Source organism: Cnephaeus nilssonii, assembly GCF_951640355.1.
Source record: "Cnephaeus nilssonii genome assembly, chromosome: 10".
Taxonomy (NCBI): domain Eukaryota; kingdom Metazoa; phylum Chordata; class Mammalia; order Chiroptera; family Vespertilionidae; genus Cnephaeus; species Cnephaeus nilssonii.
In genome coordinates this window covers 19577458-19699353 of record NC_137081.1, presented here as the reverse complement: position 1 = coordinate 19699353, position 121896 = coordinate 19577458, and the positions used below count along the sequence as shown (strand labels likewise).

Sequence of the window (121896 nt, the reverse complement as noted above, 5' to 3'; positions counted from 1 at the left end):
GAATGTTTCATTTATAAATTTTAAAACTTAAAAAATTAATTTTAAAAGAAAAACGTTAATAGTTGTTAGAGCTGGCAAACACTACACATGACTTAGTAAGGCAGGACATTAACTTCCTGATCAAGTCTGTTAAATAGATGTGGTTCTAGGGCTTTCTAGAAATAGGCAGTCTGAAACAGACTACATAAAAGATGCCCACACAGCCCTGGCCAAGTAGCTCAGTTAGTTAGAGCATTATCCCAATACACCAAGGTTGCAGGTTCGATCCCAGGTCAGGGCACATACAAGAATCCACCAATGAATGCATAAATAAATGAAACAACAAATTGTTTCTCTCTCTCTCTCTCTCTCTCTCTCTCTCTCTCTCTCTCTCTCTCCCCTTTCCTGTTTTTCTTTCTAAAATCAATCATAAGTAAAAATTTAAAAAAGAAAAGAATGCCCACACATTGCAGAGGTACACATGTGAAAAGAAATATTGTCATACGTAGGCCAGGTAGTATTGACAGTGGCATTTGCCTGACAGACCTATATTATTTGAAGTTAATGTGCTGAATTGTGGTGTTTCTACAGTGCTTTATGTTTTCAAATTATCTCATTTGAGCCTAGTAGGTAGGGCCGGATTCATCATCTTCATTTTGTGGAGTAGAACAATGAGGTTCAGAAAAATTAAGTGACTTATCTAAGATCAAGGTTAGTAAAGGGACAGAGCACCTGTTTTCCAGGACCCAAATGCCCTCTATAGTTTCTCTATTTTCAACAAATCCAACTCCAATAGTTAATAGTTGCTGTCAGATCCTAAATTTCATCTTCTTGCTGGCTGAGTACACATCTTGGCAGCTGCCTCTACCCACTTTCTACCTGAACCTTGGTGGACTGACTCAAATCCAAAATCCAATTTCAGAACACAGTACATTCTACCAAGTGGACTTTTCCAGCCAGTAAGATGTTTGCTCTCAAGAACAATATTCAGCCTCCATCCTGGTACAGTTGCAAGTGATAAATGACATGGTGTTGGGCTTGCTATCAAAGCCCTGTGCAGGCTGGTGACAGCTGGAACTGTCATGTCCGGTTAACTTTTCATGATGGGCCCTATCTCCCCAACTCAGTCAGAGTCCTCAGGGACCCTCTCTTGTTCTTCTGAATCCCTCAACAGCCAGCCTCTCAGTGAACATGCACTTGATACGTTCCTTCTGCCTCTTAACGTAGCCAGGGCAGGACAAACTCATGCGCAGTGACACACTTTAAAAATTAATACACCACCCGTGAGAATTAACACTTCTGAAAATAAACTCTTGCTCGTCCTCGTCCCTGCCATATTTTTTCCATGGTATGCACGGCTGTCTAACACGCTTAAGTATGTGCTTGTTTTGTTTAACTCCCCCTACTATAATGTTTGCTTCAAGACAGTAGGAGCAAACATTGTTTCTTTCTTTTTTAAAAAAATGTTTTTATTGATTTTAGAGAGAGAGGAAGGGAGAGGGATAGAGAGATGGAAACATTGATGAGAGAGAGACATAATCCACCTGCTGCCTCCCGCACAGCTGACCAGGCCAAACGTTGTTTCTTTTGCTGGCTGCTATAACCCGGGAGCCTGGAACATGCCTGCCCCTGGAACATGCCTGCCCCTTAACAGATGCTCAGTAATTATTTGTTGAATAACACAGATGGGGAAAAATGAAAATTAGGTGGGCTGTTTAAGGGAGATGCATGGAAATCCTTGTAAGGACCCAGGTGACAAGTGACACTTTGTATTGGTGGGGGTATAGGAAAACAGACGCTGTCATATGTTGCTAGTCAGTGTGTTAGCTCTGGAGGGCAATTTGGCAAGATCTGTCAAAATTTAAAAAGGTACCTTACCCAGCATTTCGACTGCCAACCATACACTCAACAGATATGCATGTCCAAACACATAGATCAGGCGTCCTCAAACTACGGCCCGCGGGCCACATGCGGGCGTTTTTGCCGTTTTGTTTTTTTACTTCAAAATAAGATATGTGCAGTGTGCATAGGAATTTGTTCATAGTTTATTTTTTAAACTATAGTCCGGCCCTCCAACGGTATGAGGGACAGTGAACTGGACCCCTGTTTAAAAAGTTTGAGGACCCCTGACATAGATCAAAGGTGTTCACGGCAACATTATTTTAATAACAAAAAAATCTGGAATTTACTTAAATTCCCACCCAGAGAGGCCTGGCTAAATATCATATCGGCATTCATGTGACTGCATAATAGGCAACTGTTAAAATGGTAGCGGAAGATGATAAATTCGGAACAGTCTCTATGATACACTGAGTGAAACAAGCCAGGGGCAGAAGCCACCGCTTGGGTGAAAAAGGAGAGGGATTTGTGTACAAGTTTGTACAAGCATACATAAATGCATACACACAGAAGCAAATACATAAATACATACATAAATAGCAATGGAAAAGCGCAAGAAACTAACGATAGTGGTTGCCTTCCTTGAGGGGGTTCAGTCAAAAACGGTGAGGCTTGCAAACAATTTTTAAAAAATCACTGTAAATATAGTACTTAAAAAAACACCACCACCTCTATAATGCGCCAATCCATACTCTTTGGCCAGCCTTTCCTCTGCGTGGGGCTGACTTGGTGAAAATGCCCCACACTCTGCTTTAAAGGCTTGGAGGTGGGAAGGAGGACCTTTTATTTCCTCCAGGAGTGAAGCCAATAAAACGTATGAATAGATTCAGCCCAATCGCGCGCTCTGTGACCGAGGGCTTTCCTGCTCCTTCCCCAGCCCCGGTCCGCGTCGGTGCCCTTGGATTTTGCCATCTGCCTGGAGTCCCCGCTTCCTCCTTAGAGGGCAGCAGCGGGGCGCTTCGGGGACGCATGCGCCCCAATTAGCGCCCGGGGAATTAAAAGAGAGAGAGAAAAAAAAAAGTCCCAACAAAACACGCGCCCCAAACAAAACCCAAGTGGAGGAAAGAGCACGGCCCTGCAGATCCTGGACCGCGGAGGCGCCTCCGGCCTCGCCCGCGTCCCCCGCCGCGGCGTGATGCGCACGGACCGGCCCGCGACGCCCGGGCCGAGACTGTCCCCGCACCTGGATGCCGGCCCCGCGGCCGCGCCCCTGCCGCGATCGCTCGCCCGCACGGCTTTCTCGGAGTCGCCCGGCGCCGGCGGGGCAGCTCGCTCTCCATGGGGCTGAGGGACTGGCTGAGGATCATGTGCTGCTGCTGCCCGTGCCAGTGCCTGGAGGAGCCCGCCGTGCCCGAAAAGGAGCCCCTCGTCCGGTGGGTGCGCGCCCTGGCCGGGATCTGGGGTTACCTAGCCGCGGCCGGCAGCGCGGAGTGGGGATACCTGCGTGCTTGTCTGAGTTAGGGAGGTGGGCTTGCTTGAAGGCCACATGGAAGCACCATCTAAGCCCCCTTGATTCCTTCTTACAGGACATTCCTGTTCCTTGGGTAAGATTTTTTTTTTTTTTTTTTTTTTTTTTTTTTGCCCGAAAGTACAAATCCCCAGAGACACCTGAGACCCAGGTGGAAGCCTGTGGAAAGTGCCAAGAATTCGGGTGCAGTTGCTGGGCAGGGAAGCCAGGAGAGGAGTTCACATAGGGGTCCCCTGAAATACAACGGCCACTGACTGTGTATTTGACAGGTTTAGTCCAGTGCAGTAGGCAAAGTGAGTTTCTGTTTCACCCAGGAACAAAGTTGGATATTTTGTCATTCAGTTTTATTATCGAAAGAAGATGATTTCAGTGACCGAGCACAAGGAAATACTTTTCACATTAAAACATGTGTATTTTCTCAGTAGGATGTTGATTCTTTGCAGGTTAAACGATTAAGTGTGAGAAAATGTAATGCGCTAAGTGGCTTTTGAAGGTTTTGTTCAGGGCTACAGTTTTAAGCCATCGTGTTTTAACTGCTGAAATGAAGGTTCCACTAGGTCATGCCTTGGGGGTGGATGTGAGTGAAATGAAGTATTTAAAATGAAATTAGAATATATATATATATATATATATATATATATATATATATATATATATATATAAAGTGAATTCCAGGGTTGAGTAAGCAAATATCGAAGCCAGTGTTTCTTATGATCCGAGAAAGCTTTCACAACTTTAAAAGCATGATTTACTTCTCTTACTCCATCAGGTCCAAACACTCCCCTTGACTTTTAATATCTTACATAACCCCTTCCTGCCTGTCCACTCTTACTTTCCAGTACATTAAGCAGTGCACACTCCTTGATTTAATCAGGCAGGCATCCTTGCGGCTCCAGGAGCAATCCAACGTTTTCTCTCCCAATTTGCCTCAAGTAGTGCCCTTTATCCCTTCTTCCCCTTCCTAAATGCTAGTTCTCAATGCCCACTCTACAGTCCTCTTTGATTACTTTGTCCGTATTCATCTCTCTCTGTCCTGTGATTTAGGACTTGGAACTTACCATCTGCCCCTCATGATGTAGTGAGCACCCATGTATATAAACATATATATCATGTTGTTTCACATATATGTGAAATACACACATACACACAAACAATCATACACATAATACCCAATGTTTTTGTTTGTACTTGTAATGGGGCATTTACTCAGATTATTAGATTACTGTGGACTGGGAGAAACCCAGTAATCTACCCCTAGTCATATGTAGTGGGTAAAATTTAGAATTTTATGCTTGGGTTGCACATTCAACTTGCAATGTTCATTGTCTCATGATGCAGACCTCAGCTTGGTCTCCTCCTCAGAGCCTTGGGTCTTTCTAATTTTCTGTCCGGGATTGCTATTTGAGTCAATAGTTTTTGGTTGTTTTAAAATCTCCACCCTCTCCTGCCTTGATTTACACTAGAAGTCAGTGAATTTTGCAAGTGATTTAAAAAAGACAGTCAATTGAGGCTGAATAGCACAATGCTCATGAGTCATATTGCCTGGGGTTAAATCCAGACTGGGTGACCTGACACAGATTATGAAATTTATTTGTGCCCTAATTTCCTTATCTGTAAAATGGGGATGGTAATAGTATGTACCCAAAGGGTTTCGAGAAATGAAATGAGCTAATCCATGTAAAGTGCTTACTAGAGTGTCTGACACATAGTAAATATTTAATAAATTTTAGTTATTAATTATTATTGCTATTCTTTTGAGCATGAGATTATGAGTGGACTGGTCTTTGGTGGTTTCGTGTCATTCTGGCATCATTTCAATATAACAATATACGGGAAGAGTAGCTTATTGATGGACATGTGGAGCAGTGATATGTGTGTGTGTGTGGCGGTGGCGGGGAGGGGGGAGTACCTTCATGTTCTATCCTACCCAAGTCATCAGAAGATCCAGTTTCAAAAAATTATTTTCATTTATTTTTTATTTTTGTTAAAGTGTGAAATTTGGTGGTTTTAGTATATTAACAAAGTTGTGCAGTTGTTACCATTATCTAATTCAGAACATTTTTATCACTCCAAAAGAAGCCATACTGCTGAGCAGTCACTTGCTGACAACCCCACTCCCCAGACAACCCCTGATTTACTTTCTCTCTTTATAGATTTGCCTGTTCTGGACATTTTGTATAAATGGCATCATACAGTATGTGGCCTTTTTGCGCCTGGCTTCTTTCACTTAGCATAATGTTTTGAAGTTTCATCATGTTGTAGCACATGTCAGTACTTCATTCCTTTTTATATTTGAATAATATTTCATTGTCTGGATATTTTACATTTTATTTATCTATTCATCAATTGATAGACATTTGGGTGGTTTCTACTTTTTGGCTCTTATAAATAATGCTGCTATGAATATTTGTGTAATCTTTGATTATATACCTAGTAATGAAATTGCTGGGTCATATAGTAATTCTGCATTTAACTTTTTAAGTGACTGCCAAAATATTTTCCAAAGTGGCTGTTTTGAAATCATATTTTTAATTAAAAGTATTTTTGTTGGATGTATTGGGGTGACATTGGTTAATAAAATTATATAGGTTTCAGGTGTACAATAATACATCTTTTGTGTATTATATTGTGTGTTCACCACTCCAAGTTAAGTCTCCTTTCATCACCATTTATCGCCCCTTTACCCTCTTCTACTTTCTCTATGCCCCTTTTCATCATCATACTGTTGTTTGTGGCTATGAGGTTTTTCTTCCTTTGCTTTGAAATCTCGATGTGGTAAAATCATGTGGGCAGATGGCCTTAATTTTTATTTTATTGAGAACTTCATTCTTCACGTTATATTATCTTTGCTCTAATTATAAAACAATGGTTTTCAAGTTTTATTTCATACAAGATATGAAATACCTTAATACCTGGAAGAGGTGTGTTTGGGAGGACATTTGTCATTTGTGTGCACGGTCATCCCCAGTCCTTTTGAAAAATGCACTGGGGACTCGTGTTAGTTTAAGAAAAATTACTCTTAGTCTCATCTTGTTTGCCAATCAGAGAATGCCACTTAGGTTTTTGACCTTGCTCCTTTTGCTTTCTCTGGAACCCAGTATGTGGAGGCAATGTCTGTCTCTTATCTTGCTTGCATCTGTAGTTCTCTCTGTCCCACTAGTCACCCCCCCCCCCCCCCCCACTTTCTCTAGAAATATCTGAGGCCTCCCTGACTGAAAATTCATCCTGATATTACCAGGGCCTTCAATTACCTTGTGTCAGGTACATGTATCACAAAGTGGTCAGCTATACCCCCACCTCCTTTACCACCCCCTCAAGATGAAATCTGGTTTTCGCCCCCTGTACAATTACATAACATTGCTCTCTTGAAAGTTACAAGAGAAAGCAATCTGATGTTCTTTTCTCAGTGTATACGGAATACCTCTGTGCTGACCATCGGTGCCTTCTTGCACACTTCCTCATTCCCTGGCTTCTCTGATTTTGCACTCTCTGGTCTCTGCCTATGATCTGTCTAATGGTGCTGCTTTCCCTCCTGATGGCTTTGCCAATGCCATACTTGTTAGCTAGACATCTTGTTTGTTTTGTCTACTTCTTAAGATTCTGCTCTGTTTTTAAGGCCCATTTTAGTTGCCACCTTTGTGGTGAAACCTTAGAAAGTCTCCCCAAGCAGTTATGGTGTCTCTTCTTTCTTTTTACCCCCCAGGGTCACGTACCTCATTCTGCCTGATCTTACAGTAATGTGGGTGCCAGAGCCCCTGCCAGATCAGAGGGACTAAATCTCACTGACCTTAGTATCCATTTTTGTGCCCAGCCCAGTGCTCAGCATGGAGTAAGAACTATATTAATACTTTTCCACTAATAAAATTATAATAATGGCTGTTCATTTGTTAATTTCTTTCTCTGTGCAACTTTAAAAAATGCATTTAAAACAAATCATTGTGAAGGATGATAGAGCAAACAGCCACATACCCAGGATCTGATTAAGAAAACGTTAACAAGCCCTAACCGGTTTGGCTCAGTGGATAGACTGTTGGCCTGTGGACTGAAGGGTCCCAGGTTCGATTCCAGTCAAGGGCATGTACCTTGGTTGCGGGCACATCCCCAGTAGAAGGTGTTGCAGGAGGCAGCTGATCAATGTTTCCCTCTCATCGATGTTTCTACTCTCTATTCCTCTCCCTTCCTCTCTGTAAAAAAATCAACAAAATATATTTAGAAAAAAAGAAAATGTTAAGAATAGAGTTGAAGCCCCTCTCTTTACCTCTGCATTACTACATCCTGCTCCCACCTCCAAGAGTGACCTGTAAATTGAATCTGTGTTTAGCATTCTTAATTTAAATAGATGGTGCCTCCTGCATATAGGCTGTTGCCTAAGTGAGATTTCTTTACACACATTCTGTGATTTAATTGTCACTATGACCCAATGAGATAGATATTGTCTCCATTTTGTAAATGAGGGTCCCAGGCTTAGAGAGTCACAACTGAGAGAAGTCAGAGAGTGGGAATGTGAATCTGTGTCTGTTCAAATCCAGGCCCTGCATTGTAGAAAATTCAGAAAACTGCCAAATATTTCTTAAAAGTAAATTATAATGTCTGTGTTCTAGAAACTGGTGGAAATCACTTGTCTTTGCTCCTGTCCGTTTGGCCCCTTTCTCCTTCCCTTCCTCCATGTCCGTATTATTATAATTCTCCCCCCCAGATGTGGAAGCAATCTGGCCCCGGAAACCAAGCCCAATGGGAGTTAGGAAACCTGAGTCCTAGACCCAGCTATTAACCAGCTGTGGGGTCCCGGGAAAATCTCTTAACGTCCTGGAACCTTCGTTTTTTCTTCTGTAAATTGGTGACATGGAATACAGCGGCAGGGAGGCGGGCTGTAGTACTGGGAGGAATCTGAAGGCCCAGGAGATGTGCATCATGACCATTTGTTCGACTCTGTAGCTTCACCAGCGAATAGTTGAGTAGTCATTTCTAATGCCAAGATAATAATGCTGATGGATTGTTTTTGGAATGGCTAGATCATTGACCATTTGTCTTTAAAATAGTGAACGACTTTTTGGTTTAGGATTAAAAGAAACATTTGGGATATGGATTACTAGTTTCCTAAGACTACTGTGACAAATTACCACGAACTTGCTAGCTTAAAACAACAGAGATTTGTTCTTTCACAGTTCTGGAGGCCAGGAGTCTGAAATCAAGGTGTTGGCGGGGCCATGTTCCCTCTGGAGATTCTAGGAAGAATCATTTCTTGCTGATTCCAGCTTGGGGTGGCTCCTCGTAGCTCCAATCTTCACCTGTCTTCTTCCATGTCTCTCTTCCTCTGTGTCTCAAATGCCCTCTCTCTTCTCTTTCAAAGATACCAGGCATTGGATTTAGGGTCCACCTTACATTCAGGATGATCTCATCTCAAGATCCTTACGTTAATTGCATCTTCAAAGCCCCTATTTCCAAATAAAGTCACATTCCCAGGAACTGCGGATTAGGAGTTGGACATAACTTTTTAGGGGACACTATCCCACTTATTACAATGTACTTTTGGGAAAATGTTTGAGCTTAAAGCATTGGTTTTTATTTTACTTTTAGAGCATGGCTCTTTCCATCAGGGATAAAAGCATGCTACTACCATATACAAATCCACCTGAGCACGTGGCCCTGGTAATTATATGATTTGGGAGGCACACCTGCAGCCAGTCACCTTTAAGCAGAGATGCCCAAGTGCCCTGGCACCATAAAGTCTACTGCCATATGACATCCTGCCGGGGCTGACCAGCAGACTGTGAACAACGGATGAATGATTACTCTGACACACGTTTCTGTGAAAGAGACGTTAAGGGACTACTTTGCTATAGCCACCAAGTAGCCCTGTTCGCCTGCCTCCTTAGGCTTTTATTGTAACAACAGCTTGAACTAAAATTAACTATTAACTATGAGCAGGGTAAGCATCTTTGAGAAAACACCTGCATCTGTAGTGTCTTTCAAACAAGGACGTTTTGAAGTCTAAACATAAAGATCCCAGTAAAACACCCCCGGGGTCAGACTTGTTTGGAAAAGTCAAGGCAGAGGCTGGCTCCTTTGCCAAGGTCCCCCAGAGGCCTCCGACCTTTCAGAGAATCCTCCTTCCAGACTGTCCAACCAAGTCCTGTGCTTCCCCACAACATCCAATACAGGCCCAGAAGAGTCTAAAATGGAATGTGTAAGGAGTACAGTGTAAACACTACATGCTAAGTCATCTTTCACAATGGTTCCTTTGAATCGTTTCAGGGAAATGTAATTCTCACTCTCTAATTTCTACTGGCTGTTAATAACTGATAACCACCACCACTGTCCAGTTGGTCAAAAGCAAGGGAAGAAAGGGAGAGAAGTAACAACCAGGACTGAGTTTTCATTGTGGCTCTGTAAGCTACCTAGCTAGGCGAAGCGTGGAATGAGCTTCCAAATCTGTTTGCTCCCTGCTCTTCTCAATGTGCACCGCAGCTTCCATTACTGATAACAGAGTTTCCGCACCTTATCTGTGGGCAGTGAACAGAGAACAGAACGTCAATGTTTTCTTTTTCTCCATGCCTAGAATTTTCATTAGGGAAAAATAAAATACAACCTCGGTGTGCCCTTGATGGTTGTTTCATGCCCACAGAGAGGGGCGGTTCTGAGAAGGAATTGATCTGGGCCTGTGAGTGTGGGCACCAGAATTGAATTTCCCTGACCATAAAGAAACAGTCCCGGGTGAGTGCATCCAGCATGCAGAAGAGGGGGAGACTAAGGTCACGACCTACACCTTCCCTTTCCCATCCCTCCTGAGCCTTTGTAGGTTGTACTTAGTGCTTAAGGTATACTAGGCACTGTCATAAGTGCTTTATATCTATTAATTGAATCCTTGCCATAATTCTACGAGGTCAGTCGATTCTTGTTATTCAGAGTAGTTACGTTCTATTAGTCACCACAATGCTGAATTAAAGAATATCGAACCATTGCTCCAAAGGGGAAATCCAGGGTTAGATTCCTGCCAGCAAATTCGTCAGCTGATCAATACACACCTTGTTTCGTGTGTATTTCTGCTTAAAGACACTTACTGTGGCTGATTAACATTGAACTTGCTGCCAACAGTACTGTAACTCGGGCCTGAATGAAACTTATCTAACACACTTATTTTACCACTATGCTTGGGCCTATTCTAAACAGCGAAATCACCAACAAAAAGAACAAAAATGGGCGGGGGGGGGGGGGAAGTGACACTAGATAGTCCACCCAAAGGACACTCATTTGCAGTATGAAAGCTGAAACAAGGAAGCAGAGCTGAGCCTTGGTGGACCTCGGCAAAGGAACTTGGGCCCCAAGCATGTTAAAACACCGGGCCTGTTATTTTGGGGGTTACAGAGAGAATTTAGTGAGTGGGCAAATTTGCAAATACAGAATCTGGGAAGAATAAGGGTACCAGTAATTATGTCTCTGTCTCCTCTTGACAGATGAAGAAACTGAGGCACAAGAGCTTCAGTAGCTTCTCAGAGGCACAGATGGCAGAGCTGGGATTCGATCCTATTATATTCCAGAGCCATAGAAAGAGCAGCAGCCTCCTAGTGTGTGTAACTAGCTGCTCATGTGAGAAATTGTGTCAGAAGTGTGAGACTTGCCCCGGGTTGTGCCACTGGGGTTGAGAAACACTGGCCCCACTTTTCTGTAGTTAAGGCTGGTGAAGCCAGGCGCCAGTGGGAAAGAAGGGTGGTGGGTTTAATACATTTAAAAGAGAGTTTTCCCCACCACCCCTAGAAGGAATGCTCTTCTACATGTGGAGAGTTTTTCATTTCACAGCGTGGACTCACATGACCTCAGAGCAGATCAAATTGTCTTCTGCCCTTGGAAGGGCTTTGAGAAAACGTTAGCTCATGTGTTAGTGTCAGTGCGATCGCTCAGGCCGAGGCCCAGATGGCCTGACTCTTTTCCCCATACAATGCTGCTGGGTTCCCTGAGCTGACTCAGGTCAGCCTGGCCCCCCTGCAGAAGCTGCAGGTCACAAAGCCTGTGGCCCTCGGCCGGCGGTGAGTCACAGGAAGTGACTGCAGAGGCGCCACCGAGGATCCTGCTGCAGGAAGGAGCTCGGGGCTCCCCGAAGAGCTGTTCCAAAGCTTGCACTTGTACCTTCTTGAAGGACAGAGGAGAAAGAGGGGAGGGTCTGTCTGGGTGCTGTTCCCAGAATGGGGCCTCAGGTCCAGTGAGTTCAAGATCAGTGCTTTCTTTACCAAGATGTCAGCCACTCCAAATTCATAAGAGGATGACTTTTCAAGGTTTCTTCCCAGGCCACCTACAATATCCCTTCCCCCTTTCGTGACTGACATTAGTCAGTCTTAGCAACGGTGGAAGTTCCCGAGGAGATAAAATTTCTTTCTCTTACACGTCATGTGATCTAGGTTTACTGGAACTTTTTATTCTCTAGGTATCTTAAGGTGATCTTATCAATGCACTTTGTTTAAAAAGTAAATTCTGCGTAAAAGTTGGGTAAAACCGTTTATTCTGTCAGCGGCTGATGTCCTTTTTGGTCTGGTTAATAAATATTTGTTCTGTGCCAGTTACATACTGTGCACCCTATTCCTTTGTGCTTTTTCAGAAAATAATTGGTGAGACAGTATGTGTCTGGTGAACCCCTGTACTGCCTGACATGTGGTAAGAGTTTACTGAATCGCTTCTCACTTATTTTTTTCATTAACTTTAAAAAATTTGTGTTGGTGCATTTAATATCAGAGACTAAAGACATACAGAAATATGTACAGTATAAAGAACAGCTATCAAGTGAATACTCCAGGGCAAGAGATAGCTATTGCTAGCCCCACATTCCCCATCCCTGATCATATCTAGAACATTGTGATAGTCATTTTCTTGCTTTTCTTTTTTTTTAAAATTAAATCTTTATTGTTGAAAGTATTACATATGTCCCCTTTTTTCTCCATTGACCCCTTCTAGCTTGCCCTGCCCCAGACCTTCACCACCCTATTGTCCATGGGTTATGCATATATATGCAAGTTTTTTGGTTGATCACCCATCCACCCACCCTAACCTGCCTTCTCTTTGAGGCTCCACAGTCTGTTCTATGCTTCCATGTCTCTGGTTCTTGTTTTTCTTTATAGCTTTACCACCTAAGTATGCACCTTAAATATGTACTTTAGTTCTGCCTGCTTTTAAACTTTACATAAATGGGATCAAACTGTGTGTGTTCTTTGTGAGATCTATCCAAGTTGCCATGTGTAGCTTAGTTTGTGGTTCTCTTGGCTTTGTAGTAGCTTTCATTTTATTCACTCCTTCTACTGTGGATGGGCTTTTGGGTGGTTTCCAGTTCAGGGCTATTCCGCATAGTTTAGATTTTAAAGTCAGCACATAAGGTGAAGTTGTTCATCCTTCAGCCATCCTGGCCACCTCCTGGGTCCTCAAGCATACACCTGCCTCAGGGCTTTGCACTTCTTGTCCTGCCTGCCTGGAATGTTCTTCCTCCTTTTACCTGTATGGGAAACTCCCTCATTTTTTCCACTCAGGTCTCTGTTCAAAGTCATTGCATCAGAAAGCTCTTCCCCGATCATCCTCTTTAAAACAGTACCCGCCCCCTTCGGTCATCCCTTATTCCCGTGTATTCCTTCAGAGCCCTGCTTACCACCTGACATAAAATAGGTGCTCCTCGTCCCTTCCTCCTGTAAGAGTAAGAGCCAGCCCCGCCTTCATAAATGTAATCAGGTCACACGTGAAGAGTTTGTCTGTGAGTCTGGAGACAGGGGTTCCGGCTTCATTTCTACCATTCACAGCCCTGTGACCTGGGGAAACAGCAGTTCATTCATTCAGCAAATATTTATCCAGCATCCACTAAGTATCAGGTCCTGTTCTGAGCACTGGGGATACATCACTGAGCAAAATAGATACAGATCCTGTCCTCACCGGGCTTTTATTGTGGTGATGGGAGTGAACAAACAGTGAACATAATAAGTAAATCAGAAGATACATAAGTGTGTAGAAAGGAGGAAGACAGAGCGGAGGCCAGAGAGCATGCTTGTGATTATAAATAGGTTGCTTTGGGTAGGCGTCACCAAGGAGGAGGAGTGTGTAAACAAAGATTGAAGGTGGGGAGGGAGTGAGGTATGTGGATATCTGAGGGAAATCATTACAGGCGGATGAATCAGCCCTGGGAGGGCCTGAGATGGGCGTGACTGGTGGGTGCAGGGAACTGCTGAGAGGCCTTAGAGACCACAGCAGGGTTTATACTCTGAAGTCAGGTGGGAGCCCCCTGGGGGGGGGGAGGGTGCTGAGGGCCCAAGGTGATGTAATCTGATTTACATATTAAAAGGATCATTTTGACTGTAGTGTTGAGAATAGAATTGGTGGAGGCAATGGTAGAAGGAGGTAGATCAGGGAAAAACAATGATTCAGGAAATCTTATGCAAGACACTGACGCTCTTACTCAGGTGGTAGGAGTAGAGGTAGATATTTTAACATGTATTGTCAATAGGATTTTCTCATTGATTAGGTGTCAGGGATGAGAGCGCCAAGGATGACTTGAAAGGTTTGGCAATCTGAAGGATGGGGGTTCCATCCTCTGAGAGGGGAGACGGCTGGTGGGAGGTTTGGTGGGAAGAGCAGGTGCTTGGTTCTCGAACTCTGTTAGACATTTGTGTGGACATGGGCAGAAGGTAAGTAGATATAAGACTCAGATTTGACAGCCATCTGAGCTGGGGATACAAGTCCAGATTTAGGAGTCTTGCTCATGAAGATGGTATTTAAAGCCACGATGACATGACTGGGAGTGAATGTGAGCAGAGAAGGGACCTAGGACCGAATCTAATCTTTCTGAGCCCCAGCAGAAGAAATAGAGCATAATGCTTCCTTCCCCTACCTACATCCCTGGGGTCACGTCAGGGCCATCTTCCAGCCTTTAAAGCACTTAAAGTGATGCATGAAACACCATCACTCAGGGGTCTGTTTTAGCCACGGGAGTGGAAGGCATGTGGGGTAGGTGCCCATGAAGGAGCAGGGCCAGAAAAGAGGGGCACGTGTCTTCCTTCCTGCACTTGAGGTAGGTCACGCCTCGGGTGCTGAGGAAAGTCATGAGCTGGGGGTTAAATGCTGAGAAAGCTCCAAGGACCTATGGAACAATGTTTAAACTTGGGATTAAATACTGTTTAAATATTGGATTAACTAGGTAACTGAAGGGGGCCGAAGTATCTGTCTTGGAAGGAAGGGAGAGAGAGAAGGAGAGAGTAAGGATCTTAGACTCACTGCTCCTCCACCATGGAGGGAGGAAGGGAAAGGTCTGGAAGCCAGGCACCCAGTAGGCCACCCAGTTCCTACTGGGGAATCAGACCAAGGGGCCATGGGTAGTGATGGGGTGGCACCCAACAGCCTTTGGAGGTTGTTGTTTTGTGTGTGTGTTGGTTGCTGTTAATTAGAAATTTTATCTCTTCAGTGTTTCAGAGCTTCCGTGTTAAACCAGTGATCGCTGACCCAGGGCCGTCTGGGGGACAGCAGTCAAGTCACTGGGACTGCTGACATCAGCAGCCAGCCTTTTGTGCAGGGCGTTTTGTGGGTTTTTCTCAAATCTTTCCCTCACTGCCCTTGGTGGTGAGGACTCATGGGAAACCCTTGTAAGCCACTTTCATGCCTTGTAGCACGTTGCACCGAAGCCCCCAGGCCGGGAGCCCAGTGTTTCTAAGCCTGGTGTCTCCCTTAACTCTAGACGGTCTTGAAAGACAAGACTCCCCAGCGATTTGGTCGTGTGCCCCCAAGGTGGGATTGAGGGTGGAATCTGAGACTTATCTCATCCTACCCTTTTGGGAGTAAAAGCAGCTTCTGCTTCTACTGTAATGTCAGAGCCGCCTCTCAAATGCCTGAGGTTAATAAAATATTCAGCAGCAGCAGATGGTGGCCAGGGGCAAAACAGCTGCCCTAGCTTTCCTCAGTACCTTTTAGTCATCATTATGTGGGCGGGGGGTGGGGGTGGGGAGGGGTTGAGGGGGGCTCCTGATTCAGTGACCCCTTCCTCCCTCCTACTGTCCTCCCTGGACTTCTGGACCCAGACCTCAGGACCTTTGCATGGAATCTCTTTACTTAGGCCCCAAAGTCCTCAAGGTGACAGTCTCCGGAGGTTCCCAACATGCCTCTCCAGTGGTGGGTTTTAGGCTTTGCTTTGTTCTGCTCTCCCCACCCGAGGGTATAAAGTTTTAAAGGAAAGCAGCCTGCTGCCTGGCCTGGGTGGTGTGCAGGATATAAGGAGCAGGGACGTACGTGCCAGCTCTCAGAACCCAGGATCCGGTGAGCCAGGCCAGGTCTGCCAGATCCTGCAGAATGTGCATACACCCTCATTCACTTTAGTCTTGACCAGGATTTTGATAGAATTATTAATTTAATGATTTATTCGGTGGTGGAAACTACCTTTTCTGTGCCCCAAAGAGACCTGACTTGTAACTCTGAGGAGTAAGAACGTGTAGGGAATGAGGTCCAGGAAGAGGGCGGCTGCGGGGCCGCGTGGAGGGGCTGCGGTACAGAGATGAGCTGGAGCTCCCAGCAACCAGCACTGGATAGAGCCCTTGCTCACCCGAGGCAGAAGGCCATGGTGCCTTTTCTATTTATACGTCGCCTGGGTGTCAGGGACTGGGCAGAGTCTGAGGCTCCTGGGATACCAGGGGAGCGCTGCTCCTAATTAGGGCAGAGCTAGATGTGGGGAGGACTTGAAGCAGCACCTGTCTGGAGACATGAGCACTTCTATACAGGCCCGTGGTGACCTTGTGTGAGCTTCATCTGAGCTTACACTGCTGGAGTCATGCCGGTGGGGTGGTGTGAGTGAGTGAGTGTGTGTGTATGTGTGTATTAGAGACAAAGTGTGTGTGTGTGTGTGTGTAGTGTGTGTGTGTGTGTGTGTGTGGAAATAGAGGGGTGGGGGGCTGGCCAGGGAGGTAGCTGTCCTAGTCTTATCAAAACACAAAGAAATTGTGGGTTATTAAATAAAAAGTGGCTAGATCAGGCATGGTCAAATGATATTACTGATTATTCAGACAAGTACTGGCCAATCTCTACACTTCCTGCTTTAGGAAAATCTTTAAAAAGTGGCAACAATGTGTTAGATCTGAGATTTTTTTTTTCGAAGATTGGGTTCCCAGCTCTGTTAGATCCACTCACCTAGTACTTTTAAAGCACCTACTCTGTGCCCAATCCTGCTGGGTGATGTGGGGTGTAAAGGAAATACAGGAAACACCCCCTGCCCTAGAGGAGCTTACTGACTTGTTGAAAAGACAAGACTTATACAAATGAAACAGATTTAGGGAAAAAGAAAAACCATTTTTAGGAAAGAACTAGGGTTTCATGGCCTGAGCGGTCTATGGCATCCAGACCCGGGCGGGGTCTGGATGCCTGGAGGAGAAGCCCCAGATGAATCTGCCTGTTTATACAGGTTTGCACTTGACAGTGTAGTTGTTATCTGAGCTGCTCTGTTTGTGGGCACACCCCCGGCTCAGCATTTGGATATCAAGTCTTATGACATGTGGCTTCTTGGAGACGCTCCATCAGGGACTCGTGCTGGGAGGGCGTCAGCTGGCTGCCTGACCCGGAGAAGTCCAGCAACTCCATAGGCTCACCCCCGTGTGCAGAGTGGGACAGTGTCCCCCACCCTTTTGACCTCAGAGGGTTGGGTAACGGGAGGGGTGGAATGTGGAAGCCCTGGAGGAAAGCCCAGTGCAGCGCAGCGGTGCGTTATCATCTCTGCGAAATCTGTTCAGGCAGAAAGAAATCGGAGTCCACGCCTTTCATGCTATCCAGCCCTCTCCGGTGTCCATTCCTCGTTTTCCCAGTGTTCTCTCTTCCGTGGCTCTCGCCTGCTCTCTCCAGCTCCCTCCGACCGCTGCTCCTTAGGGCAGGCTGTTCCCCTGAGGTCTTTCCTCACTCCTCCTGTGGTCCCCGGCTTCAGCGGTGATGGGAATGCATGTGCATTCCTCCAAGTGCAGATCTCCAGCACTGCCCTTGCTCTTAAGCCCAGATCCCGACCTCTCTCTGAACGTCCTGCCGGCTCACAGCTCAGCTTTGACTCCATTCCTCCCACCTCTGTGCTGCTGTCACCAGACACGGGGCTGCCACTTCCCCCTTCGATGCTGCTGGAATCCACCTTCTCAGTTTCCATTCCCCCCACTATTTCCCTAGCCCACACCTCATCCACTCTCACCCCAACCAGTATTTCAAAATGTTTGGCATTACCTCTGTGTATATTTAGCAATAGAACTCCACCTTTTCTATGCCCCCAAGAAAACGTCTTCATATCTCTAACCAATAAGATTTTAAACAGAGCAGCTGTTCTGGTTGTGGTGGTTTGTGGGCTTCTCTCTCTGCCTGGGAGGGGCCCTGCCCATCTTCTGCACCACTTCCCCCCACACCCCAGGCCCTGACACTAGGACCTCAAAGAGCAGGGCATGAAAATCGCCCTGCCCTCTTATGACAGCCTCCTGAGCCATCTCTTGGTTCCTTCTTCAGGCAGAGTTATTTCTCTAAACCCAGACTTGACAAGGCTCAAAATCTCCTTGTTAACCTGTCACAGTTTATAGCGTAAAGCCTGGACTCCAGCGCTCTCCTCAGTCTGACCCGCATCACCTTTTCTTCTTCACGTCCCTGCATTTCCCTCCCTCACTGTGATATAGCTCTGCAGGAGCGCTTGGAATTGCCCAACTCTGCGGGAACTAAGCCTCCATACCTGCGACTGTGCTGGTCCCTCTGCACGGAATACCTTTCTTCTTGCTTCTCTTTCTGGTGAAAAGCTATGTATTCCTCGGGTCTGTGTTAGATGTCGCCTCCATGAAATCTTTCTTGCACTTCCTTCTCATATGAACACACAATTTGTCATTCCTTCTCTGCTACTACAACACTCTGTTCATAGTTTTTAAAAAATCCACCTATCTCATTGCCGTATAGTCACATGAAGGGCAGGGACAATGTCCTATATGTTTTCAAGTCCCCAAAGCTCCCAGCCCAGCACCCAGTCTACACCAGGCACCCATTTCCATGTTTGTTAAATAAACACAGCTGAACGAATGAATGACTTTGATATGCTCCTTAAAGCCCGAATGGGCAGGACACCACGGCATCAGTTGCCTCAACCTGTCATTGGCTCATCATTCTTAAGAAGAGCCAGGCTGTGGGAGGGTTCCTGCTGTTGAACCCCAATTTGGAGACTGAGACTTTGCTTCCTGTTGCCAGATTTCCTTAGTACCAACTACTGAGTATCTCAAGTTTGTTTAAATCTTCACATTTGCCTTTAGCCCACCTGTCAGTTGCTCATATCCCTCCTTCCCAGATGCCGTCTGCTTATCTGGGCGTCTTCCGCCTGTCCTTATTTGCCATTCCCTCAGGTCACACCCGCAGGTGTGCTTGCACCCCTTGATCTAGCTGTCTCAGAGAATGGCATCCCTCACCCAGGTGAAAAGCCAGAGAACGTCTACCTGCTGAGTATTTCTGAAGAGTGGACTTTTCTTCAGCTCCACACCATCATTCTAATCCTGATACCTTTCATGTCTCACCTGAGTTACCTCAGTTGCATTTTAATGAATCCCCAGATCCACTCTTGACCCCTTTCAAGCATTCTCCTCTCCACATTTTAGCCAGAAAGATCTTTAAAGTTATAATACTGTCATGTCACATCACATTCCTTTTTAAACCCTTCCACATCTTACCTTGCTTTTAGGAATAAAGACAACATCTATATCTATAATAATAAAAGTGTAATATGCTAATTAAACCAGATGTCCTTCAGGATGTGCTTCTGGACGATGCCGTGGCGGGCGGAGGCCGAGGCAGAGGCTTGCAGCTGCTGCAGCGAGCAGGGGCCAAGCCCCTTGCACGGATTCGTGCACTGGGCCTCTAGTTTCTAAATAATGTAAGAAAAGAAAACTGTTTACAAAGCCCTGTGGTTCCGGCCACAGGTACTCCCCAGCTTCTCTTTCACTGTCTGGTCAATGTCCCTTTTCTTCTAAGGCATACATACACCCTGCTTCCTCTCACCCCAGAGCCTTTGAGCATGCCTGGAACTCTGTTCTTTCAATATAAAGCTCCAGCATCCCTTTATCCCCATGCCTACCCCCATTAGTTCTCAAGACTCCGTAAACTTCTCCTGTGATAGTTTTTAATTATGCAGTCATGTGATCACTCATTAATATATTTCCCTACCTAGACTCTAGTGAGGTCCAAACAAGGACCATGTCTATGTTGCTCACGATTTTATTGAGCCCTGTCATTAACATGGAGTTGGTGCTTCATACATACCATTAGATGAAGGGAATAGCCCCAGCATGACCTCACCTGTCTGGTCCCACAGAAGTTTAACTGGGGCTGTGTACAAACATGTCCTAGGTATGAGGCTCTGCCACTCATCTCTCTAAGCCCAAGCATGGATACTGCCTTTTAAAGGGTAAATCATAAGACCAACATAAAAAATGGGGCTACTGAAATACCTACTCAACATCCCGCATTGTTTATTGAAACTACTTGGATATGCATGTTTATTATTTAATTTTCTTGTTGTAAGGAAATTGATAGATATTTCATACTATTGTACTTTAAATTTACTGTGCTTCCTTGAATTGAGAGCCAGTAAAAAAATTCATCTCTTTATGTTAATTGTTTTCTCCTTTCAATCACATGAGTTCTAGTCCCCACTGAATTTCCTTTTTTTGTTTTAGCTGCCAGGGTACTCAGTGTTAAATTTCATGTTTAGCAGTAAAATTACCTCTGTCCAGGTATCTGATCACATCTCTTCTCTTCTGTTTTTAAAATGGCTTTTTTATTGTGTTATGCTTAATTGTTAGAGACAATTTATATCTCTGTTAGAAATATATATTTATATATTACATTACATATTACATAATACTAGAGACCCGGTAAATGAAATTTGTGCACTCGGGGTGTGTGGGGGGGGTCCCCTCAGCCCGGCCTGCTCCCTCTCGCAGTCCGGGAGCCATCTTTAGCACTGCCACAGAGACGGAAGAGGCTCCCGCCACTACCGCTGCGCTCGCCAGCTGTGAGCCCAGCTTCTGGCTGAGCAGTACTCCCCCTGTGGGCACCTCTTACACTGAGTAGGATCAGGCTGAAACCGGCTCTCCAACATCCTCTGAGGGGTTCCAGATTGCGAGAGGGTGCAGGCCAGGCCAAGGGACCCCACCAGTGCACAATCGGGGCTGGGGAGGGATGGAGGGTCGTGGGAGGTTGGCCAGCCGGGGGGTGGGGAGGACTGCAGGAGGGCTCCAGGGCATGTCTGGCCCTTCTCGCTCAGTCCCTGATTGGCCGGACCCCAGCAGCAAGCTAACCTACTGGTGGGAGCGTCTGCCCCCTCGTGGTCAGTGCACATCATAGTGACTGGTCGAGCAGTCAACTATCTGCCCCCTGGTGGTCAGTGCATGTCATAGTGAGCAGGTTGAGCGGCCTTAGCATATCATTAGCATATTACACTTTGGTTGGTTGAACATATGACCGGAAGACCAGGCACTTAGCATATTAGGCTTTTATTATATAGGATATACTATTTTATTTATTTATAGTACATTGCATACCTATGATGTCTATGTTATATACTAGAGGCCCGGTGCACGAAATTCATGCATGGGGCGGGGGGGTGTCCCTCAGCCCAGCCTGCACCCTCTACAATCTGGGACCCCTTGAGGGATGCCCGACCACCCGTTTAGGCCCGATCCCACCGGGCAGTCAGACATCCCTCTCACAATCCAGGACTGCTGGCTCCCAACCGTGCGCCTGCCTCTGCGTGATTGTCCCTAATCGTTTCTGCCTGCCAGCCTGATCAACCCCTAACCACTTACCTGTCAGCCTGATCTATGCCTAACTGCTCCCTGGACAGCCCGATTGCCCCTAACTGCCCTCCCCTGCCAGCCTGGTCACCCCTAACTGCCCTCCCCTGCTAGTCTGGTTGCCCCTAACTGTCCTCCCCTGTAGGCCTGGTCACCCGCAACTGCCCTCCCCTGCTGGCCTGCTCACCCCTAACTGTCCTCCCCTGCAGGCCTGATCCTTCCCCCACAACTCCACTCCCCTGCAGGCCTGGCCCCCCCAATTGCCCTCCCCTGCAGGCCTGGTCCCCCCCAACTGCCCTCCTCTGCTGGCCTGGTCACCCCTAATTGCCCTTTCTGCTTGCCTGATCACCCCCAACTGCCCTCCCCTGCTGGCCTGGTCCCCCCCCAACTGCCCTCCCCTGCTGGCCTGGTCCCCTGCAACTGCCCTCCTCTGCAGGCCTGAGTCCCCCCCAACTGCCCTCCCTTGCTGGCCTGGTCTCCCCCAACTGCCCTCCTCTGCTGGCCTGGTCACCCTTAACTGCCCACAACTGCCCTCCCCTGAAGGCCATCTTGTGGTGGCCATCTTGTGTCCACATGTGGGCAGCCATCTTTGATTACATGGGGACAGCCATATTGTGTCTTGGAGTGATGGTCAATTTGCATATCACTCTTTTATTATATAGGATATTATAAAGCCCTCATACACCTTTTTTTTTTTTTATACCACAGTAATAACAACCCATATTCTTCATTCGGAGCAACTCTGGCGAGGGATGATGAAAAGAATTTGTGGAGTATGCCTCACGATGTGTCCCATACAGAGGCGGACGATGACAGAATCCTGTACAATTTGATAGTCGTTCGCAATCAGCAGGCCAAAGATTCAGAGGTAAGCACTTTTTGAGATCTTGTGTGTAGATGACAAATGTCCAGTAAAAACAGCAATGACTGAGAAGAACAGCTTCAAATGAAAGAATGAAGGATGAACGGTTTGACTTGAAGGCATTTTAACAGAATATAGTTGCTAACTATAGCTGGCCTTGGTAGGCCTGCTTGGTAAACCAATAAGACTGATATCTCATTATGACCTTAATGAGACAAATTACAATAGTACAGAAACAGCAAGGCAGGAAGGGCCTGAAGAAAATAAGAGAGATAGTCCATCTCTCACCTTTCCAGGTGTTCAGCAAGCCACAGTCAGAAGAGTCACACTGAAGGTTAGAGGGTACTTTGCATTATCATCAATTCCATTAGTGGGGCCTGAAAAGCAGTTTTATTATTTTTCTATTTAGATCTCCTTAAGTTGATCAAAAACAGCATGTCTGCCAAATTTGAGATGATTTTTGTGATAAGGCTTGCATGGATGGGAATGTATGACCTTGTTTTCCCTTTCATTAATGGGAAGAGCCAGTCCTTTCCCAGTTGGGGTTCCTGCTGGTAAGAATAGAGCTAATTCTTTTCTTTTCTTCCTCTTCTTGCCCCACTCTGCCCAAAGCAGTAACAGTGATAGGGCCATATTATATATATAGTACACCTCTTTCTCCCCCACCCCCATGCCCAGGGCCTGTGCACATGTGGCAGGGGCTTGAAGGGATGTTTGGAGCTGAGCTTGGCAGCTCTTTCTGGGGAGCTCCTTTTCTCTGCTCCATTTGTCTTCACTTTTGAAAAGTTGGTAGAGGAGGCAACGTGAGCTACAAAGTACTCTGAATAGACACAGCTCCAAAGTGGCCCTTAGTGGCATTTCTGTGTTATTCTTGGACCTGTGTGAGGAGCCATCCAGAAGCCTTTTTCTTCTCCTTGCCTAAGAAATGAAGTCAAACCTACCTCTAGTGCAGTGGTTCTCAACTTCCTAATGCCGCGACCCTTTAATACAGTTCCTCATGTTGTGTTGACCCCCAACCATAAAACTATTTTCGTTGCTACTTCATAACTGTAATTTTGCTACTGTTATGAATCATAATGTAAATATCTGTGTTTTCCGATGGTCTTAGGCAACCCCTGTGAAAGGGGTCGCGACCCACAGGTTGAGAACCACTGTCAGGGTCGCCTAAGACCATCGGAAAACATAGATGTTTACATTATGATTCATTAACAGTAGCAGAATTACAGTTATGAAGTAGCAATGAAAATAATTTTATGATTGGGGATCACCACACATAAGGAACTGTATTAAAGGGTCGCGGCATTAGGAAGGTTGAGAACCACTGTTCTAGAGAAACTCTAACCAAGACAGGCAATCAAATAAATAATATGAATACGTGATGATAATTATACATAAAATCATTTGAAATAGCTCTGTTCATGATGCTTCCTTTTTTAAATGCAATATATATGTATACATATATATACACACACAAGGTATATATATATATATGTATATATATGTATATATATACATATTTTATTTGTAAGTATATGTATATGTATTATAATATTATATAACACTAGTGTCCCGGTGCACGGATTCATGCACATTGAAAGGAAATTAATTAGAAGAAATATTTTAATATCGCTATTTGCCCTTTCTCTATAATAGAAGTGTCAACCGAATTCACGATCGACAATGACAGATCAAAACACAAGCGTGCGATTGGCACCAGCGAGAGCTTTATATGTAGCCTTTTATATATATAGATATACACATGGTTTTAAAATGTTCTTATATTTTCTTCTTCAAATTTGAAATGCATATAAAAGCATATATTAATAGTTCTATTCATTTTGCCCCCAGATGGGATTGTACATCATAGACTCTTATGAACCATGCTTTTTTTCCACCTAATATATTTTGGACATTTTTTCATGTCAAGATGCTTAGATTTACCATATTGCTTTTGAGGGCCTTCTAGCATTCGCTTGGATGGATTTATCATCATTGAATCAACCAGTCCCTATGGATGGTTAGGTTGATTCATGTTTTTTGCTTTTAGAAACAATGCCACAGTGGATATGCATGTGTACTTGCATGACCTTCCATAATTTTTCCTGGACCAAAGAATATGTGCATTTAAAATGGAAAAGTCATAATGCTTCCTTCTTGGAGGAACCTATGACAAGCACTTCAGGGGTGGGGGGCGGCAGAACTGAATAGCATTGGGAGTTCACACTGTGTTTAAGGGGAGTAGCTACTGAACTCCAGATAGCTGTGTGCCATGCCAGAAGTGCCAGGACTTTTGATTTTAGGAGAAGCTGAAAATACAGATTTGCATATACTAGTAAAATGTCCAGATTTTACAATGACAGGCTTACATTAAAAAAAAAAAGTCATTAAACAAAATACTGATCAATATGGAACATTTATAACAAGGATTACCACTGCTTATGTTATGTCCAGTGTGACTGAAAACTGAACTCACCGTTAATTTAGAAGGTGGAAGTGGGAAGCTGCTCCTTAGGCAGCCCATGTGGCTCATGAGTACAGACTGGGTCCACCCTCCAGAAATACTTGTCATGTTTTAACTACAAGTTATATGAGGTGTTTAAATCTGAACAAGTTCTATATCTTTTATTATTGCTGATTTCCTTTTCCACCCAGGAGGAAATTGGTGTAAATTTTAATAAAACAGAGGATTTTAGTTTTGAAAGAAAAACAAATTCTACCTAGGAACAAGGAACCCTAGATATTTTGCACAATACAGTTTGGAAGCTCAAGCAAGGTATTAAGGAAAACTGAACATTATGCTTTTCCTTAAGTAGCAATAGCACGAAAGAACCCAGAAACATCCATATTTGGGTTTCTCTGAAAAATGAAAAATAATTTCAAAACAGTGTGTGTCCTACTTATATTCCCCTATTGAATCTGAAGCTGGAGGAGGAAGGGTGACAAACAGATAAGGCTGAATTTGCAGTGTTTTCCTAAATTGAAAAAAAAAAATCGTAACACACATGGGAGAGTGAATAATGAAGCAAAAGTATGAAGTTAGAAGTGACTCGTAGTGTCAGAAAATGTAAAGAGGAACATTATTTTAATCTAATGGAATCCACTTTTCATTTACACAAGCCTTCGAAAGCTAATGGAAAACTGATTTTCAGCAGAAGAAATAAAGCATTTGCAGGCCTCCAAGTAGTGGAAAAATTATTGCTCTTGTCTTTGAATGATATAAAATACTTTAATTTGACTGAGCAATAGTAAACAACCTCAAAGTCATGGCAATAAATCATTCTTATGTTCATTCTCATTAAGCCAGTTGTACTTCACCTAGCACATTCTGTTCTAGGGGGCTTAATAATGGTTAGTGAAATGTCAATGCACCTTATTTATTTGTGTAAATAATGTAACCAAATGGAAAACTCTTGTCCTCAAGATATTCATAATAATGAAAACAGGGCCAGGCACTGTTCAACCACTTTACATATATTAACTATGTCCTTTTCACAGCCCAATGAGGTCGGCACCATTATTTCTCTTTGAAGGGACTTGTCCAAGGCCACACAGCTGAAAATGTGGAGTCAGGATTTGAATCTAGGCTTTTGAATCCAGAGACATAATATATAATGAGCACCATGAATGAAATTGGAATTGAGGAACAGATATCATTTGAGATTCAGTGTCCATTTTGCAATGCATGAGCAAAGTGTGTCCAAAGCCCATTTCTGTGACTTGCTGATGCCAGTGATAGGAAAGGCATTCTCACTCCCGGGGAGCGAGAGCTGAGTTTGGTTTGAGGATCCTGACCTTGTTTCAGGAAGTGTCCCCTTCCCTAAGTTATGGTTTTCCTTGCTGATTGCCGCCGGTTAAGGCTCCTGCTCCGGGCTTCTGTGTTATTAGCTCTGAGATGTTTCATCTTTCTCCTTTCCATCCCTTCTTCACTTTGTTTAGTGTTTGGTCTCTGACCTCTGTTCATTGGTGTCTCCTCCGATGGTTCCATATTGGTTCCTTTAGGACTTTGTGTGTGGCGTCACCATTTTTACTCTGCTGAAAAAGACTTTTACATTTCTGATTATGAAAATAAATGCTAAGAATCAGATTGTTCTCATAAATACTGAACCAAACCACCGTTTGGTTCAAAATAGGTGATGTCTATTTGGCATTATTGGTGATAGAAATTCCATGTCTATTTTTAAGATGATTACATCATTACATGCTCAGAAGGGTATGTAGTTCCATGAAGAGGGCCTGTCTCCCTGTCACTGAGCAATGCAGGGTCTCCGGGAGCACCAGATACTGTGGGGCTGGAGTGACCTGTGAGAACTACACTCTGCTGAGCCCTGGGGAACAGCCACATGTTGTTGTTTTTTAAGATGATAGAGACAAAAACATAGAACCTTCCTGGTTTACAATGTACAGTTTACTTCTTCTGTGTGTCAGGCCTCCCGGCTGGCCGGAGTGTTACCAGGCATTGTAAACAGTTCCTACAAAGTGTTTGAAGTAGCAGCAGACCTTCCTGGGGTTGTTTGCAGTGTCTGGATTATACATTTAGCCTATCACATCCCTAGTATTGAAAGAAGGGACAAAACAGAGTTAACTGGGATGTTTGGTGGGAGGACATGAGGAAGTGGGAGAGGGTAGAATTGATGTACCAGCCACATAACTGAAGCACGTGGAGATGTGATATTCCAGTTAGACTCTGCATTGCTGTCTTTGCTCTCCACACGCTGGACAAGACCTGCTTTGCTAGGGCCATCGGATTTCTCTACAAGTGTGTGGGTATTGGCCACTGCAAGAGGCAGGATTTCAGGTTTTACACCAAGCAAGAAGGAGCAAAATAACAGTGGAAAAGTGAAGCGATTCTCTAGATAATTCTGGGTTCTTCCCAAAACCTTTGCCTCTGGGGTCCAGATGATCTGGATTGTTGAATGCAACCATTCTTTATTTTACTTTGCTAGTGACAGTTTTGGTTAGGGAGGAGAATAAAAACACTTAATAGGATCTGAGAATCAAGTGACCTTAACATGTTTTGTAGGTAACAATATTCATTGAGTATCATGCTGTGTGCTAGGCAGTGTCCTGCATGCTGTCCAGACAGTTACTGAATCCTCACAGAAAGCCTATGAATGAGGCATTTGGACACATAAGAGTGAGGTTTCCAGTTGTCTACATGGTGTTGAATGAAATCAATGGGAGAATCAGGATCCTAACTTAGTCTGTATGACTTGAAGCCTCTATGGCTGAAAACACTGTCCCAGTCTCTAATGAGCTTAGAAAAAGCCTCAGTGGAATCCTTTGGTAAAAAAGAAAGTTACTAAATGGATGTTGACTTTCTGCCTCGTATGGACACTTTGGTCTGTGTCTTGACCATTGCTCACCCTGTGCAAACCAAATCACAGAGTGGCTTTGGTGCTTATTTAGTGTCAACCTGTGTTGGGCATGCATACAATGTGTTTCAGATGCTATTGCTTTAGGAAGTTTAAACACCTCAGGCACTACTTGGAGTGCAAAAGTCCATCGTACCACATGGGAAGACATTCTATTTGTCTGTGATGTTTGTTTCTACCCTTTGCCCACCCCAACCCTTAAGTATGTTATATTTCTGAATATTGATGTTAAAATAATCAGTCCCTCCTGGCAGGATTCCTCAAATAATCAATGTTTCTTAGTAGGTAGGTAATCTGTCAGAGCTCTATGTAAGCAGAGTTGAGACAATAAATATTGGAAAACTTGATATGGAAAGGGGGAAGTCATTAGATATTCAATAATGTGAGGGGGTGAAAACATGGGTTTTGGGATTAGACAGATTTGGGGATGAAAGTCATACCTCTGCCATGTACTAGCTAAATGGCATTGAATAGTTATTTAATCTTAGGGTGATCACACTATTTATTGTTCAGTTTGGGACACAGTCACAGGTCTTAACTAAGAAAAGGGGTGCTAATAAATATCAAGTGTGCTAGGCCAAAGATATAAATTGGAAGTGCCCTAGACAAATTAGGTTATCCAATCACCTCTCTCTCTCTCTCTCTCTCTCTCTCTCTCTCTCTTTCAGTTGTAAAATTTACCCCATTTTAACCATTGGTAAATGTCAGTTCAATGGCATTAAGTACATTCACATTGTTGGCCGGGCTGTGACCACCATTCATCTCTGGGACTTTTTCATTTTCCCAAACTAAAACTCCTTATCCATTAAATAATAACTTCCCAATACCTCTTGCCCCTAGCCCCTGGTAACCACCATTTCTACTCTTTTTATGAATTTGACTACTTTTGGTGCATACAGTTTTATCTTTTGTGTGACTGGCTCACTTCACTTCGCATAATGTTCTCAAGGTTCATCTATGTTGTAGCATGTGTCAGAATTTCCTTCCTTTTTAAAGCTGAATAATATCCCATTGTGTATATATAAACAACATATCATTTATTCATTCATCCATCGATGGACTTGGGTTTCTTCCCACTTTTGGCTAATGTGAGTAATGTTGCTATGAACATGGGTGTACAAATATTTGAGTCCCTGCTTTCAACTTTCTTGGGTATACACCCAGAAGTGGAATTGCTTGATTATATGGTAATACTGTGTTTAATTTTTTGAGAAACCACCATACTGTTTTCCACAGTGGCTGCATCATTTTATATTTTCACCAATAATGCACAGGTTATAATTTTCCCACATCTTTACCAACACTTGTTATTAAGATCATCTTTCTTGACCTCCAAATTGGTAAGTCAATAAAACAGCTAATGGCTCCAAATTGACCAATTTTCACATCAACATAGAGTAGATACAGTTGAAACTATGGGCCATTCACCACCTCTGAACATCCACATTAGGGATGTAGGTAAACCTAGAATAGGCTGATGTCTGGTCTGACAGAGCCTCCCTCTGAGAGATGTGGTAGTGGAAGGGAAATGGAGAGAACAGAAAACCCGGGGGAACCAAGTTCTCTTCTGTTCTTATGCGCATCCATATTCTAGAGTGTAATGACCAGGCCTCTTTCTTTTACAGTTCTTTAGACCCTGTCCTCCTTCCCCTTGGCCCCAGAAAGATACATGAAAGCCGATACACTATGCACCTTGAGAGTACTGATGGGTACATAGTGAAAGAGGAGATGGACAAGTTGGGTACACCCAAGAAAATGCATAGTCTGTAGGAAAAGGGCAGGAAGCTAGCCAACTTCCTTCGTATCCAGAACGTCACTGTCACAGCAACAGACTGCTGCACCTCTGAGCTTCTGGAGTTTTTGTGCTCGTGATGGTGGAAATTTCCAGAAGGAAGGACACGTATTTATTGGCAAGCATGTGACAGGAATTGTATCTTTCCATTAGTTTTTTTTACAACTTGAATAAACCAATTGAGCCTGAGAAGAAACTGAAACCATAAAGATGCTTCAAACTTTTTAAAAATTACAGTTGACTACTTATAAATTTGAAACACCAGGGATTAATATCAAGTTAAGCCTCCAGTCAACTATTTCAGCGTTTGGTTTTTTCGTAGAACAAATGAGACCACCAGAGATACCTGTCTATCGTGCAGTCATGGTGCCTCCCATATGCATTACCCGGCTTCTCACGGTAGTCTTTTGATGTAGATGGACTATGTGTTAAAGAAAGACACACACAAAGAGGTGAAGCGACTTTTCTTTATAGTGTTCAAGCAGAAATGAGCGCCTGACTCGGGTTCAATGCCTTTGACGATGGAGTGGAGATAGAAAACTACAAGGTTCTGAGGATTGAGGACAGATATAGGTGAATTATTTTCTTTGTTCTTTATTTTAAATGTGAATAGGAGCAACCAGGTAGTAAAACAAGTGTATAGTCGTAGAACTTTATAGAAAAGATGTAAGACACTGTCCCACTTAGAGATTTCTCTGTATGAAAACTCCAATGTGTAATTGTTTTTACAAAGGTATCTAGGCTATTCAAATACATTTGTCAAATATTTTCTTATGTAGTTGATGATTTTTTATAACAAAAGCTCAAATATGCCTGATATATATATTAATAGGTTTGTTTTATTAGTAATTGATGTTATATGTTAAATCAAGCAGATTTGATTTGGAATTAGTGTGTTGTCAGTTCTTTATATACCCAAAAGACTAATATTTTTTAGTCTTGATGTTAATTTCATGTAAAGGATATAGGAAATTCTTTTCTGTTCTTTTTAAACATCCCACTTCTCAATTCAGCATGAGAACTCAGTGGTTGATATTGCCATTAAGTTAGAATTTCCACTTTCATCATAGTAAGGACCCACTTCTAGTTTCACAACTTACTCTTAGGTCAACGTGATGGATATGTCCCTGAGGGAAGCTGGTTGGTTGTTCATGCAAAGCTCACAGGCTTGCAAATACCACAGGTGATATCACTTCTGCACAAGATCTCATGACCAGCTATGTAGGTCTCTGAACTTGATTTTCTTAGGGAACCTAAAGCTGTTTGAACTTAGGGGGCTATATTAGGGTTCTCAGAGAAAGAAATCCAATAGGATCTATCTATCTATCTATCTATCTATCTATCTATCTATCTATCTATCTATCTATTGTCATCTATCCATCATCTGTCTATCAGCCTTTCAATCATGTATGGAGAGATGTTTCTTTTCAGGAATTGGCTCACACAGTGGTGGAGGCTTGATGAATCTGAAATCTGATGGAGGAAGCCAGCAGGCTGGAGAGTCAGGGATGACTTGCAGTTCAAGTCCAAAGGCAGGCAGCTGGCAAAATTATTTCCTGCTCAGAGATCAGTCTTTGTTCCATTAAAGCAGGGTCGCCTAAGACCATCGGAAAACACAGATATTTACATTACGATTCATTAACAGTAGCAAAATTACAGTTATGAAGTAGCAACGAAAATAATTTTATGGTTGGGGATCACCACAACATGAGGAACTGTATTAAAGGGTCGCGGCATTAGAAAGGTTGAGAACCACTGCATTAAAGCCTTCAAGTGATTGGGTAAGGTTCAGCCACATTATAGAGGGTTATCTGGTTTACTTGCAGTGTACCAATTTAAATATTAATCTCATTCACAAGCACTTTCACAGAAATATTTATAATAATCTGGGCACTGTGGCCCAACCAAGTTGACACACAAAATTAAATACCACAGAGGATTTTACTAACACTCACCGAATTCACAAGAGACTGTCATATAAACTCACATGCATGGAACCATCTAGTGGGCCATGAACCTGACAGGTCAGTGCAATCTCTTAGTAAATTCTATAATGGAAGCCAGTGATTATAGTGGACAGTGGCTTGGTGAAAAGGAATCAGACAAGAACAATGACAACTGACAGTTATGGAGCACTTACTGCCCACCAGGTGCTTCTTGAAGTACTTTTCATATACTGTGCTAACCACCATTGTCTTCCAGATATGATACCTGGTGCTTTCATCTCCAGTATAAAGCTATCCCTGTCTTTGGTTGGGACACCCTGACCCTTGATGGTGGTACACAGATATTTCTGAACATCACCCCCAGGCACTGGACATAAGGAGGCATTTGGGAGGCAGGCAGCATGTGGAATCAAGGGAAATTCAAAGTAATGTAATATTGGATGAATCTGGGGCTGAGATCAAGGAAGGTATTTCAAATAGACTCAACTTTATGAGAGGCAAGGCAGATACTCAACCAGAGCCAATCAATTAGGAAGGGAAGGTAGGAATCTAAACATCACAGTCTGAGTGGAACACACAGATTTTTACAAGTAGAGCTTAACTCACGGCCAAGACTCAGGAAGTCCTACTACCCATTTTCTCCCACAAGACCTCTTGACACTATTTTCCCAATCAAATAACAATGTCATCTCTGTGCCCATAGAGAGCCACACTTTTCCAGCTGAAGACACATTCATTTTCCTGATCTGTTATTTAATATATATATATATATATATATATATATATATATATATATATATATATAGCTGGCCTGAGGGCACCGAAGCTGATGAGGCTATTGAGTTTTGAGGAATCTCAGTCTGAAGGGACTGTGCCAGCATTCAGTCAAGAGCTACGTTTTGCTCTTGGCTGCAACACAAGTGAACCCACGGGAAGTGGTTGCCCCAGAATGGTATCCCTTGTGATCAAAATAGCTCTTTTGCTTCCCCGTCAGTCATTTTGGCTCCTTTCACCAGCTTGAAATTCTTTGTAAGGTGTAGTCTAAATATGGAATCTGAAGAAAACCAACTCACCCAACAGTTTTGCTGTTGGCATTTCATCCTGTGGATGGTCTCACCTGGTTAAACAAAGATATGTGCTCTTTGTAGTATCGCTTGGAAAATTAAAAATCTAGAAAGAAAAATATTCGATGAAAGCACTGGTTAAACATATTGTAAAAAGCTATACTAGTGGATGCTATACAGCTGAAAAAATAATGAGGTAGGATTTATAGGTACTGACTTGGAAGGACAGTTATGATCTCTTCCTAAGTGGGTATGTATAGTATTATCCCATTTGTGTAAAAGATAGCCCATCTATCTAAAAGCATAATAAAATTTCTGGAAGGCTACCTATGAACTTGTGAGCCAGGGTGACTGCTGGGGAGTTAGGATAGGAGGGAGGAAGCTTTTAATTCCCTGGTCTTCTGTTTAAAATGAATTTTAGATGCTATGCATGTATCATTACTTCATCATACATACACTTCATACAAACTAAAATTCTCTTGCTTTTATTTTGCAGCACACTCTGGTGGCTGTTTCCCAGCATCTTTCTAAATGGTTTGGCTTTGTTTTGCTGTGGGTGTGCTGGAGAAAGGGGAAGGGGAGAGTGGGGTGGCGGGGCGGGGGGGGGGGGGCGGCGGAGGGAGAGAGGCGGGGGGGGGGGGAAGAGAGAGGGAGAGAGAGAGAGAGAGAGAGAGAGAGAGAGAATGAAAGTTAGTTTAGGAGGAGCTGGAACAAACTTTGAGGAATCCTGCCAGAAGGGACTGAGGCAGAAAGCTTGAAAAACAGTGAGTGGGTATTTATCTTTTCAAGGCTGTGAGAGTCTCCTGATGAATCAGGCTCTTTCTCTGGAGCTCGGTCAGTGGTCTTCTGATAAATCAGGCCCTTTCTCCAGAGCTGGCTTCCTCTCGGACAGGATTCATATGGTAATGAAAGAGCGGTATTTGTGGGCTTCTTCACCACCCCCATGCTCTCAGCCACCCACCCCGCCCCTTCCTCTGGTTGGGCTTGCTCCTCTCGGTATAACTGAAAATGGCTCTTAATTGCACCAAGGCCTTGAGAGCCCTGGAAACGGACACTATGGGACTTCCTGATGCAAAGTGTTCAGCTGGGGCATCTCAGAGGGCTGATGAGGTGCTGTCTCTAAGAACAGCTTGGCTTGCTTTCTGGTTTGGATGGAGCATATGGGGAAAATGGTAGCACCCACCCGGTTCTGATGAGGGCCCAGATCTGCTACTTCTCAGACTTAAACCCCCAAGATATTCTGGAAAGACACTGTAGTTTTCTTGATATGAAACTGTCCCTCTGTTCGGGTGCTCCATCCCCAGCTACCTGTAGTCCCATAATTGTTACACACAATCATTCCATTTACAGTGCAGGAGTGAGCTGTGCCCTTTGATGGTTTTGCAATCCAAGAGGCAGGCCATGTGGCTCATGAGTATAGACTGGGTCAGCCATCCAGAAATACTTGTCATGTTTTAACTACAAGTTATATGAGGTCAAGTCACACCCGGCTCTTTACCACATTGCTGTTGTCATAGTTATTAAAGCACTTGACCTGGAATGAATGTCAGTGGACCTGAGTCCAAATTAACCTCATTCCTTCTTCTGTAAATAAAATGTTTTGCAGTAGAAGGCCATGAACACGTGGGAAATGTGCCTTCGGGCCACAGGTCACCAGTCCTGGCTGGTAGCATCGTGTTTTTCAACCAAGAACCAGAAGATCCAGGTGCTGGTGCCCATGAACTCGGCCAGTTATTGGGCAAGTCACAAGGGTGGAGTATGGCAGAGGCAGCCTTTCGTAGATAATCAAAATAATTTTTCTTCAGTCATATGGCTGACTACACTTCAATCTGCTCAAGCTCTCTTTTTATTTTCACTTTTTTTTGCCCTCTTTGGTGAGTTTACCAGAAAGTTTTGAAACCAAGTACACGTGGTGACCATAAGAATCCACTGTAGTTGAGTTTCTTGTTACACACAGGCCATGCTTCAGGGATGGGATCTCTTATCCATTTGCACCATTTCTTTTCCAGCAAAGCACTTAACATGTGGGGGACTCTGAGGAGCTTGGAGGAGAAATGGCAACAGCTTGCAAGAAGAGAGAGACCTCAGACCTAAGATTGGTCGGGGTGTCTACTCTTTCAGCCCAATCTTGGCAATATGCAAAAATAGAGTTAAAAAATGCTCTCTGTCGTCTTCTATCATATATACTGTTATCCGTTGAAAGTCAGTGAGGTTTCTGTATTTTTTCTAATGGGAATGACTATGGGGCATACTCTTAAGTCATTTTCCCTTTGCCTCTCCAGACAGAAGTCTGGAGGGAGGAGGTGATGTGTGGATGAAGTAGACTGTTTGGGGTAGGATTGAGCCACCCAAGGATGTATTGGGACCAGCAAGAAGGGCAGCCTTCACACGCAGAACCCTTCTCCCTGCCTTTTGGCCCCCCTCACCACCCCTCAGCTGTGCAAGCCTCTCCATGGTTCTTCTCATGTGACCCTCTGCCCGCATCCCCTTTGGTTGGTGCCTCACCAAGCATCGATCTCCCCCCTGAACATCTCATCTCTAACCTTTCCCCTCCACCTTTTTATCCAGCTAATGTCTACTTACTCTGAGTAGGCTCAGCTCAACTGGAAATTAAACAGAAGCAGGTATTTGGACAAGACCAGAGGAATTCATTGGATGGTTTGAAAGAGGACCTTGTGAACCCAAATTCATTGTAATTGATGAGATCTGAGGAAGAGGAGAGGTTTTCTGAGCAGAGAGGCCAGCTCAGCTCAGTGCTCTTCTTTGCTGGGCCTCCAGATACGTCCCAATATATTGTCATACGGTTTTGGTCTTTCCTGAACTGGGGTTGGAGCAGCCTCATCACCTTGGAAACACTGCTAGAAGCTCGAGGTCCAATATTCCTGGGAGAGGGACAGGGAGGGTGGAGGTGAAGGCACTGGATGAGCTAAACCCTTTCTTATCGCCAAGGATTTTGTGGGGCCCAGGGGCTGAATTGTTTAAAGGGGTGAATCTGGACTGAGCTGGCAGTCAGCATTGAGCACATCTTTGAGTGGCCCAAGAATATATATAAACTAACTGGGGGTGCCCAATGTCTTTCCCATCAGACTGGGGTTAGGTCCGGCCAGGCAGGGGCATTTGAGCAATGATCTCCCTTCTAGCTGGTGGAGCCTCAGCTGATGTGGAAACACTGACTGCCCTTCATACCACTCGCCCCACCTGTTCCTCTGCCCTACTTTGGAAAGGTCTTCCTCTCTTGTTTCTCCTGCTTTCAGTCCCCTTGGACTCTTCTTCCAGCTGCAGAAAGCCGAGAGCAGGGCTGTGTAAAATGACCAGGGACGGGAGCAAGCAGCGCTCTGCCGATTTCCTCCACCCTTTGCTTCCCTTCGCTGGCTCAGGATATTTCCACCTGTCTGTGCGTGTCTGTGTGTGCCTGTCGTGGCTCACACAGGGTTAGACCTGGTGACAAAGAGGAACTGGCTGAGGCTCACATGTACCTTGGCTTTGGACTGTTGAGTGAGTGTTCAGAAGCAGAGCATGCCTCCGTCTTCATCTTCACGTTTTAATCCATGACATAGCATTTATTATCTGTGGTCTGTTTTAAAGTGATGTTTGGGGACTAGAAAGCACCTCTGGGTAGAGAGCAGCCAGAGAGAGCACGTACTGAAATGTTTCAGTGCAGCTTTCCTACGGGACTGCCTCCGGCTTGGCTAGCCATTGGCTCTACGTATTGTTTTTAACTAGTCATGGCAGCTGACACCTTGCTTATCATGGCAAATGTCTCCTTCTTAGGAGGACACCAGTCATTTTGGATTAGGGCCCACCATGATAACTTCATTTTAGCTTGATTACCCCAGTAAAGACCCTTTCTCTTTAAAAATTGTCACAATCTGAGGTCCCCGGGGGTTAGGACTTAAGTATATGAATTTGGGGGGCATAATTCAATTAATAACGGTAGCCATGCAGTTGATAGGATTAAAAATGGTTGTTTTGTTTGGTGATCAGATTAGACCTGTAGGCATAGCAGTAAACAAAGGGTCTGCCCTCAGGGAGCTTTTGTTCTACTGAGGGGAGACCCACAACAAATTAATATGTGGTGGGTTGTGATAAGCACTTGGAAGGAAAATAAGACAATGCGAGGGAACAGAAGGTGTCTCTGGGCTGGAGAATGGAGATCTGAATGAGGTGAGGGAGTGAGCCTTGGGATGGACATTCCAGGCAGAGGGAACAGCAGCTGCGAAGGCTCTGAGGCAGAAATGCACATGGTATGTATTAGGAACAATGAGAAGGCCAGTGTGGCTGCAGCAGAGGGAGTGAGCTGTTCTGTGGGCCACTGCCCTGGGAACACTAGCGAGGACCAGATCATGAAGGCCAGTAGGCCATGGTGAGGATTCTGAATTTTGCTCTGAGAAGGATGGGGTGCGCTTTCGAACTAAACAAGGAGAAAATACGTATTTATCCCTTTGCAAGATTTGTTCTTTCCTTCTGGCCCCTTTTACTCCCAGCTCATATTCCATGGGAGTTCTGAGCAGGCCTGGCCTTCTCTTCCCATTGAGAGATAATTCTCTATAGGTCTCTTGGTCTCTGGGCATGTTGTGAGAAGAGCACATTGTCAGCCCTTCATTCTGGGGAGTTTTTTCAAAGATGTTTGCACAGTGAACTGCCTCAGGAGGCGTAGATCTCTCTCCAGAGCAAAGCACAGGCAGGCCTACTGCCCACTGTAGCAGGTTCAGGTTTCCCAAGTTCAGGGTTCCTCTCCTGTAAGGCAGCCTCCTGCATGTGCAGGTATCTTTCTATTACTGTGTTGGAATCAAGACTTAGAGAACTCGCATAAAACATGCTGATCTGCTATTGCTGGGTCCCTTGTCTCTGACCCAGGAGTCTCGTGTTTTTTGCCAGCATCCATGCAACTGTGGCAGGAGAACTTGGTAGCTTGTAAAAAAGTCAAATCTCAGATGCTTCACAGTTCTTGACACACCCTTAAAATAGCTTCTGTGGTCAAGGCCTCGTGACATGCTTTGGCGCATGTCTGTGGTCGTTAAATTTTTTTCTGTTATAATTGGATCTCTTCCCCCATCTCCCCTAATGAAACCTACCAGGACACTGATAAAACTACACGGGTGGAAGAAGGGGTAAAGACTTAAATTTCCTCATCTCAGGCAGCCCGCAGGCATTTTTGGAAAAGCCACCTAATATCACTTCAAAAACACTCTATTGAGCTACTAGAAGGCCCCTTTAAAACTTAAATTTGATATCTAGGAGCAATAATACATTAATTTGTATCAGAGACTGATTGGTTGTGCCTTGGCAAAAAATTACCCGTCATGAATAGGTCAGCACAGATCTGTTTTTCAAAGAAATAGGATCCAGGACTGACAAGTTTGATTGCAGGGTATGCAGGGGAGGTTGGGGGAGAGGGCCACTGCAGAACTGGCCCAGCGCGTTTGGGCAGGAATAAAAAGTAGAGGAGGAGAGTCCTAGAAGAAAGAGGTCCCTAGAGGAGAATAGATGATAAATAAAATCACATTTGAACTACTTTGTTCCTTGATCCTTATGATTTCTTCGAGATGCCCCACGAGTTTTGAGAGGGAGCCGGCAGAGGGAGAGAGGCACCCTCACTTTCACAGATAGGTTATGTTGGGGTCCATGTGGGTTCTCATTTGGAAAAGTGAGTCTCCAAGTTTGAAAGCTCATCTACTTGACTCTGTTACCTGGGCCTCTGGCAGTGGGTGTTAGAAAGTAAAGCAGATATTTATTTCATAGAAGGAACGTGGGACAGCAGACAGGATTCCTGGGGTTCCGGCCCAACTCTGCGACTGTCTCCTGAATGTACTGCTAATTTGCTGTGTGACCTTGGGCAGGCCACTCAATTTCTCTGGGTCTGTTTTCTCACCTGACAGAGGGAGCGATAGAGGGTATATCTCAAGAGTCTCCATATTTAAAGACCTGTGAGTTATGGAAAAGTGACATGAATTTTAACCCCAGAAACATTAGTGTTATGTTCCGGGGCATCTGCTCCTGGGCACCTGCATCTTAAGGACTTAACTAGACCTCCACTCCTGCCCTTTGAATGAGATGCGTACACTATGCTGGGAATGAAGGGCAGGGATATTGCTGAGGGTAAAACAGGTAGAGGGCTTTCTCTATGCCACATTTCTCTCCATGTCTTAGACAAACTATGGTCAACTTCAGTTTTACTGGGACACAGACACGCCCATTTGTTTACATAGTGTCTCTGGCTGCCTAGAGCTGCAGTGACAAAGGTGAGTAGTTGTGACAGAGACTTTATATCTTGTAAACCTTAAAATATTTACTTTCAGACTGATGCCATCATCCAAGCTTTGCCTTTGGTTTTGTGCTCAATTGGTTGTGCAGATTTAATTTTTTATACAAAAAGGACACATCACCAGCCCCTTTGAGGAGGGATTTCTGTGCCCACTTTTAGGAGAAGAAATCCTCATTAGAAACTAGCCTTTCATTTGTGGGTGCAAAGCATTGATTTTTCTTTCCAAAAAATGACTACATAATCTAGCATGTGAGTTAGTCAAAATAAAAAAAAATATACTGTAATTCCCAAACATTAAATGTACCACTGTTTCCCTTTTGCATTCTGGGTTTTAGCTGCACAGACATTGTGTTAGGGGCTGTGTTTGACTTAAGAGCTTGCCATGGTGATAAGGAGCCAGGCAGATGACTGGTAGGCAAAGGTCTTGAAAACTGGAAATGGCTGGCGAATTCAGGATTCACTAGGCAGCGTCCTAATTGGTTTGGCAAAGGGTCATCCTTGTGTCTGTGATAGCCAGTAAAGACCAGAGTAATTATACACAGTGTGTTAACCAGTGAGCATCCAGGCAATGACAGGGCTGCTTTCTCTTAAGTGGCTATTTTTCCTTGAGGCTGTGGCTTTATGTCATGCTTGAGGCTTTGTTAGAGTAACCCCCAAATATCTGCACAAGGGAGACAGCATCTGGAAGCTCAGTTGAAGATTGTGGGGGCCTGAAAATGGACAGTGAGTGAGATACTGAAATTGTAAGGAACAGAGTTTTATAAGGCTTGAACTTCAATAATAACTCCAAGCTGTTAAGGGAACCCTGCTGTCATGGACAGGTGACCTAGACAAGCATCTTGTTGCTCTTGTGGAAGGTTCAATGGGACTTTGGGTTGTGTTTATAGGGAGGTAATATGCTGGAGATGTGCTTGGTGTGATTAGGGAAGTGGTTTAGTTTGCAGCTGTGTCTTTAAAAGATAAATTTAGAGGTGTAAAGTAAAAATACTAAAAATTATAAAGTTGGAGTTAAGTGATGGGGGAGAGAGGTAGGGCATGCAAAACCCATTGTCAAAGCAGATTCACAAGGGTTGTAGATCTTACCCAGTATCAACCTTTACTAATACTTGTAAAGACACAGGCAATTGAGAGATGCCCACGAAGCAGACAGAGGTGTGGAACATTGAGATTTTATCCCTAAGACCCCCTTCTTCCACAGGACAGGCCCCTCTGACTCTGAATGCTAGATGTGTCAATGTGAGGTTCATTGGGTTATTTTAGACAGTAGAGAGAATTTATATTATGAAGAGTTCCATTACGTATACCTTCTCATTATTTTTTAGTATAGTATAGTGACATTCTCCAGGGAGCCATATCCTGAAGATGTTGGTGCCTGAGTCTAAGTAATCCTTTGACCAGAGATATTTTACTAAGGACATTCTGTAGATAAGATTTCTTCTTCTTATCAAATAGCACTCTTCGAGTTACCAGGAAGTCCAGTTGATAAGGAAACTTGATGGGGTCACCTGCCTTCTTTCCTTTTGCCTGGGGGCTTATCCTCCCTACCCCCCCCCATACACACACACACACACACACACACACACACACACACACACACACACACAGAGTGAATGGGTCAAGGACCAGCTCTTTTAACTCCTTCCTTCTAAGGGGGTAAAGATGAAAAGAACTGGGGTTTATTCAACTAATTTGACAGCTTTCCAATAAAGGAAGAGCAATTGCAAGTAGGGTCCCTAATGATAAGGAATGCAAGAAGAGTAATTACAAAAATGGTTATCACTACAATAGTATTTGGGTTAAAAAAGGGAAACTTTTAGATCTTGGGGTTGTTATTTTATAAAAGCAAATTGTAACTTAATTTCTCTCTTTCCTTTCTCTCCTTGTTTGTGTCTCTGAGGGCTCTATTGAATGCCCTTCCTTCGTTCCCCTCAATCCAAAAAGAACACCTCTCCTGGGCTTCCTTCCTGGTGCTCACCTTGGCCTTGCTCTGTCCCCTTGCTCTTCTTCTTTGAAGCTGTCAGGGTTCTGAAATGTTGACAGTAAATGCCCCACCTAAGACCAGTGTTTTCATCTAATACGGGGACACACACAGGAACTTGCAAATTCATCAACAGGATTTTCAATTTAACAGAATTCAAGGAACTCAAGGGAGCTAAGGTCGTGGTTGCCATTCAGAAAATAGCCAAGACTTTTCTAAATAAGTTCAAGTGACAATAGTATCCATAAGTAGACTCTTCCATGTGGAGGTAATTAGACACTAGGTGGTCTTAACAAAGGAAGCTGTAAAAATAATGCTTCGTAGGGACTTTAAAGTTTCTGTTTTCATTACAGAAGAAATACATCACTATTGTGGAAAATTTGGATAGTATAGGAGAAAAAAAATGACCTATACATAACCCTACCCTAAAATAAACTCTGTTATACTATCACCTGGAAAAAACTGCAATCTTTAAGGACCCAAACAAGAGTGTTTTCTGGTGGAATTTGGCCAAAGAGGCGTCCCTTTGCCGATTTGCCACTTTGTGAAAGGAAACCATTAGGTATAGTATTCTCTAGATTAGCACTATCCAGTAAAACTAGAATGCAAGCCACATAAGTAATTTTACATTTTCTAGTAGCCACATTGAAAAGTAAAAATAAATAGGTGAGATTAAATTAATAATATATTTTAACCAAATATATCCAACATATTATCATTTCAACACGCAATCAATATAAATGCTGTTAATGAGATAATTTACTTTTTTTTTTTTTGGTATTATGACTTCAAAATCCAATGTGTATTTTTACATTTATAGTGTGTTTCGATTTGGACTAGCCACACTCCAAGGGCTCACTAGCCATGTGTGGCCAGCGGCTGCCATATTGCCCAGCATAGGGCTAGATGCTAAGGGAAAGCCAGATCTTTAAGATGTCATGCTGATTCATACAATCCACGGTTGAATCTAAACTTGCCTCTGCATTTTGAAGAACCAGGCTTCCTCCATGGTACATACTTTAAGTAATTGAATGAAGTGGCTAATTCTACCTTGCCAGAAATTCAAGCCCCCTTTCCTCTCCATGCACAGGAATTTAGTCTTATTATCCTTTGCCACTTAGTGACAACAACAAATTGTCCTTCTTCCCTGCAGTGACTGGAGCAGCAGAACTCTGAGATGGTTCCCACTAATTGATTTGGAATAATACTGGAAGCATTAGCCAAATCACATCCTGAATTTGGCCCTTGTTCTAATGCTAAAGCTGTTCATGGGCTGGAACTCCACAAATGAGACAAAACTGATTTGAAATCTTATGGCTGGCACACCTCCCCAGCAGGAGCTGCGAGCTATCCCCTGGCTTAATCTGGTTAAAACCAGATAAAGAATTAGGTCAGGGGCCTCTGGCTGCCACTCCAGCAGAGCTGTGGAATAAAAATTAACCGGGGAGTTGGGAAAGCATTACTTGGCATTTGCATTTGACTTGTTCTAGGTCAACTTTCTTGCTCTAATTCTAGGTTAAGGCCCATGAGCATTGCAAAGGGCAGGGGGGCTGCATTGGCCACTAGGGTATGGATGTGCCTTTCCCAGGTGCTCCCAAAGGGAATCCAGGGTGCTATTTGGGGTTTGAGGATCTGCATGGTATGTAGAGTCAAACTGCTATTCTCTATTAAGAATCAGTACACCTAGGGTGAAACGCAGGGCCTCCTGGTCGGCACAGCGGGCCAACTCCACTTAGGCCCAGCTTCACCTGGGATTCAGAGAAAGGGCAAGTAGATAGCTCTGGAAGGTCTGTAGGGAGGAGACTCAGGTGTGAATCTGTAACCCAGAGGCTTGTTTTTACCTCATTGAATTGGTAGGTCTGGTGAAGCTAGGAGAGAGATAACCACATCAGAGCTAGACCTGCCCAACTGAAAAGGCTCATTTCCATAGGCCCTAGTTACCAACAGATAGACCTTACTTAGAATGAGTGCTTCAGAGTGATGAGATGTCTGGGTAGAAGCAATTAAGGCAATTCTTGTTGGGAGGTGTTGGAGGGCCCTCCAGGTCCTGGAGTCCCCAAGGACCTAAGTGCCAGGTCCCTTGGGCACTGACCCCTTCTTGGCTTCCACTCCCTACCACATCCTCCTCCAGGGTTCATCTAGTCTGTTGTGTATCCTCTAATTCACTGAGCTTCTCTGCGCTGTCATTTGATCCTGTGCCATTTGGGCCGAGGTGGAAGCCGAGGGCTAATGAGTGGACCGCCTGTCTAGGAACAGTGAAACACAATCCTATCTTTCCCACTTACACACCACGTCTGCTGGGTGTAGAGAATAGGCTTTTATAGTCCTGAAAGAAGATGCCCCTCCTGGGTAGGTGGCCTTGATGCTGTCCAGAACCAGCTGTGTTTAAAGGAAGCTTCTTCTGCATAATGGACTCGCCTCCCTTTCCCTCGAGTCTCATTAGCCTGCCCCTTACACTGGGATCTGGTTGCATTGTCCTGCCCCTCGCTGCTGGGCCATGAGGACTGTGTCAGCGAGAGGCAGCGGGGGACAGAAAAGGGGGTCTTTTGTCTCCTGGACTGAGTAGCCATGCCAGGAGCCACTTTTAGAATGAAAATCCCTGCACGTTATGTTACATTTCTCTCTTTGTGTCCCAGTTTCCACATTGGTGACAAGGAAGGACAATGTAGTGGGTTATATTTGGGCCTAATTGAATGCAGCTTAGTGTACTGGAGGGAGGTTATGGAGTCAGACAGCTGTGAGTTTAAATTCTAAGTTCCCTACTTAATAGCTCTGATATCTCAGTTGAGTTATTTAACCTCGTAGTGCCACACTTAGCACCTCTCTAGAAACAAACCCATAAACCCATCTCATCTGATTTTGTGACTGGGATGTCACGTACAGAGTGCCTGGAGCAGTGCCTGCCATAGTGCAGCCTCAGTATCTATTCTTATTTAAAGAGACATATGTGAAAAGTACTTTTCAAATAGCAAATGCTTGATCAGGCACTGAGTAGAAGAGGTGAATTTTTTATTTGGATCCATTTCACCTTTCTTGAACTTATTCTGTTTCCCAAAAATATGGGCATTAAAATGTCTTGATCATATAAACATGCCTTGTCCAGAACACACATGAATTAGAGCCCAAGTGGCTTTTTCAAATAAAATGTTGTGCTGCTGTCTAGATTTAAAACAGGCACTCAGTCACGGGCAGAATGTGGCCTTTATGTAAACTGTCATATTCATTTGAGTTCACTACACCCATTGGAGCACCTGCTGTCTACAGAAGACTGTGGAAGACATGGATGAATCAGGTTCTTGTATCCACAGAACCTGCAATCGGTAGTGAAGGAGATGATACAAATACCTATATAGTAATATCTGTACAGTAAATAAAATAACTCTACAACAATTTTCATACAAGGGCTGAGGAATTTCAAAGACAAAGGAATTACTTTCCACTGGCAAGAAAGGTGAAGGCTTCTCAAAGTGTTGGCATTTACGCTGAGCCTTGAGGAGTGAGTAGGATTTAGATTCAAGGCATGCTTGGGCATAGACTGGTGGTCCCCTGTGGCAGGGGCACGCTGTGAGTGGAGGAACATCGTAGGAACAAGAGTGGAAAGTCAGATTATGGAGAGCCTGTTCGGGATTGAAACGTTATTCACTACTCAGTAAGTGGTGTGGAACCACTGAAAATGTCGGGGAGGGAAAAGACCCATTTTCACCTTTAGGAAGACAGCCGGTTGGTATGAGATCAGAGACATTAGCTTCTGGAAGCAGAGGGATCAGTATTGCATCTATTCAGGCCTCTTAAGGCTGAGGCATTGGGATTAGAGAAGAGGGGAGTTTGTGGCAGGGAGAGAACCAACAGGGTTAGGTGACTGGTATGGATTCAGAAGGTGGGATTGAAGGGGAGTGAGCAAATAACTAAGTTGGAAACATAAGAGAGAAGTCATTGGCCTGATGGAGGCTGGTGGGGGAGTCAGACTCTATTGAGTGGCCCTATTAGCAGCCCACCCATGTGGAGACACCCAGCACAAAGGGGGAAATCAAGCCCTATAGCTCAGGCTTGGGGTCAAAGCAAAGCGGGGAGACTTGGGAGTGACAACAGAAGTGGAGGCACGAGGGGAAATTATCCAGGGAGATGGAGATGAGAAGACCCAAGACAAAGTCTTGGGAAAGGATGGCATGAAAAGAAGAGGCAAATGAAGAAGAGGGACCTGCAAAGGGAAGGGAGGGGAGGGAGGAAGATCAGCTGGAGAATGCACTTGGGAGACAGCAGGTCCCGCATCTCAGACCTGCTGCTGAGTGACCCTAGGCAAGATACTGCTCCTTCCCTCCCCTGTGTGGGGATTCTAACCCCACCTCACAGGGTGGAGGAGTCCATGCCTGCTGTACTGAGTGGGTTCATAATAAGCTCTCGTTCCTTGTTCCTTTCCCACAGAAACCTGGAGAGGCATGTTAAGAAGGGGATGGCCATCAGGATGTAATGCTTTAGAGAGACGAGGGCCCTCAGAAAGGACTATGAGACACCCCCATTTGGTCACTAGTGACAGAGGAAGGTGGGGAAAGCACCTTACCACTTCCCTTGTGCAGTGGATCTGAAAGGCTGATTGTCAGTGGCTGGTGAGTAAGGGGATGAGGAGGAAGTGAGAACAGCAAGTGGGCGCTCCCCCTGTAAGCATGTGGTGGTGAAGGGAGAGGAGGATGGAGCAGAGCTTGAGGAAGCAGCAGGGCTCAGGGAAGGGCGTCAGGGCTGCTTACGCCAGTGAAACGAGCTGCCCTTTTCAGAGGAGTGAGCTATTCCTTGGAAAACCCTTTTTCTCTTGGATTTGGCAGATGAGGTCCAAGCTCTGTGGTATTTGCTCAGAGGTGCTGGCTGATTAGCTGTGGGAGGAGGAAGGCCATTGTGCGCCAGGGAAACTGTGGCTGTCAAGGGAGCTCCCTGCAGGACGTGGCTCGATTCTGAATTAGGCATCCTTGTAACCTGTAATCTTTTTATTTATTTATTTAAATTCTTTATTATTTGAAGTATTACATATGTCTCCTCCCCGCCCCCATTGACCTCTCCTTGGCCGCTTCCACCCCCAACCTGTAATCTTGTAGAAGAGGGAGCATAGAAGAGGGCTGCAAGCTCGCCAGGGATGGTTCCAAGGAAAGAAAGATCACGTGGTCGGTTACTTTCTGAAGTGAGCAGTGGGGCATCCAGGGGGAGGAGCCGAGGGAGTGCCCAGAGTTTTCTCAGCCCTGAAGCATAGTTTCAGAAAACCATGGGCGGTTTCACAGCTCTCTGTTGCTGACAAGCACCAGCCCAGTCCGAAATACTGATCTCTCCTCCTGGGTCCTCAGCATCTCAGACCTTTGCAGCCCCTGCCACTCCTCACCACCCCACCACCCCTGCATGTCGAAGGGAATGGTTTTACCTGGGTCACTCTTCAGAGATGAAGTGGCCAGGTGGATTAAACATTTTTGTAAGTAAGGGAATTGAGTGGTTAAGCCAATGATAGACTCCCCCCAGTCCCCTGCATCTTTAGAAGAAATTAGCCAATTAGATACAGTTATTTCCTCTCTCCTGTTAATAACAGTCTTGTGAGAGTCAGAAGCTCTGCTCAGATGGACAGAATTCAGGGGAGGCATCATAAAGCAATTCCAGGATAGAGAAAAGGACTGCTGTTATGTTTGTGGCATTGCCTGGGGCACTCTTGAGAAAGAAAGATTGGGACCCAGGCAGAGCCATCAACACTGCATTCTTTGTAAACCCTATGCATCCCCAGCTATATAGGTTTATATGCTGTCTAACCCTAGGGTCTAGAGTTAGGAAAATATAAGACTAACATTTTGTGCAGTATTTATAGTTTCTTTTTTGTTTATGTACTTAATGAGTGGACTTTGTAATGTGAATCTTTTGGATGCAAGGACCAGGAGCACTCTAGTTCTCTAAAACTAAGTGGAATTGTGTTACATAACAGAGTTCCAGAAGGAGGATTGGCTTCAGGAGAGATCTGATCCTGAGGCCTAGATGTCCTTAGGCTCTATTTCTCTGAGACCCTTTCATGTTTGCCCTCCTCTGAGTGCTGACCTCTTCCTTAGGCTGGCTCTTCTCGGGATAGTAAAAATGATGGGAGTAGTTCTAGATTTTGTGCCCTCACACCACAGAGAGAGAACACGATTCCTGATTGCTCCGAGAAACCCCATGGATTTTGTTGCATCTCCTTGGCTTGAGTTGGGTTACGTGTCTGTACTTGAGACAATGGGATAGGCTGATTGGCTTAAGTTATTGGGTTTCAAATCTGGTACCCCTTCAAAAGATCCTGATTTCATTGGTCTGGGAGGTGGATTCTATACATTGGTATTTTTAAATGCTCCCTGGATGGTTCTAATATACAGCCAAAGTTGAGTTTGTTGGCTTAAGACAATCAGTGTATACTGAGGGCTGAGAATGTAACTTTTCTCCAAAGGAAAGTCTAGGTGTACTTGACATCAGATTGATGGGATAAGAGGAGTATAGAAGTTCAGGAAGCAAATATCAAATATTTACTTGTGGCAGACATATTAGTTGCAGACATATTAGCTGCCCCAATGTCCCTATCCCTCCTTTCTCCTTGCCACTAGAACCCAGCTTTAATTTAGGGCAGTAAGGTGTCAGCTCTAGGGGATAGATCATTAATACTGTCAATAATCTTTTTCTGAACAGAAGAGGAGGGGAGGGGAGCGGAGGAAAAGGGAGGCAGAGCTAAATTACTCTTAGTACATAGAAAAAGGACAAAAAATTTGAAATGGAAGGAATTGTTAGTGGAAGCTACCAGAGGAGAAAGAGGAGAAGGGCAATGTGAGGGAGGTGGCGGGGGCTGGGGAGGAAGAAGAAATGTTCAAATGTGGCTACCTCTGAGAAATAGACAATAAGAGAATGGGAAAGCAAACTTTTACCTTTCATTTCATACCCTTCTGTTCTCTTTAAATTTTTATTTCTATGTGATTCTGTTATTTTTAATTAAAAATAAATTGATCTCTTTTGCAGTTGTTCCTAAGAGTTTAAAATAGTTATGGGATCTATTGTTAGAGTACATTTCTTTAATTGTATAAATCACCTTTTTAACAAGAAATAAGTAGTACTTTTTAACTGTCCTATTTGCCTACAACCTCACAATAATGTAGTATAGATAAGTATAAAATGTTTTAAATTTGTGTGTGAGAAAGTGATCTCAGGAACTTACATTAGAACTCAAGGTCAAAGTCAGCTCATGGGATTCAAACCTGGAGGACAGCTAGTTATAGATGGTTGCAGGAGATTGAGTTTTGTTCTGCCTTTCATGTTGTTGCCTCACCCTTATCTGATTTGGTCAACAACTAGAGAGGAGAAAAACCTCAAGAATTCAACTATAAGCATCTTTGGCGATCCATTTTCAATCATGTTTTTCAATTTGTCCTGGTTCCCAGGGACCTTGTGAAATTAATTCTGTACTATCTCTTTTATTACACCTTTGACAATTTACTCATTGTTAAAATTTTGGACCACAGTATATTATTTCAGAAATTATGAGAAAAACAAAACTTTCTTTTGGAAAATAAGACTTTTACTTTTAATGTTGAATAGATTTGAGTTTCAGATCACTGGTGAAGAACAATTAACTGATCTTTAATTGTTATTTTCAAATTATTTGTTTAAAAACAACTTGTTACAATTTAAAAATTGTAGAAGGACATCACAATGCTTGTTTTTCTCTGGTACCAGGGAATAAATGAATTAGTTTCTTAAGTTGTGGGCAGATTTCATACATCACTATTTTTCATTCATCACTTTAGGTTCTGTTCTTTGGGGTATTAAAGAGGAATTAAAATTCCCCTCTTACTATTTATTTTACCAAAACTCAATTCTTAGGTAAAATCCTACCCAAGCTTCTACTGGTATTAAGATTTTAAATTTTGAACAAAACTTCCAGATACTTTCATATGATTACCCATGACTAGTCTGTCAAAAGAAAACAGTAATAATATGGATATAGGAAATGCATGATTTCATACCACTAATGTAAACAATTACCTATCATACCTATCATATGCGGGTCATTCAATGCGTCATGTGTGGGTCCATCCTTAGCAATTTGTAAATGTCCTATTATTGCTTCTCCATCAAACACTTTATCAGAGTCACAGACGCTGCAACTGAATGAATTTGTATAACATTCAGTATTGGTATTCAGGAATAGCAAACAAATCCACAAAACTGGTAGATGGACAGCAGGAAGAGAAAGATTTTTATTTTTTTAAAGTCTGAAGCCTGGATCACCCAATGATGACTGCGTCTCCAAAAAATAGAGATTTGGTCTCAGGCATCAGCCTAAGAAGCTCAAAGAAAAATTAGCAGACCTCTAATCGCAAGTTAATGAAGCCACCTAGTGGTTTGTTACAAAATTTAAGCTTGTGTGACTATATTTCAGGATTGATTGTATGAGGCTCTTAATCAGTATGACTAAGAATCTGACTACTTTTCATTTCATCCAGCAAGGAGGAGGGTCAGTGTCACTGAGAATAAGCACAGTTCTGCTCTGTGAAATATTTTTATTTATTTATACTCTTCTTTTTATTAAAAAGGACTTATTGCAACTCACCTGAAAAATAGCGAGATAGCCCACACCAGAAGAACAAACATGAATGAAGACATAAGCATAGTCGAAAATTTTGATGATTCAAAATACCTCTAAGTTTTTCATGAAATGACTCCACATTTTTATGTAAGTGTGGAAATTGATCATTTACAAAATTCACAATGTCCAGAAAAATGAACTAATTTCCAGGAAAAGTAAAATTGTACCTGATGCCAAGAGCAGAGAAATTTTTCTTCTGGGGATCCTCACAAATGAGATTCTGCATCCTGCAATCTATAATGTCCTCAGTCCTCGTAATAGAAACCATGCCGAGTGTTGGAGGATTGTTTCTCTATGGTGTCCACACTATGTGGAGGAGGATAGGCACCAAACTCCGTTTTCCGGGTTTGCATGAACTCATTTGATCCTCACAATAAGCACATGAGGTAGGTAGTATAACTATCCCTGCATTGCACATGAGGCCCTGAGACAAGTGAGGTTATGAACTTGCCAAGAGTCAGTAGTTAATAAATATTGCTTCCAAGATGTTGAATGCTGAATGGCCAATTTAGTACAATAGGCCCATCCAATGAAAACCATAGTACATGAGTTCCCCCCCTGACTTAAACAGTCTCTAGGGGATTATACAGGTGTGCTTTAACATGATGATAAAGATGAGGTCAGGGTTGCATATTTCTGAGATGATTCAGTTAATCTTACTCTCTTCTAGGGCCACAGATTTTATCCCTGATTCCAATCACCACACTCTGAGGTACATGCAAGTGCGTGTGTGCCTTTGATAAACAAACAAACAAACAAACAAACAAACAAATAAATAATAAGACCAGGAAAGGGTATTCAAATGTCCCACTTCCTGACTTTTAATAAACAGCTAAAATCCATGAGCTCATGCTGGCATATCTTCAGATACAGATCTAAAATGCAGTTATAACAAAACACACTTTATTTTGATAGTTTTCTTTTCCCAAGTGGTATCTTTAACATTTTAAATGGCAGTTAAATGGATTTCTCTTAACCAGTTGAAAGTTGATTAGCAGTGAGCAAGGCAAACCTTGAAAGGAGCCTCGTGGGAAAATAATAGCATCATTGAGAGGAGTCAAACTATCATAAAACTTGAGTCTTAAATTGAGCCTTTTAGAATGATGTTCTTTTAAGCTGTGCTTTAGGATAGTTATGTGGTTTTGCTAAGAGAAAAAGGTGTATTTTATAAAATGACTGTTCCATGTAGATAAAGCCCCTTAAAAACAATTTCAATGGCATTTAAGAGAAATGCTTAGCTCAGTAAAAGAGTCTAATGCTCCTGAAAGATTCAAGTTCTATTTTGGTGTCAATATGATGGCCTATGACCCATAAGGCTGAAGTTTTCAGAATGATAACCTTATAATAGTTCTGCTCAGTGCTTGAAAGATTCATTCTATCATGGGAATGGAAATGAAAGAAAGTGATGCTGATATATGATAAGGGAAACATTCGCTAGGAATCAAGAAACTTGGGAATCTTAGCTCTACTTTATCACTATAATAAAGGATGACATACATTCATTTTATGTAATTTTTCTCATAAACTGAGGAGTCAAACTTGGATTCAAATACCAGTTCTGATACTTATTAACTGGGCGATATTGGATTTGCCAGTTAACTTCTTTGGGTCTTGGTTTCTTCATCTATAAAATGGCTTTAATAATACATGGATTTTCTTGGTGCACACCATGTGCGTGCATTGTGCTTTGATATACCTTTACCTTTACAACATTAAATGTATATTCACATTTGTTATCCCCACTTTACAGGTGAGATCATTGAAGTTGAGAGAGTAGGTAATTTGAAGGGTTTAATTAGGATAATTAATGAAATGTGTCATATCTCCTGCTACGAAGTAGATTCTCCAGAAATGGGAGCCAGTGTTTTCCAATTGACTCTTCTCTTCTATTAGATATACTTTGAAGATGGGTGAAGAGGAGATACACATGTTTAAACAGCTTAAGTTTGGGAATTAGATAGAGGCCACAGAGTGAAAATAAAACTGAATTTTTATTCTCCTACAGGAGTGGCAAAAACTCAACTATGATATCTACACCCTGCGACAGATTCGAAGGGAAGTGAGAAACAGATGGAAACACGTTTTAGAAGATTTAGGTGAGTCTGTACGTGATTATGAAATGGTAAAAATGAGCAGTGGTGATCATTCCTCTTCACTTTCTTCACGAGGGTTTTTGTACAAGGAGTGTCAGTAATTGACGACTGAAGGGTACTCTGCACGAATTTCCCCCCCAATCCTGTCCTCCTGTCTCCTCCAGCATAAACATCTGTCACTTTTATTATCACTGGCCCATGTTTTGAGGAAATGTTTTGCCATGTGTTCCTCCATCTGTCCTCAGTATCAACTTACACAGAGCAGTGGAATCATATGGATACTAATTACTATCTAATTTTTTTGGAGTTGTGCATTGATTGAATTAGATGGGAGTGATTGGCCAATTAGTATTAGCTTTATGAGGTGAGGCAGATTGGGAGAGATATTGTTTGTAAGAAACTTTTTTTAAAGAGTACAACAAAATTCAGTGTAAACTTTCAGAAGCACTAAAAGGCAGAAAAGCTTCAAAGTTGGGGAAAATCCCTGTGGCGTTTGAGGAGATATTGGGTATTGGTTTTTCTGAATTCTGCTAGGGTTGCAATACAATAACCATGGCTTTCATATTATAAAATAAGCTCATTTTAATGGTTAAAAATGAATTTATCACCTTTGAAGTCCTTAGTCCTTCTGCTTTGAAAGAGAACATGTCACCTTGGCATCATAACTTTTTAAAAGTGAGGTACCTAATTGCTAGCCTCTATTACTTGGGATACAGTGGGATGGGATGGACTTCTGCCCCCTTTACTCACTAAGTATTGGTGGGACTTAATAGTCTCCTTTTTTAAAATGTCATTTACTCCAGGCAGGTTTAAATCTATGAGTCTTCTCTACCTTTGGGTAAGTAATTTTAAGCAGCCAACCATATTGCTGCAGGGAAGGGAATGTGGGCTTGGAGCAGGAGGGACCTGGAAGTGACCACCTTTTGGCTTCCAAGCAGCAAAGGCAGGTTGGAATTCTGGGGCTGGGGGAGGAGAGGAAAAGTAGGGCGTGGGAGGAGGGTTTCACACCAAAACAAGGGAAACAAGCAGTCAGCGGATGAGCATGTGCGGCCTAATTCTGAATATCAAACAAATATTTTTAGAAATATATTTTTATTGATTTCAGAGAGGAAGGGAGAGGGTGAGAGAGATAAAAACATCAATGATGAGAGAGAATCATTGATTGGCTGCCTCCTGCACGCCCCCAACCAGGGATTGAGCCCACAACCCGGGGTGTGCCCTTGACCATTGAGCCCGGGACTCTTCAGTCCGCAGGCCAACGTTCTATCCACTGAGCCAAACCGGCTAGGGCTCAAACAAATTTTAATGAAACACACCACCAGCAGGTCACCCTGAGCTGGAAAGCAGCCCACGGAGCAGTGCCTTTGGCTTCAGTTTTCCCATGCTTGTTCAGAATCCACATCGGGGTCCCTCCACCTCCTGCAGGGCCTGTGCTGCAGGGCAGTCCCTTCCTGTGACTACTTTACTTGACAGGTACTTTTTTGTTTACCTTAGGTTTTCAAAAGGAAACAGACTCTTTGTTGTCAGTGACGAAACTCAGCACCATCAGTGACTCTAAAAATACAAGGAAAGCTCGAGAGATCTTGTTGAAACTGGCTGAGGAGACCACTATTTTCCCAACAGGTTGGGAGCTCTCTGAGAGATACCTCTTTGTTGTGGTGAGTGGATGCATTTTTCATCTACCCTGATTTTGCTTTCAATTTTTTGTTTTTCTGTTAATCTATATACTCCTCATTCCAACACCACCGGCAACCCCACAATGTGAGGTAGCAGATGGTGCTGGCATCTGTGGCCAGTAGCACGAGCCACCCGGGGGCTGTAGGATTCAGATTTCTGGATTACACTCCGACCTATTGAGGCTTGGGTTGTGACTCAAGAATCTGTATTTTTCAGCCAATTCTACTGTATAGTCAGCTTTGTACGTCAGAGATATGAAAAATGTTGTTTATATAACCCAAGATTGACAAAGAATTTGAAAGGCTGTTTCTTGGATAATGTAAGTAAAGGATTAAGGCGTGTCTCTAAATTTGTTGAGAAAAATTTAATAACTGTTTCCTTGTTATTAGGTCTGGGATGGCTTTTGTTGTTAGTTTGGTTTTCCCATCGAAAGGATTGGGTTCCCCATCTTGACAACGTTTTATATTTAATTTTTTGGCAGGACCGTCTCATTGCTCTCGATGCTGCAGAAGAGTTCTTTAAAATTGCCTGTCGAACTTACCCCAAGAAGCCCGGGATGCCCTCCTTGGCAGATGGCAGGAAAGAACTGCACTACCTTCCATTTCCAAGTCCCTAGAGAAGAGGCTGGGAGGCAGAGTTGGAATTTTTCCACTGGAACTCAGCAGCCAACCAAAGCTGGACAAATGAGTGTAGATACAAGTGAGCAAGTAGAGAGCCAACTGAGTGAAAAATGATTCTGAATCCTACAAAAGTCTAAGGATTTGGCTATCTGGTCTTCATGAGGACTTTATCCTGTGAGATGTTCAGGTTGCAGTGAAACACCCTGGTGGTCTTACATCACAGAGGTGGTCAGTGGGACATTTCATCATGAGTGTTTTGATTCTGAGAACCCATTGCCCTCATTCCGGTTTTGGTTGAACAATAAGCCTTAGTCATGAATCCTATTGGGAGAATGGGATATTCTAGTTAATAAAACAATAAGATTAATGGAGAGAGTTCTCATTGAGCCCAATATGGATTACCAGTTTTTAAACAATTGTTATATGTATATATAGGCTAATACCAAAATAATACCAGGCACTATGTGACATTTCTTTAATTTGGAAGAACCTTGGAGGGTGTCAGAGGCATCATTTTAAGTATCAGTTATAATTATTTAGAAATACAGATGTACCAGATAATAGAAATCACTAAGAGTGTGGCTCAGCCATGAATTTCAAATAGAATGATCCAAAGCAGAGCATCCTGCAGGTATATATAAAAAACTCTGTCTTTAGTTGTGGTACAAGCATCTTAAATTCTCAACGTTATTGGTATCTGGTTACCTCCTTTTTGCACATTGTCCACTTCTGACCCAAAAGCCCTTGATATTTTACCCAGGATAGCATCTATAAACAGAAACATTTGGCCTCTGGTTCTTTCTCTTCTCTTTAACCTGTTTCTGGCTTATTGGCTGAGAGTTGCACCTGCCCAGGGACCTCTCATGCCATCTTGCATCTCTGCAGGTGGTGTTGCACTGGAGAAGGTCATTGCTGGACTTTCATTCTGAAGATGATTTTTTAAATGGAGCAATGCTGGCAGTACAGCTGGCTTCTATCCACAGACCGAGAAGGCCAGCTCCAAAAGTTACTTGCCCCTTAAGTAAGGAGCTTGCCAAGAAATCAGGGTTCATTTTATTGAAAAGACTTTCAGAACTTGTAGGATTCATGAATAGATTGCTGAGAACAATGACAATATTATTACTTTTACTGATTTTGCTCTTTCAACTTTAGGTTAAAAGGTAACTTGTTTTTAGTCTATTCCAGGGAATTTTGACTTGAAAATATCCATATTTGGACTAGTTTCTGTGGTAGTGAACATGATGTTTCAGTTATTTGTGAGAGGAGACCCATGTTCTCCATTTATTAATGCCTTGCAGACCAATTTAACTGTCATGTTTCAGGAAAAAATTTTCTACTTTAATAAGTAAGCTAAAAGTCTTATTTTTAAAAAATATTTAGTGCTTAATCCCTCCCATAGTGTTTAAAATTAGCCTGCAGATATTTTTCCTCACTTCCATGAGTTCTTGAAAGGTTAACAAACAAACAGTGCAATAGTCAAACAAAATAAAAAAATAAATTTAAAAAATAGAAAGTAGTGTTTTCATCTCTGTCCTTGGAATTTGTATTTTGCCTTTCTGCCTTTTTGATGTCAAAATAGATGAGATTGTTTGCATCTATGGAGAATAAATTGTAACCATAGTCTTTATTTTTGGTAATGTTTGAGTAAGGATAAGATTGTCTCTATGATTATAAAGACATATGGAATTATCCGGAAATTTTCTTTGCAGGGAATTAAAAGGTTTCTGTATTTACTTTTTGGCTGGATATTTACGAGAAATAAAAAGGAGAGAGAAAGAGAGAGATTTTTTTCTTCCACTTATATATGCATTCATTGATTGATTCTTATAGGTGCTCTGACCAAGGATTAAACCCACTACCCGGCCAGGGCTCTATATTCTTTTAACACACTACAGAGGACACTTGGCATCTCAATTTTTCAATTTTCAAGTCCCTTAACATGGGTTTAGAAGACTGGGTTTTAGAGAACTGAGTCAGGGAAACAGGTCTTAGCTTGAGCCTCATCTTTGATCATTTTAACTAAATGGAGTTTATCTGATTTTGCTACTCATCTATATTCTAAGTATTTAGTGAGATTAAGTTTAGAAAGAACAGTGTTATAAAAACAAAAATTAAATTATGACACATAATAGCTCGATAAAGCATAGCCTTATAGATCATTACTTTTTCAAAAACCAACAGCTGTAGTTTTTAGTAGCAATTTATTTTAAAATTTTCCAGCGTTATTAATATGAAATGGATAAGTAAACTTTGTCATACATCCTAGAGACTTGCAGGATTTGAAGTATCCTAATCAGCAAGCTACTTTACAAAGATGGTTATTTAATCATTTTAATCATCTTTATCAAAATTGACACCAGAAGGTCCATTAAACTGCATAAAGTGTGTTAGGAATAATTTTCCATGTATGAAACGAGTAGTAGTCAAGATAAGTGGTTAGACTGTTTGCCCTCCATCATCTTTGCAGGAGGAAGATGTTAAGAACCTGTTGAACCCAGCAATGCTCAAGGCCTCGAGTGCCTTTTGTCCTTTGCCTGCTTCACAGACCTCACACTATATTGTCTGATTTTATCGGAATCTAGTTGTGTCTGCCTAAGAATGAAACTGTCACTCAAGATTTCTTCAAATTTTTATTTCAATACTAGAGGCCAGTGCATGAAATTCATGCACTGGGGGGGGGGGGAGGGAAGGGGAGTCGCTCAGCCCGACCTGCACCCTCTCGCAGTCCAGGACCCCTCAGAGGATGTCCGCCTGCCGGCTTAGGCCCACAGGGAATGGGCCAAAGCCGACAGTTGGAAATCTCTCTCACAGTCCTGGTCCCCTTGTCCTTACCTCCCGCCTGCTCACAGCTCCTTACCACTCAGCTTGCTGCTCCTTAGCACTGCCACGGAGGCAGGAGAGACTCCTGCCACTGCCACTGCGCTCACCAGCCATGAGCCCTATCTTTCTGTGTAGTTGTCTGTGGGCCAACTGCTCTCTTCCTTCTCACTTAGGACGAGCAGCATGTGAGGGCAGAGTTCACTGTCGTGGAATGCAGAGGGCTGCCTGGAGCTGAGGGGAGTGGCTGGGCCCATGGGGTGAGAGGTGGACACACAGGATGCTATCTCACCCAATTGTGGGGTGGGCTGGCCAGCCTTCATCTGCCTGACCCCACCCAAGGAGGGACCGAGCAGGGTGTCTGCCTCTCCATTCTCCATCCTTCCATCTGTGACACCTGTCACCCTTGCCAGGCCTCCCCCAAAGTGAGTGCAGCTCAATCCCTGAATGTAAAAGGGCACGGAGGAGGGGGGGGGGTTCGGAGGAGGGGAGACTCTACTCCAGTGCCCTCTGATTCCCAGAGACAGGACCTGGTCCACAGGACCTGATCTCAGGACGGTGGCCACAGCTACAGAACATAGATCTGTTTCAAGAAAAGTTGGGAATGCAGACTTTCGTATGAGCCCCTATTCCAAAAGGTGGCAGTTTATTCACATTGTGGCAAAGACACCTTCAAGAGTAACATAGTGGGTAAAGTCAGGGCCAAACCCATCCATTTCCTCATCCAATCTGAGGCTCGTGGGCAGAACCAAGTCTCAGCTCTTCACAGGACACTTCTGGGATTTTTTTTTTAAGCCTAAAGGACAGTAGTCTGTCTCCATTCTTGTTCTTTGGGATTTTTTCACCGTCGGATAAAAGGATTCATATATTGGGGCAATCCTCTTGAGATACAATATTCCAGTTGCACCCATGTGATGACGACAGTGCCCCTCAGAGGGAGGGAGCCGACAGATGGGGAGCAGGGAATTCTGAAAACCAAATGATGACAGAGATGCTAAGCCTTTCCTTCACGTGTCTGACACCCCTCTTCAGGCGGCCTGCAGGCCAGGTGTCTGCTGGACCTTTACCACCTGATGTCCTGGCAGGCTGCCCTGGGCCCTGCTAGGCGGTGTGCAGGGCCGCCTGGGCCTGGGGGGAGTCGCCCCCACCCCCACCCCAGCCACTCCTGGTACAGCGCCTGCACATGGGCGCTGGTCTCCGGGGGCCACACCGGGATGGCAGCGTAGATGCCTTCCATCTGCTGCAGCAGTGCCCTGCCTGCACGCCCGTCCTCCACCTGGGCCTGGCCCCTGCCGCTTAGGCATCCCCGGCGCAGGCCAGGACCTCCACGAAGTGGCAGGGGAGCTTGCCCCTCTACAGCTTCAGGACCACTTCTGGATGTTCCGAAAGCCATAAGCAGCCTCAAAGTGCAGCAGAACCTCTCCGCCCCTTTCAAGGGTGACCTCCTGGAAGTCTTTGTTCCTCAGGGGCGGTAGGTGAGCACTCCCACATCCTCGTTGAACAGCTCCTTTGCCACGTGCCTGAAGATGTGTGCCAGGTACCCGTCGGAGCTGGCAGTCTCGTGGAGCCTCACCTCCTCCTCCTTCACATCTCCAAACAGAGTGTCCACGGCGGAGTCATTCGAGGCGAGGTCACTTTGCTCCATTATCTGGACAATTTCACCTGAGGTTAACACGCGGTTAGCACCCTGGGAACTATGTAAAGCTGTGGGAACATCTTCTCAAAGGGCCTCCAGTTTCTTGTCATAACATGGGGCCACAATGACGTGGAAAATCTTATCTGGGGACAGGTTCTGCTGTCTGGTGAAGTAATCCTTCACAGAGAGCCCATGATCTGCTGGGGAGACTTGGCTGTGCAGAGGTGGGGGTGATGGGGTGACCCAGCACACGCTCTGCATATCGGTCCCAGCCGGGGCAGGCGGAGGTCAGCATGGGTAGCCGGGGCTCTTCCTCACGGTGCTGGCAGTACCGACGCACAAATTCCTTCCGACTCTCCAGGATGCTGAAGTCCACAGCTATCTTCATGTCAAAGGCAGTGCGCCCCAAGGCTTTTGAGAAAAGCCACAGAGCCTTCTGGATGCATCAGTGATACTGAGGTTGAATTTAGCAGCAAAATAAGGCAGAGACTAAGGACACACGGACACTGCTAGCACCTTGTGCTGTGAGGTATCACATTTCTTATTAAGGTTCAGAACATGGAAGAAGTCCTTAGTGTTCTGTTGAGAAACTTGGACTCCTTCCTCTGTGGTCACACAACTGTCACACGTGAGGCAGTGATTCAAGTGGTCTGCCTTCCGCCCACTCACCAGTCGATGCTGCTATGGATTCATTGGATCCTGAGGAACCCCGGTTCCCCCTTTAGCCATCCCCTGATCAATGGAGCCTGAGGGCTGGGGGATGGACTGTCGTCAGTTCGGTCATTACGAATCCTGGCTCTTTATATATATAGATTGTAGGTCCTGAGAAAAGAAAGGAGGACTTCTCTGGGATTACAGGAAGCAAATGTGTCATTCCAGGCTAATAGGTGTTGTATGCTTAGAAGATTTTGGGCTAAGACTCACTTTCATTGTAATATAGCACCTGACTGCAAGATTATGGGGGAGGCGACACGTAGCCTTCACCTTTCTCTTCTAATGGCTGAAAAATCACTGATATTTACTAAAAGACTGGGCATTTGCTGAAAGGTCATATATTTTATATTTTTAAAAAATAAAGATCATGCAGGAAATTTTAAAATAGTAAAAAAGCCCCTAGCTGGTTTGGCTCAGTGGATAGAGCGTCGGCCTGCAGACTGAAGGGCCACAGGTTCCATTCTGGGCAAGGGCATATGCCTGGGTTGTAGGCTTCATCCCCAGTAGGGGGCATGCAGGAGGCAGCCAATCAATGATTCTCTCTCATCGTTGATATTTCTATCTCTCTCTCCCTCTCCCTTCCTCTCTGAAATCAATAAAAATGTATTTTAAAAAAGTTATAAAAAAGAAAACTAGCCATAATACAAGAGCTCTAATGCAATTACTCATAACATTTTGGGACATTACATCCTTTTTCATGTGTCTATTTGAAATTATGTGTACAATTTTATATTTTGATTATTAAATTTAGATCAGGGGTCATGAACTCAAATGTCTCCAAGGCTCACTGAGTAGAGACTGAGGATCAAAGGGGGTTATGTGTTCCTTACCCTAAAGGGAGCAAGTACTACTCAGCCGAGGATTGCTGTCATGTAGAAGATCTCGGTTTTGCCAATTATTCTAAATTTTTGATAAGAGCCAAACAAACATGATTTTTACATAAATATTATCAATTTTATTACTTTTTAATCCTCATCTGAGGATATGTTTTTATTGGTTTGAGAGAGAGAGAAAGGAAGAGGAAGAAACATCCATGTGAGAACAAAACATTGATCAGCTGCCTCCTGCAAGCACCCTACCAGGAATCAAACCCGAAACCTGGGGATGTGCTCTGACCAGGAATCAAACCCGAGACCTTTCAGTGTACAGGACGATGTTCCAACTAACTGAGTCACAATGGCAAAGGCAGTTTCATCCATTTTAAAATTTTGGTTACAAAATTTTAAAATGTTGTCTAAGCCAAAGACATATGCATGAATTGACAGTTTACCACATTCCACAGGTCATAAACATTTTCTGTTAGTAAGTTGCCTCTAGAGCAGCTGTCGCCAAACTTTTGGACCTCATTGACCACCAGTGGTCCGCAGATCACCGGTTGGCAACTGCTGCTCTAGAGCATCTACTAGTACTTTACAAAGTTGCATGCCATAACATTGAGTAGATGTAACACATCTTATAATCTTTCACCTATTTTTGGACATTTAGAAATTGTTGTCAATTTTTCTCTGCAATGAACATCTCCATGCATATTTCTTTGTCTTATGTTCTTAATGGAATAATAGAATCAAAGGACATAGTTACTTAAATCATTCTTTATGTACATCATCAGATATTTTCCAAAAGATTTGTACCAGTTTATGTTCTCTCTAGCAGTGATTTATGAAAGCACTAGAGGCCTGGTGCACGAATTCGTGCACATTGAAAGGAAATTAATTTGAAGAAATATTTTAATATTGCTGTTCACCTTTTCTCTATAATAGAAGTGTCAACCAAATTCACAATCAACAATAACAGATGAAAGCACATGCGTGCTATTGGTGCCAGTGAGAGCTTTATATATATAGATAAACCTGCTTTCTAATTTAGCTAAACTTTTTCCAGCCCAGTGAAGCACTCCAACTTCTCTTCCAGGTAATTGTCAGCTACACAGCAGTAAATATCAACATGAAACATTATGATTGTAGATCATACAGGGAGAACAAAGGGTGAAATATTTAACTGTAATAGTGTTTGACTATGTTCTGTGCAGTGAGAAAACCTGAAGTCATTTTTAAGTTCCACCATTTCTTCTTTTCAGTCAGGTCAAGTTTCTAAACTTTCTAAATCTCCATTTTCTGGCTAATGAAAAGAAAATAGGATTCTACCGAGGCCCCTATCTACCTCCTCCAGGACTTCTGTGAGGATCAAATGAGATGAGGCATGTGAAAATGCTTCACAGACATTTGGTTATACTATAAAATGTTTGCACCTGGCTATAAAGCAAGTCGGGTTCCTGGGCTGAAGAAACTGCAAGGAGGCTAGTCGCTAGGGAGAGGAAGCCGGGCATTGCTATGTGATGTCATTACCCAGCGCCCATAGCCACTGTTCCAGGCAGGAAATGAAGAGAAGAGAGGTGATAGAAAGGTAGGGTTCAGGAAGTCTGAGACTGGGTCTTCAGTTCATCTACCTAGATGTGCTTTAAATAGAGCAGCCATATCTAATCTATTTTTATCTAAATTAATCTTTTTTTTAAACATTATCTTTCCAAGTAATATTTAATTTTTTTCTCTAAAGAGTTTCACAGCTAGTAAAAAAATGTTGAAGATTACTGGCATATACAGATAAAAAAATGGCTCCTTAATTATAGAATGCAATAGGTTAAGTTTCCCCCAGAATTCACTATTAATTGAGGATGTCAGTAAAAAGTTGATGCAAAAGCAGGATTATTTCCCAAAGTTAACAAGACCTATTCACTTAACTCCAAGAGAAGGCTCTTAGACAATCACCCAGGGCTTGTGCCCTCCAGGGCTTATCATCCTGTATTGACCTTGGGATAGAGGGGAGGCTGAGGCAGACGGAATGGAACCAACTCCTGAACTCAAACTGTGCTCCAAGGCTGGGAGATGTTGAATCCCTCTGGAAGTAAGACAACCTGCATCCTTTTCCTGTGGACATCTGTGGAGGCAGCACCATAAATGCTCAGGTGAGTGCATCTCAATGATCTCAATTGGTGGTTACAGGTAACAGATTTGCACTTTCTGTTAACACCAGGATCCTCTCTCTCCATCCAGGGATTTTGCTCAAAGGATAGAGTTGAACACTAGATGTCACTGTTGATTCACTCTGTTATCTTTAGGATCAAAATTTCCCTGATTTAGTGAGGAGAGCAATTAAAAACAAAACAAAAACAAAAAAGCCTGAATATATATATATACAGCGGCCTATTAATTTCTCTCCTTTAAAACGGTTATGTTTTTTTCATAAATTTCAGATTGTCTTTTTCTAGAGAACATTTGGCAGTTGGCAGAAAATGGAACAATGAAGAGGCATGAATGTTTCTTAAAGGAGAGAGGTCAACTAACTTAAGTTTGTAAATAAGACCATTTCTGTATTTCTGAGTTTCTGCCTGAGGAAAGACTCAAGTTACCCTCAAATCTACTTGTTTCCCTAGTTCTGTGGCATACCAGGTTATTTTCATCTTTGGCATTTATTTGAATATTGTAACAAATATATGCCTAATGGTTGCCTTTGTTTTTTAATAGGCCAGGTTGTTGGTGGTGTCAGTAGATATTTTTCCTTTTTACAGACTTTATTTTTTAGAGCATTTATCATATTGCATTGAAATACACGCCCTTACTTCCAGACAAGACCTCCTGTAGGGTAACACCAAATCTTGGTTATCTTTGTGCCCCTGTGACCCAGTCTTTTCATAGTGCCTGGCCTACAGTAGTGTTTTCCAGCTTTGACTTTATGTCAGAACTAGAGTCCTGATGCATGAAAATCATGCAAGAGTAGGCCTTCCTTCCCCCAGCTGCCAGCACTGGCTTCCCTCTGGTACCTGGGACCCAGGCTTCCCACGCAGCCCCCACTTCTTCTGGAAGGATGTCCGGTCTAATTAGCATATTATGCTTTTATTATTATAAATACCTTTAGAGTTACAAAAGTAGATTTCTAAACCTCCCTGCAGGCCTCCTGAGTCAGAATCTTGAGACAGCATAGTTCAGCAGGGTTCAGCATTGTAGAGGGATGAAAAAGAGGGACTCGGCAGCCTTAGTTCAGAATCCTCTAGAGCAGTGGTTCTCAACCTTTCTAATGCCGCGACCCTTTAATACAGTTCCTCATGTTGTGGTGACCCCCAACCATAAAATTATTTTCGTTGCTACTTCATAACTGTAATTTTGCTACTGTTAATGAATCGTAATGTAAATATCTGTGTTTTCCGATGGTCTTAGGCAACCCTAAGGTCGCGACCCACAGGTTGAGAACCGCTAGCAGGGTTGCCTAAGACCATCAGAAAACACAGATATTTGCATTACGATTCATAACAGTAGCAAAATTACAGATATGAAGTAGCAACGAAAATAATTTTATGGTTGGGGGTCACCACAACATGAGGAACTGTATTAAAGGGTCACAGCATTAGAAAGGTTGAGAACCACTGCTCTAGTCTAGGACATCTATCCAACTACTCCATTCCCCCCATTGTTTATTTCTTGCCCCACATTTAATTGAAGTATAGGCAGCCTTTCTTATTGATATCTCCAAACAGTTGATTCTTTAATACTCTGTATTATTTTTTTCTGAAACTAGTAAGAGTTTTGGAAGAATATACATACATTACTAGCCTTTTTGAGTTGTTACTTGGGAAAAGTTACTCAATGACTCTGATATTTTCAATTTTAGAAAACCACCCAATTTTTGGATAGAGAACCACACCCAGAAGAAAAATGCCTCTTTAATTCATATTTTCTGCATACAAAGCAGAACAAATGTATAAGTATCTCTTTAGAATTATGTGTGAGGGAAGTCTCAAAATGTTGAATTCAAACTAGGATAATATGTGAGGAAATTAATTATACCACACCTAATATTATGAATTTAAAGCCTATGAAATGTTACTGATAATCTCTTTGTTTTATATGCTATTGTTTTAGTTTAATAAATATAACAATCATTATGTTTGCAGTAAAACATCACCAGAATGTTACTGGTGTTTGGACCTCTGTTCAGTAACCTTGGTACTTGAGTTCTGGCTAAGGAAGAATTCAGATCCTTCCTCTTTGAAATCAATAAAAATACATAAATATATATATATTTTTTTTAAAAAAGAAAGAATTTAGAGCCAAGACTCAGACTATATGAGAACGTTTATTTAGAAAGTCACAGGGGTTGAAGAAGTGAGACAGCTGAGCTGTGTGGGCTCAGGAAACAAGTTCCAGAGATAAAAGAAGAGCCCTTAGAGCTCAGAAGAAAGAGGAAGGCAAGGAAAATGCTCCCAAGGGAAAGGGACGGGGAAAGATGCAGGCATTCTCCAGAGAGCCACACTGGGTATTGTCGTGAGGTTGTTTATGTGGAGTTCTCGGGGAGGATCCCAATCGAGTATTCATCATCTTTTCAGGTGTGTCCTTTCAGGGAGATTGTCTCCACTGGTTGGTCAGCACCAGGAGGGGGTCATTAGTCATCACAGCTGATCCATGGCTTAGTTTTTCTGGGCCTGGAGCTGAAACACAACGGAGGCCTAGATATTATCCCTAGAGGTTAATGCTTAAGGGAATGGTTGTGCAAGGGCCCGAATGGGAGTCGCATGAGGCCACTCTTCAGCCCCTTGTTCCTTCTCCAAGGGGGTCTACGGCATGACTAGCAGCATGTCAGGGGAAGAAAGGTCAGGGGAGGGCCCCAGGTGCATGACCAGCGATATCAAAGGTAAGGGGGTCTAAACGTTATGAACAGCGATATGCTAAGGAGGAAAGGTTACCCTGGGGACAAGGTCCTTGTTTTTCCAGTTTTGCCTGTTGCTAGGCACCTGGGGATTTCTGCCCTGGTGACCTTCTGACCTTTGTCAGTGTCTAGAGGAGACTCCATTTCATTGTAAACCAACCAACCTGAATCCTGAGATTGCTATTTCAGGACTCTCTTTTCCTGTCTGCATGCTACTTAGTATTTTGCGAGGAAATATTTACAGTTGGCCAGTTGGTGGGCATTCCATGTAGGAGTTGGCTCACACTGTTGTTCATCTCATATCCATTCCCTGGAGGAAGATGTGCAGCCCGACATGTATCATGAGAGGCAGGGTATGTGGGGGGAGAATTCGCAGTCAATGAGGCAGGCATGGGTTGGAATTCCAGCAAATTGCTTAAACTTTCTGACTCTCATCTGTAAGTTGGCACTATCCAGTAATACTAATCTCATTGAGTTGTTGTTAGGAGTAAATAAGATCATGCTGGGCACCCGCTGCTACATAACACTTTCCCAATAACTGATTTTGTTAGTATTATTAGCCCACCTTTTCCATGGGCTACTGGTAACATAGCATGAATTTTCTCTCTTGTCAGTCTGGCCATTACCAAGTCTGCTTAATGTCACTTTCTCCAATAGTAATCCATGGGAGAAAAATACATACCTCATAGGTTATATAGAGATGAAATGAGGTAAGAAGTTTAAAGGACTTGGCATAAAACATATCATCGATAAATGACAGCTGTGACTGTTTCTTTGGTAAGCATATAGCTTTTGAGCACTTCCTGTGAACTATTCTTCTAGTCCTGGGAATACAGCAGTGAATGGAATCCAGCCCCTGCCCTTGTGAAATCTGCATGGTTACCATCATCATTGTTATTGCAAATTTGGTCTGGGTTGCTATGCAGGAGAAATAGGCATGTCTTGGGTGATGCCTCAGAAGGTACACTGATCATATTTCTACTTCACCTGGAAAAGCAAGCTCACAGCCTTTGATCTTTTCTCCTTCCTAGGAACAGACAGCAGAAACCTCTATCTTTAGGATTCAGGCAATGAGAGCATATGGACTCTCTCCTTCGGTCTTTCCCGTGGACCCTGTACAGGCCCCCGAAGTGTCTTACTGCACAGTCAAGGCTGCCTGCTCGCAGCTCACAGCGTTGAATTCTGCTCTCTGTGTATGGTTTTAAGTTAAACTGCCTGCAAACTTGGAAATTATTATTGATGGCCTCAACTGTTTACTAATGTGGCAGTGCCTGTGATTTGTGCTTTAACATTTTTTTCCAAAGCCCATTTACTTTGTAAGTGCTGTGCTAAAGTGCTCAGAGGGATTCCCAAGTGGCAGATGCTAGTAAACGGGTGTGCTGGATGGTTTCTCAGAAGATGGCAGTAGAGACACGTGTGATAACTCTCCATCAAAGGAACCTGGAACCTTTAGGCAGGGTTTCTCAGGCTGGTCTGGTATTCAAAAACCGAATTTGTCGTTGCTCTTGTTTTTCTTCTTTTTTTTTTTCTCCCCCCCCCCCCCCCTTTTTCTTCTTTTCATGTGAGCATTGCAGATTATCCCCCAAACAGGACATTTTGAGAGTTCCATTTGGAAAAGTGAATAAGACTGTGGATAGGAACTTCCTTCCCTTCACAACTGCTTAGTAAATGGTTGCTGATGAACCTCTGATAGTCGATTAAAAGTGATTAACAAGAAGCAAAGTGCCTGTTCTTCCCTCACTGAGTTTTTGAGCATATTCATAGATTCGTTAACAATGGAAAACATGACATAAGAAAAGACTTCCAAGAAGGGGATAGATGTGAAAGTTGATTTTATGTGATTACAGGTATTCCGATGCATGTCTTGGATTGTTTTGTAATCTCTCCAAGGGATATTGGAGCAGAGCCCTACTGCCCAGCAGAGAGAAAACACCCTCTACAGCCCCTCTAGTTTTTCCCAGGTCCTTGAGAAAATGTCTTTCATGCCACACAATTCACTGCCTGGCCCTTGGTACCTTGTGTGAATTTCCTAAACAGTTTGATGGGGAACAAGGGAATCTGCAGGCACTTTGAAGTCCATGACATGGGTAGATTGACCAACTTCAGTTCTGCCATAACCCAAAAAGGGGTTTTAAAAACAGAACAAGCCCTAGCTGGTTTGGCTCAGTGGATAGAGCATCAGCCCGTGGACTAATGGGTCCCTAGTTTGATTCTGGTCCAGTTCATGTAGCTCGGTTGCAGGCTGGATCCCCCATGCTGGTCAGGGCCCATGTGGCCAGCAACCAATTGATATGCCTCTGTCTCACCGATGTTTCTCTCTCTTTGTCTCTCCCCCTCCCTCCCAGTCTCTCAAAAAAAAAAAAAAATCAATGGAAAAATATCCTCGGGTGAAGATTTAAAAAAACAAAACAACAGAACAAGAACATGCTATGATGAAGTGGAATGTGGGAGCTGAGAAGGGAATGTGGTGGAGACATATGGTTCTACTCTAGTAAATGGCTGAGTCTCTTTCAAGCACATGCATTTGCACATAATACCGAGACAGGCTAGTGAGCCAGGACAAGTGGAATAAGGAAACTGAAACAAAGTTAAATGGCCAAGCAGATACAGACATCTAGTAAATCCCAAAATCCTATCTCCTATAGCCCAGGACACCTAAGAGTAAATAGTCTACACTCTTGCCCCATCTGAGGGTAAATAGCTTAAATCATCCTACTTAGGGAGACAGCAGAAATCTAATTAGTGCCATTTGCCAACCACACCTAAGGACAAATGTAATAGTTAAAGGAATAAATCTCATTTTGGCACATCAGCATAAAACTGATGAATATTCTCTTGAGGTCCTCGCCTAATGCTGAGCCTTTAAAACCACTTAAAGTAAAGGTCGCAGAGCGTATTCTCCCTCCCAGGAGCACACCAGCACTTCCCCCTTCCCACTCTTGCCCCACAGGCATGAACCTCATAAACTCTAAGGGACTCAACTCCTCCATGGAACAGAAACCCTGGACAATGGCTTTGCTTCTAGCTTCATTGAAGCACCAGCTGCACATTTTCTAGGACTGGTTTAAGGGACATTAGACTTTGCAAACCAAGGGGTGTCCATAGGTAATGCATATATGCATATAAGATCTTTGTTTAATCTCTTCCCACCCCCACCCCCAGCCCCCTTCAGTCTGTTCCATTTCCATGCCTCTGATTCTGGTTTTGAACTCTATATCCAGTAGTTTGCTTTCTTCCATTTCTTTCATTTGTGACAGATTTCTTTGTCTCTGCATTTTGGCTGCTTCCCTGTGTTTGTTTCTATGTATTGGGTAGAGCAGCTGTGTCTCCTTGAGTTGGTAGAGTGGCCTTGTGTAGTAGGTGTTCTAGAGGGCCCAATGGCTCAGCCTCCCCAGTCACCTGAGCTGGGAGCTCTAGGTGCACCCCATTATGGGCTGTGAGCACAGTCTTGTTGTAGTTGAGACTTGATTGCTGTTGGTGTTACTGGGAGGAATTGACCTGCAGGCCAATTGGCTGTGAGGACCAGCTGCGACTACAAGGGGGAGAGCTGCTGTGCAGGACTTGCTTCATTGGGGCTTTGGTGCTCACTGAGTCTGCCCCTTGAGTGTGTCACTATGGATGTGTAGAGTTGTAATCTGGTATGGTCTGGCACTGAGCACTGGGTACACTGGCTCTTGAGTCTCCAAGGAGGTGTAAAGTCAGCCACTGACTGGGGCCACCCAGCAGGAGCTATAGAGAGATCTGCAGATTCCTCCTCTCTGCATCAGATTTGGAAGTGCCCAGATGAGGCCCAACTGGGAAACAAGGCAGGCTGGTGCTGGTGCCAGGTCTTGGGTCTTTTATTGATAGTTTTGAGGCTCCCTGACCCAGCTGCAGCTTGTTTGAGAGGTTTTATCCTGAGCAAGGACAGGCCATTCATATGTAAAAACCACTGCAGGCAGCTTGGGTGGGGTTGTAAATTGGATGAGGTGGAGTCTTAGGAAATCACCAGGGCGGAGCAAACAGAAATGGCTGTCAGTCGGCCCTGCCACCTGGGAGCTCCCAGCATAGGAACGATGATCCCTGTGAGCACCTCCGTCTGGGAGAAAGCTGTCCCTGAGTATCTGCCCCAATGCCAGACAATCCAGTTCCTCCTCATATGTGTACATGTCCCCCAAAGCCTTGCCCTGGTGCTGGAGCTCAGAGGAAGCAGGACCTTGTAAGTTCAGTTCATGGTGCTGGCCTTTTAAGAGGAACAGCTGGGTCTCCAGCAGCCTGTGTGTCACTGAGCCCCAATCCACACTCGTTTTACAGCCTGTAGTTCTTACTGCCTGTAAGAGGGACTTCTTACAAAGAGGGAATTATTTTTTCTAGCTCTGGGACCCTGGGCTGGGGATTTGGTGTGGGACTGGGACCCCTTGCTCCTCTGGGCAGCCTCTGCAGAGATGATCTTGATAGATCCTCCCTTCCCCCAACTGATGAACAGAGTATGACGTAACCTGCACCTGCAGCCTGGACATTCCTGAGCACCTAACCAGGTACCTTATATGGACTATTCATTGAACCACCAATCAGCACCTGCCAAATACTCTAAGCTCTTGATTCCTAAGTACCTAAGTGCCTAATCATGTGCCTTATATGAAACCACCAATCAGCGTGTGCCAAGTACCCTAAGCCTCATCCCTTCCCATTCCTCCCCTCAAAAGGCATGTTCACCTCTGCACGTGTGCCTGTTCTCCCCTTTCGAGACAGCCCGGCAGGGTCCTTCTCCTCTAATAAAGCCTGTAGTCCTGGTTTTCGGCTCTCTGTCTCATTCTTTCAGATCTCCCTCTCAATTAAAAAAGTGGCACAGGTGGGTGCTGAACCAGCCCGTTCTGCACCTCCGCATCTCCTACCAGTCTCAGTGTGCTTTCTTCTTTACTTCTCTAGTTGTAGGACTTCCATTCAGCTAGCTTTCCAGCGGTTCTGGATGATGGTTGTTCTGTATATTAGTTGTAATTTTGATGTGGTTGTGAGAGGTGGAGAGTATAGACATTTACCTATGCCATCTTTTGGGAAAAAGGAATTTCACCCACTCAATTCTCCAACAGTTGGGGGGCAAAACCCCTGAACCTGTCCCTAAAGCCCCCTTTTCTCTGACTTGTTAATGAGCCAAAGCAGCCCAGCTTAGACTCATAGTCCCTCTCCTGTTGTTCTTCTATCCTAGGCCCTTCCTTGTTTAACTGTTTCCAGCTTTAATAAATTAAGGAACTTGTACTAAGTCCATAATTTGCAGGCCCAGCATGAAATGTAAACATTGGGTCTCTTGTTCAATATTATTAAGAATTTCAGTATGGCAACAGTGGGAGATTATATCAAGTGCAGGGATTATTCTGAGTAGGGCCCTTTGCAACTGCACAGGTTTCACACCCATGAAGCCACCCGTGTGTGTGTGTGTGTGTGTGTGTGTGTGTGTGTGTGTGAGAGAGAGAGAGAGAGAGAGAGAGAGAGAGAGAGAGAGAGAGAGAGAGAGATTCTGTTTTCACTGCTTAGTCTCTTTAAAGTAGGGTTTCTCAACCTCAGCACTGTTGACATGTGGACCAGCTCATTCTTTGTTGAGGGGCTGACCTGTACATTATAGCATGTTTAGCTGCATCCTCTTTGTTGTCTATGAAAGGTTAACATGGTGGTCATTGGGCAGGCTAAATTGATAAAGAAAAATTGAATTTAATTAAGGAAAGGTGATGAGGGATGGGATATACAAAGGGAAGGGCTGCACAGCACTGAGCTAAGGGGACATTGGGTTGATGATGGCAGCACTCAGGAGCTGGAGTTTCATCCTTATAGGCAGTTACTGGCGGGAAGCTCTAGTCATTGGGTTTGGGGGCTGAGGCGGTGGGCTTGGAATGTGGATGGAATGCAGGTGTGTGATCTGGTGACTTCAGGACAGCTTCAGTTCCTTATATGGTCTGACTCCTGGTGTCCAGAAAGTTTTTTTTTTCTGGTCTTTGTTCTCCTATGGCAGGAAGCTTACAAATGGCCATTAAGGATCATATTGCCCTATTGTCCTAACAGTTTACCCACTGTATGCCAAATGTTTCCTGTGGGGCAAAATTACTCCAGTTGAGAACAACTGCTTTAAGGTAAGGTTTTGCAATGCTCGCAAAGATAGTTTAATGGCTTATCTTCCTTCTTTCTTGTTTTTTCATTCTTTTCCTACACAGCATGAAGGAAAATATGAGATGCACTTTCAGACCTGTGCCTGGTGGGTGCAGAATACCAAACATTCAGCGAGGCTCATCAGGCTTTGGAGACTCATGCAGGGTTGAAGTCACACCCTGGTTCTGCATAAACGTAATTTGTCCTGGTAGCCTTGGGTGGATATATGTTTCAGTGTGTTTGTTCTCTGAGCCCTGAAATGTATCCTTTAATCTTTGACTCAGAAAACCCTTTATCTCTGGGAGGAGACACCAAAGGCATTCTCCTGACAGGGAGAAGGATGTTTGGATTGCTAATTTGTTTTCACTCCTTCCTGTTTTCTTTTTTTTTTTTTTTTCTCATGCTGATGTTCCTCTTTAGACTTGGAGTATGAATAATTCTGCATAGCCCGAGGGGAGAAGCAGGAGGCCTGCTTGTAGAGTTGTTTGTTCTGTAATGAAATAGAAAGTTTAAAAGCCTAGTGAAGCCTGAGCAGTTGGAAAGGAAGGGAGGCCTAGAATGTACTTTAAAAATTACTCATAAACGTGATAAACTCTGGAAGCCCCTTGGAGGTCAAGGAAATAAATTGCCCACTCACCTTAGAAAGGCACCGCCAAGCAGAACTGCCTCCCCTCCCCAATGTCTAGTCTCATGCAGTGTCCCACTCACTTAAATGCCCTTCAAGATAACTTTCTTAACTGTGTATCTTATGAACTGTCATTCTGAAAGCCAACTAAGCATTGACATTTTTTTGGATTGTGAGTAGTAATGAGACAGACCAGTAAGCCAGGTCAAGTGGAATAGGGAAACTGAGACAAATAGTTAAACAGCAGTGTGCAGCCATCTAGAAAATCTAGATGCCAAGCAGTTTTCAGCCATCTAGTAAATCCTATCATCCCTAAACCAAGGACACTCAAGAGTAAATGGTTTGCACTTCTCCTCCCCAACCAGAAGGTAAATAGCTTAAATCACCCTACTCAGGGAGACAGACAGCAGGAATCCAATTAGTGCCATTTGCCAACCACACCCAAGGACAGATGAAGATAAGGAATAAATCTCATTTTAGCACATCAGCATAAAACTGATGAATATTCTATGGAGATCCTCCCCTAAGACTACCCCTAACTGCCCAGACTTTTTTTGTTTTTGTTTTTGTTGAGAGAAGAGGTCTTTTTTTATTATTATTAACACATTTTTATTGATTCCAGAGAGGAAGGGAGGGAGAGAGAGGGGGGGGGGGGGGAGGGAAACATCAATGATGAGAGAGAATCATTGATCGGCTGCCTCCTGCATGCCCTACACTGGGGACTGAGCCTGCAACCCAGGCATGTGCCCTTACCCAGACTTTAAAACCCCTCAAAACCAAGGTCCCAGGGTATGCTCTCTCTTCTGCTTCTCCTTCCCCTAATGGCATGCATCTTCTAAACTATAAGGGACCCCACCAGGCTTGCAACTAGGGCAGCAGCAGTTCATCCCAGGCAACCCCCTTGAACGTGTGCTCAAGGCCCCCCTTTCCTCTGACTTCTTAGTGATCCAAAACAGCCCAGCCTATCCCTACCTAGTCCCTCTCCTGTTTTCCTAGGCCCTTCCTTGTTTCACTGTCCCCAGCTTTAATAAACATCTTCTAAAATTCACCTGAACTCATGTTGTGAAATTTTTCCTACATGAAGTCAAGAACCCACACACTATTGGCTGACCCTAGGCAGACCTGCTCAGGGCCTGATCCCCTTTCCAGTAACAGTAACTTGATAATTACCTGTTTGAAATATCTGATTTCTATTATTTTCTGTTCAGATAGGTCTTCTGGTCTGGAGATGGTTGGGTTTGTTCAAATTTAAGGCCAAATAAGCCAAGGACCCTAGGTCTGAGTGCTGTACTGAGACTTAGCCGCAGGCTGGACATCTTCATGACAGTCATTCTGAAAATGTACAACTTTAACTGCTGCATGGCTGCATTGTGCTATAACTATCCATTGCTGTGGAGCTGATTCTCTCAAAACAGTGAGCTCTTTGAGGTCTATGAATCTCCAGCAAATAGAACAATGCCTAGTACACAGCAAATGTTCAATTGATGCTGCACATAACTGGTTGAGAGTCCTGAAAGAAACAGGATGAAAGAGGAGAGTGCATCAATAGAAACCATCCTCATTAGTAGAAGACAAATTGGCAACATGCCTTTTCAATAGGAAGAGGAAGGAAGTACAGAGTAGAGTTTTAGGCCCTTCACTTCCAACTTCTTTGTTAGAGGGAATTTTGACAATTTGAACTAATATATCTCACTGGAGTTTTGGTCTGATTGGTCGTTGATACTAGGAATGGAAAGGTTTATTTTATTTTTTTCTCCCATAGCTATTATATGCTAAGGTAACAGAAGGATCAGAATATTCTCTTCTCCCTTCAGTTGGAACTGGATGGCTGAGAGCCTGTCATGGGGGTAAATGACTAAATAGATTGAGAAGACATTTAGTGGTGGGCATGGAAGAGAACAAGAATAGAGCTTAGAGAGGAGGGGCTCTTTGATGCCCACCTGAGGTGAACTCCAGGAAGTCTTCAATGAGGAAAGTAAAGAACAAGGTTTACTGTCTCCTGGATTCCTTGTGTTAAGGATACTTTTCAAAATAAAGTATAATCATGAATCTCAGATATCAAATTAATACATGTTAGAGATGTTATTAAAGTCATTAATTAATGAGGAAACCAATAAGATGTTACAACTGGTTCAAAGAATTCAAAGAACCAGTAATAATACAGCAATAAATTTATAAATATGTGAAATGGCTCATTCCACAGTAAGGGAAGAAAGTCAATTACATTTTCAGGGAAAATTTTATTTTCATATCTATCATTTGCATTGCTGTGAGTTATCTATAATTTACAGAGTTGTAAGTAAAAAACTTCGAAGTCAATAAAAGCCCAAAGGCCTCATGGAGTCAAATGCCCTGGAAGATGACATGTAGAAAATGCCTAGTTTTCCACTGAAGGCAACTTTTAATCCTTATGGCTCATTTCAAGGCTTTTACAATTTTTCCTACACTAACATGTTTGATTGTCCAATAGTAACATTTTCTTTTGGGAAACAGACTGTACTTTCAGAAAAAGAAACAGAAACAGATCCATAAATTCCTCTTCAAACAACTTCAACAAGCCAGCGTGAAACAGTTGCAGGTAGCATTTCAGAAGAGTGGGGAAGGTTGAGAAGGGGGCAGTTGTTTGACCATAGCGTGGGCATAGGCATAGCTGCTCAGAGATGACAGTTACAGCCAAGCTTTAGACCAAGTATTATTAACCTATGTTTTATCTTATTTAGCCTATGCCCTACCTTGAACTACAACCTGTGGATACATGAAAGTCTTGAAAGGTTACAACTTGGAGATTCTTCAAGAGCAGAAACATAGCATCCGTCTTCTACAACTCTTGGAGTGCTAATGTGGGGTTGGCTCTTTGCTGGTACTAGGGGAAGAAGTGTCAGTAGAACAGCCTTTAATATGATTTTGAGGTTGGGAAGGACTTGTATATGGGGAGGGAGAGAAGAGGACCTTCTAAGTGAATGGAACACTATGAGAGGAGGGTGCTAAAAACCTATACTGTAGTGTTGTTCTGAGAGCATGCTTTTCTCCCCTATTTATCAGAGCATTCTCACAACGATGGGGGGAAAATACAACACCTGAAAAATCAGTTCTTTTTGTTGACCTCATAGCTCAGACCAAAAAGAACATTTAAAGTTTAGTGGTAAAAATAGGGGAAAAAATATCTATCCTTTAAAAAGATGGAGACATAGATATTGGCTGACAAAATCAATGCGCCTAAAATGGCCTGGTATTTCTGAGTCATGGGATCATGGATCCCATTAGTAGTCATGCACAAAATCAACCTCCAGACTTGAGGTGACCCTTGAGAATTTACCTTTTTATGAGGAATTTAGCACCATCCATCACTTTGAATCATAAAGCTCTGTCTGCTTACTCATTTTTTCCTCTTCTTCCTCCAATGGGCAAACATTGGTCAAGAGCTTTTATTCTCTCCCTGCACTTGAAGTTTTGAAAGTTCATTATGAATGATAGTAATTAACTTCAGGTCTTAGCACCATAAGACTTGAGCAAGTTAGTTTTAAGAAAAAGAAGGAAGAAGACTTTTAAAACCATTAAAGCTCTTTTAACACGAAGTGTGGCTAAATTATATCTGTGCATTAAAGATAGTTTAAAAACCAGACATAATTTGTTCTTATAACTAATTTTCATAATTTTAGCTTTAATTCAGAATAGCTGGGGTTTTCGGATTAGCTTAGGATCTTTCTCTTGCTGTTAATTTAAAATATGAAAATGAAACTATAGACTCAATCTCCTTTTTGAGTAAACATACAGACAAAAATATGTCTGTGAAACTTGAAGGCATTTGAGGATTTGTCTTTTCTTATGTGAATAGCTAGGAAAATAACCAGGTTAAGTCAGAACGAAGAATTCCTTCTTCCTGCATTGTGTTTATAGCACGTCCAATATTTCAAAAAGAAGTTGGCTCTGCATCATGATAAAAATATATCATCTGTGAATTAATAGAACATTACACCCCAAATTCTCAGCTGAATTAAATAACCCAGTCAGGGCCCATGGTAGACACAAATGTATAGTTTAGGTCTCCCAAGTTACTGAGAGTGATTACTGGAAAAGGGCAGAGTTTGACATATAGAGTAATTTATAAGTCTTTGTTTCATGGAAAAATCAGGCTAAAATCACTTTAGGTTTTACTTGCATTATGTTCTCTTTCAAACTGCATGAGGATTCAGGAATAGTCAGTACTGCATATTAGATGTGTAAAGATATAAATTCACATTGCATGCTTGAACTTGACACCTCTCATAGGTGTCTTGATAGCACATGAACAAGATTGAGGAGGGCATATGAGGCGGTTTTCTATTCCTGATCAATGCCACCAGCTGAAGTGAGAAGGGAAAGTGGATTGTTGAAAGCGTCTTAACATTCTAGAATTGTTTGGCACCCAGAGAGAGTGCGAGTTATGGTTTCTGAGAATTACGCATGTGGATTTACCACACCTACAGGAAAGTTGGCGAAAGGGAGGCTAGTGAGAAAAGCAGAGACAGGGAGAAGGGCTTAGTGCTTGCTCATTCACAGGCTACCTGGCAATGGCCAGGTCCTCGGCTGTCAGTGCTTCTCAAGTCCTCTGCTGCTTGTAAAGGAGATTAAGAGCTATAGGGTTCCCCTGTGGGAGTGGAAGCATTAACTTTTGCTTGAACTGATAGAACTTTAAGGCTGAATATCCCCCTGGATGGCTGTTCCAGAAGAGCCAAAGTATCAATCTGCTACTGTTATTCTTATTATTAAAAATTTATTTCCACTTGACAACAGTGGCTGCTGTAAAACCACCTCTCCAACAGTTGTTATGAGGGCCAGAGCAGTCTGAAGTCCCTGGATACCTGCTAACGGCTGTCTTGTGGGTGCTTCCTACATGGCTGGGGGATCATGGTCTCTGGAATCAACCCTTTCCTTCTCTCCTGGGGTATGAGGCGGACTGTTAGGGGGGGCTCCTGAGGGAAGAGAGCAATATTACTTTAAGCCAGAAATGGAAGGTCTGAAGGTGGTACCATAAACTTGCAATTGATATTGGGAATAGAGAGCTTGAGGGGATAGTTGAAATGATGGAGTAGTAATGACTTAGGTTATCGACTGAAGTTGCTGTAGAAGGAACAGACGAGACTGTGGTTGGTGAATGTTATTGCTCGGGTTCTGAGACCCAGAACCTGTGGGACAGAACACTATTTCAAGGAACAGTGAGATTATTCCTGGAAACCTATCCCAGGTACAGCTGTGACCACTGTGAGACCTAAGAGGTGTGAATATGAACTAATGAGACAGGCCCTTGTGTATGGATTAAGTAATTTTTGCCTTCTTTATAGTAACGCTTCATTTAAAATTCTGAAAACAGTGAAACTCAAAACCAGTGAAAGGCAACATAAAAACCTCTTCCATCCCAGACCTGTGGCTGAAACATCTCAATTCAGAGTTGGCCTCTCAAATCTTACAGCAACTCTTCACACTTAACTGGGCAGGAGGGGAATGCTAAATTATAGCAATTATTTACACATAATTGGGAAAAAAAGATGTTCAAATTAACACAAGCTTTAAAAAATTGTTAACAATTTCATACTTACACCAGACAAGATTTTAAGTTAGTACATAAAACTGTTGAGGGAAAGTAAGTTTTCTTTCCACTCTCAGCCCCCAGGCCCTAATTCCTCTCCCCAAAGATAATAACTAAGAGAATTATCCTATACTAGAGGCCTGGTGCATGAAAATTTGTGCACTCAGGGGTTTCTCAGTCCGGCCAGCACCCTCTCACAATCTGGGACCCCTGGGGTAGGGTCCCTAGACCTGGCCTGAGATCGGGGCCTATTGGGGCTTTCCTTCCCCCAGCTGCAGGCAGCTGGCACCACCCCCGATGCTGCTACTGCTTGCCATCTGTGCAGTTTTGCCCTCCCCTGCCAACGGTGGCCTCCCTCTGCAAGCGACAGGCTGGGGTGAGAAGGCTTGGCTGACTGGGCCTCCCTCTTTCTTTGCTGGGGGCAGGGCCAGCCCTGTGAGGGGCTGTCTGTCTACCTGATCACCCCTAACTGTTCACCTGCCTACTTGATCACCTCTAACCACTGGCCTGCCTACCTGATCACCCCTAACCACTCTGCATGCCTGCTTGATTGCCCCTAACCCCTTGCTTGGGGATGGGGCCAGCCTGGTGAGGGGCTGTCTGCCTATCTGATCTCCCCTAACTGTTGGCCTGCCTACCTGACCACCCCTAACTGCTTGCTGGGGGGTGGGGCCAGCCCTGTGAGGGGCCATCTGCCTACCTGATCACCCCTAACTACTTGCCTGCCTACCTGATCACCCCTAACCACTCTGCCTGCCTGATTGCCCCTAACCGCTTGCTTGGGGTCGGGGCCAGCCCACAAGGGGCCATAGTGGTCTGGTCTCTGGTCATTTCGGTCATGACGCCTCTGGACTTTTATTATATATAGGGTAATAAAAGGCTAATATGCAAATTGTCCCCTTGACCGGGAGTTCGACCAGGAGTTTGACTGGGAGTTCAACCGGGAGTTCGACCAGGGCGCAGGACCTGCCGGCCAACTGCCCTTGGCCCCTCCCTCCAGCTGGCCCCGACCCCAACCGGGCAGGGCTGGCTGGCCAACCGCCCATGGCCCCTCTCCCCCTCTCCCCCCCTCCAGCCAGACCCCACCCATGCATGAATTCGTGCACCAGGCCTCTAGTCTGGTATAAAATGCCAGAGACATCTTTTGAAGCCCAAATGTGTATGTATGTATGTATTTATTTGCCTGAAAATGTGTGTGTGTGTGTCCCACCTTCATAAGTATTAGCATTACACATATTGTTCTGCATTTTGCTTTCTTTATATCTTATCTTGCAGATCATTGCATATGATATTGAGCTGCCTCACTTTTTAAATGCTGCAATGAATATTACAACAAATATTTCCTTAAGCATAGACATGAGTAAACCTTTGGGATTAGTTCTAAAAGAATGAAATTGTGGGGTTAGAGTATACGTATTTTTAAAAATATCTATATTTTTATTGATTTCAGAGAGAAAGGGAGAGGGAGAGAGAGATAGAATCATCAACGATGAGAGAGAATCATTGACCAGCTGCCTCCTGCACATCCCCCACTGGGGATGGAACTCACAACCCAGGCATGTGTCCTCATCAGGAATCAAACCGCAACCTCCTGGTTCATAGGTCAACACTCAACCACTGAGCCACGCCAGCCAGGCTGTATTTTTATTTTGAGAAATATTGATGTCTTTCTCAAAAAAAAAAAAAAAAAAGTGTTTCCAATTTACACTCATACCAGCAATGCATCAAAGTGGTTTTTCCTTATCTTTCTGCTAACACAGATAGCTCAGGTTTTTGACGGAGCTAACAATTTATTCTTTCTATCTCCTCTATCTTTGGAAAGTGGGGCTTCTATGTCATATTAGCCAGCTTTCAAAAAAGAAACTTTTGTTTTCTAAATAACATGGCTCTTCTTCTTCTGTTCTCTGAAGTTATGGGAGCTTTGGTATTTAGTGCAGCAGATGCCATTTGGGAGAAAGGGTTTGAGTTCTATTTCTTATTTGATTCTTATTAGATTGCATGCATGCCCTAAAGCCCACTACTGAAAACAGGAGGACATAGTTCTTGCTTCCAGGTCACTCGAATTGTTTAACAAAGAGAAAACAAAAGACCTGGAAAAATATTTAATAAGGTACTTTGAAAAATTCATGAAGAAAAATGCGTATCTGAATATTTATCTCCTTTTGGCATACACATCAGCAAATGCTTATTTGCCTGAGGTCAGATGGGAATCAGAACATAGTAAATCTAAAGGAAAAGACCAATAGTGCATTAAAGCTGTCCTTTTGGTGGGCATTCAAGGGAGTGAGCAGCAGATAGGAATTGAGCAATGGAAAGAGTGTTGTTTTTTAGAAATTTGGCTGAGAGAGCAAATGAAAAGAAGGAGGTTATCCATGAAGAGGAGAAAATATAAGATGCAGGGAAGACTGGTCCTGGAGGAGTCTGGACCCTCTGGGCTTCCATGCATGGATGGAAAGGAGAGAGGACACTTCTTGCAAAGAGGAGAGTAAGCACAGTGACTCTTGAACAACGTGGGGTAAAAGGCTCTGACACCCACTAAGCTGAATAGCCACCTACAACTTTTGACTCTACAGTTGGCCTTTCTTATCCCTGGATTCAACCAGCTATGGGCGGAAAACAGTATTTTAAGTCAGCCAGTGGGAATCTGTGGTTGAGAATGTGAAAATACTGGTTTTGGTCTGCGCTTGGTTGAATCTGCGGATGTGAAGCCACAGATAGGAAGCGCTGACTATTGGAAAAAAAAAATCCATGTATAAGTGAATAGTGTGATTTAGACCTGTGTTCTCCAAGGGTCAACTGTAATTAGTGATGGCAATTGAGATAGCTGAGAACATAGGGAAGAGAAGTTGAAGGAGCTCACTTGATATAGAGCATGCAGGACTTGGAGAAGACTCGGGTGTGAACCCTGAGCAACCACTGCAAGGTCTGTGATCTCTCCATGTTGGGTTTTCCTGCTTGTGAAGTGGGGGCATTCTGCTTATCTTACAGTTTTGGGGATCAAATGACATAGTGTATATGAAAATGTCTAACGCTTTTTAATATATTCCTGCAATAAAGGGACGATTGAAGGGGAAAATCCCAAGCAATTAAACAAATACAGTTATTTACAGTCAACCAGGACCATTAAAAAAATGATCTTTTCTGGTCAGACAGGCAATGGAGGGGCTTAGGAAATCTACCGGCAGAACCCACTAGAAGCATGGAGGTGTGTCGGACAGACAGTATGTTGCGTGCAAATCCCCTTTCAGGAAAGAATGTAAGTTTGTTCTCTTGGTTCATTTTCCACTTGTACTAAACCATGAAGGTCCACAGATTATTATTATTTTTTAAATCAACAACTTTTATTATCCTTCACATATTTAATAGACCAGAGAATATAGTGAATGGGTCAGGGTGGAATTAAAAAAATGCAGGTTTGAATACGTTGCTCTATTACATTGGGGAGCAGGCTCCCCTGACATCATGCACAGCAGTTGCACTTGTCCGATGTTCCTTTGCAGACGCAGCACTGGGCACACTGGGCACAGCCCATGGGGCAGCAGGAGCAGCAGCTCTTCTTGCAGGAGGTGTATTTGCAGTCTTTGCATTTATAGGAGCCGGCACAGGTGCAGGAGCCACCAGTGGCTCAAGAGTGGTGGGATTGCATTTCAAGCAGAGCTTGAGCAGGAGGTCCAAAGCAAGAGAAGAGGCACTCAAATTGGTGCAGCGTCAAGTCAAGGTCCACAGGTTATTAAATACAAAAGGTGTGATGGGCAGCGCCTGGGATATCAGTGTACTGGTGCAGTTGCAACATGTTTTGAGTAATTGCCTTAATAAGCTCTGGCCTTCAAAATATGAGCCATGTTGTTTCAGGAAGAGAGTTGCTTTCTTTTCATGTTAGGAGGCTGTGGTTTGGCTGACTGAGGCACAGAAACAAGCCATGAAGGATTTAGGAGACATTTCCTCTATTTATCTTGCCTCTCTTTTCACAATGATTGGCTGTCTGGTGAAGTTCTCTGTCATACTGAGATGTGTTCTCTAAGGTGAAAGTGGACACAGGGCTCAAAAGAAATCCTTGGAGCCTGGCCAGCGTGGCTCAGTAGTTGAACTTAGACCCAGGGATCAAGAGATCACTGGTTTGATTCCCTGTCAGGGCACATGCCCGGGTTGCGAGCTTGATCCACAGTGGGTATTATGCAGGAGGCAGATGATTCATGATGTTTCTCTATCATTGGGGTTTCTATCTCTTTATCCCTCTTCCTTCCTCTCTCTCTAAAAATCAATAAAACATATTTTTAAAAAAAGAAAAAAAGAAATCCTTTGATGATAAAGGATTGTTGGAATCAGGAAGGAGACTCCCCCAAAGGCCTCTGTGATATCAGGCTTTCACTAATTTATTACAGATTACTGTTCATGTGAGGATATCAAACACTTCACCAAAATTACATTACTTATTCTCATTTCATATTGATAATGAATGGAGCAGGACGGAACAGAGATCAGATCCTTGTCCACACTCATGGCTCAGTCTAGGGAACACGTTACTCCCAGCGGGAGGACTCAGGGAATTTTTAAGTTGTAGGAGCTCCTGAAGAAGAAAAATAAACCCAAAGTTTCCTCATTGAGGTTTATATTCATATCCATATTTCCAGATGGCCACAGCTCCAAACTGGCTGAAAATGCGAGAATGCAAACTCCATCCCTGTCTGCTACCTTAAAAAAAAAGTCATGGCCATTGATTGAGAGTAATGAAGCCCAGCTGCCATGCCTTCCTCGCCATCAGCTCTTGTGGGGGAAATGGGGCTATAAACTCACACCCCTCTTGAGGCAATGAGGGAAGAAAATGTCTGGGCCTTCGCTTGACACCTGGACCTCACTGTGGTGCAAAGTAAAACTCATCAACTCAGGTGGCCAAGAAAAGCAGATGTTTCGCACAGCCGAGTGTGAAGTGTGGGAGAAATGGCTTTATGGGCCTTTGGCTGAGATGCTCACATGTGAATGTTATACACAGGAAGTCATCAGGTAGTGGAATAACATAAACAGACCTTACTTCATGAAGTAATCTATTTTGAATTGGCAGGAGCAGCAACAACTTCTACAGCACAAAGGAACAAAAGGATCTACTTTTTATTCAAAAGATGTTTCAACCAGCAAGGGCTGCTTGTAATGAAAAAACAGGGGCACTGTTTCCTTAATTTTAAACATTGATTCATTATCAGAGGGGATGATGTTGACTCCTGGAAGTGCTATTTCCCAAAGCACTTGTGAAGGTAGGAATTCTCTAGTCTCTGCTCCCACCTGTGAGAGAAGTAGGGATTATTATCCACAGTCAACATGTGGGGAAACTGAGGCTTACACTGGTCAGAAAATGTGGCCACAGAGTAAGTAAGTAGTGGGAAAGGAATTGAAGTGAATCTTCTTTAAATTCAGAGTTCTTTCCACTCAGCTAGTGTTTCTCAAAGTGTGGTATGTGCCACAGGTGGTGCATGAGGTGATTTTAGGCGGTATATTAATTAAAATGAAAATACTTTAATAGTTAGGTTATTTAAATCTATATTAAAAAGATGGAATAGCATAGTGGTTAACTCAGGTTAAACTCAAGTTCTGGAACCACCCAACCTGGATTTCATACCCAGTTCTACTGCTCACTGTGTGACCCCTTCCTCATCATTCAATGAGCTAATATTTGTAAAGTACTTAGAGTAGGGCCTGATGTACCCTAAGAGTTCTGTAAGTATTTGTCAAGGAAATAATAAAAATAGCACATTAAATTTATGATTACATGGGTAATTTGAATTTGGAGAGGGTAAATAGGAACTTATGTTTGAAAAGGAGGGAAATAATTTTGAAATAAAATAGGTAACTAGTATTATAGGCAGGGGTCATATACGAGGAACATGACTGGCACTTGGGCAGCCCTAGTCTATACTAAGAAGGACAGCAACACAAAGAATTTTGAGCCCAATGGGCAGAGATGGTGGACTGCACCTCCTTGACTTTATTCTGAAGGAAAAGATGTCAGTGGATTCTTGGCCTGTATTCAGACACTTGCTAGTTTTTGTATATATTTACTAGAGGCCCAGTGCACGAAATTCATGCACTTGGGGAGGTGGGAGGAAGTCCCTCAGCCCATCCTGCGCCCTTTTGCAGTCCGGGAGCCTTCAGGGGATGTTCAACTGCTGTGGAGGCAGGAGAGGCTCCCACCACTGCCGCTGTGCTGTGAGCCCGGCTTCTGGCTGAGTGGCACTTCCCCTGTGGGAGTGCACTGACCACCAGGGGGCAGCTCCTGCATTGAGCATCTGCTCCCTGGTGGTCAGTGCACGTCATAGCGACCAGTCATTCCGCCATTCAGTCAATTTGCATATTAGCCTTTTATTATTTAGGATGTTCTCACCTTTTCTAAATAAGTCTTTCAGGCAATATCCCTTAGCCCCAGAGAATAGGCTGAAAACTTGAGCAACAAATGCAGTGGAAAGCTGCCCTGGTTTCTTGCTGTGCCTGATTTAGTCAGTGTCAGAAGCAGGAGGTGGAAGCAGACCGGACATAGGCTGTTGGAGGGAAGGGACTTGGAGAAGCAGGGACAAGGGGAGGAATTATCAATTCAGAATGCCAGACACCATGACCATAAAAAGGAGACGGGAGGAGAAATGCCTTCAAGTGAGTCATCTGCTTCTACATCAGATAGTTATGTCAAGGAAACAGAGGGGCACAGATCTGCTGATGCCATCAGATACCATTCCTATTCACTGAATGGCAGGAGAAATAAATAAATGTGCCATTTGTGCTGCATCTATTTTAAAGACAAATTTACTATAACCTGCTCTTCCCTGGACTTAGGTCTGTGCTCCAGCCAAGCATCCTGGTCTTGTTTATATGAGTTATCACTGCCCACCTCCTTAATGAACTACTGTAACAACTTACCTTTTCTAAGACAAGTCTCTGCTAAGACCTGTGTTCTCTGCCCTCAAGTCACTAATAAACACAGTGACCTAAAATCTCAGAGCCAGGTAAGCAGAGTAACATGGCTTCTTCCTTTTTTTGCTTGAAGACAGAGTCACCTTAGGCTCCAGGCTGGCAGCCACATCAGTGTCAGGTTCCATGTCACTCTAGGCTGGGGAGACATTGGTAGTCTTGGGCTTTCATGTGGTAATTTTAGAAATCTGGCATTTAGGAGAGGGCTTAGAGTCAGGTTGGGTTAGACTACCTGGCTCAGACAGGCTCCTTCTCTTGCTTCTCCTGCATAATCAAAGTTATAAGTTGTAGTAGAAAGTTATTTTGATCAACTTAGCCAAAAGTTTCAATTACTGGAAGGATTAGTGATAGCTAAGAGAATTGAAGAAAAAGCTGGATAATCAGATCTTATAAAGGGAAGAAAACAAGCAGCTCCAGAAATCTACAATAACAGTAGCTAGCATTTATTGAGTGCTTACTAGGATCCTGCCATTGTTCTAAGCCCTTGACACATACTAATTCATCTGACCCTCACAAAAATGTTATGAGGTGGGTGCCATTATTATCCTCTGGGCAAAAGGGTAAACAAAACCCAATTCCCCTGTGGCATGACTGTCGGACCTTTGATTAACTGCCTGACTATTACTCTGGAAACCAATATAATGATATGTGTCAACTATATTGCTAGATAGCATTGCTTATTGTAGAAATGATCCCTGGTTGGTTAATAGCTCCTAGACTGGGAAAACTATACTAGTAAATACTTGTTAAGAAGTGATTGTTTTGTGGCTTCTCTGACTCTTGCAACTGCTGTGTTCTTATGTGAAAAGCTATGCCTGTGAATTTGTTACATGACTTCTTGGAGTGGGAAGGAGGGTTTTTATGCCAGGGCAATTCCTACTTGATGTGGATCTTGGCTCCTTGGACTTGAAAACTACTGTGTGGATTATTGTAAGGGCTCCTGTTTTGAAGAACATCAGAGAGGCTTCTGAGTAAACTGATGCCAAATGTAGAGTCTATTGCTGTCTTCTGAGTCCGACTCTTTAGCTGAACCTAAGAAGACCCCTGATGGGCATTGCATATCACTTTTATATACAGAAAGGAAACTGAAGAGAGTGAAGAGTTAAGTAATCTTAAATAATTGAAAGACATGAGGGTAGTAAATGGTAGATCCATCCTCAATCCTGGGCAACTTGGCTCTAGAACCCATGTGATTCTATAATGCCTTTTAAACAGTTGGCGAGTCTATATAGGGCATAAAATTCTGGAAGAATTTGGTCCAATTATTTCCATTCTTGGGTCACTCAACTCAAGATGCAAATCCCTGGATAACCCAACTGGACAATATCCCATCTCTTGGTTACCATGGTGCCTTGATTGACAATTTCCAAGGAAAATCAGAAGCAAGAGAATGGATGCTGATTGGACAAAGATAGTGAATGTCCATAGGGCTCCAAGGACAGGTAAATGATGGACATTAACCTCCTAAGATATTTGCTGTTGTTATTGTTGTTGTATTATTATTTGGTAATTTTTTCACAACATGCCTTTCCAAATGTTATAAAGCATTCAATTATTCAGTCATTCATTTATTCATTTACTCATTTAAAATTTTGAGAGTCCTAATTATGGAAGGATTCAGCATTATGTTTTGTGATGTCAGGCAGAAAAGGTGTTAGAGAACTAAACTTTGTCAGAGGTAGGGGATACCAGGTATAGTTAATGAGGAAAAATTAGATACAAGGGAGAGAAGACAATGGCCAATTGAGGGGAGTCTTTAGAGACCAGAGCTTATTGGGTCATGGATGAGTCGGGACAAGGCCCTGGTGCCCACTAGGAGGTGAGAGTGGGCAGCTGGGCGGGCTTGGACAGGGTGAAGTTGGGAACAGAAGATAGAACAGGGAGAATAGGCTGGGTGTGGTATTTGGAACCCAATCATGAGCTGGCACCTGGGGTTGTTAGAGAAGAAGAGAGAAGAGTTAGTGAGTTTGCCAGGTCAGGAGCATTTGCTGAGGGCCTTCAGGGAGAACTCCACTCCGAAAGTACATCTGGCACCACAGTGTTGACAAATAATGACAGCTCAGGGCTTCTTAGATGGCTGTGTCTGGTGGGTCAAGGCCAGTTACTCCGTGGGTCTCTAACGCTGCTGGTCTTTGGCTCTGTCCTTTCCTGTTGCTCCAGTCCTCCTCCACTTTCTGTGGGTTCTCTCTGGGCCTTGCTTCCTGGTGACCTCATGCTTTGGAACATTTTTCTTCTTTACTCCTAACCCCAAATCTCAAGGTGTCACCAGTTGTCTGGCTAGTGAATTCAAAAAATGAAATCAGAGGATGAAGTTGGTATTGGTGACTGAAGGGTTTACCTGTTTTCGAGAATATGTTTATATTTCATCAGTCCTTGTGGAAACTTTAGATAAAGAGAAATTTCTGCTGGTTGGTGGACAGAAATATTTTTAAGCTGGAGGACCTTTGGCCAGACCTCAAACCCTATAAAAAATCTGGCGAAAGAAGAACTTTCATAAATTAAAGCCTGCAAAAATATTATGCGTATTGCTTAGTGATGTAATGAAGCCCTTGTCACTTAATGTGTAGGGGCAGAATGGTTACCAGTTAGAATTTTCTCAGAGACTCCATTTAGAATGGACTGGACCACTGGCATCCTTTTAAAAATAAATTTTTTTCTGTGACACCTCAATGCAACAAGGAAAAAAATACCTATCTATTAGAACTTGTAGTCTTTTTCCATGGCCCCTACCTTATAAAGAAGAAGGATTCATAGGGGGAAAACCAAACCCACCAGTGAAGCCAGAGAGGCTAGTTGAGCTACATAATGGAGACCTGAGGTGGAGAAGGGAGTGGGGGTGGTGGGCAAGCCAGACAGGCTGGATGTTGTGGAAAGTTTTTGGCATGGCTTTGAGAGTAGGATGGAGAGGGAGCTTTCAGGAAGCACCTGTCATCTATGGGGAAGATATTGAGAATGGCAGAGATTGGGAGTAATGGATTTTAAAGATATCTTGGTGTACATTAATAATGCACTTTACCCTTTGGCTTCTTCTGTAAAGGCTGAGTATGGATTTGAGTTGTTTTTGATTATAGTTTTTGATGGGTATCTGTTACTTTAAACATGCTCAGATTGGCCACAAGGCTGTCTGGTAGTCACAGAGAAGAAGCCAGATATAAGGTAGATAAATGACAAAATAGATATATAATAAATAAATGGTAAACCACTCTTGATGAAATCAGAATGGACAGCCCAGAGCCCCCCTCAGGCTCACCCTTGTTCCTTGAGATGCCTGCTCTGACTCCTGGGGCTCTGTGAAGCCCAGGTTGAAATCACCCTCTGAATACACCCAGACAGTCCCTTCCAATTCTGAAAGGCATTGTGCAATGCCAGCCTCGCCTCATTCTCAGTTGCAGACACTGACCACAGGCAAATGAGACTTTCTGGTTACATGTCTGCATTGCCACATTTTGGAAAAGGTGCTCTCAGTGTAGAGCCTGTCTGGCTCTGGGCCGTGGGGTGGTGCGGTTTTGTGAATGGGGCCCACTGTGGTTCTGTGGGTCCAGGTAGCATGACCCAGCTCCCTGCTTTGTCTTGGGGTGGATGTCTAGTTATACACCACAGCCAGCCTCTGGACCAGGCTGCTCACATTACCAAATATTTTCCTCTGGCCTCCAGACATGACTTCTCATAAATCCCTTTGCTGTATCCTGTTGGAACAGGGCTCAAGGGTTTGAACCAGTTTGTTCAGCAGGACTCTGGGTGTCCTGCAAACAAGGAATTACTTGAGATCGACTGAGAGAGCCCTGGTCTTGGGCAGGCTGACTTGCAGAAGACACAACTGATGGCCTTCCAGAGTGAGCTGTTCAAGGAAAAGACACTGGCATTTGGCTGCATAGAAGTGAAAGAATCCCAGGTGTGGAGCCCCATCAGAGAGGCAAAACTCTGGTTCCTGGGACGACGTGACATTGGTGTTCACCAGCAGATGAAATATGTGTTTTTCCATGCTTCCCACTGGAGCAAGCTGGAATTACCTCTCACTGAGAATTTTCAAACAGTATGGCGCATCTGCTGAGAAGCTTACTTTTACCCTCCAACACAGAACTCTTTTTCTTTTTTATCCTCATCTGAAGATATGTTTATTGATTTTAGAGAGAGAGAGAGACAAAGGGAGAGAGAGAGAGAGAGAGAGAGAGAGAGAGAGAGAGAGAGAGAGAAGAGAAAAACATCAGTGTGAGAGGGAAACATTGATCAGTTAGTTGCCTTTCATATGTGCCCTGATCGGGGATCAAACCCACAATTTAAGTATGTGCCCTGACCCAGAGTAGAACCTGAAACCTTTTGGTGCATGGGATGATGCTCTAACCAACTGAGCCACCCAGCCAGGCCCAGCATAGAACTCTTAAAAAAAAAAAAAGACTAATGATTGATTTTCTTTTTTAAATTACAAAAGTAATACATGATTGTTTTGACAAATTTATAAAATACAGAAGTTCACAAATTTATTCATTTTTTATTTTTTAAAAGGTAGGTAGCCTGCTTAGATGTAACTTTCCTTATCTTATCTTATTTATTTATTTATTTGTTAATCGTGACCCTAAGATATTTTCCATTGATTTTTAGAAAGAGTGGAGGGGAGAGGGAGAGACAGAAAGAGAAATATTGATTGGTTGCTTCCCACAAGCACCCCATCCAGGGCTAGAATCAAACCTGCAACTGAGGTACGTGCCCTTAACCAGAAACAAATCTGGGACCCTTTAGTCCAAGGACCAAAACTCGATCCATTGTGCCAAACCCACCAGGGCAAGTTCACAGATTGAAAATCCCCCCCTCCTTTCCCATGATTTTTTCTTCCAGAGGTAACTGTTGTTAATGATTTAGTGTATGCCCTTCCAGATTTTTTTCCATGAGAGGCTTGCCTTCCAGCTCTGAAGACAGGCAGATACAAAGTGCTGATGCTACTGTTTTAGACTTTAGTAGACAAGTAGGATTTGAGCGATTGGGGCTGATTAAGGCCTGGTGGGATGCAGTGGCCAAACCTAGCCAGCCTCTTATTCTGAGACAATGATTTTTCCAGCAACCCTGCTCCTGTCTCATGGGCTCTGTTTGCTCATATATATTGTTTTTAATGCAGTTTTAATAGCCTAGACCCATGTTTGATTTATCTACTTTTACAACAGGCGGTGATAGACTTGTGAGCTGCGTCTGGCCTGCTGCAAGTCCTAGGTGAGCAGTCGGCAACTTCCCAGGGCTTCCTGATGAAGAGCTCCTCTTAGTTTATGAAAACCTTCCAGGTTTTTCTGGGGTGAAGGACTGGTGGTGGGAGCACATAGGGAATAAATCTGTGACCCGGCAATATTTATTTTTCCCTGTCAGGATTTCCAGGAGTCTTGGGGAGAAGGTATGCTTGTTGGCTGCAAGCCAGGCCAGGCCTTAGGACCTGCTGCTAGGTAGGGACTTGTCAGTTAAAGGTCCTTCTTCTAGAAACTCTGCAGGGAATGAGGAGTACTATATTAATAGATGTGAATGCCTTTGCAGGGCCCAATACAGAGTAGATCCTTCTTTCCCCTTCACCTCTCTTTTTCAGTTAACAACCATGCTTTTTCACGATCTTTATTAGCATCAATGACATACAGCCATTATTACTACTAACAACTATTATATCATAAATTAAATTAATTTGATGTATGATATTATTATTAATAGCAACTATTTATGAAGTACCTACAATGTGTCAAGCACACTTCTAGGGCATATATTGATGAACAAAATATATTGATGAACAAAATATTCCTGCCCTTATGAAGCTTACATCCAGTGAGAGAAGAAAGATGTGAATAATAGATAAACTAAGCAAGTGGATTGTAGAGTTTCTTGGATGTTGATAAATGTTATGGCAGAAAGAAAGGGTATAGGCAAGGGGTGAGATGCAGGTGCGGTTTTCAATAGTTTTGCTCAGGGTGGACCCCATGAGAAGGTGAGGTTGGAACACAACTTTGAAAGAGGTGAGGGAATTAGGGAAATTCCCAGGGGAAAGAGACTTTGGCCATTGTCCCCTAACAAGGACTTATATTCTCAGTGCTTCCCTCATATATGCCAGGCCCAACCCACTGTGACATTCTTAATAATTTTAGGATACCAAAAGTGGTTCTTCATCATGAAATGACTGGAGGGTGGAGGTGGGGGGGACTCCAGGGAAATGGTGAGTTTTGGTTCCCTCTGAAAAAAATAAGTGACCAAATGTTAAATGATAGTACCATGTATGGCTGCCTGCCATGGAGGTGACCAAGTGCCAAGCATGGCCAGTGAGTATGATGGGAACAATTTGGCTCTCAGGTCTGGGGTGGCGAGCATAATCACTCTCCAATGTGAATGGGTGACCCAAAATACTCTATCTCTGTCCCCCACCCCCAGAAATTCCCTCCTGAAATTCCATCATTAGGAATACATTCTGTTGGTTTCCTCTTCCAAATTGTACATAGTGCATGAGGAGTAACACATTAAACTAAATCAAAATCATGTTAGTGACTTATTAATTTTCTCTGCTAGGAGAGACTCAGGATATAGGGCTCCTGGGGAGTGGGGGAGGGAGGGTAGGAAAGAAAGGGGGAGATCTGGGCACTACAACAAACCAAGCGGGATTCTCTGAGTGCACCCAGCTCAGTTATATCCACTTACCCATAGAGGGCAAAGGGAAAGTCCCATCACCAACACTAATTGGTTCCTCATGAATAGAAATATAGAGCAGTTAGTTTTTGAAAAGTCAAGAGAAGTCTGCCAGCTGAGAACTGATGAGAGAGTGGTGCCTTCTTTAAATCCCTCAATCGGGGGTAAAGGGGGGAGTATGTTCTAGTCCCTTGCTGACTTAAAAGCTGGAACCCTACACGATTCTGCAAGTAGAGATCTGTACCCAGGTTTTCCATAGACTTCCCTCCCTGTCATATTCATGTAAGTATTACATTTGATCTATTTCAGTGGCGACAGCCCAGTGCCTACCAACACAGTGGCTGCATGTAGTACACGCTCAGTGTTAGTTACCGACTGAATGCTATGGGAGGAATAAAAATTCTAACAATTTATGCTCAATTGAAATTCAGCAGATATCAAGGCTTTTACATATAGCACTTCATATAATCCTGTTAGATATTTTCAGTATGTTCTCAATTTAAACATAGAAAACATGTGTTTGATGGTTAGGTGAACATCTAAAATCACACAGCTGATAAGTTGAACTTCAACCCAGTACTAGGCTTTTGCTAGTTCCCACTAATCTTAGTGAGGCTTAGTTTTTCCATAGTAGGTTACATGAATGCACCCTTGTCCTAGATGTTTGAATATACTCTATACCCGCAGACAGTCATAAAAATGATGGGTTCATATCTGTCCTCATGAGCAATTTTTTTAACATGACACTCAAACTGGATGACTCAAAGATTAAAAAAAAAAAAAAAGACATCTAGCTAGAGGACAAGGAGTTAGAGAGAATCTCTGACCCTGAATAAGTTCCAACCCTTACCCCCACCTTCCCACCAACTTTTATAGATATGAGACGTGTGATTACAAAATGATTTCATATACACTTTACATAACAGGAAAATAATAAGCATTTGCTTCTGCTGTTGGGTATTTTGTGATCTGTGATAACATTCACTGATCAGGCTTGGTCTAGTACAATGGTTCTTAAATTTTAGTGGGCATGGGCATTTTGGAGGTCTTCTTAAAAGTTCCGATTCGCTGGTTACATTGGCCATTCTGTTTAGGTCTATATTTAGAAACATCTCAAGGTGGTTCTGGTGCAGGTGGCCCAATAGACACATGTGCAGGGACATTGGCTTAGAGTCACTCAGAAAACTGTGCTCCTTTTGTGACTTGAGGCTTTAAGGACACTAACTAGGAGCTCCAAAGTCAACACTTATTTGATTTTCACCTGAAGTCTGGCTTCAGGATACTTTTAGGGTTTACTTGCATTACTTACCTTGGCTGATGGCCGAGGTTCCTCACCACTGACTTGCCATGGTGTGTGGTTTTTTTAATTGGTTGGACTTCTAGGGCCAGGGGCCAAGGAGAAATCTCTTCCTAAAATGCCTCCTACTTTTTATAATGATGAAAAGCACTATCTGTGTCTGAAGGTCACTGACCTAAAAGCCTCTCTGATGACTCAAAATGGTGTGAGGAGTCATCACGGATTGCCCAAATTCTGCACCTGCTTCTCTTCTTTCCTTGTTAAATATTTGCTGTCTGTCTGAATGGGAAAGGATATTTCACACCCTAAGCAAATGGGGACGGTTTTGGCTGATGTGTCTTTGTATTTTTTTGAGGTTTCATTTCCTTGAGAAATGCACTCTGGGTAGAAGTGCTGTCTCTGTCTCCTCCTAATGGGCTATTCATACGAGTGCCCCTCGGGTCAATTAGCCTGTGTTGTCTGTTCCATGGTTTTATGGAGGCTCTGTTTGCTCACCTGGAGCAGATGTGCTGGGTTCCAGATGTTTTAAAGAATCTTCCTATGTGGGCCTTTATAATGTTATACAGCAGCAATAACTCTTTTAAAGGCATGTGACTTTGTAAGGAGTTCCGATTGCTTATTGTTTGGAAAAAATTTTGCAGCTCCTAATTAAGCATTTCATTAATTGCTGCCAAGGCATTTTGCACTATAAATGGACTCTAATGAGTTGATTTAAAAAAACAAACACACAACCTAATTCAATATAGTTTTATGTCTATACTTTGGTGATTTGTGAAATTTGCTAAATTGAGGTCCACACATGAGGCATTTAGTAAATGATTTTTAGATGATGACAGCAAAACCATTCACAGAAACTTATCTCAATGAAAACTATGCTTATAGTTTTTATTGAGGTATAATTGGCAAATATATTAATTTCAGGTGTTAAAATAATGATTCAATATTTGCATATATTACAAAATGATCACCAGAATAAGTCCAGTTAGTCGTCACCATAAAATAATGCTTATATTTATTTATTTTTAATTTAACTTTATTGTTGAAAGTATTACAGATGTTCCCCTTTTTTATCCCCCCATAGACCCCTTCCACCCCACACCTGCCCCTGCTAGGCCTCCACCACACCATTGTCTGTGTCCATGAAATTATGCTTATATTAAAAAAAAAAAAAACTTGGGGAAAGCAAAATCTAGTAGGCATAGGGGTGTAGGAAACGTAGTCTTTACAAAACATTTTAAGAAAAATGTCTATCAAATAAAGAAATAGGCAAATTATATATTGACTTCTGATGTTTCTATCACTAAGTTTTAACAAATTATCAATTTATGATTAATTTTATTTCTCTACATGTCCTCTCAATATTCCTTCCCCTAATTATTTTGAAGCAAATTCTAGGCATATCAGTAATATAATTTTATATATAAATATTTTAGTTTATACTTTTAAAAGACAGTGACTATGCTATTCAAACATAATCACAATATATACATTAATACACAATAATCACAAAATCAACAGAAAATTCTTAATGACATCACATATCCAGGGATTATTCATGTTTTCTTAATTCTCTTAGGAATGATCTCTTTATCATACACTCTCTTCCATTTTTTTTCCTTTTTTTGTTTTGTTTGTTTGTTTGTATAAATCAGGATTCAAAAAAGTCCACACAATGAGATTGGCTAAATATCTTTTCCATTTCTTTTAATCAATACATACCCTTCTCTATTTCTCTTTCTTGTGATTTTTGTTGTTTTGTTAAATAAATTGTGTGGTTTGTCCTAGATTTCCCACAGTTGTATTTTTCGGAGTCTATCCTATAATTATACTATTTAATATATGTATTATTTAAAGTAAAATAAAATCATCATGTCTTCAAACTGGTATTTCCAACTGAAATGCAATACTAAGGGTTTTACTTATTCTGTTACATTTGTGTCTTCTTTTCCCTACTCTCCAAAATCCCAGATCTTAACAATAGAATGGAATTACTCATTTGTTTATTCTGTATTACTCACAAGACAATCTCAGAATAACAATACCAACACTACTACCAATACCATGATTATTTAAGCTAATTTATGGTAATTTTGTTTTGTAATTATTTTGGTCTCTAGGCATGTATAGTTAAATTCAGTGTTGTGCTGGTAAATGTTTAATAATTAGTATTCCAAAACCAAAGACAGAACTATAACAAAACCAAAATAAACCAAGGCCTGATTTGTAGCATTTGCTGATTTCCATGGTAAAAATACCCTCATGTGGCTGCTTACAGGCCTCAGTGTGTGTAGGATCTTCTCACACTGAATCAGGGCTGATTCCATGTGGCCAATAGAATATGGTGGAAGCGGCAATGTATGGCCTGAAGGCCAAGTCATAAAAGGTACTGCAACCTTTGCTTTGGTCTCTTAGATTTCTTGTCCTGGGAAAAGCCAACCACCAGTTCTTGAGGACACTCAAGTAGCTCTGTGGAAAAAACGATTAGAGATGGAACTGAGGCCTCCAACCAATCGCCAGCATTAACTTGCCAGCCATGTGAGTAAACCACCTGAGAAATGGATCCTCCAGTCCTAGTTAAACAATTGCAGCTCTGGCTGGATCTGACTGTAACCTCATGACTGACTCAAGCGTGAAGTGCTCAGATATGTCACTCCGGAATCCCAAGCCATAGAGACATAATTAATATTGTTGTTTTACATCACCGGGTTTTTAAAAATCAGCACTAGATAATTAATACACAATCTGAATTACAAGTTAGTAGATAATTTTCACAATAACTTTGTGAAATGGGAATTTCTTAAAACAATAGTCATTGCTTTTTTCTGATTATATTATTAGAAAAATTGGAAAGCACAATAATAAACTTATAAGAAAAAATAAAGCATCTTTAACCTGCTATGAGATAGGCCATATTATCTCCATTGTACAGTTAAAAAACCCAAGATGCAGTTGTTATACAGCTACTAGTATTTGATAAGTCAGTTTCACTCAGCTATATTTTTTGTATTTGGCTAATCTTCAGAAAATGCAATTACATACTAGTGCCTTTTAAATGAAAACCTTGTGTGTAGTGAAAATATCCCTAAGCCTTGGTTTTGGCTCATCTATTTATCCACATACTAGAGACCCGGAGCACAAAATTCGTGCATGAGGGTGTGTGTCCCCCTCAGCCCAGCCTGCACCCTCTCCAATCTGGGACCCTTCGAGGGATGTCTGACTGCCCATTTAGGCCTGATCCTACCGGGCAGTTGGACATCCCTCTCACAATCTAGGACTGCTGGCTCCCAACTGCTTGCCTGCCTGCCTGCCTTCCTGATTGCCCCTAACCGCTTCTGCCTGCCAGCCAGATCACACCCTAACCACTCCCCTGCCAGCCTGATTGATGCCTAACTGCTCCCCTGCCAGCCTGTTTGCCCCTAACTGCCCTCCCCTGCAGGCCTGGGTTCCCTCCAACTGCCCTTCCCTTCAGGCCCGGTTGCCCCCAACTTCCTTCCTCTGCTGGCCTGGTCACCCACTTCTGCCCTCCCTTGCAGGACTGATCCCTCCCAAATGCCCTCCCATGCTGGCCATCTTGTGGTGGCCATCTTGTGTCCACATGGGGGCAGCCATCTTTGACCACATGGGGGCAGCCATCTTGTGTGTTAGAGTGATGGTCAATTTGCATATTACTCTTTTATTAGATAGGATAGAGGCCTAGTGCATGGGTGGGGGCCAGCTGGTTTGCCTGAAGGGTGTCCCGGATCAGGGGGGGGGTTCCCTTGGGGCGTGGGGTGGCCTGGGCGAGGGGCCCATGGTGGTTTGCAGGCCGGCCATGCCCCCCAGTGACCCAAGCGGAGGCCCTGGTATCTGGGATTTATCTTCTATAATTAAAACTTTGTAGCCTTGAGCGGAGCCAAGCCTCCTGCTTGCTCTGTGGCCCCAGCCATTTTTGTTGGGATTTATTTATCTTCTATAATTGAAACTTTGTAGCCTTGAGTGGAGGCCTGGGTTGGCCAGGGCAGGTGGAAAGCTTGGCTTCCTCCATTGCCGGGGAAACCCAAGCCTCCTGCTCACTCTGTGGCCACAGCCATCTTGGTTGGGTTAATTTGCATACTCGCTCCTGATTGGCTGGTGGGCATGGCTTGTGGGTGTAGGGAAGTGATGGTTAACTTGTATATTACTCTTTTATTAGATAGGATTAAACAAATAGTATTGAGCACCTACTATGAATTAGACTCTGCTAGGTGCTAGGGAAAGAGAGGTGAACCAGAGAGACACACCTGGTTTCTCTCTCAAGGAGATTATAGTATAGTGAAAAACATTGACATTAAAAAGATAAACATACAACAAATATAGTAGGTTTAAATAGCTGTAATGACAAGAAGAACATGCATTGAGAAAGAATGCCATAATTTAGAATAAAATTTTGATAGATGGGACAGAAAAAAAGTGAGTATTTTAATTGAGATCTAGGAGTTAGCCAGGTGAAGGCCAAGGACTAGAGTGTTCTAGGCAAAGGGAACAACATGTGCTAAGACCTTGAGGTGGGAAATTGATTGGCATATTTATGGAATCAAAGGTAGTGTCTGTAGAGAGTAATGCATGCAGGAAAGAAAGGTGTGAGGTCAAGCTGGAGAAGGGACTGGGGCCAGTCCTCAAATCCGACTTAGAGTAGGACATGCTCTTAGGAGTGGGTTTCCTCTTAGGAGCAAAGGGACTTTTAACTTCTGATTTGCATTTAAAGATCATTCTAGCTGGAGAAAGGTAGAGAAGGTAAGAGCAGAAGTGGTGATGGGGGGGTGCTCTTGCAGTTGATATGATGATGACATGATGTTGTGAACTGACTGGTAAGAGTGGTTTGAGATTAATAGATGAAGTTGAGACTTGGTAATAGATCGAATGTGAAGATGAAGGCATGCTATGGACATGAGCACAAGGGTGAATCAAAGTGACATTTAGGAAGGTGAGAAAAACTACAGTAATAACAGACTTGGCTGAGGCATTAAGAATTCCATAGTGTTAGGGCAAGATAAAAGAATGTGGCCAGTCCTTGGGAAAGGATTTGTCTTCTATCCTGGCTCTAGTTTGACAGCAACCAGATGCTTACAGATACCATGTAACAACTGTTATCTAGATACCTTCTCATGCTTTTCTTCCACTAAAGATCGTGTATTTGAGGATCTCAAACTGCAGATAAGGAAATATGTTACTAGTTAGCACAGCTCTGGCCAGACAACCCATTAGGATTAAATGAGTGGCTGTTAACCACAGTAGAGCAATCACTTGGAGGTCTCCTTTGAAGAATATACTCCTACATTTTTTCTTTTTGGTTACTGCCAAGGTAGGGGGTTTTATTATTCAAAGATCATGTCTTTATGATAAAAATCTTTACTGTTTACTCCCTCTGGCACACTGTCTCTACCTGTTTTTCGAGTAAAACATACTCAGTTATCTGGTGGAACATAGAGCGATTTCATTTCACTCTATGCACATTTTAGGTAGATAGATGACTAATTTATTCAACTATTTTAATATTGCTTATTTTAAAGGGATATAGGTATATAGATTCCCCATTTCAGATTTAAGAATCTGATTCACCATTTATGTATCTACCAGATGTTCTTGGGGGCAGTAAGATATATCATTTTCAAAATGACATCTTTGGGTAGAAATAAGTCTTAGCTATGAAAATATAGAAAAGAAAATATAACATAATACTTAAAAAATTAAAAACCAACCCTCTCAATAAAAATAGGTCTCTCATGTAATTCTTTGGTTATTTAACTGTTCAAAATAAATGGCTTTCAGAGTGGTATTATTTTCTGAACACCAGCAGAAACTATTTTTTTTTTCCTGGAAAGTTGCTCCTTACTTGACCTTCTTGCCAGTGGGATTTCTCTCAAATTGCTTGCATTTTCTCCCGTTAGCAACTTTGAGAAAGTAAGCTCATTATGCGCAGGCTTTGTGGCATAGGGGAAAGAGCACCAGTTCTTTCCTGGGAGGGAACTTCCTACCTCTGAGTCAACTACCTGGAGCTCATTTCTTTTTATTTTATTTTAATTTTTTATTTTTAAATTTTATGTTTCAGTTACAGCTACATTCAATACTACTTTGTATTAATGTTTCAGGTGTACAGCATAGTGGTTAGACAATTGTGTATTTTACAAAGTGTTTCTTCCAATACTTGCATCACCTACCTGGCACCATACATGGTTATTACAATATTATTTATATTCCCTATGCTATACTTTACTTCCCCATGACTATTTTGTAACTTAATTTGTACTTCTTAATCCCTTCACCGTTTTCACATAGACCCCCAATTCCCTTTCTTTTGGCAATCATCAGTCTGTTCTCTGTGTCTATGAGTCTGTTTCAATTTTGTTTGTTCATTTATTTATTTTTATATATGACATTTAATTTATTTTTTAAAATTTTTATTTTTTTCATTTAAAAAAATTTCTTTATTAATTAAGGTATTACATATATGTCCTTATCCCCCCATTGCCCGACCACCACCTCACTCGTGCCCTCACCCCCCTGTTGTCTGTGTCCATTGGTTAGGCTTATATGCATGCATACAAGTCCTTTGATTTATCTCTCCCCCTTACCGCCACCCTCCCCTACCTTCCCTCTGAGGTTTGACGGTCTGATCGATGCTTCTCTGTCTCTGTTTTTGTTCATCAGTTTATGTTGTTCATTATGAGTGAGATCATGTGATATTTATCTTTCTCTGACTGGCTTATTTCACTTAGCATAATGCTCTCCAGTTCCATCCATGCTGTTGCAAATGGTAAGAATTCATTCTTTTTTACCACAGCACAGTATTCCATTGTGTAGATGTACCACAGTTTTTTAATCCACTCATCTGCTGATGGGCACTTAGGCTGTTTCCAAATCTTGGCTATGGTAAATTGTGCTGCTATGAACATAGGGGTGCATATATCCTTTCTGATTGGTGTTTCTAGTTTCTTGGGATATATTCTAGAAGTGGGATCACTGGGTCAAATGGGAGTTCCATTTTTAGTTTTTTGAGGAAACTCCATACTGTTCTCCAGTGTGGCTGCACCAGTCTGCATTCCCACCAGCAGTGCACGAGGGTTCCTTTTTCTCCGCATCCTCGCCAGCACTTGTTTATTGATTTGTTGATGATATCCATTCTGACAGGTGTGAGATGGTATCGCATTGTCGTTTTGATTTGCATCTCCTGGATGATTAGTAACTTTGAGCATGTTTTCATATGTCTCTTGGCCTTCCTTCTGTCTTCTTTCGAAAAGTATCTATTTAGGTCTGTTGCCCATTTTTTGATTGGGTTGTTTATCTTTCTTTTGTTAAGTTGTATGAGTTCCCTGTAAATGTTGGAGATTAAGCCCTTATCGGTGATAACATTGGCAAATATGTTTTCCCATGCAGTGGGCTTTCTTGTTGTTTTGTTAATGGTTTCTTTTGCTGTGCAAAAGCTTTTTATTTTGATATAGTCCCATTTGTTTATTTTCTCTTTAGTTTCCATTGCCCTAGGAGCGGTATCGGTAAAGAAATTGCTTTGGCATATGTCTGAGATTTTGCTGCCTGTGGATTCCTCTAGTATTTTTATGGTTTCCCGTCTTATGTTTAATCCTTTATCCATTTTGAGTTTATTTTTGTGTATGGTGTAAGTTGGTGGTCTAGTTTCATTTTTTTGCATGTATCTGTCCAATTTTCCCAACACCATTTATTGAAGAGACTGTCTTGACTCCATTGTATGTTCATGCCTCCTTTGTTAAATATTAATTGAGCATAGTGGTTTGGGTTGAAGTGAAATCATCTGGTATTTGTCTTTCTTTGACTTATTTCACTGAACATAATACCCTCTAGGTCTATCCATGCTGTTGCAAATGGTATGATTTCATTCTTTTTTTATGGCTGTACAATATTCTATTGCATATATGTACCACTTTTTAATCATCTACTGATGGGCATTTGGGTTGATTCCATAGCTTTCCAATTGTAAATAATGATGCAGTGAACATGGGGTGCATATATTATTTTGAATTACTGTTTTTGGTTTCTTTGGATATATATCCAGAAGTGGAATTGCTAGATCATAAGACAGTTATACTTTTTATTTTTTGAGGAACCTCTACACTATTTTCTATAGTGGTTCTAACAATCTGCATTCCCGCCAACAGTGCATGAGGGTTCCATTTTCTCTACATCCTCATCAACACTTATTTGTTGATTTATTGATGATAGCCATTCTGACAGGTATGAGGTGGTATCTCATTTGTATTACTCTGATGATTAGTGACGGTGAACATTTTTTCATATGTCTATTGGCCACCTGTATGTCTTCTTTGGAGAAGTGTCTGTTCAGGTTCTCTGTTCATTTTTTAATTGGATTGTTTGTTTTCTTGGTGTTGAGTTGTATAAGTTCTTTATAAATTTTGGATATTAACCCCTTATCACATGTATAACTGGTAAATATCTTCTTCCATTCAGTAGGTTGTCTTTTCATTTTGTTGATGGTTTCCTTTGCTGCGTAAAAACTTTTTAGATTAATGTAGTCCCATTTGTCTATTTTTCTTTTGTTTTCCTTACCCAAGGAAATTTATCAGAAAAAAATATGGCTAAAAGAAATGTCAGAGATTTTACTGCCTATGTTTTCTTCTAGGAATTTTATAGTTTTGAGTTACTTTTAAGTCTTTAGTCCATTTTGAGTTTTATTCTTATATATAGTATAAGAAGGTGGTCTTATTTTATTATTTTACATGTATCCAATTTTTCTAATGCCATTTGTGAATAGACTGTCTTTAACCCATTGTATGTTCTTGCCTCTTTTGTCAAATATTAATTGACTATATAGGTGTGGGTTTATTTCTGGGTGGAGCCCATTTCTTTATGGAGAATTAAAAGACTATGGGCGGTACTTTCCTAGGTGGGTTTGTGTGAGGATTAATGAGCTGGGTATGACTTCAGAAACCAGCAAGGTAAGGTAATTCTCTGATCCCTACTGCTCAGAGAAAGTTTTCCTTCAATAGCCCCTCACCTCACCTCCATTGTCTTTGCTTTGGCAAAGACCATCTTCTTCTCTGCCCTGGATGGTTGAACTGACTTCCTGACTGCAGCCTTGTCTTTCTCCAGTCTCTCCTCCACCATGTTGCTGTTGCAATCTTTCAAAAAATGCAAATCTCATGAGACTATGGCACTAAACAGAACAGTCTAGGATGTATGAAGTGGCTTCAGAGCTCCCCCAGATTGCCCCCCCCCCCGCCCATTTGGCTGTCACTCTCCAGTTAGACTGACTCCTTTTATACTACACTGAGTGGCCAGATTATTATGATCTCTGAACGCATAATAATCGGGCCACTCAGTGTGTATGTATGTATGTGTATATATATATAAGAGGCCCGGTGCATGAATTCATGCATGGGTGGGGTCCGGCCAGCCTGGCCAGGGGGAGGGGAAATGGGCAGTTGGCCAGCCTGCCTGCTGGTGGAACTCCTGATAGAGGGGACAATTTGCATATTAGCCTTTTATTATATAGGATATACACTGAGTGGCCAGGTTATTATGCGTTCAGAGATCATAATAATCTGGCCACTCAGTGTATTTTGTAATTACTTGTGAAACCCAAGTGTTCCAGGCTTTGGTAGTCTGAAGAAGAATGAACAATCTTCAGCACAGTGTCCCATCTAAAGGGTTCCTCTGCCTCCTCTGTTTGCATAGGAGCCTCCTTGCAAAGCTTCTCTTTTGGGAGAATTTCTGGGAGTCCCAAGGGGGCAGGTCATAGGTGGGTCCAGAAAGCCTTGCTCCCTTTTGCTATTGTGGCCAGTGAGGCAGCTGGTGCCTGATTCCCTCTCCTTCTGAAGCTTCAGTTTGAACTATCATGGGGATTGGCTGCCATCATGCCCATTGGGGAGCGATGTGAGAGACCTGCAGTGAGCCATGCTGCTTCCACTTCACCCTCTAGCTGAGGTCCAAATCCCAGCCTGGTCTCCCTTGGTGCCTTTTTGAGTTAGAAGACTATTCCTTCCCTTTGTGAGTGTTGTCTGAGGGGCTAGAAGCCTCTGAGAGTTACAGAGGCAGTAATGACTATGTTGCCTGTACAGACTCTGCTTATCTCCTCAGATTCAATGTCATGGATCTGGGTATGGTTAAGTAAAAGGTTATATTGATTTCCATAAGTGGAGTGATATGAAATGGTTAACACAAATATAGCAATCTTGGCTTGTCTGAAATATATGTTTCCAGGAACCAGAGGAGGTGTGGAACCTGCTGAGTGTCATTTTCACATGGATGCTTGTTTTTAAATCCCAGGGACTATGAGAGTAGGCATCCTAGAATTTCCAGAAGTCACAGTCTAGACTAGAGATAAGACACTCTCGTCTCTCTGGACAGTCTTCTTCCTTTTGTCCTCACCAGGGGAGGAACTTGTTTTACAGCTCTGAAGTCTCTGGGGACATTATTCTGCCTGTGGAAAAGAATTCCTTAGATGAACGAAAAAAGAAAGGATGAATATGTCCGATGAAGAATTAGGGATGTGTCTGAAAATTTCTGGCATAGATGGAAAAGTCCCAATATGTTTCTGTGGTTATACAGCCAAAAATTATGTTAACTACATGAGTGATGTGACTTGACTGGGAAAAAGCAACCTGAGAATATTTTAAGATTTCTTGGCCATGTAATTATATATCCAGAAGGTATGATATCCAGCAAAGTGATAGATTAAAAATTATAATCAGTGTTCTTAAGCATATAATTAGCATACTGAACATTGATAGTTCAGACCCTAATTAATTACATAACCTGGTAACAGTAGAAGTCCTGATTTTTATAGTTGCCTAGGAGTCATACTCCCCAGTGAAAAAAAATATTAACTAATTATGTAACATTTCTCTTCCACATCTCTGGGAGCAAGAAATCCACACTATTCATTGTTGCTCTTAGATCTGGGTAGGAAAGTGAGCCTAGGGAGCAGAGGAGATAATTTGGTTGCTCTGTCTAAATAATAAATTAAATATGTTCATCATCACAGTTTCCTTCTGTATCTGAAATAATTTCACATGTGACTCTTTAGAGCATTATGGATAACCTCTAAAATACTCGGGCTCTGCCTTAGAGCACCAAAACCAGAAATCTTTCTTTCCCCAATGCCATGATCTATTATTTAGAAGTAATTTTGCCTTATAGCCAAGGGTAATCTCATCACCAAGCAATGCTTCTATTTATATGTCTGTCTCTCAGAGCCTGTCTGTATCTTGAAGAAATCCCCAATGCAGGAGGCAAGATATAAAATTGAATACCATCATGTAATATCCCCAAAGGGACTTGTTTAGTATTTTCTTATCCAGTTACCCATGGCTACAGGGAAAGATTTTTCAAAATTCAATACAAATTCTGTTAGCTTGTTTTTCTTCTTGACACCCTTAAGTCTTCTTTGATCACAGAAGATTTTAGAGGAAAGGAAAAAAATTCCTTTAGATCCCTCAATGTCAAGGGGCACCCAAATAGTTACTCCATTGCCCTTGCACAGAGCTGTTAATTGTGTGGAAGGACAAAGCTATCTCAGAGTAAGCATTCTGGGACCTCAATAAAAGCTGTTTGCTCTGCTCAGTGTCAGAAGGGCCGTGGGCATGAGCCAAGGGGAATTAATTATTGAAGGACTTTACTTAGAGGAGGTTTTCTCTAAAAGACAATTCCTTTGGTCATATCTCCTATCAAGCATCCATTAATCAACAGATCTTTAATAATTGAGAAACTATTATGTTTTGTGTGCTTTCACTTTTTCTATAAAATAGGATTAATCAAAAGCTTTGCCTTCATTGGGTTCATAAGTTACAGTCACTCCATAAGGAGCCAGAGACTCCAGAATTTGAAGGAAAGCATAGAAAATGGCATGCTCATGGTTCATCAGGCTATGGAATTCCCCAAATGTCACGGAGGACGTTAAAATGCAGTTAATGTAAGAGAATATGTAAAGTAATTCATTTTACTTTCCCTGAAGTAATTTTATAACAGAGTAGAAAGAGAAGACCAAAAAGTGAGGCCTATTTTTGTTTATTCTTCTGTCCAGCACCCCTAGAAAGGTAAGCCACTGGTGAAGCAGATATAGTCAGCTCCACTGACCCAGGCTGAGGGAAATTTGTCACGGCACCATCCAGTTCTTTTGGCTTTGATTCTGTGTTCACCACACAATCTTATGAATGCATAATTTGTTTTTCAAGGGGTAGGAGGACCATGGATCCTCCAAAATTAGGAGCTGCCAAAATTAGGAACCCCTCTCCTGCCTATCTTAGAGAATACTTTGATTCTTTCACCATAAGGTGAAAATTTTAGGACATAAGGAGACAGAAATTGATTGAAGGGATGCATTACCCATGATGTTTTCAACCCTTTATCCAAAGGTTGTCCTAGTGTCCTAAGAGTCTGAAACTCTGAATTGTCATGGCTCCACTTGTGTTTGCAGGTAGACAGCACAGGAGATGCCCAGAGCTAACAGCCAAACCTTTGTAGGGCAGTTCTGACCTAGAGTTCTGGAAAATGGAAGAGGGGTCCTGACTCTTTTTCAGATCTTTCTCTGCAGAAGTGCTTGCAGCCTGTCCATTCCTACTCCCACCAGGCCCCACCTATTGCAAGACTGCAGTCAAACTCACCCAGACAGAGACCATTAAAACTTGAACCAAATGGTAAATATTTTCCAAAATATTCTAGGGATAGGATTTTTAACTAAAGGCAGATCAGACAGGAATTTGTATGTTATTCATCTTTCTTCTGGTCAAACATGTAGATATCTAGTGGGAAAGGACTGGATAGCTGTAGATCTACTTGGCTTCAGAATAATAGTTACAATATTAATATCACTTGATCCCAGAAGAATGCACCATCTTTATTGGCTGTTGTGAAGAGAGAATCTTTATAGTTCTTCATTTGGAGGAACCCTCCAAATATTTAGAGAAAAGACAAAAGAATCTTAGCCGCTAGGAGAATACATTCCTCTTTGATGTGGAATATATTGTCAATAGGGTTTGTAAAATATCTCTTGTGGTTTGGTTAGTGGGATTCAGTCCTCTAGGATCTGCTCTACCATGGGCGACCCTAGTGACCTGATCAAAACCCACATCTTCAAACAGCAAAACTGGGGACCAAACAAACCAAGGACCTATTGGAAATGTCATCAAGCTATAGAGATCTCATGAGGCCCAGCCTGGGCAGCTAATCTGCAGCGCACACATCTGTCCCCATGTGTCTCCTGTCTCCATCCTCTTTCCATGTTACTAACTACAACACAGTATTTTGAGAAATATAAAAATAAACATGAAATATGAACAATGCAAAACTATAATTGCTGACTATCTTACCCTGCTGCTTAAAACATTCTATCATTTATATTAGTAGTTTTATCAAAGTTTCTCATGGCAGAGGGCAGAGAATATAGCTAGAACAGCCTGAATCAATCAAGAACTTTATTTGAGATCTTATTTTTTAATGTTAAAAATCATACAAATTTTGTATTTTTCTGCAAAATAGCACCATGTTTATTTTAATCTAAAAAGCCTGTCCTTCTCCTGATATTTTCATATAAAATTTATGGTCCAAAATTAGGAGCCCCATTCATTTGTATTCTTCTATAAGCTCTAGCCAACCACATGTGCTCCAGTGGGTGGACATATGTTAGTTTGAAAAGCATGAGCTTCCACAATGAAATCCAAGCTCTGTAGCCTGGCATGCAAAGCACTGAGTCATCTCCTTGCCTGCTGCTCCAATCTCTTTCCTTTTTTGATACTCTATTCTTCAGACTCACTGAAGTTTTTGGCATAGTTTCTAATACACCTTTGGCCTCTACACAAGTTGTTCCTTTTCAATCATTTATGCTAATGAGTTGGTGGGCCCCTAGAATGCTTCAGGATAGGGGCTGGTTGCCAAAGGAACCAACCATGTGATTAGAGGGTTGGAACTTATCAGTCCAACCATCCTCTGATGTCCAGGGAAGGGAGAGGGGCTGGAGACTAAGTCAATCACCAATGGCTAATGATTTAATCAACCATACCAAGCTAATGGAACCTCCATAGAAACATGAAACAATGAGGTGCCTGGAATGTATCTTATCCCATCTGCTTTCCCTCTCTTTGCCCACCTGAGAAGCTCCTATTCATCCTTTCATGCCCAGCTCATTAGTCTTTCTCCTCTCTGAAGTACTCCTTGATTTTCCCAAGCAGAGTTTATTACATTTTCTTTTGGGAAAATATAAACTTGATATTTCAAAGCCTTCCAGTTTTGTGAGGATAATATTTTCCATTAGTAGCCAAATACATTGGCTTGGTCCCCAATCCACATATAATACAAGGTCCAGTGATCTTCCCAACATTGCCAGGGTTCTCAGGGAGGCTTATAACTTTCTGTTTTTTTGAATTCTCAGTTATCCAACTTGCTTCCCTGCTTCTTCCTAGGTGAGGACCAGCTCCTTCTATATCTCTCCAAAGCACCACTAACAACAACAAAAAATGTTGTATGGAAAAGAGATTTGCTGAAGTTTTCAGTATAAGAGAGGGGGATCACCAAACAATACATAACAGTGAAAAACCTAAAATTAAATATTTGGTGTTTTAGATTCTTGGCCAGCCCCCTGTGGGTAGCCTCTCACTGGCAATCTCTATCCCCAGGTGTCAACTGCTGCTGTGTTGCAAGGGACTATTCTTTTTTTTCTCCTTGCCCTTTTCTCTGAGTCTCCAGAGTCCTTCCAACCACCTTCCTCCCAAACTGCAGAGGGACAATCCCCGCATCCTGTTACTGTATATTGTGGAACAATTTAGTGCCTTCTTTATCTTATTTCCTTTTCTTTTACATTAGTTCAGAGGGACCTCTCCTTTCACAAACAAAGTGGCTGTTCTAATTAAAAGAGAACAATTTTCTTCCAAACTGCACTCTAACATCTTAGAGGAATAGGCCTAACAGTAGTCAGCTCTATGGTGGAGGCTGCCCAGGTTGTACTGCAGGGATGAAGAATTCATTCCCTGAGCTGCTGCCAGGGGCAGAAAGCTCTCAGCTGTCAAGTCTCTTAGGGATTGCCTCAACTGAAGAGAGCCACCTTGCTCAAGGTCACATCCTCTTCCTAGAGTAGTCTATATCCAACGACCAGTTGAAGCACCACCTCACCCCAACTCAGACAATTCTGAGGGGCCATCCAACTTTAGAGCTTCCCATGGGGTTGGCTTAGCATTTGCTGAGGTTGCATCCCAGCTCAACTTTTGCCCCATTGCTTCCTTCACCTCCTTCCTTGGGGATTGATCCCCAACCACTCTGCTCCTGCATCCTCAATTTCTTGCAGTGTGGGCAAGAACACTCTACTCCCTGAAACATGGTAGGTTGCTTCATGAAATCCAGCAAAAGAGATAGTCTACAGGTAAGAGGCAGGTCACAATCTTCTGTAACCTAATCACTGGAGTGACAGTTCATCAACATTGCCTCATTCTTTTGGTTAGAAACAAATTACTCAAGGGGAGGAGATTACTTGGGAAATACCAAGAAGCAGGTATCCCTGGGGCCATCTTAGAGACTGCCTGCCTCAGCACTCCACTTGTGAGAGAGAGGCAAAGTATATTTAAGGATGTTATTAAGTAGACAAAAGATTCCATTTACTAGCTACTTTGGGAACTGTAATGGTGTAGGCATGTTTAGCGGCGAAGTCTCTTCTAAATAAAATAAAATTTCACTAATTAATGCACTGCTTTCTTCTTCAAATATCCCAAAACTTCCTAATCTAATCTTCAGAATCTTTGAAGCCATTATTGGATGCTTTCAAACTTTTGCCAGATAGTTTCCTGTCTTTTATGCCCCTACATAAAATCTCTCTTCTAGATCATTAAAGAGAAAGAAAGCTCTACAGAAAGGCCACTGTGAATATGTGTACTTTTCTTTGAATTGTGGGCAATGGATGGTGTTTATGAAGGTAAATAAAGCAGTGTCTGAGATCTTATGAACAAGATCCAGCCTTCAGCTAAGCTAAGCAGATTGCATTCCATCTGCAGTTCTCAGCAGGGTGTATCTGTTGACAACTGAAGAAAAGAGTTCTTTATTTTGAAAACATGTGGAGATTAAAAAACTCATATGGAAGAGAAAAGCAGAAAAAAAAAAGACAGTGTGAGTTTAGTTGACAGTTAGTGGAAATTTACAAAAATGTGTAACAGAGCTCACTTTAAGCTTCCTAATTGCCAGCTGTGGGCCTGATAAATGTGGCATGGGTCTTAATTTCCATGTTGTGAGATTTTCTCTACAGTTGTCTTGATTGCCTTGTTGCAATATGAGTGCATTAAAAAAAAAAAGTTGAGTTCTCTGATTTTTTTTCTCATTTTCTCTTGAAAATTCTTAATAAAATCAGAGTATTCTCTTTTCTATCTATCTGTAGGTGAGGAGGAGCAAGTTTACAAATCGATTAAGTGGCAAGACATAATGCCTGTCCTACTACACAATGTCTGTCCTACTACACAATGTCTGCTATTTCCCGTATCACAAGAATTTTATTGTCATTTTTTATTTTCTAATTTAAATCACAGCTAGCAAGTAGAAGAAACCAGGTGAGGCCTGAGTTAGCACAACAATTTAGTGGGTAGCTAAGAACCAGATAGAAGACATGCTCCTGGAAGAATGGTTCAGTGCTAAGAGAGTGGAGACCCAAAGGGAAAGCAAGTATGTCCAGGATAAACTTTAATCATATCCAAGTGTGTCAATCTTGATCCTGGTAGAGGACAATTTTTCAAAATGGTTGTACTTTGGAAGTATGCTTTGTCTTCTGAACCTAAATGACTAATAGATTATTTTAAAGGGCATTCATTAAATTGTCCTAAATATAAAAGTAATATATGCACAGTGTAGAAAACTTAAATGTACATGGAGCTGAGAGTTAGATGTAGATAAGATTTTAGTTTCTCTTTTATTGAGATAACGACCTTTTGGAGAGCCCCCCATTTTTTATTGCTGGAAGTGGTGGGATTAATAATTCATAGCTAGAGCAACTTTGATTTCATTTCTTTATCAGAATGAGTGTAAGGCAAGTATTTACCTAGAGTTTTAACAAAGATTTGAAGTCTCTCTGCGTCTGACTATAGATACTGCAATTAGAGATATTAAGTATTTAATTTAGTACTATGAACTGGATGTATTTTGAGATGGACAGCAATATGCTTGATGCTGTCCAACAGATTTTGAGAAAAATACTATTGACTATTGTGACTTTTGTCTACTGAAAGAATTGAATCATCCATCCCACTGCCAGTCATCCTGGGGCTTGAAATGAGAGTACCTCAGATGCTTTCCACCTATGATTGAGGCTGAAACATTTATCAGGCTCAGGAGGAGATACCTAGAGATTTTGGTTGTGAAGGGGTAAACTAGCCTTGTCTTGTGGAAGACAATTAAGACTCCAAGATAGGGAATTTAGGAGTAGGGTCAAGTAGTGAGTGGCTACTTCTTGTAGCAGCAAAAGTCACTCTTCAAACTCTACTTTTGTTATTCCTCAGTCACTTGTGTTTTTTTTTAAAATATATTTTATTGATTTTTTACAGAGAGGAAGGAGGGAGAGAGTTAGAAACATCGATGAGAGAGAAACATCAATCAGCTGCCTCCTGCAACATCCCCTACTGGGGGATGTGCCCGCAACCAAGGTACATGCCCTTGACCGGAATCGAACCTGGGACCCTTGAGTCCGCAGGCTGACACTCTATCCACTGAGCCAAACCAGTCAGGGCATTCCTCAATCACTTGTAAAGTTTTATTTAACACCACATTCTGGTCTTAGCTCCTCTTGGATTAGAGAGGTAAGGAACTGAAAACATGCTTGGAGTGAAAAGGTGAAGGGTAGAGAACTTGATTCAGAGCAGCCACTAATGTGAGGGGTCAGAGTGACCTGGGAGATGGGGACTATGGGGTACCTCTTTCCTCACCCTTGGAACTGGGTATTATCAAGCTTTCTAATATTTGCTCATTCGACTGGTGCAAAATAACATTTCACTATTTTTTGACATACATTTATTTAATTATTCATGAGGTTGTACAACTAAATACCTTTTCAAATAATTGATTGGCTATTTGTATTTATATTTTCTGTAAACTTTTTCTATTTGGACATAGTTGTTTAAAAGGTAATTATTTGAATACTTACAGTTACTTATAAGTGGGTTACCAATTGGATTAATGGGTTGTATTCCAAAAAAGTTATTGTTAAACCAGCTTTATTTTGGATCCTAGAATTCATTTTTCCATGTAAGCAAATAACAACTAGGCCTCCTAGCTAGTTCATACCCCATAATGCTTCAAGTGGGTTATTGTTCTTCAAAGTGAGGCATCAGAGATCATTTCCCCCATGAAATTTCTCATAGACAGAAATGAATGTTTCATCCACTTAATTGCCATGGTCCTTATTGTCTTCATTACATCTTGACACCAACACACCATACTATATAATAGTGATTTGTGTTCAAGACTATCTCTTTCCTGCCACAGATATAGCTTGAGTTAACCAACTCAAATGAGTATAAAGGGACAAGCAGATCATATAAATGTTTGAAAGTTGACCAAGAGGGGCACATAATAGGCAGTGGTGGGGACTAATGGGTAATTTGAGAGCCTGTCAGAGGGGCATAGAAAGCAGCTGCTTGGGAAAATGAACTCAGTACTGCCAGATGTTGATTTTTAAGATGAGTGTAGACATCCTGACCTTTATGGGAAATCTCCCATTTTTTATAAGTGGGTGTATTGTTCAGCCCTGGCAGGGAGTGCTGGTTCATGGCACATTCAAACTGGGTGATTGACCGATAAATGAATTGTTTAAAAGATGTGAGCAAGGTTTCCCTCACCCATCAAGGAATGGTGAAACACCTTGGGGATGGAAACTGCTATAGGAGAGGGCTGAGAGCACTGCGTGACAGCAGATGGTCTTGGCTAGAGAGAATTAACTAATTCATGATAGGGAAAAAGCCGAAGATATAAGTACCTCTATCTCTTTCTCTCATCCTCTGTTCAGCCCCCAAAAGTCAGCTCCTAGACAAGAAAGTGGGATGAAACAGAGGGAGAGTGGATCTTGAAGATCAAATGAAAAAATAGCCAGCTTAGATAGCTATTAATTCAGATGAAATAAAATAAAATCAAATATGGAAGAGGAAAACAACATGTGCTACAGGTGTCATTGGGGGATTTTTGGTTAAGGATTTTGAAAAATAGGTATGTCTTTCTATTTCTATCATTTTATTCTAGTAGTATGTGTATACAAGATGCTTAATAACCGGGTGAATAAAAGTGATTTGAAAACTGAATTTAACATGGCTGGAAAATGCATTTTATATCCTCCCAATGAGATAAAATAGTTTCTCTTCGGGATTTTTTTCTTCCCCCAAAAGAATAACTATAACATTATAATTAAGGAGCTTATGGTCTAAATTTCTCAAATGCTGTATTCTAACTTACTGTATATTATCTATTGCTACATAAAAACATACCCAACATTTAGTGGCTTAAAACAGCAAACATTTATTATCTCTGAGATTCTGAGGGTCAGGAAACCAGGAGTGGCTTAGCTGGGTGGTTCTGGCTCAGGGTCTGGGTTGCATGGTCTTCCCTTGGCTGCTGCTGGAGGATTCATTTCCAAGAAGGCTAACTCATGTGGCTGTTCACTGGAAGTCTCAGTTCTTGCCAATGGCTTCCCCAGGGGGGTTCCTGAATGTCCTCAAGACATGGCAGCTGGCTTCTCCCAGAGTGAGTGTTCCATGGGAGGCAGAGACTGAGAGGGCAACCAAGATGCAAGCTGCAATGTCATTTAGAATCTAATCTTGGAAGTGACCTACCATCACTTCTGCTGTATTCCGCTGGCCACACAGACCAACTTGGTATAGAGTGGAAGGAGACCAACCAATGATGTGACTACCAGGATACAAGAATCACAGGGGGCATTTGGAGACTGGTTAGCACACTTATTCTGCCTTACTTTCACAGAATGTCTTATTTCCATATATTCTTGTGATCTGGAGTATCTTTTTTCCCTAACATGCAAGAGAGTGTACAGCTGCCATTTAATTAATGTTCACAGGCAATGCCAATGAGTTTTAACAAGGGAGTTTTGTGTCTCCACTGTATGATGACTCTTGTATCCTAAGTGTCAGCTTCACCTTCTATCCTGAGTCTTGGCATATGGATAACTAAGAAAAGAGAGAAGATGGTCCTGGGTGGGAAAGATCCAAAAGAGGAAAGTCAGCTCTTCCATTGTTGGTCCGAGTCTGTCAACTTCAAGAGAAATCCCTTTACCTGTACTTTTTCTACCTTGTGATTGGACAGGTCTAGATTACCTCAAAGTCATTGGGATTCTAGATTTCCTCCCTTCAACCCCACTATGAGAATGTGAGTGAGGAGATGGTGCTCTTAAGAATTGGGATTCTCTCTCATTATCTGTAAAAAGTTAGGGCTGCATTTGGCTCCAAGACACCAAAAATCCCCAGTGATAAGAAGATGCTAAAACTCTCTAGGTCTAGATCTTCTTACACTTTCCCAGTCTCCCATTCCTGACTTGATCTGCTCTAGACATGGGCTGTCATAGATGGACAAACTACACTTTGTCTCCAAGATCTTAATTTTATATTTTTTTTCCTAAGTAACACATCAGTTCCAGCTAAACTGAAGGCAGCTTTTCATATTTATTAAATTCCTTTTCTGGTTAGAAAATTGGAATGATTCACATGATTTCTCCTGCTATTGTCTATGTTTTGAGAAAACTACATAAGCCCCAAGGAATTTCAAGATTTCCAGAACCAAGTGATAGGTGTTCCAAATGAGATATGAGCATTTACAAAGAATGTTGCTAGGCAGCTATTTACAAATAAAGGCATTTTTCCAACTGAAAAGAATTGAAAAGCAAATGTTATCATTAAATGACAGATAGTCAGGGATACTACCTTTACCACATAAAAATTTATTACTTGATCTCATTTTTATAGTGCAGTTAATGGTTGCTTGAAGAAGAAGGAAGATGTGTCAAGGGACTTTTATGAGGGGGGGGGAAAGTAAGACTGCATGTTGGTTTTAAATGATGACTGAACAATGATTTCATTTTACTGTAGTCCAGCAATAAATCTGTAACTCTTCTCTCACCAGTGACACTAGAAACTGTAGGGAATCTAGGCCAGCTGGTTCCAGACTCTAATAATTCATGCTGGGAAATGTATCGCCTAGGTGTACTGGACCCAGAAAGTCTGGTAAGGCCGGTTTTTGCATGAGTTGGCTATTAATCTTGACCACTCTTGCTTATAGTTCATCACATTAGGGGCTACAGTGGGTAGTGCTGAGTTCTGTGACATGTCTAGGAATGGTTAGCTTAGTATATTGTAGAGCATGAGAAAACACCCTCTATGGTGCTCACATTCTTTTTAGGCAAAAATAAAATTAAGAAAACAATTGCAGGAAATAAAGAGATGCAATTGGTGTCATGATGTGAACTCATCTCCTGGCTTCACCACCCACTAACTGGCACTTTATATCATTGAACCTTACTGTCCCAATTTATAAAATGAGGCAACTAAGTTAGAACAACGGTTACTGGTTTTTCCATCACCAAGAATCCATTTATTATATTTCCTCTACAAACTTCATGTTTTGAGAGATTTTATCTAGACTTTGGCATTTATTTTGTAGTAATTCATTTGTTTCACTTTTTATTGTGTTTTCATTTCAAAGTTATTCAAATTTTGAGCGACAATGTATTTATGTAATGATATATAAAGACATTATGAAATCATATAGTCAAAGCCATGGCTGAGATGCTCATAAGGTGTCCATTGTAGGCAGAATAATAGTACTGTAAATAAGCATCTCACGATAATATTTACTCTGTGTTTGACTAAGTGTAATAAATTACCTTCTGTACAGATCCTTGGTACTTAGGTAACAACAACAACAAAAACAACAACAAACAAAATAAAAGAAAATAAAAAGAAAAAAGAGGGAATGGTACTGGGTGAGTAGGATCCAAATGAGGAATGTCAGATTTAAAGTTCAAGGTCATATGTCCAAAGTCATGCTTCTGGTCTCTTTCTTTACTGTGATTACTTCGTGTATGGATTTAGTAACAACATCTGCTCTGCCTCTGATAAACTCAGCATTCTTCTGAAGACACAGAAGCCAATGAGAATGGCAAGTAGAAGATGGCTGATATTACCATACTGAGTTGATCTACTTCCAGTCGAAAGCAAAGACATGTGCATGTGTGGCTTTACCAGAAGTATTTGTATGCTTCCACAGGTTATGAATTTTGGTTGGAAATATTATAAAACCTCTAAGTATATAGCAAAGTTTCATAATACTAGATGCTTGGGCAACAGTGGTTGTACTGCCCTCTCATTCACTCTGTTGTGTTGTGGATAAATGGAATTTGGGGTTGGCTGGCTGAAGCAAAGTGCTAACCATATCAGAGATTTTATTCTGTTTATAGCTATGGGTTTCTCTGTTAATTTCTGCCAGACTTCTGACTCAGTCCTGCTACTTGTCACGGGAAAGTCACTTAGAGTTCCTTGGCCTACCTTGATTACTGACTCTGGCAGGAATTTTAAAGAGAGATTTTCTCTTCGTGTCTTGGAAAGCATAAGCTCTGTGTTTTGTTACATGGCAAAGAGAAGTTAAAGTTACCATTGGAATTAAGGTTGCTAATCAGCTGACCTTAAAACAGGGAGATTATTCTGGATTATCTGGGTGGGCCCAGTGTAATCCCAAGGGTCCTTATAAGTGAAAGGCAGGAGTCAAAGAAGGAGAAGATAAGACAACGGAAGCAGACGTTGGAATGGTGCAATTGCTGCCTTAGAAGAAGGAAGGAGGCTAAGAGCCAAGGAATATGGGCAGCCTCTAGAAAAATATAGAACACAGATTCTCCCCTGGAGCCTGCAGAAAGGAATGAAGCTCTGCCAACACCTCAGCTCCGCGAGACCCATTTCAGACTTCAGACCTTCAGGACTATAAGATAATAAATGTATGTTGCTTTAAACCGCTAAGTTTGTGGTAATTTATTACAGCACCAATGGGAAATGAATGCAGCATCCAATAAAATTCACAAGCGCAATGTCCCAGTATAAGCTTCACAACTCTGCCCTATTCTCCTGTGGTCTCTCTGAGGGCCCCTTCCCATTTGGAGCACCTCAGAGAAGGGATGTGGGATCCACACTGGAAGGAGAAGGTATCTTTGCTCCATCCAGGCAGAAGTAATCACTTCTTTAACCCTTAGATGTGATAACTCATTATATTTAACCCATTGTCTCTTAACCAATTGTTGATGTGTAGTTGTATGAATTGTTTAATAATGGGTATAAAAATGATGATCTCTTTAGTTTTACGTATGAAGTTAAATCCAGCTTGGTTCTCTATTCCTGGGAGCTTTGTGAGAGGTAATTATTATTTTGGGTGTCAGGGGATGGAGGTGAAGAGAAACTTGGGGATTATATGGTCCGGTCCAGGAAAATAGGACATGGCCTTGGTCATTCCTCAGGTGTGGTGCTCAAGGGCAGGTGACTCTGTCAACAATTCTATCCCTTTCATGCTGTACTCAGGTGCAGAAACCTTTGTTGAGGTTTAAAGACATAGCTCATGGAGTTGCTTGTCATTTCAGTCACTGATACACCTGCCCCCCTCTAAGAGCCTGGAACCCCAGATGCAATGCCCTGAGCAAGCTCTGGTCTCACTATATCAATAAATTGTATCCTTCCATTCTCCTTCCCTGTCTCCGGGGACCCAAGCATTTGGCCATTTCCATCTTCATCCTCCTGCCCTTGGATGGGCACTTAATTTCCTCAGTGCACTTAGACTAGGGGTGGAAAGCAAGCCCTGTGGGCCATATTCATCCTCATGGCCTCTTGTTTTCCTTCACTGTGCACAAGTAAAGAGTTTAAAATCGGAATTAATTGCTATCATTTCAAATTATGATTTGAATAGGTCCAGGTTTTATTGAAAATTCAGCATGTCTGGGATCTTTATTCTTCTAAGTAATGGCTGGCATTTGCTTTCTATGTCTCTCCATTCTGCACCTCTTTCTGCTATGTCCTCATCACTGAGGACAAGGTCAGTGTTTATGTGTCATTTTACGCCAGGTTCACTTTACTCATTTACATAATCTTTCTGACCTTTATAGGTCTGAGAGCTTGTATGTAAGTCCTGGCCTAGATTTTCCAAACACCTGGTAACCTGTTGTGTGTTTTTTTTTTTAAATTAAAGCTCAGAAATACAAAAATACTTTTATTATCTCTACAGGGTTTACAGAGAGCTTACAGCTCATAAACAAAGACCTGGCTTCTAGTCTGGTGCGAAATAGGCAATAGAAATAGGGGAAGCTGGATTGCTTTGTACAGTCTCAAGTAGCCAAAACAAAGCATAGGATACTTTCTCAGCGGGTCACCATGCTACATGAAGTTATCAATAAGTCATCTTGCCAGAATGTGACATCTGTGGTAGAGGGATAATATCTAACCCAATGCATAGCTTATTGAAACACTGTCTGCAAGTTATTGGTTGAGTGAATGGAGAGAGTGACTAATGGTAGCTTTTTTGCCACTAAATGGTGAAAAAATAAGGTGTGGGCTTCTTGCCTCTATAAATGCTGTAAAAACAGACAGTGTTTGCCTTTATCATCAATTCTAGTTAATCAATTCTTACTTTGCCTGAAATTGTCCTGTTTGAGACCTCTTCCTAGATTCTTCCCCACCTGTCACCAAAAGCTATAAATCAGGCTGGCAAAGGGCAGCGGAGAGCTTCCACAATTAGCTGGATAATTAAGGCAAAGACCTTGGTAGAAGAACTGGGACCAATGCTATAAGAGAGAAGTGCCTGATCTCTGGTGTGTGAACCATAAAACATGGAATGATGGATCTGGGAGGGAACTTAATCACTGTCCACCCCACCTGTCACTTGAAGATGAATACAAGCCTGGAGAAGGTCAATGCTTCAACAAAGGTCATTCATCTAATTAGTGGAAGCTCTGGTTTTAGAAACTAGTATTCTTAGGTCCCCTGATTTCCTACCAGGTACTCTTCTCACTGTCTCAGTTTTATTTATTTTTTTTGGTTGAGGATTATTTTTGTAAATTAGTCTTTTTTTCCCTCTAGATTTCCAAATTAATTTTCTTAGAATTAAACCAATTATTCTTCTATAAATTTTCCCCAAGTCTAAGTGTTATATTTCAAACTTTTTAAAAAATATATATTTTATTGATTTTTTACAGAGAGGAATTGAGAGGGTTAGAGAGTTAGAAACATTGATCAGCTGCCTCCTGCACACCTCCCACTGGGGATGTGCCCGCAACCAAGGTACGTGCCCTTGACCGGAATCAAACCCGGGACCTCTCAATCCACAGGCTGACGCTCTATCCACTGAGCCAAACCGGTTTCGGCTATTTCAAACTTTAAAAAAAAGAAATAACTATTCATAAAACTCCCATATCTTAGGTGTTTAGTTTGATGATTTTTGACAGTTGCACACAGATGTGTAATCAATACCCTAAACAAGATAAAGAACATTTTCATAATTCCAAGAAGTTTCCTATGCCCCTTTCCAGTCAATTTTTCTATGAAGGACCAGACAGTAAATATTTTTGGCTTTGCATCTCATTTGGGCTCTGTTTCAACTATTCAACTCTGCAGTAATAGCACCAAAGAAGTCATAATAAAGAAATAAATGGGCATGGCTGTGTTCTAATAACACATTAGTTACAAAAACAGGTGAGGGACTAGATTTGGCCTGTGGACTATAGTTTGCCAATGCTTGAATTACCATGATAGTTTTGATGTTTATTCATGCTGTTGCATGTATTTGTTGTCCATTCTTTTTACTGTTGAGGATTATATATGAATTTATTACTGAGGTTATAGTATGCATTTATGACACCTTTTTTTATTCATTCTTCTGTTGATGGACATTTGGGTTGTTATGAATAAGGCTCCTATAAATATACTATATAATTAAATAGTAATATGCAAATTGACTGAACAGTGGAACAACCGGTCACTATGATGCACACTGACCACCAGGGGGCAGACGCTCAATGCAGGAGCTGCCCCCAGCCCGCAGGCCCTGGTCGCCCATTCAGGGCCTGTCGGCCAACCTCTTGGTCCCTTCCCCCAGCCGGCAGGCTACGATCGCCCAATGACTAATGTGGAACTGGGGGTGGGTGGCAGCGGGCCAGCTGCCGGCAGCTGGGGAAGATGGTCCTGATCGCAGGCCAGGCCTAGGGACCATACCTGTGCACGAATTTCATGTGCCGGGCCTCTAGACCTATATAATAAAAGGCTAATATGCAAATTGACCCTAACGGCAGAACGAGTGGGAACAACTGGTTGCTATGATGTGCACTGACCACCGGGGGCAGACGGTCAATGCAGGAGCTGCCCCCTGGTGGTCAGAGCGCTCCCACAGGGGGAGCTTCACTCAGCCACTAGCCAGATTGAGGGCTGTGAGCACAGCAGCAGTGGTGGGAGCCTCTCCCACCTCCTCTGCAGTGCTAAGGATGTCCAACTGTGGCTTAGGCTCGCTCCCTGTGGAGAGCAGGCCTAAGCTGTCAGTTAGACATCCCCCGAGGGCTCCCGGGCTGCCAGAGAGATGTCTGACTGCCAGCTTAGGCCCGATACCCCAGGGAGCGGGCCTAAGCTGGCAGGTGGACATCTCCCGAGGGGTCCCAGACTGCGAGAGGGCCACAGGCTGGGCTGAGGGACTCCCCCAAGTGCACAAATTTTTGTGCACTGGGCCTCTAGTTTTTATATAAGTCTTTTGGAGAGCATGTGTTTTCATTTCTCTTGAGTCAATATCTAGGAGGGGAATAATAGGTCATAGGGTATATCAATGATATCCTTTCTTTCTTCCTCTCTCTCTTTCTTTCTCTATTTCTTCTTTTAACATATATTTTTATTGATTTCAGAGAGGAAAAGAGAAGGATAGAAAGATAGAAACATCAATGAAGAGAGTCATTGATTGGCTGCCTCCTGCACGCCACATACTGGGGATCGAGCTCATAACCTGGACATGTGCCCTGACTGGGAATGGAACTGTGACCTCCTGGTTCATAGGTTTGCCGCTCAACCACTGAGCCATGCCAGCAGGGCATATATCAATGATTTTCAACCTTTTTCATCACATAGTGAACATAAACTAATTACTAAAATTCTGTGACATACCAAAAATATTTTTTTTGCTGATCTGACTAAAATAATATGTATAATTTTCATTCAGTCATACCAGACAGCTATTGTGTTGGCTATTGTCATCTTTTTATTTGACAATCTAAGGGAAAAGAGGTCAATGCCATTGACTTAATCATCAGGTATTACATATTTTAAAACTTCTTGTGGGACACCGCTTGAAAATTGCTAGGGTAGATGAATGTTTAACCTTAAAGAAACTGCCAAATATCTCTTCAAAGTGGTTGTACCACCTGAAACTCTTATTAGCTATGTATGAAAGTTATATTTGTTCCCTGTCCTTGGTGTAGTCAGTCTTCTGATTTTAGCTACTCAGATGGGTGTAACTTAATTGCTCTTTGAAGCAGGCTCTCTGTTCTTCATGATCATCCTTCCATTCTTCATTTTTTATACCACTTTTTAGCTTTATCTCCTTTCCTCTGTGTTTAATTCATCCCTATATCTATAAATTTGGTATTCTTAATCTCAGTATCTTCCAGTTTATTCCTGACAATCTGTATTATTTGTTACCAGGCATATACCATTGTTTCAGTTCCCCTGGTCAGATGAGTTTTTTCCAAGTCTATATTCACCTGAATATAGAGTCTGGACAATCCTATCAAACTACCAGTCTACCATACCACCCTCATGCACCGGTTTCTTTTTCACTGAGGCCTTTTTTCCCAAATGCAGTGAATGTGAATCCAAGCTGAACCTGTTGTGGATATAGTCATAACCTTCTCTAGCTCCAGAAAGAGCTTCTCTCACATACTTACAACTATTGAAAATTCCTTTTATATGGAATTCAACCCCTCGCCTCTCCCTCCCAATAGATCTCAGATGCAATTTCTCTGGAACAAAGAGACATATTCATTTAAATGAATTAATATGCAAATAACCAAGAACTGCTTCCTGAGGGAGGGTTTTGGAAGACAACAGAGAAAATAGAAAAGGATAGTTCCAGTGACAAAAGGCAGTTTATAGGCAGAGTTGCAGTGAAGTTGGCAGGCGTGGGTGGGTGGGGTGGGAGTGATTGAGGAGGTTGAAAGATGGAGTGTAGTGCAGTGAGGGCCAAGTTCACCTTCCTCACCTTTTGTACCTAAACCAGCTATTTGCACGGACCTGAATTCTAACACACTGAATGAATTCTTCATAATTCTTCTTCTTCAACTCTTTTTTTACTATTTACTATCTTTTTCCTGCTCAGGATTAAATACACTGAGTGGCCAGATTATTATGATCTCTGAACGCATAATAATCTGGCCACTCAGTGTGTGTGTGTGTGTGTGTGTGTGTGTGTGTGTGTGTGTGTGTGTGTGTATGTGTGTGTATATATATATATATATATATATATATATATATAGCCCGGTGCATGAATGAATTCGTGCATGGGTGGGGTCAGGCCAGCCTGGCCAGGGGGAGGGGACATGGGTGGTTGGCCGGCCTGCCTGCTGGTCGAACTCCTGGTCGAGGGGACAATTTGTATATTAGCCTTTTATTATATAGGATATACACTGAGTAGCCAGATTATTATGCGTTCAGAGATGATAATAATCTGGCCACTCAGTGTAGTTGCTACTTTGATTTAGCTGTGAAGGATGATTTCAGCCCTTTTAAGTCTTTTCTCTTCTCCCCATTCTTTTAATTTTTACCCATCAGTTGGCCAGTAACTTCATAGTATCATCTGGCTGCTGCTACCCAGTGGAGTATCTCTCTCTGCCTTTCTAAAGTATGTCCAGGCAATGATTGTCCCTGGCTACCTTAACTTTCTTCACATTGCAAAGGGTTATGCATATAGGATGGGGGGATTTGTGGCTATATGTTGCAATCTCCCACACTCTCTGAACCTATGTTTCTAAATCTGTAAAATGGGGCTAAAAACTGTCAAACAGATTAGGATTCTCAGTTTCTTCTACTAGCTCATTTTTTTCTCATTTCTATAATTCTCCATCAGGTTATGTCCTAGGTCCTCTGTTCCCTCTCTCTATGATTACTTCTTAAAGGTATCTCATCTATGTAGACATTGGCAAATGTTTTCTGCAAAGGGCCAGATAGTAAATATTTCAGTCTTTGTGGGACATGTGGTCTTTGTCACAACTACTCAACTCTGCATTGTAGCAGCTCTAGCAGATGATCTATAAATGAATGAGCATGGCTGTCTTCCAATTAAGCTGTGTTTATAAACACAGATAGTGAACTATGCCAATGAGGTTGCTTACCATTTATCTGCCAATGACTTTAATTCCTTTAAGTCCATTCTCAGCTCTTTCCTTCATTCCTACAGGAGTTATTTCCAGAACTGAATTTGATCAGGTCTCCCACTTGCTTAAAACCCTCCAGTGCCTCCTTTTGGTCTTTTGGGCCCTGTAGGATCTCACATTGCCCATTCCTCCAGCTTCATGCTCCTCAATCTTCCTCCTCACTCTCTAAATAATAGTTTCAGGACCTCCATTCCATTTCCCTGCCTGGATGAGCTTCCCCCCACCACCCCCCCTCTCTACTTAATTATCTTTGACCTGTTCAGCTCTGAGCTCACCTCACCTCCCTTGTCTTTAGGGAAGTCTTCTTGACCCCCAGGTAAGACCATAGCCAAGCACACTCAACCTTTTGTCATCATACTCCAGAGTTTTTAATTATTCAATAATTTGTGATTAATTATTACTACAATTTAGATTAGTTTTCAGTGAATGTTTATTCCCTTTACTGTCACACTGTGGGCAGGGTTTACTTCTCACCCCATTTATTTTGGGCTTGGCTATGTGACACAGTTTGGCCAATAGGGTTTTAGTGGATATGACATGAGCTTGAACTGTGCTTGTGTGGTGGTCTTGTTCTCTTGAACTCCTGGTATTGCTTTGAGGAGAACATGCCCTTGGTTATTTTCTGGTCCCAGAAGAATGAAAAACATGCTCCAGCTGACCTGTACACCAGTGAGTGCAATAATAAGTGCTTATTGTATGCCCCAGGTCCTCAGGGTGTTTGTTCTGCAGCAATAGCTGACTGACAGAATTATCTTATGTATCAGTCTTCCCTACCATTGCAATATCCACACAAAAACAGTAAACACATTTGTTTTGCTCACTGTTACATTTTTATGCTTAGTACAGAAGTGCTTAGTTAATTTGTGTTAAATGAGTAAATGATTAAGTGGGATAACATATATGTGGAAGCATTTAGCGTATTATAGGCACGTAGTTGTCATTCAGCAGATGGTGTTTTAAAATGAGTTAGGTAATGCTCAAGAGAAGCTGCATCTAGTTCTCT

The 121896-nt window shown here is 42.4% G+C and overlaps 1 protein-coding gene and 1 pseudogene across 5 annotated transcripts; one reads left to right on the top strand and one right to left on the bottom strand.

Annotated features, from left to right (window-relative positions):
* Window positions 1–2749: 2749 nt before the first annotated feature.
* On the top strand, window positions 2750–55069 carry MREG (melanoregulin). Of its 4 annotated transcripts, none has more exons than XM_079782325.1 (6): window positions 3176–3251; window positions 11937–11992; window positions 21847–22006; window positions 51046–51136; window positions 52628–52791; window positions 53292–55069. In XM_079782325.1, exons 2-6 carry the CDS (start codon window positions 11988–11990, stop codon window positions 53424–53426), a joined length of 555 nt encoding a protein of 184 aa, XP_079638451.1. In that variant the 5' UTR covers window positions 3176–3251; window positions 11937–11987; the 3' UTR covers window positions 53427–55069. The 4 variants fall into 4 exon arrangements, with proteins under 4 accessions (XP_079638450.1, XP_079638451.1, XP_079638453.1 ...); XM_079782326.1 differs by lacking the exon at window positions 3176–3251 and adding an exon at window positions 3280–3422; XM_079782324.1 differs by lacking the exon at window positions 11937–11992 and having other exon boundaries at window positions 2750–3251; window positions 53292–55060.
* A 1102-nt stretch (window positions 55070–56171) lies between these two features.
* Window positions 56172–100606, bottom strand: LOC307106545 (nuclear prelamin A recognition factor-like; annotated as a pseudogene). The gene is made up of 2 exons: window positions 100502–100606; window positions 56172–58564 (listed from the first exon to the last, which is right to left on the bottom strand). The product of its transcript is annotated as a nuclear prelamin A recognition factor-like (transcript).
* Between the last annotated feature and the right edge of the window lie 21290 nt (window positions 100607–121896).

What these genes read in the sequence shown, in the direction of transcription:
- MREG (XM_079782324.1), top strand. Translation starts at nt 3,157, where the DNA reads ATGGGGCTGAGGGACTGGCTGAGGATCATGTGCTGCTGCTGCCCGTGC. An exon ending in AGCAGGCCAAAGATTCAGAG is followed by an intron (nt 22,007 to 51,045) that starts GTAAGCACTTTT and finishes ATTCTCCTACAG; the next exon opens with GAGTGGCAAAAACTCAACTA. An exon ending in AGAGATACCTCTTTGTTGTG is followed by an intron (nt 52,792 to 53,291) that starts GTGAGTGGATGC and finishes ATTTTTTGGCAG; the next exon opens with GACCGTCTCATTGCTCTCGA.